This window comes from Bombina bombina, chromosome 5 (genome assembly GCF_027579735.1).
Source record: "Bombina bombina isolate aBomBom1 chromosome 5, aBomBom1.pri, whole genome shotgun sequence".
Lineage (NCBI taxonomy): Eukaryota > Metazoa > Chordata > Amphibia > Anura > Bombinatoridae > Bombina > Bombina bombina.
Genome location: NC_069503.1, coordinates 141958592 through 142102770, shown reverse-complemented (window position 1 = coordinate 142102770; position 144179 = coordinate 141958592).

Sequence of the window (144179 nt, the reverse complement as noted above, 5' to 3'; positions counted from 1 at the left end):
TGGGATGCCTGTTGCGGTTGGTTTTCTTCCTCCTCCTCAAAGCCACACTCCTCTTCCTCACAATCCTCTTCCAGCGTTGCCGCAGGTCCAGCAAGTGATGCTGATAAGGCTGTTTCTGGTGTTGATGGTGACCACAACTCTTCCTCTTCATGCTCATCTACGGCCTGATCCATCACTCTTCGCAGGGCACGCTCCAGGAAGAAAACAAATGGTATGATTTCACTGATAGTGCCTTCGGTGCGACTGACTAGGTTTGTCACCTCCTCAAAAGGATTCATGAGCCTACAGGCATTGCGCATGAGTGTCCAGTAACGTGGCAAAAAAATTCCCAGCTCCGCAGAGGCTGTCCTAGCACCCCGGTCATACAAATACTCGTTAACGGCTTTTTCTTGTTGGAGCAGGCGGTCGAACATTAGGAGTGTTTAATTCAAACGTGTCGGGCTGTCGCAAATCAAGCGCCTCACTGGCACTTTGTTTCGCCGCTGGATATCTGAAAAGTGTGCCATGGCCGTGTAGGAATGCCTGAAATGGCCACACACCTTCCTGGTCTGCTTCAGGACGTCCTGTAAGCCTGGCTACTTATGCACAAAGCATTTTACGATCAGATTACACACATGTGCAATGCACGGCACATGTGTCAACTTGCCCAAATTCAATGCCGCCACCAAATTTCTTCCGTTGTCACAAACTACTTTGCCAATCGCCAGTTGGTGCGGAGTCAACCACTGATCCACCTGTGCGTTCAGGGCGGACAGGAGTGCTGGTCCGGTATGACTCTCTGCTTTCAGGCAAGTCAACCCTAAGACGGCGTGACACTGCCGTATCCGGGATGTGGAATAGTACCTTGGGAGCTGGGGGGTGCCGTTGATGTGGAGCAAGATGCAGCAGCAGAAGAGGACTCAGCCGAGGAGGTTATGGAAGAGGATGGAGTAGGAGGAGTAGAGGAGGTGGCAGCAGGCCTGCCTGCAAATCATGGCGGTGTCACCAACTCCTCTGCAGAGCCACGCATTCCATGCTTGGCAGCCGTCAGCAGATTTACCCAATGCACAGTGTAGGTGATATACCTGCCCTGACCATGCTTTGCAGACCAGGTATCAGTGGTCAGATGGACCCTTGCCCCAACACTGTGTGCCAGACATGCCATTACTTCCTTTTGCACAATCGAGTACAGGTTGGGGATTGCCTTTTGTGCAAAGAAATTTCGGCCGGGTACCTTCCACTGCGGTGTCCCAATAGCTACAAATTTTTGGAACGCCTCAGACTCCACCAGCTTGTATGATAAAAGCTGGCGGGCTAAGAGTTCAGAAAAGCCAGCTGTCAGATGCCGGGCAAGGGGGTGACTTTGTGACATTGGCTTCTTACGCTCAAACATGTCCTTGACAGACACCTGACTGTGGGCAGATGAGCAGGAACTGCTCAAGGCGAGAGACGGAGTGGTGGATGATTGAGAGGGGGCAAGGAGGACATCAGTGGTTGACGTGGCTGAAGATGCTGGACCAGGAGGAGGATGGCGGCTTTGAGTTTGTGGGCTGCTTGTACTCATGTGTTGATCCCATAGGCGTTTGTGATGTGCGATCATGTGCCTTCGCAAAGCAGTTGTACCTAGGTGGGTGTTGGACTTCCCACGACTCAGTTTCTTTTGGCACAGGTTGCAAATGGCATCGCTGTTGTCAGAGGCAGACACACAAAAAAAATGCCACACTGCTGAGCTCTGCAATGAAGGCATTCTGGTGGTGGCAACAGCATGCGTTGATTGGCGTGCTGTCTGGCTGACCCCGGGTGCCGATGCATGCTGTCTGACTGTGCCACTAGTTCTTTGCGACGACCTCCCCCTGCTTCCAACTCGTCTCCTCCTCCTCTCTGTCTCCCCATCTAAACTTTCCCCATGTTCTTCTCTTCTAGCGGGCACCCACGTGACATCCACGGACGCATCATCATCATCAACCGCTTCAATTGTATCTGACAAATCAGCAAAGGAAGCAGCAGCTGTGTTAGCCAGTCAACTATGTCCTCAGAACTTTTCGAGTTCAGGGTACGTGGCCTCTGAACACTGGGCATTATTCTAGGGCCAAAGGGACACAGCACCATGACCACAATGACCCCTGCGGGGTGGCCTGTCTCTGCCTGTCATTTTTTTTCGATTAGTGGTACTATGCGTGCAAGCTACTGTGACAACAGATATGAGTGGCACTGTGCACTGGCAGAAGTTGGCAGAGTAGATGCTGTAGGCCTGACACACACGCTTGCAGACAACTAACTGCTATTCAATCTATTACAGTCAAAAAATTTTTTTTTTTTAATGTACACTTCTGTTACACCAAATATGAGTTGCACTGGTGTGACACTGTGCCCTGGCAGGCCCTGAAACGCACACGTGTGAAGGAAACTGACTGCTATTATTTCACAGTCAAATTTCTATTTTTTTTTTTTAATGTACACTACTGTTACACCAGATATGAGTTGCACTGGTGTGACACTGTGCCCTGGCAGGCCCTGAAATGCACACGCGTGAAGGAAACTGACTGCTATTATTTCACAGTCAAATTTCTATTTTTTTTTTTTAATGTACACTACTGTTACACCAGATATGAGTTGCACTGGTGTGACACTGTGCCCTGGCAGGCCCTGAAACGCACACGTGTGAAGGAAACTAACTGCTATTATTTCACAGTCAAAAAAGTGTTTTTTTTTTAACCCCTTAATGACCACAGCACTTTTCCATTTTCTGTCCGTTTGGGACCAAGGCTATTGTTACATTTCTGCGGTGTTTGTATTTAGCTGTAATTTTCGTCTTACTCATTTACTGTACCCACACATATTATATACCGTTTTTCTCGCCATTAAATAGACTTTCTAAAGATACCATTATTTTCATCATATCTTATAATTTACTATAAAAAAAATGATAAAATATGAGGAAAAAATGGAAAAAAACACACTTTTTTTTGTCCTGTGTTTAGAAATACCCAACGTTTACATCTTCTTTGCTTTTTTTTGCAAGTTATAGGGCCATAAATACAAATAGCACTTGCTATTTCCAAACCACTTTTTTTCAAAATTAGCGCTAGTTACATTGAAACACTGATATCTGTCAGGAATCCCTGAATATCCATGGACATGTATATATATTTTTTTAGAAGACATCCCAAAGTATTGATTTAGGCCCATTTTGGTATATTTCATGCCACCATTTCACCACCAAATGCGATCAAATAAAAAAAATTGTTCACTTTTTCACAAATTTTTTCACAAACTTTAGGTTTCTCACTGAAATTATTTACAAGCAGCTTGTGCAATTATGGCATAATTGGTTGTACATTTTTCTCTGGGATCCCCTTTGTTCAGAAATAGCAGACATATATGGCTTTGGCGTTGCTTTTTGGTAATTAGAAGGCCGCTAAATGCCACTGCGCACCACACGTGTATTATGCCCAGCAGTGAAGGGGTTAATTAGGGAGCATGTAGGGAGCTTTTTGGAGTAGTTTTAGCTTTAGTGTAGTGTAGTAGACAACTCAAAGTATTGATCTAGGCCCATTTTGGTATATTTCATGCCACCATTTCACCGCCAAATGCGATCAAATAAAAAAAAAACGTTACATTTTTCAAAATTTTAGGTTTCTCACTGAAATCATTTACAAACATTTTGTGCAATTATGGCACAAATGGTTGTAAATGTTTCTCTGGGATCCCCTTTGTTCAGAAATAGCAGACATATATGGCTTTGGCATTGCTTTTTGGTCATTAGAAGGCCGCTAAATGCCGCTGCGCTGCTGCGCTGCTGCGCTGCTGCGCACCACACGTGTATTATGCTCAGCAGTGCAGGGGTTAATTAGGGAGCTTGTAGGGAGCTTGTAGGGTTAATTTTAGCTTTAGTGTAGTGTAGTAGACAACCCCAAGTATTGATCTTGGCCCTTTTTGGTATATTTCATGCCACCATTTCACCGCCAAATGCGATGAAATAAAAAAAAAATTAGTCAACTTTTACACAAACTTTTGGTTTCTCACTGAAATTATTTACAAACAGCTTGTGCAATTATGGCACAAATGGTTGCAAATGCTTCTCTGATATCCCCTTTGTTCAGAAATAGCAGACATATATGGCTTTGGTGTTGCTTTTTGGTAATTAGAAGGCTGCTAAATGCCACTGCGCACAACACGAGAATTATGCCCAGCAGTGAAGGGGTTAATTAGGTTGCTTGTAGGGAGCTTTCAGGGTTAATTTTAGCTTTAGTGTAGAGATCAGCTTCCCACCTCACATATCAGACCCCCTGATCCCTCCCAAAGAGCTCTCTATTCCCTCCCCCACCCCACAATTGTCCCCGCCATCTTAAGTACTGGCAGAAAGTCTGACAGTACTAAAAAAAGGTATCTTTTTTTTTTTTTTTTTTTTAATCTTTTTTTAGCATATTTACATATGCTGTTGTTTTGGATCCACCTTTAGCCCCCAACCTCCCTGATCCCCCCAAAAACAGCTCTCTAACCCCCCCTCTGCCTTATTGGGGGCCATCTTGGGTACTGGCAGCTGTCTGCCAGTACCCAGTTTGCAAATAAAATGTTTATTTTTTTCCCTTTTTTCTGTAGTGTAGCTTCCCCCCCTCAAGACCAATCTCCCACCCGCTCCCAGATCCCTTAGATTTATTTTTTATATATATATTTACCCCCCCCCCCCTTTCTCCCACTTTCAAAAACAATTTTTCTGTAGTGTAGAGGTTCCCACCCACTCCCTCCCCGTGCACGCGCCTGCCCGCCTCCTCCCGTGCACGCGCGCGTGCCCCCGGCGATCCCGCCCCCGATGCCGCCCCTCTCTCTCACTTAGACTTAATCGATGGCCTCCCACCCGCCTCCCACTTCAGCTCCCACCCACCAACGAATGCTGCCATCGATGTCCAGTGCAGAGAGGGCCACAGATTGGCTCTCCCTGCACCGGAGGGGTAAAATTTGTTATTGCAGGATGCCTCGATATAGAGGCATCCTGCAATAACCGGAAAGCAGCTGGAAGTGATCAGGATCGCTTCCAGCAGCTTTCCAGACGTTAAGGGACTTTTTTTAGAGGACGTACCCTGCACGTCCTCGGTCGTTAAGGGGTTAAATGTACACTACTGTTACACCAGATATGAGTTGCACTGGTGTGACACTGTGCCCTGGCAGGCCCTGAAATGCACACGTGTGAAGGAAACTGACTGCTATTATTTCACAGTCAAATTTCTAGTTTTTTTTTTAATGTACACTACTGTTACACCAGATATGAGTTGCACTGGTGTGACACTGTGCCCTGGCAGGCCCTGAAACGCACACATGTGAAGGAAACTGACTGCTATTATTTCACAGTCAAAAAAGTGTTGTTTTTTTTAAATGTATACTACTGTTACACAAGATATGAGTTGCACTGGGGTGACACTGTGCCCTGGCAGGCCCTGAAACGCACACGTGTGAAGGAAACTGACTACTATTATTTCACAGTCAAGAAAGTGTTGTTTTTTTTAAATGTACACTACTGTTACACCAGATATGAGTTGCACTGGTGTGACACTGTGCCCTGGCAGGCCCTGAAACGCACATGTGTGAAGGAAACTTACTGCTATTATTTCACAGTCAAAAAAGTGTTTTTTTTTTTTAAATGTACACTACTGTTACACCAGATATGAGTGGTGGCACTGGGCAAGTGGGCACAGTATACGCTGTGAGCCTGACACACACGCTGGCAGGCAGGCAACTGCAATTAGATTACACAGGAAAAAAAAAAAAAAAAAAAGCAGACTAATGTTCTAGCCCTAAAAAGCAGAGATCAGATGAGTCCTTCAGGACTGTAGTGGACACTGAATACACTAGCCTAGCTATTGATTTCCCTATTAAATCAGCAGCAGCTACACTGTCCCTTCCGAATGAATCTAAAATGGATGCTGTCCAGGAGGTGGGAAGGTCTGGGAGGGAGGGTCTGCTGCTGATTGGCTGGAATGTGTCTGCTGACTGTGAGGTACAGGGTCAAAGTTTACTCAATGATGACGAATAGAGGTCAGACCGAACATCGCATATGTTCGCCCGCTGCGGCGAACGCGAACAAGCTATGTTCGCCGGGAACTATTCGCCGGCAAACTATTCGGGACATTACTATATATATATATATATATGACAGTCAATTAGAACAGGCACTCCATATAGTATAGCAGCCTCCAGGGTGCACTTAGTAAAGTATCCAAAAAATCATAAGCAAAAAAGGCACTCTCTGAAAAATAGTTAAAACTTGACCTTTAATAAATAATCTTAAAATGCATAACGTTTCAAAGGTATTTCACCCCCTTGTCAAATGCATGATACAAACAATAAGCTTTTTGTATTATTCAAAATGTTTGTATCATGCATTTGACAAAGGGGGTGAAATACCTCCGAAACGTTATGCATTTTAAGATTATTTATTAAAGCTTCATCAGAGGCTCTATATATATATATATTTATGTGTTAATAACTCTCATTGGAGCCTATGGAAGCGTGTTCTCGTGAGCGCAATGCTTCCATGCAATAGGAACACAAGGTCGCATTGCAGCTAACTTGAAGTACCAACTTACATTTGTGTGCACTGGTATTACTAAGTGGAGCGCAAATATCACTTTTGCAAAAGCAATATTTTGCGCTCCACTTGTAATCTATCCCTCTGACGGACAAGAAAGAAGGTACTATTGGCCATGAGATTAATATCAAACAAATAGCACGTTTATGCTGTTTATATGAGTTGTTGATGGGTATAGGAGTTTTATTGCTGGATAACTGAAAAGCTTATCCTTGAAAATACCTGTAAAAGATGAGTAACTATTCAGCAGTTAAAGAACCTGCCTTCTTTTATCATTTTCATTATTACTCTTGAAAAGTCAAGGCAGACTATTACACATACATTTTATTGCTGATATTAAACACAAGAGAATGTATTAATATTAAACAAAAATAAAACCACAATATTGTCATATAGATTGTAATTACTATAGAACAATTGATTTGTTAAATTCTAATGCAAGAGTTCTTTGATAAGATTGATGGAAAATTATATATTAAGATATATATGTATATCAATGTGTGTGTGATATATAAATAAATATGTTCAGCAGATCATTTAAAGGGACATTGCAGACAAAATTGGAATTCACATGGGTGCATTGGAATCCACGTGGATACATATCAGTTTTGAATAGAAGCATTTTTGTAATATACATTTATTGGCAAAAATGCTTTTAATAAAAGCTATAGCTGTTTAAAAAGTGTATCTAGGTATGCATCGTGCACCAGAATTTTGAACACAGCACTTTCTCAGAGGTGCTTGTACCATCTGGTAATGACTCAGTTTGTTAATTGCGGACGTGATACAAACCGCACTGGCGCTCTGAGCAGCTGCAGTATTTAAAATGCTGGTGCACTGAGAATACGTATCTAGCTGTGCTTCACATGCACATGCAGAAAAAATGTTAAAGTGATAACTTTTACTAGAAACATTTTTGCCTTAAAATATATTTTGCAAATATGTCTATTCAAAGATGCAATTAATCCATGTTTATTTACATTTTGACACGAATGTCCCTTTAATAAAGACTGTTTTTCAGAACTTGTAATTAGGTTTGTGCATTTGTTTCGTTATGAATTTGCATTAGTTTTGTTTTACTGATACGAATATCCGAATGAAAGCACCAATTGAATTAAAGACGTATACTTACCTATAGCGGGCTCGGGAGCCGCACTAATCCTCTTCTACTTTAGCGCAGACAGGGGGCGTGATAATTTGACCTTCTTCACAATGTCCAGAACCGCATGAATAGGAGAATTAGGCCCTGGATTTTGTGAAGAAGGGTTAGATTAGTTAGACCCCTGCCTGTAAAAATACTGTAAAATATATAGATATGTTCTATGGATTATTTAGCATATTTTACAGTATATTCAATAATTTTAAATAATTTGTATTCATTTTTAAAATATTTTATTTGTAATATTTCAATAACGCACCTTAAGAATACTAAGTTCTCAAGTGCTCTAAAATCTGACTACCTTAAGATCTAAACTGAGAAACGCGATGCACAAAATGCATATTTTTATATAATGTACTTTTTATTCTTAAATATATATTCATACATATATCTGATACTGTTTATGTAAAATACATATCTATCACTATATATCTATAGGACTAGATATTTACGTTTTTTGCATTTATTGCTATTTTGGCATTTTTGTATTTTTGGCATTCTTCATTTTTGTTTTTTTTGTATTTTTAAAGTTTGGATTCATTTTTTATTTTGTAGATTTCACCTTTAAAAGATTTCCCAACACAAAGAGCATCACTTTCATCTAGAGTATTCACTTGGACACATCAAAAATATTTTTGGACATATACACCTGATTTATAATTTTGATTACCCTATTATTGACATCTATTACTGGACAGTCCACTGTTTTCTACATCTAATACAGTTTCATTCAGAGACAGTACTCTTTCAATTTGTCGTGGTTTTACTACCTGTTAATAGCATTGTTATATACATTATTATCATCTATATTTTTTTATTTTTCACATTTTGTTGTTACATATTTGTCATGTATTCATGGATCCATGGTTTTTAAACTTGTTATGCATTTTATAATATAAATTAAATTGTTTCATGTACACACTCACCTCTGCCTTTTAGGCGCTCACTTTTTTATCTACTATACGAATAAAACGTATATTATCCTGTAAATGAAGAACATTGCAATGTGAAATATGTACAGTAAAGATTACGTTAAAACATATAAACACATAAATACTCATCTATACATATAAAGCCATATATAAATTACAAACATCCAAACACAAAGGAAAAATGATATAAAGAATACCAAGATTCCCAAAGTATGCACTTGCAGCACTCTGGGCCCTGAACTAAAGGACGGAATATCCCAACAGGATTTTAAAATATAACCTTTATTATAGAAATTTAAAAAACCAAGTTGTTGGTTTATAACACACACAATTAAAATACACTCCAGTACCGAGATCAGTGTAGTAGGTAATATGTAAGATCACTAAATATTACGATTAGGCCTGTATAATATCACAGTTATAAGTGATCTCAAATGTAACCCAAAATAATCGCTAGTTTAAATTCATTCAATGGCTTGCAGCAAACAAGCTAGAACAAAAATTATAATCAGGATAAATTATGATCTGAGAATCAGAAAGAGTGTTATAAGCTTATACAGTTAGATACAAAGCTCAAAGATTATAAATAATACGTATATGTCTATTGGAAGTGATACTAAATGATATTAGTGTATCCAGTGTAACTTTAGTTAATATGCATATTAATGGTGATCTGTGGATTATATCAAGTAGGCTTATATTTCTGCCTGTATCTAAGCATCTATTCATTCAAAAAGGTTTTCAGTTTGCCAGTCTTATAGCAGTGATCAAATGCTACAGAACAGTAGCAATCACTCAGTCACTTTTTGAGAAAACTTCTCTTTTATAAGTAAGAATACAAAATATGTGTAAACTTGTAGCAGTAGAGTCACTTTATTAAGTGGTAGAATATATTCTGTGTTAAAGCAAATAAATAGGAACCCCAATTTTCTGCTACAATAAAAATAGCTCAAAGATAAGCAGTTTTCAATGCAGTGTATGTGACAGTAATTATAAATATTGATAGAATCAAAATATTAATTCACCATCCATTCAAGGATTAAATCCACTTATAGAAAAAAGTTTAAATCAACCTTGACTATATACAAGGTAATTAGACTGGTTTATATATATGGTTGATGCCACGAATGTAACAGAGTTTACTATAACCAAACTTAAATCTATATTCAGTTCGTATGGCCTTTTGATTCAATCACAACCAGCGTTGTGGAATTACGCTGAGTTTGGCGCAACCCAGGCCATATTCGATAGGTATCTTATAGCTTTTTAGCACAGCTTCTATACATGTGATGTAAATGTTATAGAGGTAATGGATTTTTGAGACCTGTACTAGTTAGAAAATAAGAGTAACACTATAGACTAAGTCTGGCACAACCCAGGCTGGTAGTAGAATTATTAATGTATAGTGAAATGAAACTACTTATGTTACTATTCGTGAAAGGTTTAATGCTCATATGGTCGATACCTGATAGGTTCTATCACAGTTCATGTTTAGCAATTTGCTAAATCCAACACAACCCAGGTGGTGTGTAAAAATTAGAATCGCTCAATTAACAGCGCTATATGCAGTCAGAATTTAATATATATATTTTTTGATATTAATGTTGTATATTCCGGAAATAGTCCAGTCATTTAATAATTTGTACAAAAATATATAAAAAAATATATTTCTTATATTGTAATAGCACTCAGGGCCGGCGTTTGGTATTAGGCAGCTTACCTTACCTGTCTACTACTTGTTAGAGCACATAGATAGCCACCATATAGCTCAGATAGCAGGGCTATCATGATGTGTTTATGGAATGGATTGAGAACATATATGACTGTCTGACTCAGAGATGTTTTGGGGGAATCATATGGTTGTCTAGATATATATATATATATATATATATATATATATATATATATATATATACACACACACACACACACACACACACACACACACACATATATATATATATATATAGAGTGTGTGTGTATATATATATATATATGTATGTGTGTATATATGTATGTATATGTATGTGTGTGTATATATATTTATATATATATATATATATATATAGCGGATTAGAATTCCTGTATTTAATTTTCCATATCAAGCACTTATTGTGATTTAATTTAGACCAGGGTTGAAGAAGAGGTCAGTGTGCCACTGTTAATATAATTTCAGTGTTTATATTATAGATGTATACTTGCAACAATCAAAACACAGCTAGTCATATATTTGTATTTTTATATGTATAGATTTTGTTCACGTAAACAACTGATCATTGTGGTTAATAATAAAAACTTCTTAGTAACGATCTATACTGTAATAATCAATAAAGCTGTTTTTGACTTATATAAGAAATCCTGTTAGATGCGAATAACAAGAATGTCACACTAAGAATTTTTTAATCCTTTATTTAATAAGTACAAAGATATGAGTTTATTCAAGATGAATGCCGAAATTTCCAAGAATGTAATTATATTTGTGGGTGTCACAGGAATAACATTGGATTTTCAGGGCTAGTACCTAGTAAACACTCTAAGAACGATAATCTAACAAATTCATTGGTCAAGATAACTGTCTATCAATATGGATACACACAATCCTTATTCCAATGAAAATGGAGCGGGGGCGGGACTTCCGGCTCTTCAGGGTTTAAATCCCCACAAAATCGGCGGCTCGCTGCCTTTGATAAAGCCCTATCGGGCGAAACGCGTCAGGGGAGAGTGCTGAACGAGTTCACACTCTATCTTTTGTGTTAATTTTAAGTGCCCAGTACCTTGTATCTATGTGCCGCTAAGTTCACTTGCAATACTCAGCATGATCACAGACTATCAGGGTCTATCTAGATGAGTGAACACTGTTCACAACAAATAATGATCTGTACTGTTACACCGAGGTGCCATTCTAGCATCTAACTTTAATATCTACTAATAGCTTGTGCCTAATTAATTTAACGGTCAAAATAATCCATTCAATAGCAATGTTTGGTGAATGTTATGAGTCATGTATGAATGTTGAACAACCGGAGAAGCGCAGCACCGGCTATATTGATTCACTTAGAATCATTTACTGCAGCATTTAACTGGTAATACTATAAAATATACAGCCTGGGTTGTGCCAGACTTAGCCTATCAGTCAACATAGCCTCTATATACATAGACAAATGTATGTCAGATGAATGTAAGAAATACTGTATGACTGTTAAACTGCTTGATACTTACAGCATTTGCCATATTGATGCTGTGAGAACTATTTGTTACTAATTTAATCTGGGTTGTGCCAGAAATAGTTTAAACTGTATCAACAATATAAACAGTGCTAACCAATAGAGCAATACTAAATCAATCTTTAGTCTGGGTTGTGCCAGATCTAGTGCTATTACAATATAAGAAATATATTTTTTTATATATTTTTGTACAAATTATTAAATGACTGGACTATTTCCGGAATATACAACATTAATATAAAAAAATATATATATTAAAATCTGACTGCATATAGCGCTGTTAATTGAGCGATTCTTATTTTTACACACCACCTGGGTTGTGTTGGATTTAGCAAATTGCTAAACATGAACTGTGATAGAACCTATCAGGTATCGACCATATGAGCATTAAACCTTTCACGAATAGTAACATAAGTAGTTTCATTTCACTATACATTAATAATTCTACTACCAGCCTGGGTTGTGCCAGACTTAGTCTATAGTGTTACTCTTATTTTCTAACTAGTACAGGTCTCAAAAATCCATTACCTCTATAACATTTACATCACATGTATAGAAGCTGTGCTAAAAAGCTATAAGATACCTATCAAATATGTCCTGGGTTGCGCCAAACTCAGCGTAATTCCACAACGCTGGTTGTGATTGAATCAAAAGGCCATACGAACTGAATATAGATTTAAGTTTGGTTATAGTAAACTCTGTTACATTCGTGGCATCAACCATATAGATAAACCAGTCTAATTACCTTGTATATAGTCAAGGTTGATTTAAACTTTTTTCTATAAGTGGATTTAATCCTTGAATGGATGGTGAATTAATATTTTGATTCTATCAATATTTATAATTACTGTCACATACACTGCATTGAAAACTGCTTATCTTTGAGCTATTTTTATTGTAGCAGAAAATTAGGGTTCCTATTTATTTGCTTTAACACAGAATATATTCTACCACTTAATAAAGTGACTCTACTGCTACAAGTTTACACATATTTTGTATTCTTACTTATAAAAGAGAAGTTTTCTCAAAAAGTGACTGAGTGATTGCTACTGTTCTGTAGCATTTGATCACTGCTATAAGACTGGCAAACTGAAAACCTTTTTGAATTAATAGATGCTTAGATACAGGCAGAAATATAAGCCTACTTGATATAATCCACAGATCACCATTAATATGCATATTAACTAAAGTTACACTGGATACACTAATATCATTTAGTATCACTTCCAATAGACATATACGTATTATTTATAATCTTTGAGCTTTGTATCTAACTGTATAAGCTTATAACACTCTTTCTGATTCTCAGATCATAATTTATCCTGATTATAATTTTTGTTCTAGCTTGTTTGCTGCAAGCCATTGAGTGAATTTAAACTAGCGATTATTTTGGGTTACATTTGAGATCACTTATAACTGTGATATTATACAGGCCTAATCGTAATATTTAGTGATCTTACATATTACCTACTACACTGATCTCGGTACTGGAGTGTATTTTAATTGTGTGTGTTATAAACCAACAACTTGGTTTTTTAAATTTCTATAATAAAGGTTATATTTTAAAATCCTGTTGGGATATTCCGTCCTTTAGTTCAGGGCCCAGAGTGCTGCAAGTGCATACTTTGGGAATCTTGGTATTCTTTATATCATTTTTCCTTTGTGTTTGGATTTATATTTATGCACAAGCACCATTTCCTCTAGAGATTTATAGGAGATTAATATAGACCTTTTTAACGTATACACAACTATACTACCTGAGGAAAAGCCCGAGTAGTGCCACTGTTCATTTGGTGTGTTAGTATAAGTTGTATCTGGGTTTCCAGAATTCAGAACAGTAGAGCACACAAACTACTCCACGCATAAACATGGAATCTACATTTGACATAGATAGACAAGCCAGACATGTGAAAAGAAACGCAGACTTAAATGAGATCTTTGAGGGAGATAACACCACAGGCAATGCTACTATAGCTACCACTTTAGATGGAGCTCTAAAAGATGTTCATAGAACTATGTATCGCCAAGACAAAGTATGGTGGAATCGTCATTTTTTCGAGAAGTACATTGAAAGAAAACTGATACATAGAGGGCTTAGAATTCAGCTCTTTCCAGCTTTTGAGTTCAAAAACCCAGCATATACTACCGAATGGGAAGAGGCCCTATCTGAATGCTCTGCTAAATTAATGAGTATATTGGTAAAGCACGATAAGTCAGAGTATGATCTATTGGAAACAAAAATCAAAGAACAAAATGAGGTTCTCAAAAAATTTGAAAATCATAAAGATTTTAACCAACTATATAAGTCTTACCAACAAGAATTGGACAAATATGAACTCGAACTCAAAAATGTAAAACAAGGTAATCTTAATAGAGACATTGGAGACTTTAATAACAATAGAGTCTACAAATGGCGTAAAACTGGTTTCTATAGAAATAGTATCAGGAACCCCAAAGTAAATATAATTGAAAGCGACGTATCTGACACTGATGGGGAAGAAGAGAGTTCTACCAATTATCAATCAAGGAATGAAGACCCCCCAAATCCTACACCTACGATTGCACCTCGATCCTCCAGTAGGAATAAAAGGAAGGATTTTTTAGATGTAGGAGATCAGGGAGGAGGACACGCAGAGGTAGGGGGCGCACACAAAAAAACCAGCCAGAGGACGTACGAGATCACACAAAGACAATCAAGGGCCTTGGAGACCTCAGAGGAGGGAGCACAGTCCCTTCTCCCAGATTTGTCTGAATCATTGAGAGTGATAAATTTATCAAACATATCATTAAAACTTGAACATATGTCTATATTGTCAAAAGGCCTTTCATTCTGCCCCTCCACTAATATTGATAAGTTTGAAACCATAAAGGATATTCAACTGTTTATTAGGAAATTACTTTTAAATAAACATTTCTCCCAATGCTCTAACCCAGATGGCTGGTCGGAAGAAGAACTAAGTAGTCTTAGAGACTTGGAAAATTTATTGACAGAATCTGAACCAAAAACCCCTAAAAAATGGAGAGAAAAACTGAATAATAAATCGACTTTTGTACCCAAATTTGTGAATGCCCCCCAAATTGAAGTATTTAAAAACCTGGTCTGTCGTGATATCACCTCTTTAACAATCTTACCTTCACAACAGAATTTAACCTATAAAGAACATCTGGCTATTCAAGAGATGAAGGAATGGGACCAAGTTATAATAAGAGGATCAGACAAGGGAGGCAACATAGTAATATGGCCATTAGAAATGTACTTGAAAGAAGCCTCAAAACAATTAAAAGATAAATCTTGCTACACAAAACTTCTCTTCAACCCTATGGAAGGATACATGAAAATCTATACTAACCTAATAAACAGAGCTTACAATGAAGGAGTAATCACAATCAAGGAAAATAAATTTCTTACGGTTGTCAACCCCAAGATTGCCACTTTCTATATGTTACCCAAGATTCACAAAAATGCAGAAACACCACCAGGACGTCCGATAGTATCAGGAATTGGATGCCTAACAGAGAAAGCCAGTGAATATATTGATCACAGATTACGATCTTATGTAGAAGAATTACCGTCTTATGTTCAAGACACAATGCAAGTCTTACAAAAACTGGAACATCTAGCACTTAATGAAACAACATGGCTTGTAACTACGGATGTGGAATCCCTTTACACATCCATAAACCATAACAAGGTCTACAGGCGGTGAAATATTTCCTGGAGAAAAACTCAGAAGAAGGCGAAGAACATGACAACTTTGTTCTTAAATTACTGGAAATGGTTTTGAACTACAATTTCTTCACATTCGATGGCCAATTCTATCTGCAAACCCGAGGAACAGCTATGGGCACAACCTGTGCGCCCACATATGCCAACCTGTTCCTTGGGTGGTGGGAAACAGAATTTGTATTCACGGACGAAAATAAAAAATATATAGATCTAATACCATTATGGATTAGATTTATAGATGATATATTCTTCATCTGGGAGGGCACCCATTCGGAATTACTACAATTCCTTACACATCTGAATAATAATCAACTCAACATCAAACTAACACACGAAGAGAGTTTAGTTCAGATAAACTTTCTGGATATTACCATTTGCAAGAATACTGATGGAATCATAAGTACAGATCTATTTAGGAAACCTACTGCCACAAACAGCCTGTTACACAGTACTAGTGCACATGCACCAGGCACAATGAAAAGCCTACCCACAGGAGAATTCCTGAGGCTTCGCAGAAATTGCTCTGAAATACAAACTTTTGAGGCAAGAGCATCAGATTTGGAGGCAAGACTACTAAAAAGAGGATACAGCAAAAGATCCATCAAAAAGGCGAAACATAAAGCCCGATTAACACCAAGAAACAATTTACTGCATAAAAGACACAACAAGACTAGCTCCCAAACTCCAAGACTGATTCTAACTCATAATTCACAAACCACTCAAATCATAAGTATAATCAAAAAACATTGGAACATCCTAATGACTGACCCTTTACTTAAATCAACATTGGGAACAACTCCTTCATTTGGATTCAGAAGAACTAAAAATATTAAAGACATTGTGACTAACAGTCATTTCCAAAGGAAAAAGACTATTTCTTCCTTTAATCCAGGAGCCCACAAGTGTGGTAACTGTAGTACTTGTATATTCATGAAAAACACCACAGAGATAGAGGACAGATTTGGCAAGAAACATACAATTAAGAGATATATCAGATGTAACACAGAAAATGTAATATACGTGCTCCAATGCACTTGTAATCTGTATTACGTGGGTATGACCACTAGGAAATTGAGAATAAGGCTTCTTGAACATCTTAGAAATATCAAAAATGCAGCTAAAGATAAAGAAGAATTGAAGACCTTAACTAGTGTAGCTGCGCATTTCTTAAAATATCACAATTCTAACCAGAGAGACCTACTGTGTTGGGGCATTGAGAAAGTAAGCCTAGGGTTCAGGGGAGGAGATCTGGAGACGGCATTACTTAAATCTGAAAGCCGATGGACCTACTTACTAAATTCCGTCCAACCCTGGGGTCTCAATGAACAAAACAATCTTTATGTTTATTTGTAGAGAATAACACATTGCCATGAAACATCAAATACTAATGTATGTGAGAGTACAATAATATAAACATATAGAATATGGTACAATCATTCTTAGACTATGGTACATTCCCAATTCATATATTTCTTCCTTCTATAAAATGGTAATTTGCAAGTGGATATCACCATGTACTTACTAATAGTAACGAAATATGGTAAATACAACCAACTCAGAAGTCAGATATGAACATACTGACATTTCACATAAGGGTGAAAACATGTGAGAATCATCCATTAATATATTCTATTAAGATTCATCTTAGTTTGAAGTTAACCTTAGTTTGTGGAATACAATCTTAGTGTAGAACAGGAACCAATGGAGATACTGATGATTATAGAAAAATTCATATATAAAAAAAAGCATACGCAATTGATTATCAACAGTTCCATGAAAACTATGGTTATATACAATGATAACATTCATAACAGCAACAGTATATAAAATATAACAATATATGTACTCAAAGATAAAATCTCATAACAGAAACTGCATTAATGAAAGAAACTTGCAAGGAATGTTCAATGGAGTTTATTCTCCTTCCTGAGGAATGACCAGTAGATAACTGGGATTCATAATCAAGTTCACAGTACACCTGAATGGCCAAAATTTGTGTCTATTCAGATAGTTTGTCCTCACCTTAACATTTTTGCCCTTATTTTTGAGTCATAATCACTTCACAGCACATTAATAATAAAAAATATTTGTATTTATTTTATTTTTTACACTTACAGACATTTTAACAAAATGATTGTTTCACTGATCTGCTCCAGCAGAGTGATCTTATTTTCAGCACTAATCCATATATGTACACTCATGAGATAGCACACACATCTTCACCTGAGATGAGTAAAAAATTATCTATTCCTATACCCCTTTCCTGTTCTATCTTTCACAGAGCATGTAGATTAGTCATTCACACAATAAAACTGTGAGATTAAATAAGATTCCACACATTCCTTATTAATTGATTTGATGCATATTCACTAGGCACGTACTTTTCTTGATAACGTTAATAAATCTAACTTTATAATAGCACCATTCTATAACTTACATAATTACACACTTCAAAAAGAAAAAAGTATGCTCTATAATAAATTATAACCATAAATCAGATAAGATATGATTGTAATAAAATTAAATGTAAGGCATTTCATTCCCAAGGACACATATACTTGCAACAATCAAAACACAGCTAGTCATATATTTGTATTTTTATATGTATAGATTTTGTTCACGTAAACAACTGATCATTGTGGTTAATAATAAAAACTTCTTAGCAACGATCTATACTGTAATAATCAATAAAGCTGTTTTTGACTTATATAAGAAATTCTGTTAGATGCGAATAACAAGAATGTCACACTAAGATTTTTTTAATCCTTTATTTAATAAGTACAAAGATATGAGTTTATTCAAGATAAATGCCGAAATTTCCAAGAATGTAATTATATTTGTGGGTGTCACAGGAATAACATTGGATTTTCAGGGCTAGTACCTAGTAAACACTCTAAGAACGATAATCTAACGAATTCATTGGTCAAGATAACTGTCTATCAATATGGATACACACAATCCTTATTCCAATGAAAATGGAGCGGGGGCGGGACTTCCGGCTCTTCAGGGTTTAAATCCCCACAAAATCGGCGGCTCGCTGCCTTTGATAAAGCCCTATCGGGTGAAACGCATCAGGGGAGAGTGCTGAACGAGTTCACACTCTATCTTTTGTGTTAATTTTAAGTGCCCAGTACCTTGTATCTATGTGCCGCTAAGTTCACTTGCAATACTCAGCATGATCACAGACTATCAGGGTCTATCTAGATGAGTGAACACTGTTCACAACAAATAATGATCTGTACTGTTACACCGAGGTGCCATTCTAGCATCTAACTTTAATATCTACTAATAGCTTGTGCCTAATTAATTTAACGGTCAAAATAATCCATTCAATAGCAATGTTTGGTGAATGTTATGAGTCATGTATGAATGTTGAACAACCGGAGAAGCGCAGCACCGGCTATATTGATTCACTTAGAATCATTTACTGCAGCATTTAACTGGTAATACTATAAAATATACAGCCTGGGTTGTGCCAGACTTAGCCTATCAGTCAACATAGCCTCTATATACATAGATAAATGTATGTCAGATGAATGTAAGAAATACTGTATGACTGTTAAACTGCTTGATACTTACAGCATTTGCTATATTGATGCTGTGAGAACTATTTGTTACTAATTTAATCTGGGTTGTGCCAGAAATAGTTTAAACTGTATCAACAATATAAACAGTGCTAACCAATAGAGCAATACTAAATCAATCTTTAGTCTGGGTTGTGCCAGATCTAGTGCTATTACAATATAAGAAATATATTTTTATATATATTTTTGTACAAATTATTAAATGACTGGACTATTTCCGGAATATACAACATTAATATCAAAAAATATATATATTAAATTCTGACTGCATATAGCGCTGTTAATTGAGCGATTCTAATTTTTACACACCACCTGGGTTGTGTTGGATTTAGCAAATTGCTAAACATGAACTGTGATAGAACCTATCAGGTATCGACCATATGAGCATTAAACCTTTCACGAATAGTAACATAAGTAGTTTCATTTCACTATACATTAATAATTCTACTACCAGCCTGGGTTGTGCCAGACTTAGTCTATAGTGTTACTCTTATTTTCTAACTAGTACAGGTCTCAAAAATCCATTACCTCTATAACATTTACATCACATGTATAGAAGCTGTGCTAAAAAGCTATAAGATACCTATCGAATATGGCCTGGGTTGCGCCAAACTCAGCGTAATTCCACAACGCTGGTTGTGATTGAATCAAAAGGCCATACGAACTGAATATAGATTTAAGTTTGGTTATAGTAAACTCTGTTACATTCGTGGCATCAACCATACAGGGAGTGCAGAATTATTAGGCAAGTTGTATTTTTGAGGATTAATTTTATTATTGAACAACAACCATATTCTCAATGAACCCAAAAAACTCATTAATATCAAAGCTGAATATTTTTGGAAGTAGTTTTTAGTTTGTTTTTAGTTTTAGCTATTTTAGGGGGATATCTGTGTGTGCAGGTGACTATTACTGTGCATAATTATTAGGCAACTTAACAAAAAACAAATATATACCCATTTCAATTATTTATTTTTTACCAGTGAAACCAATATAACATCTCAACATTCACAAATATACATTTCTGACATTCAAAAACAAAACAAAAACAAATCAGTGACCAATATAGCCACCTTTCTTTGCAAGGACACTCAAAAGCCTGCCATCCATGGATTCTGTCAGTGTTTTGATCTGTTCACCATCAACATTGCGTGCAGCAGCAACCACAGCCTCCCAGACACTGTTCAGAGAGGTGTACTGTTTTCCCTCCTTGTAAATCTCACATTTGATGATGGACCACAGGTTCTCAATGGGGTTTAGATCAGGTGAACAAGGAGGCCATGTCATTAGATTTTCTTCTTTTATACCCTTTCTTGCCAGCCACGCTGTGGAGTACTTGGACGCGTGTGATGGAGCATTGTCCTGCATGAAAATCATGTTTTTCTTGAAGGATGCAGACTTCTTCCTGTACCACTGCTTGAAGAAGGTGTCTTCCAGAAACTGGCAGTAGGACTGGGAGTTGAGCTTGACTCATCCTCAACCCGAAAAGGCCCCACAAGCTCATCTTTGATGATACCAGCCCAAACCAGTACTCCACCTCCACCTTGCTGGCGTCTGAGTCGGACTGGAGCTCTCTGCCCTTTACCAATCCAGCCACGGGCCCATCCATCTGGCCCATCAAGACTCACTCTCATTTCATCAGTCCATAAAACCTTAGAAAAATCAGTCTTGAAATATTTCTTGGCCCAGTCTTGACGTTTCAGCTTGTGTGTCTTGTTCAGTGGCCTTTCTTACCTTGGCCATGTCTCTGAGTATTGCACACCTTGTGCTTTTGGGCACTCCAGTGATGTTGCAGCTCTGAAATATGGCCAAACTGGTGGCAAGTGGCATCTTGGCAGCTGCACGCTTGACTTTTCTCTGTTCATGGGCAGTTATTTTGCGCCTTGGTTTTTCCACACGCTTCTTGCGACCCTGTTGACTATTTTGAATGAAACGCTTGATTGTTCGATGATCACGCTTCAGAAGCTTTGCAATTTTAAGAGTGCTGCATCCCTCTGCAAGATATCTCACTATTTTTGACTTTTCTGAGCCTGTCAAGTCCTTCTTTTGACCCATTTTGTGAAAGGAAAGGAAGTTGCCTAATAATTATGCACACCTGATATAGGGTGTTGATGTCATTAGACCACACCCCTTCTCATTACAGAGATGCACATCACCTAATATGCTTAATTGGTAGTAGGCTTTTGAGCCTATACAGCTTGGAGTAAGACAACATGCATAAAGAGGATGATGTGGTCAAAATACTCATTTGCCTAATAATTCTGCACTCCCTGTATATATAAACCAGTCTAATTACCTTGTATATAGTCAAGGTTGATTTAAACTTTTTTCTATAAGTGGATTTAATCCTTGAATGGATGGTGAATTAATATTTTGATTCTATCAATATTTATAATTACAGTCACATACACTGCATTGAAAACTGCTTATCTTTGAGCTATTTTTATTGTAGCAGAAAATTGGGGTTCCTATTTATTTGCTTTAACACAGAATATATTCTACCACTTAATAAAGTGACTCTACTGCTACAAGTTTACACATATTTTGTATTCTTACTTATAAAAGAGCAGTTTTCTTAAAAAGTGACTGAGTGATTGCTACTGTTCTGTAGCATTTGATCACTGCTATAAGACTGGCAAACTGAAAACCTTTTTGAATGAATAGATGCTTAGATACAGGCAGAAATATAAGCCTACTTGATATAATCCACAGCTCACCATTAATATGCATATTAACTAAAGTTACACTGGATACACTAATATCATTTAGTATCACTTCCAATAGACATATACATATTATTCATAATCTTTGAGCTTTGTATCTAACTGTATAAGCTTATAACACTCTTTCTGATTCTCAGATCATAATTTATCCTGATTATAATTTTTGTTCTAGCTTGTTTGCTGCAAGCCATTGAGTGAATTTAAACTAGCGATTATTTTGGGTTACATTTGAGATAACTTATAACTGTGATATTATACAGGCCTAATCGTAATATTTAGTGATCTTACATATTACCTACTACACTGATCTCGGTACTGGAGTGTATTTTAATTGTGTGTGTTATAAACCAACCACTTGGTTTTTTAAATTTCTATAATAAAGGTTATATTTTAAAATCCTGTTGGGATATTCCGTCCTTTAGTTCAGGGCCCAGAGTGCTGCAAGTGCATACTTTGGGAATCTTGGTATTCTTTATATCATTTTTCCTTTGTGTTTGGATTTATATTTATGCACAAGCACCATTTCCTCTAGAGATTTATAGGAGATTAATATAGACCTTTTTAACGTATACACAACTATACTACCTGAGGAAAAGCCCGAGTAGTGCCACTGTTCATTTGGTGTGTTAGAATAAATTACAAACATGACTTATTTTCTTGTAATACAAAACACAACATGAATATTACTAATACCTTTAGTATATTATCAACAATGCAAATGACCTTTGTTTTTAATGACATGGAATGATACTGCTATTGATAAATATCAGCTCATTGATGGTTATGTATAGCCAGTTTAATAAATAACTACAGATAATACAGTGTGTACCTATCACCAGATTATTTCTAGTTAATGGAACTATTTGAAAGCTGTCAAGTAAACACATAAAATTACAACATCTCAAAAACTCATGCAAGTGCATTTCATGTAAGATCTATCATCTATCTATCTATCTATCTATCTATCTATCTATCTATCTATCTATCTGTCTGTCTGTCTCTATTCTTCTAACTGTCTGTCTCTCTATTTACCTGCCTGCCTGTCTGTCTATCTGTCTGTCTATCTATCTATCTATCTATCTATCTATCTATCTATCTATCTATCTATCTATCTATCTATCTATCTATCTATCTATCTATCTATCTATCATCTATCTATCTATCTATCTATCTATCTATCTATCTGTCTGTCTGTCTCTATTTATCTATCTGTCTGTCTCTCTATTTACCTGCCTGCCTGTCTATCTGTCTGTCTGTCTGTCTATCTATCTATCTATCTATCTATCTATCTATCTATCTATCTATCTATCTATCTATCCATCCATCATCTATCTATCTATCTATCTATCTATCTATCAATCATCTATCTATCTGTCCATCCACTAAATGTCTGACTGTCTCTATCTATTTATCTCTATCTATCTATCTATCTATCTATCTATCTATCTATCTATCTATCTATCTATCTATCTATCTATCTATCTATCTATCTCTATCTATCTATCTATCTATCTATCTATCTATCTATCTATATATATATATATATATATATATATCATCTATCTTTCTGTCGGTCTGTCTATTACCAGATCGAGTACAACATTGTATGTAGGAATAACACGGAAAGACATAAATACATGACAGCAAGTCATTCCCTGTATATACATATCATATATGTTGCTCTCTGAGTATACCCCTTCAATAAGAAACACAAGAATAAACATGAACAATACGTTCATTGGGAAGCTATATACTTGTCCCATAGAAATCTGATAGAATGATCATTTTCCATATGATTAGTTATCTAGTAGGGGTATTTTTCAAGATACCTGATTTTTCCAATCTGATACTGAGCTAGATTACAAGTGGTACACTATCTGTTATGCAAGCAATATAATCTTTTTGCACGCAAAGGAAAGAGCACTTGTATTACAAGTTGAACGTAAACGCGATTGTGAAAGCACACTTGCATTTTATGCTCATTGGCTTAGTGCGACTGAAAACCTTGCATAGTTGGTAGTGCGTTAAAAACGTTGCACTAAACACAACATAAATACATTTAAAATTACAGTTACACTCATATAAAGACTATCTGTTAAAATTATTCTTAGAAATATTTGAATAAAGTTATAAGGGTTAAAAGATATATGGTATATGCCTAGGTATTTGATTGGAATGAGCTATGTTGTATATATATATATATACAGGTAGCCCTCAGTTTACGCCGGGGTTAGGTTCCAAAAGGAATGGTTGTAAATCGAAACCGTTGTAAATTGAAACACAGTTTATAATGTAAGTCAATGGGAAGTGAGGGAGATAGGTTCCAGGCCCCTCTCAAAATTGTCATAAGTAACATCTAATAAATATTTTTAAAGCTTTGAAATGAAGACTTTAAATGCTAAACAGCATTATAAACATAATAAAATAATCACATAACACAGAATAAATAATTAAACTAAGTTAAATGAACAAAAACATTTGCTAAACAGCATTATAAACCTAATAAAATAATCACACAACACAGAATATATAATTAAACTAAGTTAAATGAACAAAAACATTTGCTAAACAGCATTATAAACCTAATAAAAAATTTCTGCAAACAGTTCTTTCTATGCATTCCAATCTGGACTGGAAGATCTTGTTCCTTTGAAATCTGCTCCATAGCTCAGGTCTGGTTAAACTGATTTATTTCAACTTACTTGGCTTTGCTGCAACACAAGCGGACAGCTCCACCTACTGGCTATTTTAATCAATGCACTGCTTCTCAATGCTCTTCAAAAGCAGTCACATGACTGGAAAAAAAGGTTGTTATTCTGAAATGGTGTAAATTGAACCGTTGTAAGACGAGGGTCACCTGTATATGTATATATATATATATACACATATATTCTGTATATATATTTATGTGTGTGTACATATGCATTTATGTGTTATACTGTATTTACTGTATACATATTTAACATTCCATTGTTCTTCACATACAGGAATCTGTTATTTTTAATATAAATATACAGTATCTCAGAAAAGTGAATACACCCTTCACATTTTTGTAAATATTTTATTATATCTTTTCATGTGACAACACTGAAGAAATTACACTTTGCTAAAATGTAAAGTAGTGAGTGTACAGCCTGTATAACAGTATAAATTTGCTGTACCCTCAAAATAACTCAACATACAGCCTAAGGGGAAATGTCCAAATTGGGCCCAAAGTGTCAATATTTTGTGTCGCCACCATAATTTTCCAGCACTGCCTTAACCCTCATGGGCATAGAGTTCACTAGAGCTTCACAGGTTGCCACTGGAGTCCTCTTCCACTCCTCCATGACGACATCACGTAGCTGGTGGATGTTAGAGACCTTGCACTCCGCCACTTTCTGTTTGAGGATGCCCCACAGATACTCAATAGGGTTTAGATCTGGAGACATGCTTGGCCAGTTCATCATCTTTACCCTCAACTTCTTTAGCAAGCCAGTGGTTGTCTTGGAGGTGTGTTTGGGGTCTTTATCATGTTGTAATACTGCCCTGTGGCCCAGTCTCTCAAGTGAGGGGATCATGCTCTGCTTCAGTATGTCACAGTACATGTTGGCATTCATGGTTCCCTCAATAAACTGTAGCTCCCCAGTGCCAGCAGCACTCATGCAGGCCCAGACCATGACACTCCCACCACCAAGCTTGACTGTAGGCAAGACAAACTTGTCTTTGTACTCCTCACCTGGTTGCTGCCACATACCCTTGACACCATCTGAAATAAATAAGTTTATCTTGGTCTCATCTGACCACAGGACATGGTTCCACTAATCCATGTCCTTAGTCTGCTTGTCTTCAGCAAACTGTATGTGGGCTTTCTTGAGTATAATCTTTAGAAGAGGCTTCCTTATGGGCTGAAAGCTATGCAGAACAATTTGATGCAGTGTGAAGAGTATGGTCTGAGCACTAACAAGCTGACCCCCCACCCCTTCAACCTCTGGAGCAATACTGGCAGCACTCATATGTCTATTTCCCAAAGACAACCTTTGGATATGACGCTGAGCACGTGCACTCAACTTCTTTGGTCAACCATGGCAAGGCCTGTTCTGAGTGGAACCTGTCCTGTGAAACCGCTGTATGGTCTTGCCCACCGTCCTGCAGCTCAGTTTCAGGGTCTTGACAATCTTCTTATAGCCTAGGCCATCTTTATTTAGAGCAACAGTTCTTTTTTTCAGATCCTCAGAGAGTTCTTTGCCATAAGGTGCCATGTTGAACTTCCAGTGACCAGTATGAGAGAGTGTGAAAGTGATAAGACCAAATTTAACACACCAGCTCCCCATTCACACCTGAGACCTTGTAACACTAACGAGTCACATGACACCAGGAAGGGAAAATGTCTAATGGGCCCAATTATGACATTTTCAATTAGAGGTGTACTCACTTTTGTTGCCAACAGACATTAATGGCTGTGTGTTGAGTTATTTTGAGGGGACATCAAATGTACACTGTCATACAGGCTGTACACTCACTACTTTACATTGTAGCAAAGTGTAATTTCTTCAGTGTTGTCACATGAAAAGATATAATAAAATATTTACAAAAATGTGAGGGGTGTACTCACTTTTGTGAGATACTGTATATATCCCTATATTCATTTGTATATAGCTAACCTACTCTCTCTTCTGCTTTCAGGTATGGGACTTGGGTCCCTGCATTCAAATCCTGCCATTTTCCCTGTTTTTGTGTCATCTGTATTGCAAGCCTCTCTTTTTGCATTTGTCTGTATAATTAAGTATGTATTTACCCTGCTGATATCTTGCCTTTATCTATGTGATGTTAAAACCTTGCAAATACTAAATTTATAATTTCACTAATGGTTTAACCACAGCCTCCCCCAAAGTCGATTGTCTGTTATTTTAAACTTATCTCACCCTGAATCAAATTTTCCCAATTGGTCTTTGACTGTCTTTGATCAGGTCATTACCTAATTTATTGCATTCAGCTGAATGTTCTGGCCTATAAATTTAACACTGCTATGGGAAAAGCAATGCAGGGGCTAGCAATGTAGGTTAGATAGCAATATTGTAACATCATCTGTTCACATCTCTTAAAGTGATGGTAAATTCACCCAAACTGCTCCACATATTTGCAACAAATATAGGGTCAAGCGCTTAACCTCTCCTACTAAGAGATGCTAAGTTGATGTAATATTCCCATTATTTTAATGATAACTAGTTCCTAGGTTGATGTAAAATTCCTGTGTCACATTAGATTTTATAAAATCTTATGAAATATTATTAATTTTAAAGATATATTCCCCTTATATATATGATTCTCTTATAAAACGTTTTAAAAAGATTTTTATTAATTTTAGATATAGTCTCATTATAATTATTATCTTAATAATTTTATTTATTTTTCATAATATTCCATAGGGTGATGTAAAATTTCTGTGTTCAATTTTGTTCTTATACTTCTTATAATTTTTATTTTTGGTATTTACACTTTTGTTAAATATTTTGTAAAATATATGTATGGATTTTTACAGTGATTTTACGAGTTTTATGAATGTACTTAAGGTTTTTATATGAGATATGACAGTAAAAAAAGGTTATGAATGTCCACACATTGCTGAAATAAAGGTTGTTCCATCAAAGCTTGATACATACTGCTGGATAATGGATATCATGTGCTTAAGATTTTCCCTCCATTAAGACACCTGTTGGGAGGAAGTAGGAGGCTCTCCAATCACCTGGAACGACAGGATATTTAAAGGCAAGAATTGGCAAGTAACAGCATCTTGATAAAGACCCACTGATTGGGTTGAAAAGCGTAGAAGGTCTGTCCTGCTATTTGTGATATTGTCTCTAAACAAAGATTCAGAAAAAGGAGGATTACCGGACTCTGCATACCTGATGTACTAAGAGCAGAGGACGTTCAGGAGAAACTCACCGAACTTGCGCAAGTAAAGTAGTCACGTGTGAAATCCGGATACACGGGTGACGTCACCAACGGAGCGTGAGAGCCGCAGACAGTGGAGACAGAGAAGAAGCCGGAGTGTCGGGTCAGGTAGCGATACTGACTAGGAGACACGGCCAAGAGGTAAGAAAAGCCTCACCACTTTACCCGTGGATTGGGAGTCTGCTGACAGCGCCTGTAGGATTACAATACAAGGTGAGAAAGCAGCCTTGCTATATTTGAACGGTTAACTAAACCAGGGGCCAATATCGAAAGCTGATTGAGACTATTTTGTTACGGAGCTCATGTTGAAGAGAGAGAGCCTTTCCTAAGTACTTTAAATATCTGTGAAGAGGTTAGGTGCAGACATTCACAGTGAGAAATTATCTATTTTTATAAGGAGCACCTTTTTACAGCCTAATTCAGCAGGCCATTATCGGGAATTCCCTAAATTATAAATTTATTAACAGAAGACAATTTTCACTGGAAAATCAAGCATGGGATATTTTTAATGTTGTAACATATGTGCCATTAATTGGGAGACTTTTATGAAATTCAGTGTGTATGCAAGTGTGAATGTGGTTGGAACGATTGAATTTTAAGTGAGTTATATTATTATTTTATAATCCAGAAATAAAATTTGTCAGCTTATGCTTAAATTGATTTTTGAATTTTACTTTTAAGTAGCAAATAGGTTTTTGTGTATAGGAGCAATACGTATATTAAATTTAAGAATTATCTATATATCCTACGGCTTTAAGCGCCAGACTTATACATTTCTTGTTTGCTCCACATATTTGGAAAGGCCTTCTCCTAACTAGCACATTGATATGCTTATTTACTACAAAAGCTGCATTCATTGAGGTAATGTAGCAGAAATAAAACCAACATTATTTAGTGTACTGATTACTTTTGTAATAAATAAGCATATCGATATGCTAGTTAGGAGAAGATCTTTCCAAATATGTGGAGCAGTTTGGGCGAATTTACCATCACTTTAAGTGAACATTTATAAGTGAGGCACAACGAATTATACAAGAATTCAACAAGGATTGGACAAGGGATAAGGCAAGTTCTGTTTTAATACTGAGTTTTATACACTGTCTGACTATTTTGTAAAAAATGCACAATATCTTAATATCCCTTTTTGCCACCTTTTGTCTGTTTAACAAACTACTTTACTCAATTACTCCTTACCCCTCACCACCTGCACTGCTCATTAGCCCATCTCTCTTAACCTTACCTTACTTTTGTATTCGTGAACTTCACACATTCCTAAAGACTCTCTCTCCCCCTTGCAACTCACTACTGCAAATCTGCTTCTCATCTCATGTCACTCTCCCTCTTGCTCATACTAGCTGCTGACATCTCCCCTAATCCTGGTCCCCCACAACTTCCTTGCCCCATGTGTGCCCTTCAATAGACTTCAAAAACAAACCTCTGGTAACCTTAATCTTATTCCTCTTGCATCTAAAGCAGCCACCCCTTCACTTGTGCACTCTGGAACTCTCGCTCTGTTTGCAACAAACTCACTTCTATCCATGACCTCTTTATCTCCCACTCTCTCAATCTTCTGGTTCTCACAGAAACCTGGCTCTCTTTTTCAGATACTGCTTCCTCTGCTGCACTGTTGCATGGGGGTCTCCACTTCAGCCACACTCCTAGGTCTGACAATAGACAAGGAGGTGGTGTTGGTATTTTACTTTCCTCTCATTGCACCTTTCAACAAATACAGCATTTCTCTTCCCTCACATTTTCTTCATTCGAAACACACATGATTCGCTTATTCTCTCCTCTCTCTATACGCGTTGCAGTCATATACCACCACCCTGGCTCTGCATCTCTATTTCTGGATCACTTTGCCACCTGGCTACCTTACTTTCTTTCCTCAGATACCCCTGCCTTCATTCTCGGTGACTTCAACCTCCCTGTTGATAATCCCACTGCCTCCTCTGCAAAACAACTTCTGCAACTTACTTCCCCTTTTGGCCTTTCACAATGGACTAACTCTCCCACTCACAAAGATGGTCACTCCTTTGATCTGATTTTCAGTTATCGATGCACTATCTCAAACTTCACAAACTCACCCTTTCCTCTTTCTGACCACCACCTCCCTCCCTACAACTCTCCCTCCTTCTACCCCTCACACTAAACTTCACAGAAGAATCAATTCATTAGATCAGCAACAGCTCGCTAGCTCTCTCGAACCTCTTCTCTCTTCTATCCCCTCCCTTTCCTTTCCTTATGAATCCATCTCCCACTATAACTCCACCCTTACATCGGTCCTTGATAACCTGGACTCACCTACCATAACTCAGAAAACATATACTCATCCTCAGCCCTGGCATACTTCTCTGACACTTTACCTACGTACAGGGAGTGCAGAATTATTAGGCAAGTTGTATTTTTGAAGATTAATTTTATTATTGAACAACAACCATGTTCTCAATGAACCCAAAAAACTCATTAATATCAAAGCTGAATAGTTTTGGAAGTAGTTTTTAGTTTGTTTTTAGTTATAGCTATTTTAGGGGGATATCTGTGTGTGCAAGTGACTATTACTGTGCATAATTATTAGGCAACTTAACAAAAAACAAATATATATCCATTTCAATTATTTATTTTTACCAGTGAAACCAATATAACATCTCAACATTCACAAATATACATTTCTGACATTCAAAAACAAAACAAAAACAAATCAGTGACCAATATAGCCACCTTTCTTTGCAAGGACACTCAAAAGCCTGCCATCCATGGATTCTGTCAGTGTTTTGATCTGTTCACCATCAACATTGCGTGCAGCAGCAACCACAGCCTTCCAGACACTGTTCAGAGAGGTGTACTGTTTTCCCTCCTTGTAAATCTCACATTTGATGATGGACCACAGGTTCTCAATGGGGTTCAGATCAGGTGAACAAGGAGGCCATGTCATTAGATTTTCTTCTTTTATACCCTTTCTTGCCAGCCACGCTGTGGAGTACTTGGACGCGTGTGATGGAGCATTGTCCTGCATGAAAATCATGTTTTTCTTGAAGGATGCAGACTTCTTCCTGTACCACTGCTTGAAGAAGGTGTCTTCCAGAAACTGGCAGTAGGACTGGGAGTTGAGCTTGACTCCATCCTCAACCCGAAAAGGCCCCACAAGCTCATCTTTGATGATACCAGCCCAAACCAGTACTCCACCTCCACCTTGCTGGCGTCTGAGTCGGACTGGAGCTCTCTGCCCTTTACCAATCCAGCCACGGGCCCATCCATCTGGCCCATCAAGACTCACTCTCATTTCATCAGTCCATAAAACCTTAGAAAAATCAGTCTTGAGATATTTCTTGGCCCAGTCTTGACGTTTCAGCTTGTGTGTCTTGTTCAGTGGTGGTCGTCTTTCAGCCTTTCTTACCTTGGCCATGTCTCTGAGTATTGCACACCTTGTGCTTTTGGGCACTCCAGTGATGTTGCAGCTCTGAAATATGGCCAACTGGTGGCAAGTTGCATCTTGGCAGCTGCACGCTTGACTTTTCTCAGTTCATGGGCAGTTATTTTGCGCCTTGGTTTTTCCACACTCTTCTTGCGACCCTGTTGACTATTTTGAATGAAGCGCTTGATTGTTCGATGATCACGCTTCAGAAGCTTTGCAATTTTAAGAGTGCTGCATCCCTCTGCAAGATATCTCACTATTTTTGACTTTTCTGAGCCTGTCAAGTCCTTCTTTTGACCCATTTTGCGAAAGGAAAGGAAGTTGCCTAATAATTATGCACACCTGATATAGGGTGTTGATGTCATTAGACCACACCCCTTCTCATTTCAGAGATGCACATCACCTAATATGCTTAATTGGTAGTAGGCTTTTGAGCCTATACAGCTTGGAGTAAGACAACATGCATAAAGAGGATGATGTGGTCAAAATACTCATTTGCCTAATAATTCTGCACTCCCTGTAGATGTTCCCGTACTGCTGAGCGACACTGGAGGAAATCTTGGAGTTCTGCTGACTTTCTCCACTATAAGTTCATCTTGAACTCTTACTATTCTGCCCTTAATCTATATAAGCAACATTACTTCTCTACTCTTATCTCTATTCTTTCTTTAAACCCAAAACGTCTGTTCTCCATATTCAATACTCTTCTTCGCCCACCCCACCTCCCACAACAACTGTTCTCTCAGCCCAAGATTTTGCCAGCTACTTCAACAACAAAATCAACTCCATCAGAAATGAAATCATCTCTCAACATACTACCGGTCTCCCACCCCCTCAAAAGCTCACAATCATCCAAAACCCACATAGCCATACATTTAGCTCTTTTGCCCCTGTTACAGAGGATGACATTTCTGCCCTTATCCTATCACCTCACTACCTGTCCCCTCGACCCCATCCCCTCACAACTACTCCCCTCCCTCTCTTCTACCCTTACCCTTATACTCACACACATCTTCAACCTCTCCCTCAGCACTGGTATAGTTCCCACATCTCTTAAACATGCATTAGTCACACCTATCCTCAAAAAACCTTCTCACGATCCAACCTCCCCATCCAACTACCGCCCTATTTCCCTACTACCTCTTGTCTCAGAGCTTCTTGAAAAGCTAGTAAATGCACGTCTATCCCATTTCCTTACATTAAACTCCCTCCTTGACTCACTGCAATCTGGATTTCACCCCCTTCACTCAACAGAGACAGCAATTGCTAAGGTTACCAATGACCTACTGTACTTACAGCAAAATCAAAAGGCCACTTCTCTCTACTTATCCTCCTTGATCTGTCTGCAGCCTTTGATACTGTCGACCACCCTCTTTTGCTCCATACCCACCAATCCTTCAGCATCTATGAAACAGCTCTTTCTTGGTTATCTTCCTATCTGTCTAACCATACCTTTAGTGTAGCCTTCTCTGGGGCATCCTCTGCCCCATTACCTCTTTCTGTTGGGGTACCGCAAGGCTCTGTCCTCAGTTCCCTTTGCTTCTCAATCTACATGTCCTCACTAGGTTCCTTAATAAAGTCCCACGGGTTTCATTATCATTTGTATGCCGACGATACCCAAATCTACCTCTCTGCACCAGAACTATCTCCTTCCTTGCTAACCCGCGTCACTAACTGTCTCTCATATCTCATCTTGGATGTCCTCTCACTACCTCAAGCCAAATCTCTCCAAAACTGACCTCCTTATTTTTCCCCTTCTTTCAAAATCTCCACCCCCATGTCTCTATAACTGTTGATAACTCCATCATTACCCCAACCTCACACTTGACTCAGATCTTTCTTTCACTCCTCACATTCAGTCCTTGGCTAAAGCTTGCCGCTTCCACCTTAAAAACATTGCTAAAATTAGACATTTCCTTACACAAGACACAACAAAGATTTTAATCCACTCTCTCATCCTTTCCCACCTTGACTACTACAACTCTATCGTCTCTGGTCTCCCTAGATGCCACCTAGCTCCTTTACAATCCATAATGAATGCCTCTGCCAGGCTCATCTTCCTTGCACGTTGCTCTTCGTCTGCCGCACCTCTCTACCAATCCCTTCACTGGCTTCCTCTTGCCTCCAGGATTCAACACAACATTCTCACTCTGACAGACAAAGCCCTCAATTGCATTGCTCCTCCCTGTGGAACCTGTTGGCGCTCTACAAATACCTGATAATAATAATAATAATAATAAAATATACACCTATATATCTGTTCACACACACACACACACACACATATATATATATATATATATATATATATATATATATATATATATATATATACACAGTTGTTTGCAAAAGTTTAGGCACCCATGACAATTTCCATAATTTTCATTTATAAATAATTGGGTGTTTGGATCAGCAATTTCATTTTAATCAAATAACTGAAAGACACAGTAATATTTCATTAGTAAAATGAGGTTTATTGGATTAACAGAAAATGTGCAATATCGAATTAGGTGCATAAATTTGGGCACCCTTGTCATTTTTCTGATTTGAATACTTGTAACTACCTAGCACTGATTAATTGGAACACACAAATGGTTTGGTGAGCCCATTAAGCCTTGAACTTCTGATGTTGCGTGACGGCCAAAAAGGTATTTAAATGAAAATCATGGAAATTGTCAAGGGTGCCTAAACTTTTGCATACAACTGTGTATATATATATATATATATATATATATATATATATATATATATATGTATGTATAGAAATCTAGCTTGCATAAACATTATCAGATATATATATATATATATATATATATATATATAAATATATATTTAATAATAAAAATGTAATTATTTTCTATTTAAAGAACAATAATCTTAAAGCATGTTCTTAAAATATGAAATTTAAATTAAAACAATATTAATAATCATTATAAATAATAATATATATATATATATATATATATATATATATATATATATATATATACTAGTACTAAAGCCCGTGTACACGGGCCATTTTTTTCAGAACAGCGGTCCCACCCCTTGCTCTCTCCCCCCTTTCTTTTGCTCTCTCTTCCCCCCTCTCTTTTGCTTTCTTTCCCCCCTCTCTTTTGCTTTCTCTCCCCCCTCTCCTTTGTTCTCTCTCTCCCCTCTTTTGCTCTCTCTCTCCCCTCTTTTGCTCTCTCTCTCCCCTCTTTGGCTCTCTCCATCCTTTCTTTTGCTCTCTCTCCCCCCTCTTTGGCTCTCCCCCCCCCTTTGGCTCTCCCCCCCCTCTTTGGCTCCCCCCCCTCTTTGGCTCCCCCCCCCCCCTCTTTGGCTCTCTCCCCTCTTTTGCTCTCTCTCCTCTTTGGCTCTCTCTCTCCCCTCTTTGGCTCCCCCCCCTTTGGCTCTCTCTCCCCCCTCTTTGGCTCTCTCTCCCCCCTCTTTGGCTCTCTCTCCCCCCCTCTTTGGCTCTCTCTCTCCCCCCTCTTTGGCTCTCCCCTCCCCTTAGGCTCCCCCCTCCCCTTTGGCTCCCCCCCTCTTTGGCTCTCCCCCCCCCTCTTTTGCTCTCCCCTCCCCTCTTTGGCTCTCTCCCCCCTCTTTTGTTCTCTCCCCCCTCTTTGGCGCTCTCCCACCATCTTTGGCTCTCTCCCCCCCTCTTTGGCTCTCCCCCCCCTCTTTGGCTCTGCCCCCCCCTCTTTGTCTCTCTCTCCCCCCTCCTTGTCTCTCTCTTTGGCTCTCTTTCCTCTTTGGCTCTCTCTCTCCCCCCTCTTTGGCTCTCCCCCCCTTTAGCTCCCCCCCCCCCCCCTCTTTGGCTCTCTCTCCCCCCTCTTTGGCTCTCTCTCCCCCCTCTTTGGCTCTCTCTCCTTTTTGGCTCTTTTTCCTCTTTGGCTCTCTCTCTCCCCCCTCTTTGGCTCTCCCCCCCTTCTCTTTGGCTCTCCCCCCCTTCTCTTTGGCTCTCTTCCCCCCCTTCTCTTTGGCTCTCTCTCCCCCCCCTTCTCTTTGGCTCTCTCTCCCCCCCTTCTCTTTGGCTCTCTGCCCCCCCCTTCTCTTTGGCTCTCTGCCCCCCCCTTCTCTTTGGCTCTCTGCCCCCCCCCCTTCTCTTTGGCTCTCTGCCCCCCCCTTCTCTTTGGCTCTCTGCCCCCCCTTCTCTTTGGCTCTCTGCCCCCCCCTTCTCTTTGGCTCTCTGCCCCCCCCCCTTCTCTTTGGCTCTCTGCCCCCCCCTTCTCTTTGGCTCTCTGCCCCCCCCTTCTCTTTGGCTCTCTGCCCCCCCTTCTCTTTGGCTCTCTGCGCCCCCCCCTTCTCTTTGGCTCTCTGCCCCCCCTTCTCTTTGGCTCTCTGCCCCCCCCTTCTCTTTGGCTCTCTGCCCCCCCCTTCTCTTTGGCTCTCTGCCCCCCCCTTCTCTTTGGCTCTCTGCCCCCCCCTTCTCTTTTGCTCTCTGCCCCCCCCCCTTCTCTTTGGCTCTCTGCCCCCCCCTTCTCTTTGGCTCTCTGCCCCCCCCCGCCTTCTCTTTGGCTCTCTGCCCCCCCCCGCCTTCTCTTTGGCTCTCTGCCCCCCCTTCTCTTTGGCTCTCTGCTCCCCCCCTTCTCTTTGGCTCTCTGCCCCCCCTTCTCTTTGGCTCTCTGCCCCCCCCCTTCTCTTTGGCTCTCTGCCCCCCCCTTCTCTTTGGCTCTCTGCCCCCCCCTTCTCTTTGGCTCTCTGCCCCCCCCCCCCCCTTCTCTTTGGCTCTCTGCCCCCCCTTCTCTTTGGCTCTCTGCCCCCCCTTCTCTTTGGCTCTCTGCCCCCCCCCTTCAAGTGGGCAAAAGTCCTCATTGAAGCCGGCAGAAGACTTCATCCAAACAGGCAGAAGTCTTCATCCAGACGGCATCTTCTATCTTCATCCATCCGGTGCGGAGCGGGTCCATCTTCAAGACATCCAGCGCGGAGCATCCTCTTCTTCCGATTGCTGCTGTAGAATTAAGTTTTCCTTTAAGTGACGTCATCCAAGATGGTGTATCTTACATTCCGATTTGCTGATAGAATTCTATCAGCCAATAGGAATTAAAGGTGAAAAAAACTATTGGCTGTTGCAGTCAGCCAATAGGATTGAGCTTTCATCCTATTGGCTGTTCCAATCAGCCAATAGGATTGAGCTCGCATTCTATTGGCTATTCCAAGTCATAGATAATATGCTTCAGGCTTGTAAACCAGTTACTCACAGAATTTAACATAGAGTATGGTGAAAATACCTTCATTGTGTGATTCAAAAGGTTTTTCTTGGAACAAAGTTCCTCGAATTTTGGCTTCTCTTTGGGAGGGCCTGGAGATGGGTTTGTCAGTATGTACTTTGAAAGGTCAGATTTCTGCTCCGTCTATTATTATGTATAAACGTCTGGCAGTTCAGCCAGATGTTCAGTTTTTTATTCAGGCCTTGGTCAGAATCAGGCCTGTGTTTAAATCTGTTGCTCCTCCTTGGAGTCTTAGCCTTTGCAGCAGGCTCTGTTTGAGCCAATGCATTCTGTTAGTATTAAATTTCTATCTTGAAAGATTTAGTTTCTTCTGCTCGCAGAGTTTACAATCTTTTGGCTTTGCAGTGTGATTCCCCTCACCTTATTTTTCATGCTGGTAAGGCGGTCCTTCGTACTAAGCTAGGGTTTCTCCCTAAGGTAGTGTCTGATCGCAATATTAATCAGGAAATTGTTGTTTCTTCTTCCAAAAATGATTTTCTCTGGTAAGCGTAGGAGTCAGAAGGCCACTTCTACCTCTCTTTCTTTCTGGTTGAGAAGTGTTATCCAGTTAGCTTATGAGACAGCTGGAAGCAGCCTCCTGAGAGAATTACGGCTCATTCCATTAGAGCTGTTTCATCTTCATGGGCTTTCAAATATAATGCTTCTGTGGAGCAAATCTGTAAGGCAGCCAATTGGTCCTCTTTACATACTTTTTCCAAATTTTACAAAATTTGATAATTTTGCCTCAGCTAAGGCTCTTCAGGGAGACAGGTTCTTCAAGCGGTGTTGCCTTTAGTTTAGGTCCGCCTGTTTTGTTTTCCCTCCCTATTCATTCTGTGTCCTCTAGCTTGGGTATTGGTTTCCACTAGTATTAGAATGTTTTGTGGACTCTCTATGCCATAGGAAAGAAAACAAAATGTATGCTTACCTGATAAATGTATTTATTTCCGGACATAGAGAGTCCATGACCCACCCTTGTTTAAATTGACACTTTTTTTGTACAAACTTCAGGCACCTCTATATCCTTGTGTTACTTATTTTTCCGTTCCTTTCGGCCAAATGACTAGGGGTTATGGGTAAGGGAAGTGATACTTAACAGCTTTGCTGGGGTGCTCTTTGCCACCTCTTGCTGGCTAGAAGTGAATATCCCACTAGTAATTAGAATGTTTCGTGGACTCTCTATGCTCAGAAAGAAATACATTTATCAGGTAAGCATACATTTTGTTTTCCCACTTTTTTTGCTCTATTGACTTCTATGGGAGAATACATGACCTCGCATACGATATTGTAAATTTGGCCTTTTGCGCTTGTCCGATTAGTGTGTAAACGAAAATACTTTATGTTTAACTCATAAGATGAGCGCAACCAAATGCGCATAAAAAAGGTTACTTCTAGAGAAATTAATACTCAAGCGGGAGTGTTAATTAGCGCTCCACTTGCAATCTGGCCCTTATTTTGTTTGCAGAGTACAGACCTTTTGATGTTTAATTGCATATAGATACTTTATTGAGCCCAGTTAGACCTTGCTAAACCAAAATTGCACTGGTTGAACACACTACAATGCTCTCATTTGCAGGCTGCTACCATCAGGGCCAGTGCTAGGATTTTTGTCTATGCAGGCAAAGACACATTTTGCCCCCCTGAAGAAATGATATACCCTCCCATTACTGCTTCTTAACAAAATGTTCTAGTGATGGGTTAAAGTGAAGCAAAGTTAACTCTAATTCTATCAAGCATCACATTTTTGAAGCAAAATCAATATAAGTTTAATTCAAGATTTTTTACAATTTATCGTACAAATCAAATTTTAACCTTTAGAATTTAACTTCCTCTAATTCAACACTTATATAAAAAAAAAATTAAGTTCTTGATCACGTTCTTTTAGGGACCAATTTGAAATTTCGTCTGTTAGGTGGCCGTCCCTCCGCGTCATCCGCCCCTTTACATCTGCGCATGCTCTTTTAAATTTATTTACAGACTGATTACAACGGCGTGCTCCCGTGCGCATTGGGAAATAATGTTAGCCAATTAGTGCATGCAGAGTGGTTCGCAAAATCGGCGATTGGTGCATGCACATTTATAGACTGCCGGGTGAACACGCATTTGAGACGAAGTGACGTCACAAGAAGATGGAAGTAGGACTTGGGAGGAGTTGTTAGCTAAGCGGTAGGGAGTTTTAAATATATTTTTTTTATTAAAAACCTAGAAGTAATAAAAAAAAAAAACTTAGCGACTAGATTAGGGTCATAAGGATAAATGATAGGTTGTCTTAAAGACTGTAAAACTTTACCTTCACTTTAAGCTAATGTTAATGTTAGTCATAGAGCCAATATACTTTCATATTGATTTCCATAGATTTCCATTTTCACATCAAAATCTTAATTTTTAATCTGATTTATTAAAACTATAATAGCAATAACTTGACATACCAAAGTGGAGGCTCTACATAACATAGCAAATCAATGGTGGCTCTGCATAATGAATCAAATAGTGGTGACAATATATAAACACACAAACCTGGAGGCAGGATAACTTATTTTCTTTTTCATCATTATTCGTAGCCTAATACTAGTAAGTCTAACAGGTGGACAGTTATCAAGCAGGGAGGGAACCTGTCAACCTGCAATCTCCACTTGGAAAAACTGCAGACGAGATTCTACCTTATTCTTTTGTGAAGCCAGTTGAGTGAGAGCAGGGCCTGTCAATGACAATGAAAAAGCGAGTTTGAGGTCATTTATCTCTGCCGCCTAGGTTAAAAATCAGAAGCTGCTTCTTTTTAGGTCTGGGAGACTCATTCTTGTAAACCTGAACTGAAAATTCTCAGTCCTAAAATAGATCACATTAACTTGCAGTTTGAGTACTGGCAAGTTTTGGCTAACTCAAACATTTTCTAGAGTGAAAACATTTATAAAGACAATACCCTTCACTATATGATAATCCAAGGCATCTATACACTAAAATACTTATTATGCAGAATGATTAATGCAGAGTACTTATACACTGATCACATATATGCTGCACTGTATAATGATGTCCAGGGTTCAGAAACTAAAATACAGAACAGGCTGTCCTGTATAATAACAATGGGTTCCAGGTGCCTATAGAATGATGGGGAGCACTCTGTGCTACATTATGATGCCGAAAATGTAAACACTAAAAATGAACACACTGCTCTGTATAATTATGCAAATTATCTATATACTGAAATAGGATATTGTCACCCAGGCCTGTCATGGGTTAAAGGGACAGTCAACACCAGAATTTTTGTTGTTTTAAAAGATAGATAATCCCTTAATTACCAATTTCCCAGTTTTGCATAACCAACACAGTTATAATAATACATGTTTTACCTCTGTGCTTACCTTCTATCTATACCTCGAGATGGTAGACTTGCCCCTAACCTCTCCTCCTTTAAACGTTCCCTAAAGACCTTTCTGTTCAGGGAAGCTAATCACCCAACCTATCAACAAACTAACTTCACTTAACTAACAGTTGCCCTCTATCTCCTCACTAATATAATTCTCACCTCTGCAGTCCCCACCTCCTGTTTCCCATCCTCCTACCCGTTTAGATTGTAAGTTCCCATGGGAATAGGGCCCTCAATTTCCCCTGTATTTGTCTGTAAAATTTTGTGTCTTATCGTATTGTTTCTCCACTGTACTGTTATCCTTGTACCCATGGGCAGTGCTGTGGAATCTGTCGGCGCTTTATAAATAAAGAATAATAATAATAATAATAAGTCTCTGCAAACTGCCCCCTTATTTCAGTTCTTTTGACAGACTTGCATTTTAGCCAATCAGTGCTCACTCCTCTTTAAATTCACGTGCATGAGATTAATGTTATCTATATGAAACACATGAACTAACACCCTCTAGTGGTGAAAAACTGTCAAAATGTATTTAGATGAGAGGTGGCCTTCAAGGTCTAAGAAATTAGCATATGAACCTCCTAGGTTTAGCTTTCAACTAAGAATACAAAGGGAACAAAACAAAATTGGTAATAAAAGTAAATTGGAAAGTTGTTTAAAATTACATAGCCTATTTGAATCAGTTTTCTTTGGACTTGATTGACCCTTTAACTGCCTGAGTTACTGAAAACTATACAGCTGCCTGTGTGTATTCAGGGCTGTAGGCTTAACAGTGACTTAGAATATATACCCAGTCTAGTCTGAGAATGAAGTTAATTTCTGTACCAAGTATTCTGGTGTTCTGTGTGTATATATATACCAGACATCATGCAAGAGAAGGTAGTGCACTGATATCTTGCAGTATATAAAAAATTGGAGGATTGTCAGTGTACCTACAAGTGTCCAGTGAAAAAAGAGGTTTGCCAACACTGTTGTAAAAGTTAATATATCACTAATCTCCCTCTTTGTGGCATATTTGTTTGTCTTCCCCTGCTATAATATCTGAAATAAACATGATTTATTTGCAGTTTATTCTGTTTACAAACTGCTGCCATAACAATACATGTTTACATTTAAAGGGACACTAAACCCAGATGTTTTCTTTCACAATTTACTCCTATTATCAAATTTTCTTCATTCTCTTGGTATCTTATTTGTAAAGCAGGAAAGAAAGCTTAGGAGCCGGGCCGATTTAGGTTCAGCTCCTGTGTAGTGCTAGCTGATTGGTGGCTACATTTAACTATATTTAGCCACCAATCAGCAAGCACTAACCAGGTGCTGAATTTAAAATGTGCCGGCTCCTAAGCGTTCATTCCTGATTTTTTAAATAAAGATACCAAGAGAATAAAGAAAAATTGATAATAGGAGTAAATTAGAAAGTTGTTTAAAATTACATGTTCTATCTGAATCATGAAAGAACACATCTGGGTTTAGTATCCCTTTAAAGTTTATTTTATTTATTGAATGTAACAATAATAATAATGTAATAATAATACTATGTAAAGCTTGCAATCTATGTTGGTTCTTGCTGTGAGACTAAACCGTTTTTTGTTTTGTTTTTTTTTGTTATTTTTTAAATTTAGAAAGACAGTAAGCGCCATGTGTTTATAGAATGTTTAGTTATGTATAATGAAACAACTTTGTTATATATTTGTATTCATTTTGCCCCATTTTCATGTAATTTTCATGAAATTGGGGCAATTTCTAATTCTCAGAATCTGAAATGCATGCTACTGACTGCACATGGCTAACTCTACTACATATCTGTCCCTTATTGGTTTTATTAGATAACAACTACAAAAAAAATCCTTTTATACTAACTTCATGACTATGGCCTCTATTTATCAAGCCGTCAACCGCAAATATGCTGGAATTCCGCAGCGTATTTGTGGCGAGCCTGATTCGCCTTAGTTATCAAACCCTACAGACCGTCAAAAGTAGAATTTAGTGACGTAACATACGATCCGCCGGACTCAGTCCGACACAGATCAATGCTTACGTCACTCCAGATGTTCCGAACGCAAATTCGGCACAATCTTACTACTTCTGCTAGTTATCAAATAACTAGCATGTACGCTCGGCACATTTCCGGCCCAGCGTACCTGGTTTTCAATCCGCCGCCCTGGACGCCGCAGATGCCAGAGGAATCAATGGGAGTCAGAAAGCAGCGAGAGCTCATGTTTGCTGTTGCCCGAAATCCCATTGATTCCTATGGTAATGTTTACACCTAACACCCTAACATGTACCCCGAGTCTAAACACCCCTAATCTGCCCCCCCCTACACCGCCGCCACCTACATTATACTTATTAATTCCTAAACCGGTGCTCCCAGACCCCGCCGCAACTCAATAAAGTGTTTAACCCCTAAACCGCTGCTCCTGGAGCCCACCGCCACCTACATTATATTGATTAACCCCTAATCTGCCCCCCCCCTACACCGCCGCAACTATATTAAATGTATTAACCTAAGTCTAACCCTAACACCCACTAACTTAAATATAATTTAACTAAATCGAAATAAATTATTCCTATTTAAAACAAAATACTTACCTATAAAATAAACCCTAAGATAGCTACAATATAACTAATAGTTACATTGTAGCTAGCTTAGGATTTATTTTTATTTTACAGGCAAATTTGTATTTATTTTAACTAGGTAGAATAGTTATTAAATAGTTATTAACTATTTAATAACTACCTAGCTAAAATAAATACAAAGTTACTTGTAAAATAAAACCTAACCTAAGTTACAATTACACCTAACACTACACTATAATTAAATTAATTACCTACATTAACTACAACTAACTAAAATTAAATAAAATTATCTAAAGTATAAAAAAACACTAAATTACAGAAAATAATAAAATAATTACAAGTTTTTTTAAACTAATTACACCTAATCTAATCCCCCTAATAAAATAAAAAAAGCCCCCCAAAATAATAAAAGCCCTACCCTATACTAAATTACGAATAGCCATTAAAAGGGCCTTTTGCTGGGCATTGCCCCAAAGTAATTAGCTCTTTTACCCGTAAAAAAAGTACAATACTCCCCCCACCAACATTAAAACCCACCACCCACACACCCAACCCTACTCTAAAACCCACCCAATCCCCCCTTTATAAAACCTAACACTAACCCCTTGAAGATCACCCTACCTTGAGAAGTCTTCACCCAACCGGGCCGAAGTCCTCCACGAAGCCGGGCGAAGTGGTCCTCCAGATGGGCAGAAGTCTTCATCCAGACGGCATCTTCTATCTTCATCCATCTGGCGCAGAGCGGGTCCATCTTCAAGACATCCGACGTGGAGCATCCTCTTCTAACGACATCCGATGAGTGAATGACGGTTCCTTTAAATGACGTCATCCAAGATGGCGTTCCTTGAATTACGATTGGCTGATAGAATTCTATCAGCCAATCGGAATTAAGGTAGGAAAAATCCTATTGGCTGATGCAATCAGCCAATAGGATTGAAGTTCAATCCTAATGGCTGATCCAATCAGCCAATAGGATTGAGTTTGCATTCTATTGGCTGATTGGAACAGCCAATAGAATGTGAGCTCAATCCTATTGGCTGATTGCATCAGCCAATAGGATTTTTCCTACCTTAATTCCGATTGGCTGAGAGAATTCTATCAGCCAATCGGAATTCAAGGGACGCCATCTTGGATGATGTCATTTAAAGGAACCATCATTCAGTCGTTGGATGTCGTTGGAAGAGGATGCTCCTCGTTGGATGTCTTGAAGATGGACCCGCTCCACGCCGGATGGATGAAGATAGAAGATGCCGCCTGGATGAAGACTTCTGCCCGTCTGGAGGACCTCTTCTGGCCGGCTTGGATGAAGACTTCTGCCCATCTGGAGGACCACTGCACCCGGCTTCATGGAGGACTTCAGCCCGGTTGGGTGAAGACTTCTCAAGGTAGGGTGATCTTCAAAGGGTTAGTGTTACGTTTTATTAAGGGGGATTGGGTGGGTATTAGAGTAGGGTTGGGTGTGTGGGTGGTGGGTTTTAATGTTGGTGGGGGGGTATCGTACTTTTTTTTGCAGGTAAAAGAGCTGATTTCTTTGGGGCAATGCCCCGCAAAAGGCCCTTTTAAGGGCTATTCATAATTTAGTATAGGGTAGGGCTTTTTATTATTTTGGGGGGCTTTTTATTTTATTAGGGGGATTAGATTAGGTGTAATTAATTTTAAAAAACTTGTAATTATTTTATTATTTTCTGTAATTTAGTGTTTTTTTGTACTTTAGATAATTTTATTTAATTTTAGTTAATTGTAGTTAATGTAGGTAATTAATTTAATTATAGTGTAGTGTTAGGTATAATTGTAACTTAGGTTAGGTTTTATTTTACAGGTACTTTTGTATTTATTTTAACTAGGAAGTTATTAAATAATTAATAACTATTTAATAACTATTCTACCTAGTTAAAATAAATACAAAGTTGACTGTAAAATAAAAATAAATCCTAAAATAGCTACAATGTAACTATTAGTTATATTGTAGCTATCTTAGGGTTTATTTTATCGGTAAGTATTTCGTTTTAAATAGGAATAATTTATTTAGATTTATTTAAATTATATTTAAGTTAGGGGGTGTTAGGGTTAGTGTTAGACTTAGGTTTAGGGGCTAATACATTTAATATAGTGGCGGCGGTGTAGGGGGGCAGATTAGGGGTTAATAAATATAATGTAGGTGGCGGCTGGGCCCGGGAGCGCCGGTTTAGGGGTTAAACAATTTATTTTGTTGCGTCGGGGTCCGGGAGCGGCAGTTTAGGGATTAAACATTTTAATTAGTTGCGGCTGGGTCCGGGAGCAGCAGGATAGGGGTTAATAACTTTATGTAGGTGGCGGCGGTATAGGGGACGGAAGATTAGGGGTTAATATGTATAATGTAGGTGGTGGTGGGCTCCATGAGCGGCGGATTAGGGGTTAAACAATTTATTTTGTTGCGGTGGGCTCCAGGAGCGGCGGTTTATGGGTTAAACAATTTATTTAGTTCGGCGGGGTCCGAGAGCGGTGGTTTAGGGGGTAAACAGTATAGTATAGTGTGGGTGCTTAGTGACAGGGTATCATTTATTTTTAAATGTGTTTACTGTATGAGTCTTAAGTGAGGTACATAGAATTCCTAGATATTAATGCAACTATAGGTATAGCCCAGAGCAATACAGTGATAGTTTTTGCAAAACTGGTAGTTAAATTTAACCAAATACAAATATATTCTGTACTTTTGCACAGCCCTGTTTACTTGTGTGTATTTCTGTACCTTTGTGGTTAAGGACAAAAACAATATTCCCTCTTATTTGCCACCCAACATGGGCAGCAAACACATCACAGAAGGTAGAGAATGTAAAGTGAAGCCTTTAGCAAAAGAATAGGGTTATTATAACTAATTTATTTATAGGGTGCCTCTCTACACTGCAGCTCTTTACTGGGTACATTAAAGGGCAGATAGAAAATGCAACAATGTGCTATAGCATGTTATTATTGCACTGTTGCATATAGCCTATTTGTTTAAGCCCGGTAAAGTTATTAAACACATAGTTAAAGTCCGCTCCAGAGTAGTAATGCACTACTGGCCAGTAATAATTTAATAAATCTAAAATGGTTTTAAAAACAGGGCTTTTATCAGTGACCCGAAAACGCAAATGCAGGAAATAGCCAAAAATGAGCTTTCTTGATTGCATCAAAAATAAAAGTGCCACTGTCATCATTTATATACAGTCTCTTGATCTATAAAGGGTCACTGCAAAACAACGTTAATCCCTAAGTTATAATTACTTTACATCATAAAAAATGTACTTTTTGTGAATTTAAAAATAGTGTCAAAATGTTTCTTGAATGTTAAAGGGACATTAAACACAAAATGTTTCTTTCATGATGATAAAACATACCATTTTAAACAACTTTCCATTTTTCTTGTATTATTTTTTCTTGGTTTTCTTGTTATCCTTTGTTGAAAAGCAGGAAGGTAAGATCAGTAGTGTGCACGTGTCTGTAGCCAAATGGTAGCAGTTTTCCTACAATGTTATACAGTAGCAAGAGCACTAGATGGCAGCACCATTTCCTGTCATGTAGTACTAATGTTATACAGTAGCAAGAGCACTAGATGGCAGCACTATTTCCTGTCATGCAGTACTAATGTTATACAGTAGTAAGAGCACTAGATGGCAGCACCATTTCCTGTCATGTAGAACTAATGTAATACAGTAGCAAGAGCACTAGATGGCAGCACCATTTCCTGTCATGTAGTACTAATGTTATAAAGTAGTTAGAGCACTAGATGGCAGCACCATTTCCTGTCAAGTAGTACTAATGCTATATAGTAGCAAGAGCACTAGATGGCAGCACTATTTCCTGTCATGTAGTATTAATGTTATACAGTAGCAAGAGCACTAGATGGCAGCACCATTTCCTGTCATGTAGTACTAATGCTATACAGTAGTAACAGCACTATATGGCAGCACCATTTCCTGTCATGTAGAACTAATGTAATACAGTAGCAAGAGCACTAGATGGCAGCACCATTTCCTGTCATGTAGTACTTATGTTATACAGTAGTTAGAGCACTAGATGGCAGCACCATTTCCTGTCATGTAGTACTAATGTTATACAGTAGTAAGAGCACTAGATGGCAGCACTATTTCCTGTCATGTAGTACTAATGTTATACAGTAGCAAGAGCACTAGATGGCAGCACCATTTCCTGTCATGTAGTACTAATGTTATACAGTAGTAACAGCACTAGATGGCAGCACCATTTCCTGTCAAGTAGTACTAATGTTATATAGTAGCAAGCGCACTAGATGGCGGCACCATTTCCTGTCAAGTAGTACTAATGTTATACAGTAGCAAGAGCACTAGATGGCAGCACCATTTCCTGTCATGTAGTACTAATGTTATACAGTAGTAACAGCACTAGATGGCAGCACCATTTCCTGTCATGTAGTACTAACGTTATACAGTAGCAAGAGCACTAGATGGCAGCACCATTTCCTGTCATGTAGTACTAATGTTATACAGTAATAAGAGCACTAGATGGCAGCACCATTTCCTGTCAAGTAGTACTAATGTTATACAGTAGCAAGAGCACTAGATGGCAGCACCATTTCCTGTCATGTAGTACTAATGTTATACAGTAGTAAGAGCACTAGATGGCAGCACCATTTCCTGTCATGTAGTACTAATGTTATACAGTAGTTAGAGCACTAGATGGCAGCACCATTTCCTGTCAAGTAGTACTAATGTTATATAGTAGCAAGAGCACTAGATGGCAGCACCATTTCCTGTCATGTAGTACTAATGTTATACAGTAGTAAGAGCACTAGATGGCAGCACTATTTCCTGTCATGTAGTACTAATGTTATACAGTAGCAAGAGCACTAGATGGCAGCACCATTTCCTGTCATGTAGTACTAATGTTATACAGTAGTAACAGCACTAGATGGCAGCACCATTTCCTGTCAAGTAGTACTAATGTTATATAGTAGCAAGAGCACTAGATGGCAGCACCATTTCCTGTCATGTAGTACTAATGTTATACAGTAGCAAGAGCACTAGATGGCAGCACCATTTCCTGTCATGTAGTACTAATGTTATACAGTAATAAGAGCACTAGATGGCAGCACCATTTCCTGTCAAGTAGTACTAATGTTATACAGTAGCAAGAGCACTAGATGGCAGCACCATTTCCTGTCATGTAGTACTAATGTTATACAGTAGTAAGAGCACTAGATGGCAGCACCATTTACTGTCATGTAGTACTAATGTTATACAGTAGCAAGAGCACTAGATGGCAGCACCATTTCCTGTCATGTAGTACTAATGTTATACAGTAGTAAGAGCACTAGATGGCAGCACCATTTCCTGTCATGTAGTACTAATCTTATACATCAGCAAGAGCACTAGATGGCAGCACCATCTCCTGTCATGTAGTACTAATGTTATACATTAGTAAGAGCACTAGATGGCAGCACCATTTCCTGTCAAGTAGTACTAATGTTATACAGTAGCAAGAGCACTAGATGGCAGCACCATTTCCTGTCATGTAGTACTAACGTTATACAGTAGCAAGAGCACTAGATGGCAGCACCATTTCCTGTCATGTAGTAGTAATGTTATACAGTAATAAGAGCACTAGATGGCAGCACCATTTCCTGTCAAGTAGTACTAATGTTATACAGTAGCAAGAGCACTAGATGGCAGCACCATTTCCTGTCATGTAGTATTAATATTATACAGTAGTAAGAGCACTAGATGGCAGCACCATTTCCTGTCATGTAGTACTAATGTTATACAGTAGTAAGAGCACTAGATAGCAACACCATTTCCCGTCATGTAGTACTAATGTTATACAGTAGCAAGAGCACTAGATGGCAGCACCATTTCCTGTCATGTAGTACTAATGTTATACAGTAGCAAGAGCACTAGATGGCAGCACCATTTCCTGTCATGTAGTGCTTTAGGCATGTGCATCCTACCTATCTAGATATTTCTTCAACAAAGAATAACAAGACAACAAAGTAAATGTAATAATATAAGTACATTTAAAATTCTATTCTCTATATGAATTATGAAAGAAAACGTTTGGGATTCATGTCCCTTTAACTAAATCCTATTTTCCGCTCTACATTTTTAATAAGGGATTATCTCCACCCACTAGCCTTTGTTACTGCACAAGTTCAAATAGTTCATTTGCTAACAATTGGTAAACCATTCATTGCTACATTTTATTTTAAAATAAACCTTTCATATGTTAAAGTCGTGTTACAAAACTTCTGCATGATCTTACAACTTTAGGTTTAACATGCACAGTAAGTCAGCCAATTCAATCTGTTCCAGAACACTGATTAATGCCACTAATGCGCTTACTTTACTGGGAAATAAAGGTTTTCCCCAGAAGTAAGAAGTCGCTAATTATATCATTTTCATTACTGAGCTGTAATAATGTAGATATGTCGCTGAAGGCATCAACAGCAAATCACAAGTAAAATAAGCTCTTCTAATTAGGTAAAACATTGTTGTTTTAGAACTTTATGAGATGATTATGTGATCCTCCCTTGAGTGTAGATGCTGTTTTATGAGACATACAGATTATAAAACTGATGAAATATCAGGCAAGCTAAAAAAAACTGCATGAAGTATATGCATGGCATGCTCTGATTTACTGCTGCAATATCTCACTGAGACCCTAGGGGGTGCTAAAGAGTATTTTTTCTGACATTCACTAGAACTTCAGTACATGGTTTGTACTTTTGCTTTTATTACTGGATGTCAAAGATTTTACATGAGAGCTTGATTTATCGGTGACTTGTTCCAGGATAGTTTATTTTTTATATTTTCTTTAATTAGATCATATTGTAAATTGTACTAAAGTAAGTATGGGGTTGTGTGTGAGTCAGTGGTTTAGATAAAGTATAAATTTCTTTAATAGTCAACAGAGAATAAAAGCATTGACAGCTGTCAGGACACTTTACAGAAGACAGAGTCATAGTTTCCTGAAAGGTTGTGCCTCTTTTTCCTCAGCATTAATAAATAAATGGATATTAGAATACAAAACTTGTAAGTTATAATTCATTACATCATGTTATTTTGTATTACTAATTACTGATCCTATCTACTGTATTTTTACCTCCTACACAAAGGGGTTAAACACATAAGCAAAGTCACAAAACTGCAAGCATTGAAGCTACCAAGCAGAAAATTGACAGAGACTGGTGGCTGGTTCCTACTGATTCAAGGGTTAGATGAGATAATTTAATTGCATGATAACACTGGGACACATTTTTTTTGCCATCACTGAAACCAATTTAAAGTGATGGTAAATCCTAGCCTTTGTGTAAAACTAGGATTTACCAGTGAAACAAATAAAGGGGACTTTCAGTCATAAAGTATAAAATAAGTTCCTTTATTTGTCTAAAGCGTTCACCGCGCTGAGCTCCTAAAAATGCTATTTTTCAGTGAGGTGACATTTCCACCTCTTAGCCAATAGCCGTGTGGGCCAGCTGGCATTATGCCGGATAGCTAACACGCTATTGGCTAAAATCACCTCAGTGATAAAATAGCGTTGTGCCATAGGCGGGCTGAGGTGCTCTGCGTGGCGAACACTGCAGAAAAATAAAGGAAATTTCAGCATAAAGTATTTTATATTTCATGACTGAAAGTCCCCTTTATTTGTTGCCCTGGTAAATCCTAGTATTTCACAAATGCTGAGATTTACCAACACTTTAAGCACTAGCCATAAATTATCTTACCATACCTCAAATGAGTGCAATATATCACTAATTAGTCACATCATGCAACAAATTAAGAGAAAAAGAAATCAATTTTAGTAACGACTTTTACCTGTTTTGAGTTATCAGGGTTTTGTTTTTTTTGGTTTTTAAATATTTGTGTCTCCCTTAACATTTCTCTCCAATTTACCTCATAAAATTTACTTGCAGAAGATATTGCCAAGAGACGGTGCGTAAAATATATAGACAGAGGCTATTTCTTTGTGGTTTGTTTGATGTGGAAGAATTACTGAGGTTTAAATTTCCTTCCCATGTCATCACAGAATGCTACCTTTTATTTTACCACATTTCCATGGCCAAATTCAATATTAGACCTGCTATTTGACCCATGACAAAATGACTTACTCAGTTTGTGCCTTCTCAGTGTTTCCAAAGCACAAACCTTAAAAAGGAATATTTTGCAATTATTTTTTTTTTTATTTTTTTACAAAGAAAAACAAAGCTTTCAATTATAAAATAAAATGTAATGGGTTTTTTTGTTTACTTTTCTGGTTATGTCCCAATAATTTACAGATAATTTGTTGGCTTGAATGAAATAAACAACAAAAATCCATGTCTGCTTCCTTAAAAAATATTGTTTCTCAATTGTATTGAAAAACCTACACTTTATGATTTAGACTATTACAGCAAGATTACAAGTTGCACAGCAAATCAGTTGCGAATACTCAGTGCACATTGTGGCTTTTTCACATTTTTGGTTGCGCAGGTATTACAAGTTGCAAAATAAGTTATTTTTCACGTGCGTTAAGCAGTGTAATGCAAACCGTGAAATCATGTGTGCATTCACGTATTTCCCATTTCTCCAAGTCAATGGAGAAGACAAATAAAAAAAAAAACTTTATCAGTTTTGCAAAGCCCATGACACGTATTCTCCTTGAAAAGTGTACATGAAAATGCGAATATTTAATATTGCGAAAATATTTTCACAGCAGATTATGTTATATTTATTTATAAATAATTATTTCACTATATATGTGATGATTTTTGGACTGATATATCTATTTATAGTGAGATATGTATATATATATTATGTGTATATATATATATATATATATATATATATATATATGTCTAGATATCTCAAGATCTATATGTGAATATCTCTTGAATATCCCTCTGAGATATTGTTTAATGTGCATAAGATTGTAATGTCAAATCTTTTCATTATCTCCATAGTTAAACATATCTCTATTCACAGGGGGTATTTTGGCCTAGGCAAACAAGGCACTTGCCTAGGGCAGCGGAGTTGGAGGGGACAACACTGTATTGTGGCTATATTTGTAATTATTGCCTTTAGTTCTGTTGGCTTTCAGCACTCAGTATTGTGTTTGGGGTAGTTTTATTTTGTTTATATATATATGCAGCAATATATTAATGTGTGTTTGTGTATGTGTAGTATATATATATATATATATATATATATATATATGTGTGTGTGTATGTGTATAACTTTGTGTGTGTATGTTTGGGGGGGGGGGCAGCAGCATTTTGAGTGCCTAGGGCAGCACAAAATCTAAATGCGCTACTGTCTATACATATAAATGCGTGTTTCTCTATGTATGTGTTTAAATGTCAATGTAAAATCCCTGCATCTTTTTTTTTTCTAACACCTGAGATCTCGTATCTTTGATCTCTTATAACTGTTGGTGCAATATTTATTTTAAATAGTTTTTATTAGACAGTGTTAATATGAGTGTAACTGTACCTTGTAATGTATTTTTGAAGTGTTTTGTGAAACTTTTTTGTTGCAGAAAACCGTTAACTACAGCTCTTCGAGCGCGGAAAGGATTGTTGTGTAAAAGGTGAATGCACATGCGCAATTGTGATTTTTCAAGACTTGTTATAACACATAATATAACATAAGCACATAGTTAAATGGATATGAAGACCAAAATTGAATCTTCGTGGTTCAGATAAAGCAAACATATAAAAGACTTTTCAAATTACTTTTATCACTTAGTGTGATATCCCTTTAAATCTGAACCTGCATAAGCACTTCCTTCCTATTTAAGGAAGTGCTTACCCCTCAATCAGGGCCTAGATAACTTTTGGTTATCACAGAATTTTCAGGCCTATAAGGTTATAACCTGCTGAATATAGGATGGATCCTAGTGAAATAAAAAATGAATTCACCAACATCCATCAAAAATTAGAATATCTAGCCAGGGCCTTAACTGAGGTACAATCAGCAAATAAAGCACTTAAAACTCTAGTAAAAGAATGTTTACCAGCCAAGAGCTCAGAAGTCCCTGAACCTCACATTAACTATCCTCAACCCTTTTCTGGTAAACGAAGTGAATATAGAGACTTTAAAAATGCTTGCAAATTACTTTTTTCATTAAGGCCTAAAACTTATCACTCTGAGAGAATCAAGGTTTGTACTACCATCTCCTTCCTCCAGGGGGAGCCTCGCTCATGGGCTAATAGATATTTTGAGAATAACCATCCAATCTTAGATTCCTTGGAAGAATTTTTTTTAGCCATGACATCCTTATATGAGGACTCTCATTCCCAGATGACGGCAGAAACAAAATTGAGATCCCTAAAACAGGGTAAGAGGAATATAGAAGACTATATTACCGAATTCCAAATGTGGATAGATGATTCCAAATGGAATGAAATTAGTTTGAAGAACCAGTTCAGACTGGGCCTTTCAGAATTGTTAAAAGATGAGTTGTCCCGTTTGGAGATGCCCGAAACCCTGAATGGACTGATGAAATTAAGTACTACCCTGGATCGGCGATTGCGTGAAAGGAAGGCTGAGAGAGCTACCTATGACGTACCACCTAGACGTCCTTATCTTTACACACCCAACCAGGAAAAGGGTACTTCAAATCAAACCCCAATGGAGATTGGTGCCATAAAAGGACCTTTAACACCTGAAGAAAAGGCCAGACGCAGATCTGAGAATCTTTGCTTATATTGTGGGCAAAAAGAACACTCAGTTAATAATTGCCCAATTCTTCAAAAGCAGAAGAAGGGTAAGATTCATTCAAAACATAATATTTTATACTTCACTCAAAACCCTCAACTGACTCTTAACCTTTCTTTACAGTGGGATCAGAAAAACGTGCAGTCTAATGCATTGATCGATTCTGGGGCAGCCGGAAATTATATTGATATTTCTTTTGTTGATTTAAATAAAATTCCTATTGTTTGTAAGGCACAACCAGTCTCTGTTAAACTCATTGATGGATCCCTCATACAACATGGTCCCATTACCCATCAAACAATACCTTTACTAGTGACAACTGACAATGGACATACTGAATATCTTACTTTTGACTTAATTTCCATCCACATGCATACACTTATTTTCGGCTTTACATGGTTAAAAAAACATAACCCCAGCATTGACTGGTCCACTCCACAGGTATCATTAGCATCACCATTCTGTTTAAAAACATGTTATCCATATCAGTTAATCTCTGCTATTGAACCCGAATTACCAGAAATTTATCAGGATCTGGCAGAGGTGTTTGATCTAAAAGAGGCAGAAAACCTCCCCCCTCATAGGGAGTTTGATTGTCCAATTGATCTGATACCGGGCTCTCAAATTCCTCACGGAAAAATATACCCACTTTCACAAGAGGAACTTACTTACTTACGTTCCTATTTAGACGACAATCTCCGAAAAGGTTTTATATCCCACTCAACATCTCCAGCTGCTGCTGGAATGTTCTTAGTACGTAATAAGGACGGTACAATAAGACCCATTATTGATTATAGAGCTTTAAATGAAATTACTGTTAAAAACAGGTATCCTCTACCCCTCATACCCGAATTATTGGAACGTTTAAACAAAGCTAAAATTTATTCAAAACTTGATCTTAAGGGGGCTTACAATCTTATCCGTATGAAAGAAGGTCATGAGTGGAAAACCGCCTTTAGAACCGGTTATGGGCTTTTTCAATATAATGTAATGCCCTTCGGCTTAAGAAATGCTCCTGCAACATTCCAGCATTTTATTAATGAAATATTCCACGACCTTATGGACATCTGTGTTATAATTTACTTAGATGATATTCTAATATACTCCAAAACACCCTCTGATCACGAAAAGCATGTAAGATGGGTACTCACCCGTCTCAAGGAGCACAAATTATATGCTAAATTAGAAAAATGTGTATTCCATGTCTCTAAGATAAAATTTTTAGGTTATATAATAACTCCTAACCATGTACAAATGGATCCTGACAAAGTGTCCGCCATTAAAGATTGGCCAGCTCCCACTACTGTAAAAGCGTTACAACGCTTTATCGGTTTCGCTAATTTTTATCGAAAGTTTATTAAAAACTTTTCTTCAATAGTAAGACCACTGACACAACTGACTAGTGTTAATCAAAAATTTAAATGGTCTCAAAAAGCTCAAGAAACCTTCGAAAAACTTAAAGAGTTATTTTCTACAGCCCCAATCTTATCACTACCCAACTTTGATCTCCAATTCCAACTTGAAGTAGATGCCTCTAATACTGGCATAGGAGCAGTACTCTCCCAACAACAAGTTGAGAATGGGGAAATTCACCCCATTGCGTTTTATTCAAGAACCTTAACTAGTGCAGAAAGTAATTATAGTGTGGGGGACAAAGAATTGTTAGCAATAAAGAGTGCCCTTGAACAATGGAGACACCTCCTAGAAGGTTCTAAACTTCCATTCATTATTTTTACTGACCATAAGAATCTTGAATATTTAAAAAAAAACAAGACTTTGACAGCCAGACAAGCGAGATGGTCTCTATTTTTAGACCGTTTTAACTTTCTAATTACCTACAAACCAGGCAGTCAAAATACTAAGGCTGATGCTTTATCACGTATAAACGAAAGCTTAACTCATGAACCACCTAATTTTACTATCCCTCCTGAAAAAATCATAGGCGTCCTGACACCTATAGAACAAGAGGTTCATAAGGCTTTAAAACAAGATTCAATACCCCACCAAACTTGTGTTAAAGACTCTCAATCTGGACTGTACTATCATAACAGTCAATTGTATATACCCAAGAGCATGAGATCTTCAATACTCACACACACCCATGATGATACAATGTCTGGTCATCCTGGAATTAAAAAGACCATTGAACTAACCCGACGTAATTTCTGGTGGCCTGGCATGAACAAATATATTTATGACTATGTATCAGGATGTGAAAATTGTGCCCGAAATAAATTAGTTCATAAGAGACCAATTGGTCTACTTACACCTCTGCCTATCCCAGATAAACCATGGAGTACCATAGCCATGGATTTTATTGTTGAACTCCCACTCACTCAACAATATAATACTATCATGGTTATAATTGACCATTTAACCAGACTAGCTCATTTTATCCCACTTAAGGGATTACCCTCAGCTATGACTACGGCTAAGGTATTTATCGACCACATAGTCAGATTACATGGTTTACCTACCAACATAATTACAGATAGGGGAACGCAATTTACCTCATCCTTCTGGAGATCTCTGTGTAAATTGCTAAAGATTGACCACCTTTATACCACTGCTTTCCATCCCCAGACTAATGGACTCACAGAGAGACTTAATCAGACCATAGAACAATTCTTACGATGTTACATATCACATCTCCAAGATGATTGGACAGTTTTTCTTCCCATGGCCGAATTCACATATAACAATTCCATAAATACTTCTATCAAAACTTCCCCCTTTTTTGCAACATATGGTTATCACCCAAACACTATATCTCTTTCTAACAAATCTGTAAACTCTCCCACAGCAACTGAATTTACATCTAACCTCCACGAAAGGTTAATTGTCCTGAAGAGACATCTACATGAAGCCAAACAATATCAAAAATCATATTATGACTTAAAACATCGTAAGGGTCCTGATTATAAGGTTGGGGACTTAGTACTTCTCTCAACAAAAAATCTTAAACTCAAAGTTCCTAGCAAGAAACTTGTGAATCAATTCTTGGGTCCATTTCCAATAGAACATGTGATAAATTCCAATGTGGTTAGACTTAAACTGCCAAAAGACTACAAAATACATCCTTCTTTCCATATCTCATTGTTGAAACCATTCCCAACCAAAAACCATCCTTCTTCTATTCCGCCACCACCTGTTATGGTTGATCATCAAGAAGAATTCGAGGTTGAATCCATACTGGATTCTAGGATACACAGAAATAAACTGGAATATCTCATTAAATGGAAGGGTTACGGCCCTGAAGAAAACTCCTGGCTCATTCATTCCGAAGTCCATTCGCCCCGATTGATCAGGTTCTTCCATAAGAAATATCCACTTAAACCTCACGCAGAATCCCCAGGGGTGATTCCCTGAGGAGGGGGGGCATGTGATATCCCTTTAAATCTGAACCTGCATAAGCACTTCCTTCCTATTTAAGGAAGTGCTTACCCCTCAATCAGGGCCTGAAAATTGAAGCTGTTTATCACTTCTCCTTGCTCCTCTGTGGAGCTACTACCACATTGTGCTTTTGTTACTTTAACCTTCAGGTCTTTTACTTCGCCATCGATACCCGCTGGGTATCTACAGTTACCTCTTTTCAGACCGGGATCATCTTCCGGATTCATCCGCCAATCGGAACTTCTTTCACCACGCCGAAGTCGCGCTCACACCAAACAGACGCTGAACCTAAGAGCTTCAACTTACCTCTCAGCCTTTATTTCTAAAAGGCATTACCGCTCTCCACGCTTCTTTCCACCGCTACTGTTAAGATAAGTACCGCTCTCCACGCTACAATTTATTCATTCATAAAGGTTAAACCTTAAACACCATTGTTTGCTATTGGAGTTATCTAAACCTTTATTGTGATTTTCATCTGACTCAGTATATTGCGGTTTGGGATTCAAGCTAGTATGTCTGGACTGTGTATATATTTTATTGCGTGAAAGTGTGAGTGCGTGAAGAAATTACCTTTACTTTATCAAGCAGTCTAAACCTTTGCTTTGCTTAATCAGCTTTAATCAGCATTAACTGTTGTATTATTTTGTAACTCATATGACTTACTCTGAACTAAATTCTCAGTTACTCAAAATCTTTCCTGAATATTTATATATTAATATCTTAGTGAAGTTCCATATTATTCTATCAATTACAAAATTAATGACTCACCTTAAATAAGTAAGTTTAATAAATCATTTTCTCTTGCTTATTTTAAGAATAGAGCAACAAAACCTTTATTTTTCATATTCTAATTATCACACTATTAGATAACTTTTGGTTATCACACTTAGTATCCTTTGCTGAAGAGCATACTTAGATAAGATTATCAGCAGCAATGCACTTGGGGGTACTTGATATTGATTGGTGGCTACACACATATTCCTCTAATAGATGTGTTCTGCGTGCTCCCAGTAGTGTATTGCTGCTCTGGAGAGTTGACTTGAGCTATTTGTTTGCAGAGGTTAAACACATCCAATTGATCTGATACCGGGCTCTCAAATTCCTCACGGAAAAATATACCCACTTTCACAAGAGGAACTTACTTACTTACGTTCCTATTTAGACGACAATCTCCGAAAAGGTTTTATATCCCACTCAACATCTCCAGCTGCTGCTGGAATGTTCTTAGTACGTAATAAGGACGGTACAATAAGACCCATTATTGATTATAGAGCTTTAAATGAAATTACTGTTAAAAACAGGTATCCTCTACCCCTCATACCCGAATTATTGGAACGTTTAAACAAAGCTAAAATTTATTCAAAACTTGATCTTAAGGGGGCTTACAATCTTATCCGTATGAAAGAAGGTCATGAGTGGAAAACCGCCTTTAGAACCGGTTATGGGCTTTTTCAATATAATGTAATGCCCTTCGGCTTAAGAAATGCTCCTGCAACATTCCAGCATTTTATTAATGAAATATTCCACGACCTTATGGACATCTGTGTTATAATTTACTTAGATGATATTCTAATATACTCCAAAACACCCTCTGATCACGAAAAGCATGTAAGATGGGTACTCACCCGTCTCAAGGAGCACAAATTATATGCTAAATTAGAAAAATGTGTATTCCATGTCTCTAAGATAAAATTTTTAGGTTATATAATAACTCCTAACCATGTACAAATGGATCCTGACAAAGTGTCCGCCATTAAAGATTGGCCAGCTCCCACTACTGTAAAAGCGTTACAACGCTTTATCGGTTTCGCTAATTTTTATCGAAAGTTTATTAAAAACTTTTCTTCAATAGTAAGACCACTGACACAACTGACTAGTGTTAATCAAAAATTTAAATGGTCTCAAAAAGCTCAAGAAACCTTCGAAAAACTTAAAGAGTTATTTTCTACAGCCCCAATCTTATCACTACCCAACTTTGATCTCCAATTCCAACTTGAAGTAGATGCCTCTAATACTGGCATAGGAGCAGTACTCTCCCAACAACAAGTTGAGAATGGGGAAATTCACCCCATTGCGTTTTATTCAAGAACCTTAACTAGTGCAGAAAGTAATTATAGTGTGGGGGACAAAGAATTGTTAGCAATAAAGAGTGCCCTTGAACAATGGAGACACCTCCTAGAAGGTTCTAAACTTCCATTCATTATTTTTACTGACCATAAGAATCTTGAATATTTAAAAAAAAACAAGACTTTGACAGCCAGACAAGCGAGATGGTCTCTATTTTTAGACCGTTTTAACTTTCTAATTACCTACAAACCAGGCAGTCAAAATACTAAGGCTGATGCTTTATCACGTATAAACGAAAGCTTAACTCATGAACCACCTAATTTTACTATCCCTCCTGAAAAAATCATAGGCGTCCTGACACCTATAGAACAAGAGGTTCATAAGGCTTTAAAACAAGATTCAATACCCCACCAAACTTGTGTTAAAGACTCTCAATCTGGACTGTACTATCATAACAGTCAATTGTATATACCCAAGAGCATGAGATCTTCAATACTCACACACACCCATGATGATACAATGTCTGGTCATCCTGGAATTAAAAAGACCATTGAACTAACCCGACGTAATTTCTGGTGGCCTGGCATGAACAAATATATTTATGACTATGTATCAGGATGTGAAAATTGTGCCCGAAATAAATTAGTTCATAAGAGACCAATTGGTCTACTTACACCTCTGCCTATCCCAGATAAACCATGGAGTACCATAGCCATGGATTTTATTGTTGAACTCCCACTCACTCAACAATATAATACTATCATGGTTATAATTGACCATTTAACCAGACTAGCTCATTTTATCCCACTTAAGGGATTACCCTCAGCTATGACTACGGCTAAGGTATTTATCGACCACATAGTCAGATTACATGGTTTACCTACCAACATGGTTTACCTACCAACAAGTATAAATAACCTACCTATTTATACTTAGCAGAGATTCCCTACCTATTCTACCTAGTAGAGAACACCTACCTATCATAACTAGGAGAGAGCACCTATCTATTATACCTAGGAGAGAACACCTACTGATAATACCTAGGAACGATCACCTACCTATCATACCTGAGAGAGAGCATCTACCTATCAAACCTATGAGAGAGCACCTACCTATCATACCTATGAGAGAGCACCTACCTATCATACCTATGAGAGAGCACCTACCTATCATACCTAGGAGAGAGCACATACCTATCATACCTAGGAGAGAGCACATACCTATCATGCCTATGAGAGCACCTACCTATCATACCTTTGAGAGAGCACCTACCTATCATACCTATAAGAAAGCACCTACCTATCATACCTAGAAGAGAGCACCTACCTATCACACCTAGAAGAGAGCAACTACCTATCATACCTATGAGAAACCACCTACCTATCATACTTAGGAGAGGACACCTACCTATCATACCTAGGAAGGATTACCTACCTATCATACCTGAGAGAGAGAACCTACCTATCATACCTAGCAGAGATTGCCTACCTATCATACCTATGAGAGAGCACCTATCTATCTTACCTAAGAGAGATCACCTACCTATCATATCTAGCAGAGATCACCTGCCATAGCTTTGAGAGAGCACCTACCTATCATACCTTGCAGATATCAACTACCTATCATACTTAGCAGAGATTCCCTACCTATCATACCTAGGAGAGAGCACCTACCTATTATACCTATGAGAGAGCACCTACCTATCATACCTGGGAGAGAGCATCTACCTATCATACCCAGGAGAAAGCACCTAATGATTATACCTATAAGAGAGCAACTACCTATTATATCTATGAGAGATCACCTTAGTATTATACCTAGGAGAGATCACCTACCTATCATACCTATATAAGAGCACCTACCTATCATACCTATGAGAGAGCACCTACCTATCATATATATGAGAGAGCACCTACCTATAATTTATATGAGAGAGCACCTACCTATCATACCTAGCAGAGATCACCTACCTATCATACCTTGGAGAGAGCACCTACCTATCATACCTAGAAGAAAGCATCTACCTATCAAAACTATGAGAGAGCACCTACCTATCATACCCAGGAGAAAGCACCTAATGATTATACCTATAAGAGAGCATCTACCTATCACACCTATGAGAGAGCACCTACCTATCATACCCAGGAGAAAGCACCTAATGATTATACCTATAAGAGAGCAACTACCTATTATATCTATGAGAGATCACCTTAGTATTATACCTAGGAGAGATCACCTACCTATCATACCTATATAAGAGCACCTACCTATCATACCTATGAGAGAGCACCTACCTATCATATATATGAGAGAGCACCTACCTATAATTTATATGAGAGAGCACCTACCTATCATACCTAGCATAGATCACCTACCTATCATACCTTGGAGAGAGCACCTACCTATCATACCTAGAAGAAAGCATCTACCTATCAAAACTATGAGAGAGCACCTACCTATCATACCCAGGAGAAAGCACCTTATGATTATACCTATAAGAGAGCACATACCTATTATATCTATGAGAGATCACATTAGTATTATACCTAGGAGAGAGCACCTACCTATCATACCTAGGAGAGAGCACCTACCTATCATACCTATTTTGAGAGCACCTACCTATCATACCTAATAGAGAGCACCTACCTATCATAACTATGAAAGAGTACCTACCTATAATACCTAAGAGAGAGCACCTACTGATAATACCTAGGAAGGATCACCTACCTTTGAACACCTGGGAGAGAGCACCTACCTATCATATCTAGGAGAGAGCAACTACCTATCATACCTATGAGAGGTCACCACCTATCATACCTATGGGAGAACACCTACCTATCATACCTATTTTGAGAGCACCTACCTATCATACCTAGGAGAGAACACCTACCTATTATAACTAGGACAGAGCACCTACCTATTATAACTAGGAGAGAGCACCTACCTATCATACTTATGAGAGAGCACCTACCTATCATACCTAGGAAAGGGAACCTACCTATCATACCTAGGAGAAAGCACCTACTTATCATACCTATGAGAGATACTCTACCTCTCATACCTATGACAGAGTCCCTACCTATTATAACTAGGACAGAGCACCTACCTATTATAACTAGGAAGGATTACCTACCTATCATACCTGAGAAAGAGAACCTACCTATCATGCCTAGCAGAGATTACCTACCTATCATACCTATGAGAGAGCACCTATCTATCTTACCTAAGAGAGATCACCTACCTATCATATCTAGCAGAGATCACCTACCATAGCTTTGAGAGAGCACCTACCGATCATACCTTGCAGATATCACCTACCTATCATACTTAGCAGAGATTCCCTACCTATCATACCTAGGAGAGAACACCTACCTATCATACCTAGGAGAGAGCACCTACCTATTATACCTATGAGAGAGCACCTACCTATTATACCTATGAGAGAGCACCTACCTATCATACCTGGGAGAGAGCATCTACCTATCATACCTATATAAGAACACCTACCTATCATACCTATGAGAGAGCACCTACCTATAATTTCTATGAGAGAGCACCTACCTATCATACCTAGAAGAAAGAATCTACCTATCATACCTATATAAGAACACCTACCTATCATACCTATGAGAGAGCACCTACCTATCATATATATGAGAGATCACCTACCTATCATACCTTGGAGAGAGCACCTACCTTTCATACCTAGAAGAAAGAATCTACCTATCACACCTATGAGAGAGCACCTACCTATCATACCCCGGAGAAAACACCTAATGATTATACCTATAAGAGAGCACCTACCTATTATATCTATGAGAGATCACTTTAGTATTATACCTAGGAGAGAGCACCTACCTATCATACCTAGGAGAGAGCACCTACCTATCATACCTAGGAGAGAGCACCTACCTATCATACCTAGGAGAGAGCACCTACCTATCATACCTATGAGAGAGTACCTAACTATAATACCTAAGAGAGAGCACCTACTGATAATACCTAGGAAGGATCACCTACCTTTGAACACCTGGGAGAGAGCACCTACCTTTCATATCTAGGAGAGAGCACCTACCTATCATACCTATGAGAGGTCACCACCTATCATACCTATGGGAGAGCACCTACCTATCATACCTATTTTGAGAGCACCTACCTATTATACCTAGGAGAGAACACCTACCTATTATAACTAGGGCAGAGCACCTACCTATTATAACTAGGAGAGAGCACCTACCTATCATACTTATGAGAGAGCACCTACCTATCGTACCTAGGAAAGGGAACCTACCTATCATACCTAGGAGAGAGCACCTATTTATCACACCTATGAGAGATACTCTACCTCTCATACCTTTGAGAGAGTCCCTACCTATTATAACTAGGACAGAGCACCTACCTATTATAACTAGGAGATAGCAACTACCTATCATACCTATGAAAGAGCACCTACCTATCATACCTAGGAAAGGGAACCTACTGATCATACCTATGAGAGAGCTCCTACATATCATACCTAGAAGAAAGCACCTATCTATCATACCCAGGAGAAAACACCTATATATCATACTTATGAGAGAGCACCTACCTATTATACCTAGGAGAGAGTACTTCCCTATCATACCTATGACAGAGTACCTACCTATTATAACTAGGAGAGAGAACCTACCTATTATAACTAGGAGAGAGCACCTACCTATCATACCTATGAAAGAGCACCTACCTATCATACATAGAAGAGAGCACATACCTATGATACCTATGACAGAGCACCTACCTATCATACCTATGAGAGAGCACCTACCTATCATACCTATAAGAGAGCACCTACCTATTATAACTAGGAGAGGTCACCTACCTATCATACCTAGAAGAGAGCACCTACCTATCACACCTAGGAGAGAGCACCTACTTATCATACCTATGAGAGATCATCTACCTCTCATACCTATGAGAGAGCCCCTACCTATTATAACTAGGACAGAGCACCTACCTATTATAACTAGGGCAGAGCACCTACCTATCATACCTAGGAAAGAGCACCTACCTATCATACCTAGGAAAGGGATCCTACTGATCATCTACCTCTCATACCTATGAGAGTGCCCCTACCAATTATAACTAGGACAGAGCACCTACCTATTATAACTAGGAGAGAGCACCTACTTATCATACCTATGAGAGATCACCTACCTATCATACCTAGAAAAGGGAACCTACCTATCATACCTATGTTATACCTAGAGCACCTACCTATCATACCTAGAAAAGAGCAACTAACTATAACACCTAGGAGAGAGCACCCACTTATCATATCTATGAGAGATCATCTACCTCTCATACCTATGAGAGAGTCCCTACCTATTATAACTAGGACAGAGCACCTACCTATTATAACTAGGAAAGAGCACCTACCTATCATACTTATGAAAGAGCACCTACCTATCATACCTAGGAAAGGGAACCTACTGATCATCTACCTCTCATACCTATGAGAGAGCCCCTACCTATTATAACTAGGACAGAGCACCTAGGAGAGAGCAACTACTTTTCATACCTATCAGAGAGCAACTACCTATCATACCTATGAGAGAGCACCTACCTATCATACCTACGAGATAGCACCTACCTATCAAACCTAGGAGAGAGCACCTACCTATCATACCTAGAAGAGAGCACCTACCTATCATATCTAGGAGAGAGCACCTACCCATCATACCTATGAGAGAGACCCTACTTATCATACCTATGAGAGAGCACCTACCTATCATACCTAGAAGAGAACATGAGAGAGCACCTACCTATCATACCTATGAGAGAGCACCTACCTATCATACCTATAAGAAAGCACCTACCTATCATACTTAGGATAGAGCACCTACCTATCATACCTAGAAGAGAGCACCTACCTATCACACCTAGGAGAGAGCAACTATTATCATATCTATGAGAAACCACATACCTCTCATACCTATGAGAGAGCCCCTACTTATTATAACTAGGACAGAGCACCTACCTATTATAACTAGGAGAGAGCACCTACCTATCATACCTATGAAAGAGCACCTACCTATCATACCTAGGAAAGGGAACCTACTGATTATCTACCTCTCATACCTATGAGAGAGCCCCTACCTATTATAACTAGGACAGAGCACCTAGGAGAGAGCAACTACTTTTCATACCTATCAGAGAGCAACTACCTATCATACCTATGAGAGAGCACCTACCTATCATACCTAGCAGAGATTGCCTACCTATCATACCTATGAGAGAGCACCTATCTATCTTACCTAAGAGAGATCACCTACCTATCATATCTAGCAGAGATCACCTGCCATAGCTTTGAGAGAGCACCTACCTATCATACCTTGCAGATATCACCTACCTATCATACTTAGCAGAGATTCCCTACCTATCATACCTAGGAGAGAGCACCTACCTATTATACCTATGAGAGAGCACCTACCTATCATACCTGGGAGAGAGCATCTACCTATCATACCTATGAGAGAGCACCTACCTATCATACCCAGGAGAAAGCACCTAATGATTATACCTATAAGAGAGCAACTACCTATTATATCTATGAGAGATCACCTTAGTATTATACCTAGGAGAGATCACCTACCTATCATACCTATATAAGAGCACCTACCTATCATACCTATGAGAGAGCACCTACCTATAATTTCTATGAGAGAGCACCTACCTATCATACCTAGCAGAGATCACCTACCTATCATACCTAGAATAGAGCACCTACCTATCATACCTATGAGAGCACCTACCTATCATACCTAGGAGAGAGCACATACCTATCATGCCTATGAAAGCACCTACCTATCATACCTATGAGAGAGCACCTACCTATCATACCTATAAGAATGCACCTACCTATCATACCTATGGAAGAGCACCTACCTATCATACCTATAAGAAAGCACCTACCTATCACACCTAGAAGAGAGCAACTACCTATCATACCTATGAGAAACCACCTACCTATCATACTTAGGAGAGGACACCTACCTATCATACCTAGGAAGGATTACCTACCTATCATACCTGAGAGAGAGAACCTACCTATTATACCTAGCAGAGATTACCTACCTATCATACCTAAGAGAGATCACCTACCTATCATATCTAGCAGAGATCACCTAACATAGCTTTGAGAGAGCACCTACCTATCATACCTTGCAGATATCACCTACCTATCATACTTAGCAGAGATTCCCTACCTATCATACCTAGGACAGAGCACCTACTTATTATACCTATGAGAGAGCACCTACCTATCATACCTGGGAGAGAGCATCTACCTATCATACCTATGAGAGAGCACCTACCTATCATACCCAGGAGAAAGCACCTAATGATTATACCTATAAGAGAGCACCTACATATTATATCTATGAGAGATCACCTTAGTATTATACCTAGGAGAGATCACCTACCTATAATACCTATATAAGAGCACCTACCTATCATACCTATGAGAGAGCACCTACCTATCATATATATGAGAGAGCACCTACCTATAATTTCTATGAGAGAGCACCTACCTATCATACCTAGCAGAGATCACCTACCTATCATACCTTGGAGAGAGCACCTACCTATCATACCTAGAAGAAAGCATCTACCTATCACACCTATGAGAGAGCACCTACCTATCATACCTAGGAGAAAGCACCTAATGATTATACCTATAAGAGAGCATCTACCTATCACACCTATGAGAGAGCACCTACCTATCATACCCAGGAGAAAGCACCTAATGATTATACCTATAAGAGAGCACCTACCTATTATATCTATGAGAGATCACATTAGTATTATTTCTAGGAGAGAGCACCTACCTATCATACCTAGGAGAGAGCACCTACCTATCATACCTATTTTGAGAGCACCTACCTATCATACCCAATAGAGAGCACCTACCTATCATACCTATGAAAGAGTACCTACCTATAATACCTAAGAGGGAGCACCTACTGATAATACCTAGGAAGGATCACCTACCTTTGAACACCTGGGAGAGAGCACCTACCTATCATATCTAGGAGAGAGCAACTACCTATCATACCTATGAGAGGTCACCACCTATCATACCTATGGGAGAACACCTACCTATCATACCTATTTGAGAGCACCTACCTATCATACCTAGGAGAGAACACCTACCTATTATAACTAGGACAGAGCACCTACCTATTATAACTAGGACAGAGCACCTACCTATTATAACTAGGAGATAGCACCTACCTATCATACCTAGGAAGGATTACCTACCTATCATACCTGAGAAAGAGAACCTACCTATCATACCTAGCAGAGATTACTTACCTATCATACCTATGAGAGAGCACCTATCTATCTTACCTAAGAGAGATCACCTACCTATCATATCTAACAGAGATCACCTACCATAGCTTTGAGAGAGCACCTACCGATCATACCTTGCAGATATCACCTACCTATCATACTTAGCAGAGATTCCCTACCTATCATACCTAGGAGAGAACACCTACCAATCATACCTAGGAGAGAGCACCTACCTATTATAACTATGAGAGAGCACCTACCTATTATACCTATGAGAGAGCACCTACCTATCATACCTGGGAGAGAGCATCTAATGATTATACCTATAAGAGAGCACCTACCTATTATATCTATGAGAGATCACATTAGTATTATACCTAGGAGAGAGCACCTACCTATCATACCTAGGAGAGAGCACCTACCTATCATACCTATTTTGAGAGCACCTACCTATCATACCCAATAGAGAGCACCTACCTATCATACCTATGAAAGAGTACCTACCTATAATACCTAAGAGAGAGCACCTACTGATAATACCTAGGAAGGATCACCTACCTTTGAACACCTGGGAGAGAGCACCTACCTATCATATCTAGGAGAGAGCAACTACCTATCATACCTATGAGAGGTCACCACCTATAATACCTATGGGAGAACACCTACCTATCATACCTATTTTGAGAACACCTACCTATCATACCTAGGAGAGAACACCTACCTATTATAACTAGGACAGAGCACCTACCTATTATAACTAGGAGAGAGCACCTACCTATCATACTTATGAGAGAGCACCTACCTATCATACCTAGGAAAGGGAACCTACCTATCATACCTAGGAGAGAGCACCTACTTATCTTACCTATGAGAGATACTCTACCTCTCATACCTATGACAGAGTCCCTACCTATTATAACTAGGACAGAGCACCTACCTATTATAACTAGGAGATAGCACCTACCTATCATACCTAGGAAGGATTACCTACCTATCATACCTGAGAAAGAGAACCTACCTATCATACCTAGCAGAGATTACCTACCTATCATACCTATGAGAGAGCACCTATCTATCTTACCTAAGAGAGATCACCTACCTATCATATCTAGCAGAGATCACCTACCATAGCTTTGAGAGAGCACCTACCGATCATACCTTGCAGATATCACCTACCTATCATACTTAGCAGAGATTCCCTACCTATCATACCTAGGAGAGAACACCTACCAATCATACCTAGGAGAGAGCACCTACCTATTATAACTATGAGAGAGCACCTACCTATTATACCTATGAGAGAGCACCTACCTATCATACCTGGGAGAGAGCATCTACCTATCATACCTATATAAGAACACCTACCTATCATACCTATGAGAGAGCACCTACCTATCATATATATGAGAGAGCACCTACCTATAATTTCTATGAGAGAGCACCTACCTATCATACCTAGCAGAGATCACCTACCTATCATACCTTGGAGAGAGCACCTACCTATCATACCTAGAAGAAAGAATCTACCTATCACACCTATGAGAGAGCACCTACCTATCATACCCAGGAGAAAACACCTAATGATTATACCTATAAGAGAGCACCTACCTATTATATCTATGAGAGATCACCTTATTATTATACCTAGGAGAGAGCACCTACCTATCATACCTAGGAGAGAGCACCTACCTATCATACCTAGGAGAGAGCACCTACCTATCATACCTATGAGAGAGTACCTACCTATAATACCTAATAGAGAGCACCTACTGATAATACCTAGGAAGGATCACCTACCTTTGAACACCTGGGAGAGAGCACCTACCTATCATATCTAGGAGAGAGCACCTACCTATCATACCTATAAGAGGTCACCACCTATCATACCTATGGGAGAGCACCTACCTATCATACCTATTTTGAGAGCACCTACCTATTATACCTAGGAGAGAGCACCTACCTATTATAACTAGGAGAGAGCACCTACCTATTATAACTAGGAGAGAGCATTTACCTATCATACTTATGAGAGAGCACCTACCTATTATACCTAGGAGAGAGTACTTCCCTATCATACCTATGACAGAGTACCTACCTATTATAACTAGGAGAGAGCACCTACCTATTATAACTAGGAGAGAGCACCTACCTATCATACCTATGAAAGAGCACCTACCTATCATACCTAGAAGAAAGCACATACCTATGATACCTATGACAGAGCACCTACCTATCATACCTATGAGAGAGCACCTACCTATCACACCTATAAGAGAGCACCTACCTATTATAACTAGGAGAGGTCACCTACCTATCATACCTATGAAAGAGCACCTACCTATCACACCTAGAAGAGAGCACATACCTATGATACCTATGACAGAGCACCTACCTATCATACCTATGAGAGAGCACCTACCTATCATACCTATAAGAAAGCACCTACCTATCATACTTAGGAGAGGACACCTACCTATCATACCTAGAAGAGAGCACCTACCTATCACACCTAGGAGAGAGCACCTACTTATCATACCTATGAGAGATCATCTACCTCTCATACCTATGAGAGAGCCCCTACCTATTATAACTAGGACAGAGCACCTACCTATTATAACTAGGGCAGAGCACCTACCTATCATACCTATGAAAGAGCACCTACCTATCATACCTAGGAAAGGGATCCTACTGATCATCTACCTCTCATACCTATGAGAGAGCCCCTACCAATTATAACTAGGACAGAGCACCTACCTATTATAACTAGGAGAGAGCACCTACATATCATACCTATGAGAGATCACCTACCTATCATACCTAGAAAAGGGAACCTACCTATCATACCTATGATATACCTAGAGCACCTACCTATCATACCTAGAAAAGAGCAACTAACTATAACACCTAGGAGAGAGCACCCACTTATCATATCTATGAGAGATCATCTACCTCTCATACCTATGATAGAGTCCCTACCTATTATAACTAGGACAGAGCACCTACCTATTAAAACTAGGAAAGAGCACCTACCTATCATACCTATGAAAGAGCACCTACCTATCATACTTAGGAAAGGGAACCTACTGATCATCTACCTCTCATACCTATGAGAGAGCCCCTACCTATTATAACTAGGACAGAGCACCTAGGAGAGAGCAACTACTTTTCATACCAATCAGAGAGCAACTACCTATCATACCTATGAGAGAGCACCTACCTATCATACCTACGAGATAGCACCTACCTATCAAACCTAGGAGAGAGCACCTACCTATCATACCTAGAAGAGAGCACCTACCTATCATATCTAGGAGAGAGCACCTACCCATCATACCTATGAGAGAGACCCTACTTATCATACCTATGAGAGAGCACCTACCTATCATACCTAGAAGAGAACATGAGAGAGCACCTACCTATCATACCTATGAGAGAGCACCTACCTATCATACTTATGAGAGAGCACCTACCTATCATACCTATAAGAAAGCACCTACCTATCATACTTAAGAGAGAGCACCTACCTATCATACCTAGAAGAGAGCACCTACCTATCACACCTAGGAGAGAGCAACTATTATCATATCTATGAGAAACCACCTGCCTCTCATACCTATGAGAGAGCCCCTACTTATTATAACTAGGACAGAGCACCTACCTATTATAACTAGGAGAGAGCACCTACCTATCATACCTATGAAAGAGCACCTACCTATCATACCTAGGAAAGGGAACCTACTGATTATCTACCTCTCATACCTATGAGAGAGCCCCTACCTATTATAACTAGGATAGAGCACCTAGGAGAGAGCAACTACTTTTCATACCTATCAGAGAGCAACTACCTATCATACCTATGAGAGAGCACCTACCTATCATACCTACGAGATAGCACCTACCTATCAAACCTAGGAGAGAGCACCTACCTATCATATCTAGAAGAGAGCACCTACCCATCATACCTATGAGAGAGACCCTACTTATCATACCTATGAGAGAGCACCTACCTATCATACCTAGAAGAGAACATGAGAGAGCACCTACCTATCATACCTATGAGAGAGCACCTACCTATCAAACTTATGAGAGAGCACCTACCTATCATACCTATAAGAAAGCACCTACCTATCATACTTAGGAGAAAGCACATACCTATCATACCTAGAAGAGAGCACCTACCTATCACATCTAGGAGAGAGCAACTATTATCATATCTATGAGAAACCACCTACCTCTCATACCTATGAGAGAGCCCCTACCTATTATAACTAGGACAGAGCACCTACCTATTATAACTAGGAGAGAGCACCTACCTATCATACCTATGAAAGAGCACCTACCTATCATACCTAGGAAAGGGATCCTACTGATCATCTACCTCTCATACCTATGAGAGAGCCCCTACCAATTATAACTAGGACAGAGCACCTACCTATTATAACTAGGAGAGAGCACCTACATATCATACCTATGAGAGATCACCTACCTATCATACCTAGAAAAGGGAACCTACCTATCATACCTATGATATACCTAGAGCACCTACCTATCATACCTAGAAAAGAGCAACTAACTATAACACCTAGGAGAGAGCACCCACTTATCATATCTATGAGAGATCATCTACCTCTCATACCTATGATAGAGTCCCTACCTATTATAACTAGGACAGAGCACCTACCTATTAAAACTAGGAAAGAGCACCTACCTATCATACCTATGAAAGAGCACCTACCTATCATACTTAGGAAAGGGAACCTACTGATCATCTACCTCTCATACCTATGAGAGAGCCCCTACCTATTATAACTAGGACAGAGCACCTAGGAGAGAGCAACTACTTTTCATACCTATCAGAGAGCAACTACCTATCATACCTATGAGAGAGCACCTACCTATCATACCTACGAGATAGCACCTACCTATCAAACCTAGGAGAGAGCACCTACCTATCATACCTAGAAGAGAGCACCTACCTATCATATCTAGGAGAGAGCACCTACCCATCATACCTATGAGAGAGACCCTACTTATCATACCTATGAGAGAGCACCTACCTATCATACCTAGAAGAGAACATGAGAGAGCACCTACCTATCATACCTATGAGAGAGCACCTACCTATCATACTTATGAGAGAGCACCTACCTATCATACCTATAAGAAAGCACCTACCTATCATACTTAAGAGAGAGCACCTACCTATCATACCTAGAAGAGAGCACCTACCTATCACATCTAGGAGAGAGCAACTATTATCATATCTATGAGAAACGACCTACCTCTCATACCTATGAGAGAGCCCCTACTTATTATAACTAGGACAGAGCACCTACCTATTATAACTAGGAGAGAGCACCTACCTATCATACCTATGAAAGAGCACCTACCTATCATACCTAGGAAAGGGAACCTACTGATTATCTACCTCTCATACCTATGAGAGAGTCCCTACCTATTATAACTAGGATAGAGCACCTAGGAGAGAGCAACTACTTTTCATACCTATCAGAGAGCAACTACCTATCATACCTATGAGAGAGCACCTACCTATCATACCTACGAGATAGCACCTACCTATCAAACCTAGGAGAGAGCACCTACCTATCATATCTAGAAGAGAGCACCAACCCATCATACCTATGAGAGAGACCCTACTTATCATACCTATGAGAGAGCACCTACCTATCATACCTAGAAGAGAACATGAGAGAGCACCTACCTATCATACCTATGAGAGAGCACCTACCTATCAAACTTATGAGAGAGCACCTACCTATCATACCTATAAGAAAGCACCTACCTATCATACTTAGGAGAAAGCACATACCTATCATACCTAGAAGAGAGCACCTACCTATCACATCTAGGAGAGAGCAACTATTATCATATCTATGAGAAACCACCTACCTCTCATACCTATGAGAGAGCCCCTACCTATTATAACTAGGACAGAGCACCTACCTATTATAACTAGGAGAGAGCACCTACCTATCATACCTATGAAAGAGCACCTACCTATCATACCTAGGAAAGGGAACCTACTGATCATACCTAGAAGAGATCACCTATCTATCATACCAAGGAGAGATCACCTACATATCATACCTATGAGAGAGCACATACCTATTATACCTAGGAGAGAGTACTTTCCTATCATACCTATGAGAGAGCACCTACCTATCATACCTATAAGAGAGCACATACCTATTATACCTATGAGAGAGCACCTACCTATTATACCTATGAGAGAGCATCTACCTATAATACCTAAGTGAGAGCACCTACCTATCATACCCACGAGAGAGCACCTACCTATCATACCTAGGAGATAGCACCTACCTATCATATCTAGGAGAGAGCACCTACCTATCATACCTATGAGAGAGCACCTACTTATCATACCTATGAGAGAGCACCTACCTATCATACCTAGAAGAGAGCACATACCTATCATACCTATGAGAGTGCACCTACCTATCAAACCTTTGAGAGAGCACCTACCTATCATACCTATCAGAGAGCACCTACCTATCATACCAATAAGAAAGCACCTACCTATCATACTTAGGAGAGAGCACCTACCTATCATACCTAGAAGAGAACACCTACCTATCACACCTAGGAGAGAGCAACTATTATCATATCTATGAGAAACCACCTACCTATCATACATATGAGAGAGCACCTACCTATCATTCCTAGGAGAGGGCGCCTACCTATCATACCTAGGAAGGATTACCTACCTATCATACCTGGGAGAGAGAATCTACCTATTATACCTAGCAGAGATCACCTACCTATCATACCTATGAGAGAGCACCTACCTATCGTACCTAGGAGAGATCACCTACCTATCTTACCTATGAGAGAGCACCTACCTATCATATCTAGCAGAGATCACCTACCATAGCTATGAGTGAGCACCTACCTATTATACCTAGCAGAGATCACCTACCTATCATGCCTAAAATTGATCACCTACCTATCATACTTAGCAGAGATTCCCTACCTATCATACCTATTAGAGAGCACCTACCAATCATACCTAGGAGAGAGCACCTACCTATCATACCTAGGAGAGAGCACCTACTGATAATACCTAGGAAGGATCACCTACCTATCATACCTGGGAGAGCCCCTACCTATCATACCTATGATAGAGCACCTACCTATAACACCTATGAGAGAGCACCTACCTATCATACCTAGGAGAGGGCACCTACCTATCATACCTAGGAAGGATTATCTACCTATCATACCTGGGAGAGAGAACCTACCTATCATACCTAGCAGAAATCACATATCTACCATACCTATGAGAGAGAACCTACCTATCATACCTAGGAGAGATCACCTACCATAGCTATGAGAGAGCACCTACCTATCATACCTAGCAGAGATCACCTATCTATCATACCTAAAAGAGATCACCTACCTATCATACCTAGGAGAGAGCACCTACCTATTATACCTATGAGGGAGCACCTACCTATCATACCTAGGAGAGAGCACCTACTGATCATACCTATGAGAGATCATCTACCTCTCATACCTATGAGAGAGCCCATACCTATTATAACTAGGACAGAGCACCTACCTATTATAACTAGGAGAAAGCACCTACCTACCATACCTATGAAAGAGCACCTACCTATCATACCTAGAAAAGGGAACCTACTGATCATACCTATGAGAGAGCACCTACCTATCACACCTAGAAGAGAGCACCTATCTATCATACCAAGGAGAGATCACTTACCTATCATACCTATGATAGAGCACCTACCTATTATACCTAGGAGAGAGTACCTACCTATCATAACTAGGAGAGAGCACCTATCTATCATACTTTTGAGAGAGTACCTACCTATCATACTTATGAGAGAGCACCTATCTATCATACCTAGGAGAAAGCACCTAGTTATCATACCTATGAGAGATCACCTATCTATCATACCTATGAGAGGGCACCTACCTATCATACCTAAAAGAGAGCACCTACCTATCATACCTAAAAGAGAGCACCTACCTATCATACCTATGAGAGAGCACCTACCTTTCATACCTAGGAAAGATAACCTACTGATCATACCTATGAGAGAGCACCTACCTATCATACCTATGAGAGAGCACCTACCTTTCATACCTAGGAAAGATAACCTACTGATCATACCTATGAGAGAGCACCTACCTATCTTACCTATGAGAGAGTACCTACCTATCAGATCTAGAAGAGAGCACTTACCTATCATACCTAAGAGAGAGCACCTACCTATCATACCTATGAGAAAGCACCCACCTATTATACCTAGGAGAGAGTACCTCTCTATCATACCTATGAGAGAGCACCTACCTATCATACCTTTAAGAGAGCACCTACCTATCATACCTATCAGACAGCATCTACCTATCACACCTAGAAGAGAACATCTACCTATCATACCTAGAAGAGAGTACCTCCCAATCATACCTATGAGCGAACACCTACCTATCATACATATGAGAGAGCACCTACCTCATACCTATAAGAGAGCATCTACCTATCATACATATGAGAGAGCACCTACCTATGATAAGGAGAGATACAACTGTACCTTAGAGAGATACAACTGCACCTCACTGACGAGGCCCATAGGAGGCCGAAACGATCGTCTGGGGTTGTTGCTTCCCTTGTTCAAAGAAGAATTGCCTGGTATTTCGGCGCTGGACAGTCATTGGGCAGTGTCAGACTGATATGCTTCAGGATATTTTTTCTCTGTGAAGGGGCATAGTGTGCAAAAAGAACGTGCACCCTGAGGAGTTACAATAAAAATGACCATGCATGGAAGTTATTCCAGCTTCTGTTCTATCTCATGGAGTGCTGTTCTCTCTCTTTCAAATTTTATACATATAGGGGGTACCTTGCTTTCAAAACTCTATGTGCGGCAGGTGACAAGATGAAGAGGACATAGGCAATCAAAGATTAGATGGATGAAGATAGAAGACCGTTGCCGTTTTGAAGATGGACCATCGCCGGGATGAAGAACGACTATCGCCAGGCTGACAATGGAGCGCCGCTGCATGGATTTAACTTTGGTGAATAGGATCTTTGGTCTTTAGTGTTAGGATATATTTTTTTAGATTAGGGGATTTTTGTGCAGTGAAAGAACTAAAGGCCATTTTTAAGGGCGATGCCCAGCCAAATGCAGTTTTCTGCACAATTTATATGATTCTTTTCAGAAACACTTGGGGGGGTTCTTGTATAACAGTGTTTGTTCTTTGGAAAAGCTAAGTAACTTTAGGGCATTGTCCTGGAAATATATATATATATATATATATATATATTGTACATGTGTATGTATGCATATACATACATATATACACATGTAAACACATATATACAAATGCATGCACACACAGATATATATATATATATATATATATATATATATATATATATATATATATATATATATATATATATATATGCTAATAAGTGTATTTGTATGTTCTAGAGGTGACAGTATTTGCACTGCCATTATGTTAACAAAATCTCTATTGATTTGCTTCTGCAGAAAAGACGAGATCATAAAATAGGGCAGATATGTGTTAGGGTTAGGCTTGTGAAACTGGCCATGTGCTTTTTCAGTTTTCAGGACTGGAAAATCCACAAATTATGGCCTTAAATTTCAGGAATATGAGGCAAAATATATTATAAACTATACTATATAACAGTTTTACTATGGATATTTAAGCAATAAGCATTTTAAATTACAATAAGTGGTTTATTTCCCTTTAACTAAATCTCACAATGTGCAACTCTGTGCAACATCTTGCAAAAATGAATTTCATTTTTGCTGAATACTTAATAATCTTATGCTGAATATAAATGAAAACTTTCTACAGATTTTGATTTATTTATTTTTGGCATTTGTCTCAGTTTATAATATTTCACACAAATACTGAAACATATTATGCTTCACTTGTATTTCTCAGCAATTTATTAAACATTGAAGGATAAAAATGGTTTGGATTAATGTGACTGACATTCTGAATAGCGCATTACTATGAAGGCTTTTACTGATCATTATATTGTGGAATAATATCTTTTTGCACTTACTATATATCATACATGAAAAGTCATTGCAAAAGTTGATACTTTTATGTTTTTAAAGTGAGTTACTTCTTTGTAATTGTCAAAGAAAGTTGATGTCCTGAGACCAGTTTACTTTCTTAAATAGTTATATTATTTTAAATTTAAAGGGACAGTAAACACCAAAAATGTTATTGTTTAAAAAGATAGATAATCCCATTATTTACCATTCTCCATTTTTGCATAACCAACACTGTTATAGAAATATACTTTTTACCTCTGTAATTACCTTTATCTAAGCTTCTGCAGACTGCCTCGTTATCTCAGATCTTTTGACAGACTTGCATTTCAGGCAATTAGTGCTGACTCTTAAATAATTCCACGTGCGTGAGCACAATGTTATTTATATGAAACACATGAACTCCCTCTAACTGTGAAAAATTGTTAGATGCAATTAGATAAGAGGCGGTGTTCAAGGGCTTAGAAATTAGCATCTGAGCAACCTAGGTTTAGCTTTCAACTAAGAATACCAAAAGAACAAAATAAATTTGATAATACAGTGAGGCCTCGGTTTACAAATTTAATTCGTTCTCCAGGTCGTTTCGTATTGCGAAAAATTCGTAAACCGAAACATGGCTTCCCATAGGAATGCATTGAAAATCAATTAATGCGTTCTGGAGGTCCGAAAAAATTCAAATAAAGTGTCCAAAAAATGCTCCAAAAGGCTCCAAAAGGCTTAACAACTTGCTGCAAATGGCTCCAATGTCTCCAAAAGGCTCCACAACTTGCTGCAAATGGCTCCAATGTCTCCAAAAGGCTCCACAACTTGCTGCAAATGGCTCCAAAAGGCTCAATAACTTGCTGCAAAATGGCTCCAAAACCTCTCCAACACCTCCACACTGGTACCCAAACTTCATTAATTCAATCATACTTGAGTATGCAGGGGGCACAGGGGCCACTGGTTTCGTATTGCGAAAAATATTCGTAAACCGAGGGGGGCAAACCGGCATTTTGTTTCGTATTGCGAAAAAAATTCGTAAACCGAGTCAAATTTTCTTCAAATTTCGATTTTGTAAACCGAAATTTCGTATACCGAGTCGTGCGTAAACCGGGGCCTCACTGTAAAAGTAAATTAGAAAGTTGTTTAAAATGACATACCCTATCTGCATTATGAAAGTTTAATTTGGAGTTTACTATCCCTTTAAAGGAACATACTAGTAGTATAATTAATTGCTCAAATCTGTTAGAATATTTTGTTGTTAAAAAATGCTTTTTTCTCATAGTGGGCCAATGATCTAAAGGTCACTTACCTGGTGAAATTATTTTTGAATGCTCGCCAGTACTTCTATTTCCCTGTTGAGATGTATTCATAAAAAATGTACAATGAAAATTGTAATTTTAAAAATCATAGAAAAGGAATAATTAAACAATTCACACAAAACTACACAGGAAGAAAATTATATTGTTAAAGGGACAGTCTACACCAAAATTTTTATTGCTTTAAAAGATAGATAATCCCTTTATTACCCATTTCCCAGTTTTGCATAACAACACAGTTATAATAATATACTTTTAACCTCTGTGATTATCTTGTATCTAAGCCTCTGCAAACTGCCCCTTTTTTCAGTTCTTTTGACAGACTTGCAGTCTAGCCAATCAGTGCCTGCTCCCAGATAACTTCTCGTGCACAAGCACAGTGTTATCTATATGAAATACGTGAACTAACACCCTCTAGCAGTGAAAAACTGTTAAAATGCAATCTGAAAGAGGTGGGTTTCAAGGTCTAAGAAATTAGCATATGAACCTCCTAGGTTAAGCTTTCAACTAAGAATACCAAGAGAACAAAGCAAAATTGGTGATAAAAGTAAATTGGAAAATTGTTTAAAATTACATGCTCTATCTGAATCATGAAAGTTTATTTTGGCCTAGACTGTCCCTTTAAGGTGCATCAAAATCATAACAAAATTGTTCACCAAACATCATATTTGATCAAAAACTTAAATGTCATTTAAATTACACAGGAATAAATCGCATTACAGATGCACAGCGAGCATTTGAAGTACACTGGGTGTGCAAAAAACACTATTGCCTAGATTACGAGTTTTGTCGGTAAATACCTGCAGGGCTAACGAGCCTTTTTTTCCAGCGCTCCCTTAAGCCAACGCTGGTATTACGAGTTTTCTGAATGGCTGCGTTAGCCTCAGAAAAGTGATCTTTGAGCAAATTTAGCTCCACTTCAACCCTCAATACCAGCGTTGCTTACGGTAGCGGTAAGCTGGAAAAACGCGCTTGTGCACGATTTCCCCATAGTATACAATGGGGCTGAGCTGGCTGGAAAAAAAAACCTAACACCTGCAAAAAAGCACCGTCCAGCTTCTAACACAGCCCCATTGTTTCCTATGGGGAAACACTTTCTAAGTCTATACCTAACACCCTAACATGAACCCCGAATCTAAACACCCCTAACCTTACACTTATTAACCTCTAATCTGCCGCCCCCAACATTGTCGCCACCTGCATTAACGACGAATGAAGGTTCCTTTAAATGACGTCATCCAAGATGGCGTCATCCAAGATGGCGTCCCTCGAATTCCGATTGGCTGATAGGATTCTATAGAATCTTATCAGCCAATCGGAATTCGAGGGACACCATCTTGGATGACGTCATTTAAAGGAACCTTCATTCGTCGTTAGTCGTCGGGAAGAAGAGGATGCTCCGCGTCGGATGTCTTGAAGATGGACCCGCTCCGCGCCGGATGGATGAAGATAGAAGATGCCGTTTGGATGAAGACTTCTGCTGGATGGAGGACCTCTTCTGCCCCGATCGGATGAAGACTTCTGCCACTCCGGATGTCCTCTTCTGGCCCATCGGTGCCTGGCTGGGTGAACACGTCTCAAGGTAGGGTGATCTTCAATGGGGTAGTGTTAGGTTTTTTTAAGTGGGGATCGGGTGAGTTTTAGAGTAGGGGTGTGTGGGTGGTGGGTTGTAATGTTGGGGGGGTCTTGTATTTTATTTTACAGGTAAAAGAGCTGATTACTTTGGGGCAATGCCCCGCAAAAAGCCCTTTTAAGGGCTGGTAAAAGAGCTGATTACTTTTGTAATTTAGTATAGGGTAGGGAATTTTATTATTTTGGGGGGCTTTTTTATTTTATTAGGGGGCTTAGATTAGGTGTAATTATATTAAAATTCTTGTATTTTTTTATTTTTTGTAATTTAGTGTTTGTTTGTTTTTGTAATATAGTTTAGTTTATTTAATTGTATTTTGTTTTAGAAAATTGTATTTAATTTATTTAATTAATTTATTGATAGTGTAGTGTTAGGTGTATTTGTAACTTAGGTTAGGATTTATTTTACTGGTAATTTTGTAATTATTTTAACTAGGTAGCTATTAAATAGTTAATAACTATTGTACCTAGTTAAAAATAAATACAAAGTTGCCTGTAAAATAAATATAAATCCTAAAATAGCTACAATGTAACTATTAGTTATATTGTATCTATCTTATGGTTTATTTTATAGGTAAGTATTTAGTTTTAAATAGGAATAATTTATTTTATTATAGTAAATTTATTTCATTTTATTTAAAATTTATTTAACTTAGGGGGGTGTTAGGGTTAGGGTTAGACTTAGGTTTAGCAGTTAATAACTTTATTATAGTAGCGGCGACATTGGGGGCAGGAGATTAAGGGTTAATAATTGTAGGTAGGTTGCAGTGATGTTAGGGAGGGCAGATTAGGGGTTAATAAAATTTATTATAGTGTTTGCGAGGCGGGAGTGCGGCGGTTTAGGGGTTAATACATTTATTATAGTGGCGGCGATGTCCGGTCGGCAGATTAGGGGTTAATAAGTGTAGGTAGGTGGCGGCGACTTTGGGGGGGCAGATTAGGGGTTAATAAATATAATATAGGTGTCGGCGATGTTAGGGACAGCAGATTAGGGGTTCATAGCTATAATGTAGATGGCGGCGGTGTCCGGTCGGCAGATTAGGGGTTAAATCATTTTATCATAGTGTTTGCGATGTGGTGGGGGCTCGGTTTAGGGGTTCATAGGTAGTGTACTTTTTAGCACTTTAGTTAAGAGCTTTATGTTCGGGCGTTAGCCCATAAAACTCTTAACTACTGACTTTTATATGCGGTTGGAGTCTTGGAGGTAGAGGCTGTACCGCTCACTTCTTCCAAGACTTGTAATACCAGCGTTAGGCAAATCCCATTAAAAAGATAGGATACGCAATTGACGTAAGGGGATTTGCGGTAGCCTCGAGTCGCGGAAGAAAAGTGAGCGGTAGACCTGTACCTGCAAAACTTGTAATACCAGCGTTAGATAAAAAGCAGCGTTGGGATCTCTCAACGCTGCTTTTTAAGGCTAATGCAAAACTCGTAATCTAGGCGAAAGAAATTTGTACAGTAGTTATAAGTACAACATACAAAGCGTAATTTTTTTTTCTTCCTACAATGGGCTGAGCAATGGTGTTTCAAGGGGGTTATGAAATGGTTTCTCAAATTCATACATAATTATCTAAACAACTGTGCCCTACGAATCTCACTGTTTTTTCTCACTTAAAAAGTAGCAAGCTTTTATCAAAATACTCAAAATGCTAATTACTCCGAAAGGAAAACCAATGCATGCGAAAACTGAAAACAACGTATCTTGATTTGTATTAAGAGTAATATTAAAGTTTATATATACACTGGGTTCTCAATGTGTACATTACATATCAGAGAATTTTTTCTATGGGGGACAGCTCACCACTCGCAGGGACAGCCTATTTTCTGTGATAATTGCACCAAGACCGTCTCTGCAAGGCTAAACACGTTTTTTTCATATTTTTGCTTGCAAATCTTTGATCATCGGCCCCTGTGGGATCATTCTCTGCAGCTCTCAGCTCAGACAAGAGTCTCTCAATTGGTAATGTCCGCTCTAATAAAAAGAAAACAAAAAGACATGAATGTGCTTGCATAAAGCAACTCATATTATGAATTGAAAGTAAACTGTTTTCGCTCTCGCGGTAAGTAACTCAACAAGTGCAAAAATCTGAAGTTAGAATATTGCATGCATTCACGTATTCCCTCATAGAAGTCAATAGAGAAAAAAAGTGGAAAAAACACCCCACTCTTAGGCAAACACGATCACATATTCTCATTTGCGCTACCCCAACATGAAAATATTCATCAGTAGATATTTTTACGTATATCTGATGTTTTTTGGTGCAATATATATCTATACCTATATATATATATAGATGATTACATATATATATATATATATATATATATATATATATATATATATATGAATATCCATTTATAAATACAGAGAACATATTCTGCTATGTGCAGGAAATTGGAATGTGAAATATTTACAGTAAGTACATAGTTAAAACCTTTAATAAATATGAATATTGCATAAATAAGCTTCAACAGGTTTTTTTTACTGAACGACAAAGGGCTCCAATTCACTCCTATATGTCTATATATGTATAGATATGTAGTTATGTGTTTATTTGTGTATATATGTCTGTGTATATATATATATATATATATATACACATAGATAAATTTAGACATGTTTTGTGTACAATATTATTATTGAATCATTTTTATTAAATTATGTTATTATGAGTGTAAGTGTTTTTGTAATGTATTTTTGATGTGTTTTGAGCAAATTTTATGTTTTGCGAAACAGTTAACCAGAGTTCTGAAGTCGCGTTATTCATTCTAGTGTAAATTGTGTTTACTTTTAACTTGTAATAAGAATCCGGAACCTTTCTGCTTGACTACTCAGTCCACCCCTGTTTAGGGTGCACTAACATCTGAAAGTCAAATAGTGCAATTGCACTAAATACCTTTCTCTCTCTCTCTCTCTCTCTCTCTCTCTCTCTCTCTCTCTCTCTCTCTCTCTCTCTCTCTCTCGCTCTGTGTCTTTCTCTCTCTCTCTGTGTCTCTCTCTCTCTGGTACTCTCCGTCTATCTTTCTCTGGTCTACATGATTGAAAGTGCTATGAGGTGGCAAAATATTCCAAGGGATCCGCAGCTATGTTGAGCGGGCCTGTTGAAAAATTAGCCGAGAAACGTTTACTATTGTCAGGGTATCTGTGAGAGTTATTAAATAATATATATATATATATATATATATATATATATATATATATATATATATAATTTATACATGATAAGACCAAAGAGTTCATTATATATGAAACTGCTTGCATCAGTTGTATTACTATAAATTGCAGTTCTCTCTGTAAGGTGGCCTGGGCTGGGTAACACAACCCCCCCTGGTGTGACTAGAAACACATTACAAGCCAGGATGTCCCAATTATTTTAATTCAAAGGAGGCCTGTATAAAGAGTTTCCTATCTGAAGCAACAGTCGCTCAGTTTGAACTGATAATGGAATATACAAACATACTCAAAGGAGATAGCCCTTATCATCTAAGTGTTAAGTACCCCATACTGAGTTCAAACCCATGGATTTCAGATGTGCGTCACCGTGAAATAATGAAGAAAGTCTTTTAAAACATTTTTAACCCTGTGGGTGCAGAAAGCATATAAGAATGCAAATCTTGATTTTGAAAGGGGGAAAATAGGACTTCATATAAAATGATTTGTGTAATTTTCAAATATCTCTTTGTTACCCAGACTGTATAAATGATATATATGTATGTGTATTGATCTGAAGACTGTCCTGTATTGGATAGATGTCTGCTGTATTGAATGGCTGCATTGGTGAATTTGAAATGTTCTAGAGTCTCAGAGTGTTCTTTGTTACTTTACAACATGTTTCATTATATTTTTCAGACACATAATAACCCAACAAGATGGTGACTAGGAAATGAAATATTTATGTAGCAGTATATCAAATGAACTGATATGCAAAATAAGTCAGATAAACACACACATATATATATATATATATATATATATATATATATATATATATATATATATATATATAAAATTGATTTATACTACTAGTCCCTCATAAAAATGCAACTTTAAAGGCATCTAATAAGTGCATATGTAATTGTTGCTGTAAATTATATCATATATTTTTATACACTCAGCAAGAGATATACAGATATGCAATATTTATATTGATATGGGAAAATAATCCAATATAAATATAGATATGAAATTACAAATGATTGCTAATCTCAAGGTATGTATGTGATATTAAGATTATAACTGAGATATTAGTTAGATCCATGCTGAATGTATTGTGATCCTTTTTAATCCTTTCATGGAAAATTTGATTTTTAAATGCATTTTAAAATATTACTAGAGATATGCTCATGTTTAGTATCTATAGATACATACTAAATTATATCAGATGGGACATGTATGTTAACCTGATAAGTTTATTAATATCAGGAAATAGTGAGCACATTAAATATAGAATTAAAATATATAGTAAGCTGTTAGCAGTGTTAATAATGAAAGTGCATTTCTGGTTGTCTGCTGCCCCCTAGTGGACCAAAATTGGTATGATCCCAGTAAACCAAGAGATGTTCAGATCCAAGGGCCTAGCACAGAGACAAGCTTCTGTGGAGTGTATCCAAACATTCACCAATGATTACAAAATAGAAGTGGGGCCTAACCTGAAAATCTCATGCATAGGAGAAAAAAGGGTATTTTGCTTGCTAAAATTTTGACTGATAACCTTGCTACCATTTTGGGACACAGTCAGTATAATCAAAATTGGTCTACCTTTTCTTATCCATATTGCAAAATACCTTTCTTATTTTATGAGGTGAATTGGACTTATCTGAGAAAGCTGAAACACCCAATTGGTTTATGTGTAACGTATGGCTGTTCTATATTTTTAATATTTTAAACATAGGTATTCTAAGGCTATAGTTAAAATGGAGCTGGTAATTTGAAGAGCATATTTGTTATTTTAAGTTATATCCATAGCCCTGTGTAAATTAGAACCAATCATATTCAGTGCTAAGTAATTTATTTACTAGACAGGGTTTTGCACTCCATATTTATAAATCAGTCATTATAATGAACTATTTCAGAACTGTACATAAATTGGTTATTGTGATTAAATCCCTGGTAATTATTAATTAAGCATTTTTAAGCTAATAGTCAACATTCTGATATTTGGAGTGAACTAAGTTGGATAATTATAGACTGTGCTGGGATTCTCATGCATGTTGTTTATTGTAAGTAAGGTTAATTTTAGATATATATTTTTGGTTTACATTGAAAAGAATATTATAACAGCATAAGCATGTATAGTTGATTCATAATCTAGTTTATACATAAATATATTTCAAGGTGTTTATGAATTTAACTAAACTAAGAATTTAGGAATAAATATTAATTTCAATTGTTTCGTATATACATTTTAATTGAGGGTTATTTTAAAGAGTAATAATAAATAAATTATATTTATAACCTGGTATATACTGACATTATCTGGAGGCACTGCATGAAGATTATTATTTTTATCACTTTTATATAATATATTTGTAGTAAATATAAATTATTATCTAACTTTTTTTTTTTGAAAAATTAATGGAAAAAAAAATATTTTTTTTATTGATTTTTCAAGATAGAATTTTTTTGTTAGTCAAAATTGTATTAGCGTTTTAATTTAACCAATTACTTAGCCAAACTAATAATGTCTATTACTAGAAGTGAATCAATTGAATCTATACATAGTATTGAAATATGTTCCCCAAAATCGCCTGTTAGTCAGAAAGAAACGCTTAAAACAGAAGCCATTATTCCCCTTAAAAATAAATTAAGTATTAAGGGAGAATTAGATGCTTACATTAGGATGCTCAAGGCTAAGACCAAAAATATTGCAAATAATATATGGTGTGGCTGAAGCAAAATATTCCAAGGACTGTTAAAATTTGGCCAACCTCAGAAACCGAGAAAGCAAAATGAAATAATTTTCAAAACTTGGGGTCTGCTCCTCTATTTGGACGATGAAATGTACAATAAGATTGAAGTACAGAACTCACAACTGGAGCAACTGAGGGTTGAAAATTATTCCTTAAGGCTAGGTGCAGAGGAGGTGGAGCAAGTCCAGGATAAAATTGATGAGTTTGCCCAAAACGTCGCCACCTTACAAAAATATAACCAAAGTTTAGTAGCTCAAATAGAAGATTTGCATAAACAGCTTGCACAGAGCCAGGAAGAGTTTGGTAAACTAAAAAGGCATAATTAAACCCCTTCTATTAATAATGAAAATAATGAGGATAATGCAGGTATTTTAAAAACCCTTAAAGAATTCATGAGATATAAACTGCAGAACATTAGGGAAGAATTTATACAAAGGACCCCAATTGGATCAGAGGTAAACTTCCCACATAGACAGTCACCTCACATTTTAAATTCATGGAACTGCTATACTTCAGATGAGGGGGGCATCTCTAATAGTGTGTAAGAGGGCAGAGCCAGCTACCCAGATAACCCATATGATACTAATGCACATAAGGGGTCTCCCCATAGTAAAAGCAGGACATATAGGGGGCGCTCCAGTGCCAAAAACAAGGTCCCTAGGAAAGCCCAAGATACATCTAATAAGGTATATGACACCGCTAAAATAATTACTTTCTTAAGGGATGCAGTACCTAAATTTTCCAAAAACGGAACCACTTCTATAATTGACCAATTAGAAAACTATGAAAATGCTTTATCCATAATGAATGTTACTAGTGAGCAGTAAAAAATTGAATTTCTGCCCTGGGTATTTAAGGTTAAACATCACAAATTATTTGCTTCACTAAAGGATATGGATATTCATTCCTGGAGTGAAAAAAAAAATCAGTGCAAAAACCAAAACCGCGGCAAGAATAGCTGTATACGGTTTAAAATGTGGCGCGAATCAAAGCCCTATAGAATTCCTTTCTGTACTAAAAAGTGCATACAGTATGGCCGAAGACTACCCCATATTTGAAAGCTCAGAATTTGTGTTGTGAATTTATTTTACGAAGCATTGCCTGCACACATCAAGCTTAATTTGGCTAGAGATTTTGATGAGCACTGCTCATTGAACTGGCTGATCAAAGAGAGTACAAAGTTATACTCTATTCAGCAAGGGGTTAAAAGCGAACCAAGGCCCAGCCCTAAAATTGTGGAAGAAACTAGGGTGTCACCTAACCCCCTCAATTTGGAGTCTAAAAAGAAAACCTATGCAGAGGTGGCCAGGGAAAACAGGCCTTCCCCACAAAGTTTTAACTCTGCCCCTTCCCCATCATGGGCCGAGGTGCAGAGAGAATATACTCAAAATGGGGGGCATACCCAGACAAATAGTTATCCTCAAAGAGATGAACACCCACAAGGTTATCGGTATCCCCGTAAAAATAAATACCAAAAGTGGCAAAAATACTCTTAGGATAACCAGTGCTTCCCAAGATATTAACGCTGAACAAGTTGAACCCCAAAGACAACCATGTCAAAATAGGAACAATAGCTATGATTCTGAGGGATCCCAAGGATCCAGGACTCAATGCCCTGAGATATCAAAAAATCGGTCCATGTGTAAAAATAGCTTGTCCATTCAAGTGGGCCAACTCAGTACGCCAATAAGTCAATTATGTACGCTATTTACTAATACGAGTCAAGCTCTGATGGCTCAGAAACCTAATAATTCTTTTTTAGGGGTGCAACCAGTAGCCAGCAGTGGGCCACAGACACAGTCATAAATACTGCAGTATTACCTGAGAGAGAGGGGAGAGAGATATACCAAATAAAATGATAAATGTCAATAATGGTATTAATTATTATTATTTTATTATTATAATTTATTTATAAAGCGCCAACAGATTACGCAGCGCTATACGAAGAATAAAAACATTACAGGGATACAGTAATACACAAACAAGTACAGTAGGGGAAAATAACAGTTGTAGGTGTGATAATTCAGTTATACAAAAGGAGAGAAATGCCCTACCCTTGAGCACAATCAGTAGTAGTTCACTTTAAATACAAAGTGGCCTGCCGGTAGAAAGGCTCTCAAGCTTACAATCTAAAGGAGATAGAATGGACACAGAAGGTAAGGGAGAAAAAAATGTCTGCTATAAGGCGGAGTGAACTGAGAGTGAGTGATGACATGGGGGGGGAGTGTGTGGTGACTGAGCAAGTGAGATTTGGAAAAGTGTAATAGAATGTGGTAAATGTCAGTACAAAGGCTGTGAGTCTGAAGTGGTTTCTCTATCCTGGATTATTAGTGACAGCTGCACATAATTACTGTTAGGTGTGTGTATATATTAAGGTAAACAATAGGGTGTGTGGTGGTTGGGAAGGATTGGTGGCTTTGTGCTTGCAAATTATTATTTATTATCGGTTATTTGTAGAGCGCCAACAGATTCCGCAGCACTATAAACGCTATAAATGAATACTAATCATGTTCTCTCCCTACAGACCAGGAATGGACGATGTTTTAGCTGTGATGACGAGCAACCTCAGCCGGGAAGCTCTAACAAAACTCTTCCTTTGCCGTTTTCTCCTAACCTTATTCCCACAGATGCAGTACACAGGAACCCTGTCAGCCCTATTATATAGGAAAGTAAAAAGATGTATTAATTATAAACTGTCCGGCATATCACGCACCAGACATAACTGTCACGTGGTGGAAGAGAAGCCAGATGCTGTGGAGATTCATTTCAGGAATAACACTGTACCTGAAATCACTATCCTAGAAACGGATAATCAGATCTCCCTAAGTGACTCTGATGGTAATACTTTAAAATTTCGCCTGAAAAGATAGCCAATATTTCCTTAGACGGTGATGTATTAACCATATCTCTCCACAAGGGGGACCCTAAGTCCCCTAAATGGGGAGATCACTCTCAATTCATTGCAGAAAATGAGAAAGTTAAAGAAGATCTATTTATCCCCATGCAAGTGCATGACCTTGGAAAAAACAAGTATGCCAAATTGAGCTTAAAACAGGAAGCTAGCTATATAAGAGAAGGCTTATTAGTGCAGATAGCTGAACCTAAGGTGATTAAATATCTTTCTCCACAAGACCACTGTGTCCATGACCTGGATGACAGGTCTGAAAGCTATAATGTCACAGCTAAATGTTTATTATCTATCTCTATAGGTAATAAATCAGCGAAGCACCTGTTTTCAGTTTTAAATACTCCCCATAATCAAATATACATTGGCAATGATCTCTTACATAGATATGCTATACAAACAGTTTTGATAACCTTTGCCTCTGGAGCAGGTTAAAGGGGGACCCTGAAGTATTTCAGGATGAACATGCCGCCCTGAAATCAAACCAGCAATTGCCATATGCTGTGAATATGCAGGTGTCTAACAATGATGTAATCCCTGCTGGGGCTGATAAATTCCTCTTATCCCTACAGGTAAAAAGAGGTCAGAAATTAAAAACTTCTTAAACACTAATTTGCATCTCCCATAGAATGCAAAATTTGGGTATAACAATGACCTATACTCCTATGGTAAATATTGGAACTCTTCCAATACATGTTAGTGTACATAACATGACCCCACAGGATATCACCTTGTCCAAGGGAACTACCATAGGATATGCTCTAGAATCCAGTTATTACACTTTTTGGATTCCAGAATAATGTGATTGGGCTAATACCTGAAGAATACTTAACTGAAGAACAGTTAATAGAACAATCATTTGCATCTATGCCAGAGGGATTATTTACAATTCAGTCTATTTATCCCTTCAGCTCAGAAGAAGGCATCTGTAAAATTGAAGAAGCCTCCCTAGTATTTAATCAGCCAATCAAACAGCAAGAATACCCCAATACCCAGAATCATGGGGGCAATGTAAATTATAATCAAGGGGATCTCACCTCTAGGTTGGAAGAAGCCTATGAGATAGGACAGCCTGAAATCTTTCCAGGATTTCAGCAAATAGTCGAAGAGCAAATCTCCTTAGATAATGTCTGTTCCAGTGATGATAAACGCCAACAGCTACGAGAACTCCTGATGGAGTACAAAGATATTTTTGCTAGGGATTCTTATGACTGTGGGACTACAGACTTGCACATCACAAGAATCCAAACAGATCCCAATGCACCACCTGTCTTTGTTAAACAATACAGACTTCCTTTAGCCTCATATGATTCTCTTGCAGAAATCATAAGGAACTTGGAAGAAAGAGGTATTATCAGACAGGTGCAAAGCTCTTATAACAATCCTATCAATCCTATTCTAGGTGTCCTTAAGCCCAATGGACGATGGCATTTGTGTGCTGACTTAAGACAGCTAAACAAACGAGTGTACATGTCTGGCTGGCCTGTGCCATATATTGACCAGTGCCTAGCACAGATGCAGGGATCCAAAATATTCACTGCCATTGTGCGCAGGGATATTGGACCATAAAGGTACATAAGGAGGACCAATATAAGCTTGCATTCTCATTCCAAAAGGTCCAGTATGCATTCCAAAGGCTCTCATTTGGATACATAAATTCAGGACATGCTTTTGCTTTATTCATTCATAAGGCTATGCCTGATACACTGGAAAGGGGGACCTTATCTTATGTTGATGATATTTTGGTCAAAAGCACAGACTTTAAGAAACACATCACAGAACTTAAACATGTCCTCAGTCAACTTAGAAGGGCATGTGTCAAATTATCCCTACAAAAAGCTTAATGGTGCCGCACTCATGTAAACTTCTTGGGACATGAAGTTACTTCTGAAGGGTTAAATCCTCAGAAGAAAATAAATTCTAAGAACCCAACTAGCTTAAAGGAATTGAGATCATTCCTGGGTATGACGAATTATTCTCGCAAATTTATTGATAATTATGCAGAATTAGCTAAACCACTGCTACTTCTTCTAAAGAAGGATGTGAAATGGCATTGGAGTGAGAGTCAAGAGACAGCCATCAGAGAGCTGAAGAGAAAACTCACTCAAGCACCTTGCTTAGCATACCCTGAAGGGGGTAAACCTTTCTACTTAGGAAACAGGTTACTCAGATATAAGCATGAGTGCTGTTTTATACCAAAAGCATGATAAGTTAAGCAAAGTCATTGCTTATGCGAGCAAAACTTTATCCCCAGTAGAAATAAAATTTTGTGATTGCAAAAAAGCCCTCTTATCTACTGTATGGGCTCTACAAAATTTATGCAGCTATATACAGGGTGAGAAAATTATTGTAGAAACGGGCCACCATCCTTTGCTATATCTGCAAAGTGAGAGAATAAGAGATGGGAACTTGTCTAATAGCCGCATAACAGCTTGGACTCTTTCCTTACAAGACTGGACTTTAGAAAATCCCTACAAGCAAAAAAAAAAGAATCCAGTCGCACAGGGGCTTGCTGAGCTCCATGACTGTACTGCTAAGGATCATGGGGAAGAGTTATTAGAAGATGATTTCCTGGAGGAACAATTGCTTTCCCGTATAAAATATACAATGAGGACCATTGTCAAGCCTTACCTTGGGTAAATGTTGATGGTTGTTCTTACCATGCCACTATTTAAAATGAGCACCTAATAGTTGCTGGCATTGGTATAACTTGGGCAAATGGATTCCTAAATATTTCTGTAGGTTTCAACATTGGACCAAGATCCAGTCAAGTTGCAGAACTCACTGCTGTTCTAAAAACTATTGAAATGGCTATTGAACAAGGTATTCATGAATTTGTTATCATTACTGACTCAAATTATGTGTGTGACAGTTTTGTTGAATACCTGCCAACTTGGAAAAGAAATGGCATACAGAAAACTAACAACAAACCAGTCAAACATGGCAAGTTGGTCTGCAAGATTGATAATCTGGTGGTATCCAATGGGTTAACCATACACTGGAAGAAGACCAAGGGTCATTCCAGAATTCAAGGTCCTGATAAGGAAGGAAATGATCTTGTGGATTCATTAGCCTAACAAGGAGCCCTAAATTGAGAACTCCTTAATATTAACCACATAATGGGTGCAATTCAGGTAGAAGCCCTTACCAGAAACCAAGCTAAACAACAAGGTGAGCCTAACCTGGTACAATGGAGTCAGGATTCTCCTAGTGAGGACTTGATCACTAGTCAAAAAGAAGACCCGATTATAGGTATCTTCTATAAACACATAGAAGATCCTGAATGCAACCCCATCTCAAAAGAGTACGGTATTGGCAAGGAAGATCTTAGAATCTTAGTGAAATCCAGATCACAAAAGTTACAGGATGGCTTTTTAATTAGAACCTCCAAAACTGGCATCCAGCAATGGGTGGTACCTATCCATTTTATCTCTGCTTCAACATGCCCATGATACTCCCACATCTGGCCATTGTGGTGCCAAATTAATGTATGAAATATTGCGTGATTATGCCTTTTGGCCGCATATGTTGAAGGATGTTCAAACCTACTGTCAATGTTGTTTAATCTGTCCACAGTTCCAACCCACTGCGCCAACGCATAGAGCGCCATTGCAGAAAAAGGGGATGGTAATGCCATGGTCAGATATACAAATTGATTTTATTGGTCCAGTAACTAGGTCATCAAGAGGTAACAAATACATGTTGATAGTAACATGCCTGTTCACTAAATGGGTAGAGTACATCAGTGAACCTAACAATAGTGCTGAAACATGCGCAGCATTGCTCATCAACCACGTGTTTTCCAGATTCAGCTTACCCCAGCGAATTGAATCCGATTGGGGGAAACACTTCTCTAGTGAAGTGATGACCAAAATGTGGAAAATACTAAGGGTTAAAAGAACGCTCCATATTACATATAGAGCTGCTTCAAGTGTTGGTGTAGAGCATTACAACCAGTCCATTGTGAAAATCTTCAAAAAGTGAAACATGTAAAGACTGGGATGTAAAATTACCTCTAGTCCTAATGGCATTAAGAGCAACTCCAAGTAGTGCTACTAAGATGTCACCTTTTGAATTGATGACTAGTAGAAGAATGGTTCTACCTCAACATCTACTGTACCGTACATCAGACCAGAACTTGATAAATGTTGCCAATACACATCAATATGTGGAGAACTTAAGGAAGCACCTGCAATATGCCTTTGCATTTGCTCAAAGGAACATAGAAAAGGCAGCAACTGCCGCTAAAACCTATTATGATCTCAAAACATCCAAAAAGGAATATGAAATAAATGATAACGTTTATCTTTATAACTTTGAAAGAGATCAGGTTAAGGAGAAGAAATTACTAACAAAATATCTCCAGTTGCCTATAAAATTAGGATACCTAAACAGTAAAATATTATGGACAAATGGGTCCATATTAATCAGTTGCGAGCATGCCATCCTAGATCCCAACTACAAAGCATAGAGGGAAAATGAAGTATCATATCCCCAAATGCACTCATGAAATATTGTAGTTTAAAGATGCTTAAATTACGAGCATGAGGGCTAAAAAATAACAGACTCTCTTAATAGAAGAATGTCTATGAGGCATAATGTCAATACACTCACCAAGTACAACTTACTTAAAGCCAATTCAAATACATATGTCCTACATATATTTAAAATTGGAAGGGGGATTTATGTAAGGGTATCTGTGAGTGTTATTAAATAATATATATATATATATATATATATATATATATATATATATATATATTAACTTCAAAGAAAGAAGAGGCACTCACAGGACCTTTGTCAAGACTTTTTCTTAATCCATATGTGTAATATGGATATATATGGATATATTATTTATACATGATAAGACAAAAGAGTGCATTATATATGAAACTGCTTGCATCAGTTTTATTACTATAAATTGCAGTTCTCTCTGTCAGATGGTTTGGGCTGGGTAACAAAACCCCCCTGCTGTGACTAGATACACATTACAAGCCAGGATGTCCCAAAGGAGGCCTGTATAAAGAGTTTCCTATCTGAAGGAACAGTCGCTCAGTATCAACTGATAATGGTATATACATACTCAGAGGAGATAGCCCGTATCATATAAATGTTAAGTACCCAATACTGAGTTCAAATCCATGGATTTCAGACGTTACATCAACGTGAAATAATGAAGAAAGGTTTTTAAAACATTTTTAACCCTGTGAGTGCAGAAAGCATATAAGAATGCCTATCTTGATTTTGGAAGGGGGAAAATAGGACTTCATATAAAATGAATTGTGCAATTTTCAAATATCTCCTTGATACCCCGACTGTATAAAAGATATATATGTATATGTATTGATCTGAAGATTGTCTTGTATTGGATAGATGTCTGCTGTATTGAATGGCTGCATTGGTGAATTTGAAATGTTTTCTAGAGTCAGAGTAATAACATCTGTTTCTTTATATTTTTCAGACACATAATAACCCAACAAGATGGTGACTAGGAAATGCAATATATATGTACCAGTATATCAAATGAACTGATATACAAAATAAGTCAGATAAACATATATATATATATATATATATATATATATATATATATATATATATATATATATTATTGATTTATACTACTAGTTCCTCATAAAAATGCAACTTTAAAGGCATCTAATAAGTGCATATGTAATTGGTGCTGTAAAGTATATCATATGTTTTTATACACTCAGCAAGAGATATACAGATATGCAATATTTATATTGATATGGAAAAATAATCCAATCTAAATATAGATATGAAATTACAACTGATTGCTAATCTCAAGGTATGCATGTGATATTAAGATGATAACTGAGATATTAGTTAGATCCATGCTGAAGGTATTGTGATCCTTTTAAATCATTTCATGGAAAATGTGATTTTTAAATGCATTTTAAAATATTACTAGAGATATGCTCATGTTTAGTCTCTATATATACATACTAAATTATATCAGATGGGACATGTATGTTAACCAGATAAGTTTATTAATATCAGGAAATAGTGAGTACATTAAATATAGAATTAAAAGATATAGCAAGCTGTTAGCAGTGTTAATAATGAAAGTGCATTTCTGGTTGTCTGCTGACCCCTAGTGGACTAAAACTGGTATGATCCCAGTAAACCAAAAGATGTTCAGATCCGAGGGCCTATCACAGAGACAAGCTTCTGTGGGGCGTATCCAAACATTCACCAATAATTACAAAACAGATGCAGAGGTCTATCACTTCAAAAGCTCATGCATAGGAGAAAAATGGTCTTTTGCTTGCTAAAATTTTGACTGATAACCTTGCTGCCATTTTGGGACACAGTCACTATAAGCGAAATTGGGCTACCTTTTCTTATCCATATTGCAAAATACCTCTCTTGTTTTATGAGGTGAATTGGACTTATCTGAGAAAGCTGAAACACTCAATTGGTTTAAGTAGTAACGTATGGCTGGTCTATATTTTTAATATTTTAAACAAAGGTATTCTAAGGCTATAGTTACATTGCAGCTAGTAATTTAATGGACATATTTGCTGTTTTAAGTTATATCCATAGCCCTGTGTAAATTAGAACCAGTCATATTCAGTGCTAAGTAGTTTATTTGCTAGACAGGGTTTTGCACTCCAGATTTATAAGTCAGTCATTATAGTGAACCCTTTCAAAACTGTACATAAATTGGTTACTGTGATTAAATCCCTGGTAGTTATTAATTAAGCATTGTTAAGCTAATAGTCCATATTCTGATATTTGGGGTGAACTAAGCTGGATATTTATAGACTGTGCTTGGATTCTCATATATTGTGTTTATTGTACAGGGAGTGCAGAATTATTAGGCAAATTAGTATTTTGACCACATCATCCTCTTTATGCATGTTGTCTTACTCCAAGCTGTATAGGCTCGAAAGCCTACTACCAATTAAGCATATTAGGTGATGTGCATCTCTGTAATGAGAAGGGGTGTAGTCTAATGACATCAACACCCTATATCAGGTGTGCATAATTATTAGGCAACTTCCTTTCCTTTGGCAAAATGGGTCAAAAGAAGGACTTGACAGGCTCTGAAAAGTAAAAAATAGTGAGATATCTTGCAGAGGGATGCAGCACTCTTAAAATTGCAAAGCTTCTGAAGCGTGATCATCGAACAATCAAGCGTTTCATTCAAAATAGTCAACAGGGTCGCAAGAAGCGTGTGGAAAAACCAAGGCGCAAAATAACTGCCCATGAACTGAGAAAAGTCAAGCGTGCAGCTGCCAAGATGCCACTTGCCACCAGTTTGGCCATATTTCAGAGCTGCAACATCACTGGAGTGCCCAAAAGCACAAGGTGTGCAATACTCAGAGACATGGCCAAGGTAAGAAAGGCTGAAAGACGACCACCACTGAACAAGACACACAAGCTGAAACGTCAAGACTGGGCCAAGAAATATCTCAAGACTGATTTTTCTAAGGTTTTATGGACTGATGAAATGAGAGTGAGTCATTATGGGCCAGATGGATGGGCCCGTGGCTGGATTGGTAAAGGGCCGTGAGCTCCAGTCTGACTCAGACGCCAGCAAGGTAGAGGTGGAGTACTGGTTTGGGCTGGTATCATCAAAGATGAGCTTGTGGGGCCTTTTCGGGTTGAGGATGGAGTCAAGCTCAACTCCCATTCCTACTGCCAGTTTCTGGAAGACACCTTCTTCAAGCAGTGGTACAGGAAGAAGTCTGCATCCTTCAAGAAAAACATGATTTTCATGCAGGACAATGCTCCATCACACGCGTCCAAGTACTCCACAGCGTGGCTGGCAAGAAAGGTGTATAAAAGAAGAAAATCTAATGACATGGCCTCCTTGTTCACCTGATCTGAACCCCATTGAGAACCTGTGGTCCATCATCAAATGTGACATTTACAAGGAGGGAAAACAGTACACCTCTCTGAACAGTGTCTGGGAGGCTGTGGTTGCTGCTGCACGCAATGTTGATGGTGAACAGATCAAAAACACTGACAGAATCCATGGATGGCAGGCTTTTGAGTGTCCTTGCAAAGAAAGGTGGCTATATTGGTCACTGATTTGTTTTTGTTTTGTTTTTGAATGTCAGAAATTTATATTTGTGAATGTTGAGATGTTATATTGGTTTTACTGGTAAAAATAAATAATTGAAATGGGTATATATTTGTTTTTTGTTAAGTTGCCTAATAATTATGCACAGGCCCAGATGGAATACACCCAAGGGTGTTAAGTGAACTTAGCACTGTTATAGACAAACCTTTACTCTTAATTTTTCAAGACTCATTATCCTCAGGCATGGTACCCCAGGATTGGCGTAAAGCTGATGTGGTGCCACTCTTCAAAAAGGGAAGCAGGGATGATCCAGGAAGCTATAGACCAGTTAGTCTGACATCAATAGTGGGGAAGATATTTGAAGGGATTATAAGGGATTATATTGATGAGCATATTCGTGTAAACAAGATTATGAGTTCTAATCAGCATGGCTTTAGGATAAATAGATCATGTCAAACTAATCTAATTAGATTCAACGAGGAAGTAAGTAAAAATATAGATAAAGGGGAATCAGTTGATGTGATATACTTAGATTTTGCAAAGGCATTTGATACAGTGCCACATGAGAGATTAATGCACAAAATTAAGGGACTGGGAATAGCTGAAAATGTTAGCTCATGGATAAATAACTGGATAAAAGATAGGGAGCAACGAGTAGCAGTAAATGGATCATACTCAGATTGGACAAAGGTAATCAGTGGCGTCCCCCAGGGATCAGTACTGGGCCCTGTTCTTTTTAATATTTTTATAAATGACTTGGAGCAAGGATTTAAATAGCGACATCTCTATTTTTGCAGATGATACTAAGTTAAGTAAGGTCATTAGGTCAGGCAGGATGAACTCTCTTTGCAAAGGGATTTGCTAAAATTAGAACTATGGGCAAGTGAATGGAAAATGAGATTTAATACGGAAAAATGTAAGGTTCTACATTTTGGAAGTAAAAATAAGCAGGCTATGTATTTTTTAAATGGGACAAGACTTAGCCAAACACAGGAGGAAAGGGATTTGGGAGTAGTAATAGATAACAAGCTAAAGATGAGTGCACAATGCAGGGCAGCGGCTTCAAAGGCTAATAAGATACTAGCATGTATTAAAAGAGGCATTGATTCAAGGGAGGAAAGCATAATTCTGTCATTATATAAAGCCCTGGTAAGACCTCACCTTGAGTTTGGAGTGAAGTTCTGGGGACCGATTGCTAAAAAAGATATTGCAGAACTAGAAAAAGTTCAGAGAAGGGCCACAAAGCTAATAAGGGGATTGGAGAAATTAACCTATGAGGAGAGGCTAGCCAAACTGGGTCTGTTCTCTTTAGAAAAAAGGCGCTTGAGAGGTGACATGATTACTTTATATAAATATATTCAAGGCCCATATACAGAGATGGCAGAAGCTCTTTTTATTCCAAGAAAATTGGTTCTGACAAGAGGTCATAATTTAAGGTTGGAGGAAAAGGAGATTTAATCTCCTGCAACGGAAACGTTTTTTCACTGTAAGAGCAATAAAATTGTGGAACTCATTACCAAAGGAGGTAGTGAATGCCAATACCATAGATACATTTAAAAATAGTCTGGATAAATTTCTGTATATAAACAAAATTCATGGATATGATTGCTAGTATTAAATGGGTCACATTTTAATGGGGTTATTTAAGCTTAACTGGAGCTTTTTGTAAGTATTTTAGATTTGTATAGGTTGAACTCGATGGACTTCAGTCTTTTTTCAACCTTATCTACTATGTTACTATGTTACTATGTTACCTGCACACACAGATATCCCCCCTAAAATAGCTATAACTAAAAACAAACTAAAAACTACTTCCAAAACTATTCAGCTTTGATATTAATGAGTTTTTTGGGTTCATTGAGAACATGGTTGTTGTTCAATAATAAAATTAATCCTCAAAAATACAACTTGCCTAATAATCCTGCACTCCCTGTAAGTACGCTTCATTTTAGATATATATTTTTGGTTTACTTTGTAAAGAATGTTCTAACAGTATAAGTGTGTAAAGTTGATTCATAATCTAGTCTCTACATAAATATATTTCAAGGTGTTTATACATTTAACTAATCTAAGAATTTATGAATAAATATTAATTTCAATTGTTTCGTATATACATTTTAATTTGAGGTTATTTTAAAGAGTAATAATAAATAAATTATATTTATAACCTGGTATATACCGACACTATATATGACAATGGCTGGCAATGCTGACTATAGATAACACCCAGAATTTGTCACGCCGCACTGCTCTAGCCATTGCTAGGGGCACAGTGTCTCCTTCCCTGCTCGTTGTTAGGGGCAGTGTCGGTTTTGGATGCGTGCGGCACTGATGTCAAAGCCACACGCTTTGGATGCCGGTCAGGCCTCAGTGTCGCAAATCTTCACCTATTTAAATCTTTGTAGAATGATCTGTCACTGCCCAAGTATAGGTGTTACTTTGTGTGCTCCTGGGTGTGACAGATTGTTCTTTCTTGTGCCTAATATCATTACTAAATCTGCCTGTCTGATTACTCTACCTGCCCTAACCCTTACACTGCTGAATTGATCACTGTTGCTGAACCTGCCTGTCTGACTACTCTACCTGCCTTAACCCTTAAACTGCTGGACTGCTTTACTCTTGCCAAACCTTGCCTGTCTGACTATTATAGTGGTTTATCCTTGGACTGCTCTGTTGTTGCCGCTGGGGACTGTCCTGCCTGTGGTGAGTGCCGCCTTCCTCATCTCACTGACTTTCTCTGCTCTGGGGTATTCCCTATCATTCTGGCTCAACGCCGGGATAACAAGACTACTGACCGAGTTTGGTCTGATAGAGGAGTATCCCATGAGCGTTACAGCATCACTGCACATATTGGCGATGTATAATAAGGGCTCCCTGGAAATATAACTGCTGTGTCTCTAACTAAAATATATATTCTTTTTTTTTATATATATATATTTTTAATTTAATGTAGCATTTTTTTTTTTAAATCATTTTTTATTGAGGTAAATTGTATAAGTAGACATATAACTGACAGTATAGAGTTAATATGAGTCAAGCTGTTGAGTAGAAATTTGGAAACCTCTCTTTAAGTATATATCCTGGAAAGTGAGGGTAGCTATTATAATGGCCACTTCTGGGCAGAGTGATGCAGGGATAGTACACAGCTTAGTAGCTACAAGCATGACCCTTACAAATCTATTATCTTGATCAAGACATGTCTAAAAAACGAATGGGATATCAAGATTTACTGCTAGCTAATTGAAAACTTGAGTCAATATGCTGACAAACAATGAGGGGGGTGATTAAGCGGATATACACAGCTACAAAAAATGTGGGGGCAGACTTTTTTCTCATGAATTTTGTGGTTTCAAGATCAATATCAAGGGTGATCTTATACATTATTCTATATTATACATGGCCAGATAGGTCACAATAATCAGACCACAGGGTTAGTAGAGAGTCATTCAGTTGAGAGATAGGCTGTGTGTGATATGGGGTTGTGGAAGTGCAACTCCTCACATACTATAATACTGGACTATGTGAAGTATAGGGAATTTCAGGTAGTTAACCGGTTAGCAGAATAACACATATGCTTAAATTCTAAAGAGCAGAATAAACCAATTATTACAAGCATAACAGGTATCTGTGACTAACAGTATAAGATAGTCATTACAATATATAGATTATGAGAGCATGTTAACATATTTAGATGTAGAGAGGGTGGTTTATAGCCTCTTTTAGTGTATGTACCTGTGATTTGTGTCTCTTACTGTTGCTAGGCCTACTATATACTCCTAATCACTAATAAAATTATTCATAATGATATTCCTGTTCCTAGAGAACCCAAGTATAAATATGGTAAATTCTATAAGGCATTGTGAGCACAACAATTAGGGGGATGTATGTCTACTTTGATATGTTTATCGGGGTTATCATGCTGTGGATCTAACTAGACCCTGCAGATATAGTAAGTAATATCTCAGTGTTAGTCATTATAAAATGTCAGATGAATGGGCTAGTTAATGTTGCTGAGAGGCACTACTGAAGATCCTCACCCTCCCTCACTGGCTGAGGGAGAACGAGAAAATACTTCTGCAAGATATAAGAGTGGCCGTTAGAGCATCTTAGATCAATATAATACTCCATATTACAATGAACTAGTAGTAATAGCTGCTTAGAAAAAACATATACCTTGAGTATATAATGTAGCTTTGATGAAGATAACCTGTAGTAAGCGGAGGAGAGCTAGGGTAAAATAAAAATAAGAACTGAGAAGATTAACGTTCAACAGATAGTGTAGTCAATTCAAAATACAACCAATATAACGGTAAACTTGTGGGGCTCAACTCGAGTTCCCACAATTATTTCGGCACTCAGATAAGGGGTTTTATGAATTAGGATAATGTTAGTTAAGTAGGGATCTTGAACAGATGAGTGTGTTTCGTAGGAAAACACTAATATATATATATATATATATATATAGTATATACAATATATATATATGGTTTAATAAATCTCTCATTCTGAAGTTTTCAGAAGTAAGTGAGGTATCTTAGTTATAGTAAATCTAGGGGATATAAATCTGCTAAGGAATAAGTGTGGGGGGTGAGGATAGTTATATGTATGTATATCGCAGAACAAGCAACCTGCAAAATATATAATATAATACTTCTAAATGAGCATACTACAAAGGATAATACATCAGCCTAGTACCCTAAATCACCATGCTATTGAGTTAGCGTTGTCATAATGAAAATATAAAGTGGTTCACAATACAATGAGGGAGCATATTGTCAGTGGAGATCTGTGAGCTAAAGTCCTTTCTAGCAGCTTGTGAGAAGTGTGATCCATTAATCTAATAGGTTAAACAGTTAACTTGCTAATAACATCATATGTTTAAATAGCAGTCATCAAACATTCATCCTATGCCCCTCTTGGCTCGACAGACTCTTGAACCTATCAGGAGTACCTCCAAGGAGAGTCGGAACAATGAAACTGGGGTGTAAATTGTATTCATGGTTTCAGCGTTTTGAATGCTGTGAGTGAGAGTCCAGAATTGTGTCACCTGCGTGTCCTGGTCCTCTGCATACTTCAAAGAGGTCAGGAACTCTAACCCTCATGGCAGGAAGTCAGCAGCACATCCCCCGTGATGGTCTAGGGGTGAGAAATAAGACCCTTCAGAAAAACCAGGACCGGATACTGTGAGTCTCATGACCATCCCTTCTTCCTCTATGCAATCTGCTGTCTGAATTAAGATCAGAGCAGCTAGTAGGGATCTCTTGTCGTTTGGCACTGAAGCAATTACAGTGGGGGACATAGATCACATTGACTGTGGCCGGTCTTGCTCAGGGGCCACACCTCTAGTAGTGGTTATTAGGTCCATAAAACTCTCATTGAGCTTGTGTTCAAGATCTTTGAGTAGGGCATGTATAATTGAAGGTAGTTTCTCCATGTTTAGGTTTACCAAGTACAGCTGTTAGTGTGAACCTGCTAAATCCGGATTACTGGAGAAGCACTAAGATCCACAAGACTAGCTGCCAGCTGAGATCTCGTTGGTCTGGAACAGAGCCCATAGGTCATTAATGCAACTAACATGGAAATGTCTGGTACTCTAACATTCAGGGCACCTTTAGCGATGGTAGTTGAGTATGGATGCTGCTAGAATCTCGAGATAAGCGATGGATATCTTAGGCATCTGCAAGTCTCTATTTTTGCCACCATTTCTGTTGCTGCTTGGCCACGCCCCCAGAATATACTTTATTTTGGGGGCAATTGGGAGTTATTTGGAATATTAACCAGAGGGGTCGCTACCTTCTGGGAGTAATGGGGGACTCTTCAAATCAGGTCCCAATTCCTCCCAGAAGGTAACACCCCCAAACAAGTGGTATCCCTAGGTGCCTCATCTAATTGCCGACAACATCATAAAAGGACAACTTGATCCCCTGCACCCTGCTCGATCGGCATCCTTTTTAAGAAGCAGCAGGATAGGCTGCCAGGAGCCCTGATAGGCCAGAGAGGCTTTGCCGGCCCTCCAGAAGTCCACCAATGGTGTTTAAGCGCATCTCTGTGACACTATTTAAACATTTATGATAACTTTAGCGACATAGCTTCATAGTTATTATAAGGAGATTTATTACTGTGATATAGGTGTAGGCGGTCGGTGGGAGGTAGCGAGGCAGTGCAGGGTATAGACTAGGTGTGATGTAGTTAAAGGCGTTCAGGAGGAGTTAGAGGGGCGTACTAGTGGGAGTAGCCTGCACTTTTACTCTGAAAAATCGACACATGATCAATATGTTCAAATCAGCAAAGTGAAGGTTGCGAGGATGGTAATGGCCATGTTTGTCTCGCCCGCTATCAGCTGTCGAGACTAAATCGCCTGAGCTAGTTAGTGTAGGTGTATTTAAACTTAGGTCTCCAAGGCAATATTTGAAATGGGCCTACACAGAAACTATTTTTAGTTTCATTGAGGGCACTATCTGCGCTGCGTAGGCACACTTTAATAGGCCCCCATGCCACAGCAAAATTCAGACAAGCAAAAAAATGATGGTGATATTGGAGATGTTGGTGTGACGTCATGCTCCCATCGACTTCTATGTGAGAGACATTGCCGCTTTCTTACAATATCTCGAGAGACCATCAGACTGTGATGCAACAAGGACAGCTAAGCAGTTTCCCGATGGTCTGTCAATACTTTAAATATCAGGGCCTCTCTCTCTCTCTGGCTCTATCTCTTTCTCTGGCTTTCTCCATCTCGCTTTCCTATTCGTATGTATCAGGCCTTTTTTTCTGTAGGTACCAGCACCTCTGCCATCAGCTAGAGCACAAAAGTCTTTATTCAGCACACACCTTCCTTGAGGATGATTAGATTTTCCCAGATCAGCAGGAAAATGGTTAACATAAGGCAGTTTTCAATTTGCCAAACAAAATTTGATAGGAGGCAGAGTAGCACACATTTTGTGTATATTGTGAGAAATAGCACTTCACACTGCCCAGGGAAAAAAAACCAGACAATCACATTGTCTGATTTGGAAAGAATTTATTTGCAAATTATGGTGGAAAATAAGTATTTGGTCAATATCAAAAGTTCATTTCAATACTTTGTTATATATCCTTTGTTGGCATGACAGAGGTCAAACGTTTTCTGTGAGTCTTCACAAGGTTGTCACACACTGTTGCTGGTATGTTGGCCCATTCCTGCATGTAGATCTCCTCTAGAACAGTGATGTTTTGGGGCTGTCGCTGGGCAACACGGACTTTCAACTCCCTTCAAAGGTTTTCTATGGTGTTGAGATCTGGAGACTGGCTAGGCCACTCCAGGACCTTGAAATGCTTCTTGCGAAGCCACTCCTTTGTTGCCCAGGCGGTGTGTTTGGGATCATTGTCATGCTGAAAGACCCAGCCACATTTTATCTTCAATGCCCTTGCTGATGGAAGGAGGTTTGCACTCAAAATCTCACGATACGGGGGTGGAGCCAGCTATCATGCAGAGAGGACTCGTTTGAACATGGCTCCTGCAATAAACGATAAAAAATTGTCAAAATCTAGCCAATTCGCACAACAAAGGAGATGTACCCACTCTAAATGAGCCCTGCAATAGCTGAGGATCTAACTGGCAACCTATAAGAGGGTTTTAAGCACTGGAGAGGAGCGATAGATTGGGGCCTAGCCGAGCTCGGGGCCTCCCTGAGAGAAACGTATGCCACGTCTTTCGCAACAAGACGATAGTAAGAGGGCCTGAACTGGCTTTGCAGAGTGGTGCCTGATGGAGTGTGGGACCCCCGGGACCATGGAGGGGCTGTTTGCGACACTGCAAAATTGGCTTGAGAACTTTGATGACAAGATGTGCCGAAGATTTGACCACCTCTTATCCATCATGGCGGATACCCACGCAGAAGTTGCTACTGAAGTCTCGGAGCGGGAACCCCATGCAGCTTTGAGTGCACAGCGCAGTGACTCTCAGGAGGAAAACAATCAACCCCCGGCTAACCTACCGCACACAGCAGAATTGAAGGCCTGTGGATTACCGGCGACCCGGTGCAGGTCAGATCTCTTGGTCCAGATACCCTGGGGGGACTGTGGGAGCTCCAGCTGCTGTGCTGCTACACTTCAGGTGGGCGCACATGGAAGACAACTTGACTTTGGCATGACTATCGGTCTGGGGCTACATCTGATGGACATGTCATGCTGGAAAACTCTGGATCTACCTGGCGTCTCGGTGAGACAACTTTGTGTAAAGACCGGTGTGGGCTGAGCGTTCCCACTGTGGCTGTCATTTGTGCAGCTACCGCCATGTTCAGCAGGGTGCCTTTGCTCTATACTTGTACTCCTACATGACGACCGTTAGGTCTGAACTTATAGACTCAACCTTGTGAACGTTCTGTCTTGTGGCCCCAGCAATATTCATATTTGTCAGTTAGATGGAGATGTGAGACCCTCTATCCTCTCTGATTATTTGGCTAACTTTGGATCTAAATATGCAACTGTTATGTCTCTTGTACTTGTAAAATTACCATTGTCTGCCCCTTGCTCTTCTCTAATCTATCTATATATCGTGAACAGTTTATCCCTTGCATATCATTGCAGCCCCCTCCTGATAATATGTGTTGTTGGGGAAAAGAGTGCTTGTTTTCAGATATCACTTGGGTAACATGTTTTTTTTCCCAAGAATGGGACCTAAATACATGTCTTGGATCCGCCCCCCCTCCCTCCCCCCCTCTCCCCCTTCCCCCCCTCCTTCCCCCCCCTCCCTTTTCCCTTCCCCCCCTCCTCCCCTCACCCCCTCCTCCCCTTCCCCCCCATTCCTCCCTCCCCCCTTTTCCCCCCACTTCCCCCCCTCACCATCCCTTCCCTCTTCCATTTCCCCCCTTCCTCCTCCTCTCCCTCCCTCCCCTCCCTTTCTCTCCTCCCCCTCCCTCCCTTTCCACCCCCTCCTCTTCCCTTTCCCCTCTTTCCTTCCCCCCCCTGCTTCCCCCCCCCCCTCTCCCATTTGTGTAGTAAAGGGATACATAATTTATCCTCTATGCTCTTATCTGGCAGAGTTATGCAGTCTCTGCCCTGTTCGTAGAGCCCAGGTTAGAGAATGTACCCATATAAGTGTAAAAATGGCTCTTCAAATGTCATTAATGTAACAATTTATTATGAATGTCATTCATTGTTTAATATCTACAGACTGTATATCATTATTAGTTTACTGTATCTGCAACCTCACTCATCTTTCTAATCAATGTTTCTCCTAGAATCACTACTATGTTGTCTAAGGCTCAGAGATTCTTGGACGTCCAGTTCACGGGTTTTCCACTCATACGCTGCCCACCATGGTGGTATAAGCACTTAATCACCTCCAGGTGATTGCATAAGTTTGTAGCCCAGTCAGCAGCCTATTTTTTTTTTTGCAAAGTTATAACCCCTTTTGAGCCTGCAACTCCTAGTTTCTCTGTTTTTTAGCCTCAATGCTCTTCCTATATTTGTATTCTTGTGAGCAACTACACTCCTTTATATATTAGTATGTGAGCTTATATGAGAGGCAGTTCCTGCAGATCGTTTTTCTGATACAATGTGAGATATTGGAATATTTAATGTTGTTATACTAGATTATATCATCTCCTTCAATATTACTCTCAGTCTCTCGGACCTTTCTAGGGTCCTAGTTGTCATTGGAAGGAGCCTATCAGCGTAGGCCTTGATTGGGTCTGTGCTTTCTAAAAGCCCTCTGAATAGTACCTTTAATTCATAGAGGTCCAAAAGTGGCCTCAGCTATCTTTGAGGGAAAAGGGGGCGATTTTGAGTTTGTTCTCCAACTTTTATCCATTTGATGTATTCTTCAACTTAGGAACACTTTTTGAATTTTGATAGGAGTTTTATCTCTATAATTGCTCTTCTACATTTATAATTGTCCACAATACTTGTTTTATTATATGCTATATACCATGTCCTTGTTGGGGCAAACTGTTTTTGTGTATTTGTATGTGCAATTCCCTCAATAAAAAAAAAATAAAAAAAAATAAAAAAAAAAAAAAATCTCACGATACATGGCCCCATTCATTCTTTCATGTACACGTCAGTTGTCCTGTTCCCTTTGTAGAGAAACAGCCTCAAAGCATGATGTTGCCACCCCAATGCTTCACAGTAGGTATGGTGTTCTTTGGTTGCAACTCAGCATTCTCTCTCCTCCAAACACGACGAGTTGTGTTTCTACCAAACAGTTCTACTTTGGTTTCATCTGACCATATGATATTCTCCCAATCCGCTTCTGGATCATCCAAATGCTCTCTAGCATACTTCAGATGGGCCCGGACATGTACTGGCTTAAGCAGGGGAACACGTCTGGCACTGCAGCATCTGAGTCCCTGGCAGCGTAGTGTGTTACTGATGGTAGCCTTTGTTACGCTGGTCCCAGCTCTCTGCAGGTCATTCACTAGGTCCCCCCATGTGGTTCTGGGATGTTTGCTCACCGTTCTTGTGATCATTTTGACCCCACGGGGTGAGATCTTGCGTGGAGCCCCAGATCGAGGGAGATTATCAGTGGTCTTGTATGTCTTCTATTTTCTAATTATTGCTCCCACAGTTGATTTCTTCACACCAAGCTGCTTGCCTATTGCAGATTCAGTCTTCCCAGCCTGGTGCAGGTCTACAATTTTGTTTCTGGTGTCCTTCGACAGCTCTTTAGTCTTCACCATAGTGGAGTTTGGAGTGTGACTGTTTGAGGTTGTGGACAGGTGTCTTTTATACTGATAACAAGTTCAAACAGTTGCTATTAATACAGGTAATGAGTGGAGGACAGAGGAGCCTCTTAAAGAAGAAGATACAGGTCTTGAGAGCCAGAAATCTTGCTTGTTTGTAGGTGACCAAATACTTATTTTCCATCATAATTTGCAAATAAATTCTTTCCAAATCAGACAATGTGATTGTCTGGATTTGTTTCCACATTTTGTCTCTCATAGTTGAGGTATACCTATGATGAAAATTACAGGCCTCTCTCATCTTCTTAAGTGGGAGAACTTGCACAATTTGTTGCTGACTAAATACTTTTTTGCCCCACTGTAATGCTTGTTTCCATTGGGCCGTATTAAGGGTTATGCAAGGAAGCAAACCGTTAAATATGCTGTCGGAAGCAATTTTCGTTTATCCACTGCTTCTGGTGGCGTGTTATACCTCAATATCGTCAGGGGGGTTTTAGCTGCTGAAAATATTTTTGTGTCCCATAGAAAGTACTAGAAGCCGTTAATACGCATTTAGAGGCTGTCGATACATTGAAAAAAATTGCACCCAGCTCAACTATGTGTAAAAGAGGAAAAATTAGCTTTTGAGACCTTTTTCCCATTGAAATTTTAAAACTAGCAAATAATGCAAGTGTTTCAATGTAGAAATAAATTGTAATATGTAATATTTATTGTTGTCCCATTTATAGGAATAGTTCTTATGGAAATATCAGTATGAATTTACTTATAAAAATATATGCAAGCACATATCTTCAGAATTCAAACTAGACCTAAGCCTAGGGCAGCAATACACAATACATATATTAATAAAGTGGAAAATATAATTATAATAACAAATAGTATTTGCTTATAGTTAAAAAAAGATGTATTATAAATAAGTATATATTTGTTTTTGTTTCTCTTTAGAGGTGATCACAGGTAAGGAGCACAGACGTTAAACTTACATTTTATAGTGTAAGGTTGGTTTATTATAGCAACTAACTGATTTTCAAGAAATCAGACGTTGGATGGATGCATTAACACAACGTTAACTTACACAATGGAAACCTGATACTAAAATGGAGCCGTAAATTACTTTTAGCTGTCGGCTACTTCAGTAGCTTGCGGCTCCATTTTTAACGACTCAATGGAAGCGAGCCTATATTCTTTAGATCTGGTTTTCTGTGGATGCTGAAATAAAGAACACTGATGTAAAACATATTTCATAAGTTACGTAAAGCTCTACAGATTCACTAAGAGCTAAAAGAGATATGACAAATAGACAGAGATCACACACAAAAAGCAGGGTGTGTTAAGACACAGAGGGAGCGAGTCACATAATCTCAGAGGGCACTGATGGGAAAAATGTTGCTTTTGTCAAGTATATGAAAGCAGCTGGCAAGTAAACACAAACAACTTTATGTGATAGGGACAAAAGAATCAGTAATCAGTGACTTTTAAAAAAAATAAAATATCATATATATATTTTAATGGCACTTGAAGACTGAAATAGCTCATCTGGAAAAAGGAAGACAAGTGAATGGTGGTTATTTCAGTTAAATGAGCTGCTGTCACCAAAACGTCTGTAAAAATCCATTAGTGTCTCTAGGAAAGGTCAGTGAATGCAGAGCAGAAGTGACTCTTATCACTTGTGTATTGGAGTATTGCAGATGAGGGAAATTGTATTTATATTTTTAGATATATTTTACTGTACACCAGATTTCTTATGCTTGGGAAGCACCATGAGGGTCACCTAGTCGGCACAGTAAAATGTTTACCTAAAAGTTTTAGTTATTCTATGTGTTCCTAGAATATCTGCACAGATTGGATGTTTACACTTTTTAATTCACTTGGCAATTCCAATTAACTACGCCTACTGTCCTTTATTTATTTATAATCATCTATTTTATATCTTACAATCTGTACTCTTTTCTAGTACATTTTAGTATTTAAGTAGACAGTTACATGATTGAATATAGAACCCATTCAAATAGGATGAGCAGGGATAGTAAATCTAGCCCTAAGTGACCATTGACTGGTCACATTACTAGAATTCCCTTCTTGCAGAAGTATCAACCATGTGTACTGAGGTCTGGTTGGCTGCAATCTGCGCTCTGTGAACAGGGTGTTTGCTGAGGAGAATAGTGAAAATGGGGGTGGGGGAGTGTACTTAGAAGATAAAAAAAACTGTGTTATATTTGTGTAGATTGAGTACTGTTAGCAGGGCCACCACTACAAATTTTGGGGCCTCTTACTTAACCATTGATCAGAGCCACATTTTGACATGTGCAATGTTTGACCAAGTGACTAAAATGTATATGTACTTTATTCTTAAGTGTAGTCAAACTTGGAAATGTTGTAAAGGTAGCAACTCAGAAACACACAGACACACTCATACACTGGAGCACACACTCACACATAAGGATTCACATATAGACACTCTAGCAGACAGCAAAGAAACACACTCAGACACAGACACTCACACAGACACTGGGCACTTGTTTACATTGACCTCACAAGTAATGAGGTAGACTACAGTTTTTTATAAAAAGGGAATATGGAGTTCTGATTATCTTTTTGTCAAGGAAGATGCCAACTAAATGATGACAACAGCATGCAGTGGCTGAAAGGAAGGTCCCTGAACTGCCTAAACAATAATTTAAAGGTTAAGTGGTGGATTGGTGACTTCCGGAAAGTTTGATTAGTCTCAAAGTCTGTAGAAAGATGTGAATAATCAGTAGTAAGGTCAAAATGTCCTAAAAAGGAACAGACAATGGACACACACACAAACTCAAACACAAACTTGCACATAAACCAAAAGAAACACCCACAGACACAGTCTCAGAAAGCACACAAAGACATACATACACACAGAGAGACACCCACATAAAAACATAAAACACACAACACATACATACACACCCTCACTGAGACATCCACAAAAACACACTAAGACATACACACACACACCCTCATACAGACACCCACAGAAAATGCACAAAGACATACATACACACACACTCTCACAGAGACACCCACAGAAAACACACATACATATGCACATACCCTCATAGATATACTTACAGAAAATGCACAGACATATGCAAACACCCTCATTGAGACATCCACAGAAAACACACAGACATATGCACACAACCTCACAGAGACACCCACAGAAAACATACAGACATATGCACACACCCTCACAGAAACATCCACAGAAAGCACACAGACATACATACACACACCCTCACAGAGACACCCAAAGAAAATGCTCAATGACATATGCACATACCCTCACAGAGACAGAAAACACAGCCATACATACGCACACCCTCACAGAGACATCCACAGAAAATACACAGACATACACACCCACCCTCACAGAGGCATCCAGAGAAAATACACAGACATACACACCCTCACAGAGACACCCACAGAAAATGCTCAAAGACATACGCACACATCCTTACAGAGACATCCACAGAAAACACACAAAGACATGCACACCCACCCTCACAGAGGCATCTAAAGAAAATACACAGACATACACACCCTCACAGAGACAACCACAGAAAATGCACAAAGACATACGCAACCACCCTCACAGAGACAACCCCAGAAAATGCACAAAGACATACACACACACACACACAGAAAATAAATGCATACACACTCATAGACACCAACAAAAGCACAAAGAAATAAACACAAACACCCACAGAAACACTCACAGGAGGTAACATTTCTGCACATTTACATCCCCTAAATCAACAGTGTGTGACATGCATGATAAAAATAATAGCAGAAATGAAGATATCACTTTTTAAAGAGTCTTAATTTTAAATGGGTGTTTTTTGTAATAAAAGTTGTGCTTGCCTCATGGGGCCCCCTGGCCAAATGGGCCCCTGACAGGAGTCACTCCCTTCACCCCCTGCTCGCGGCTCTGACTGTTAGAAAGCAACATATGCAGATATCCTGTCTGGAGTTTAAAGGGACAGTCTACACCAGAATCTTTATGGTTTTAAAAGATAGATAATCCCTTTATTACCCATTCCCCAGTTTTGTACAACCAACACAGTTATATTAATATACTTTTTATCTCTGTGATTACCTTGAATCTATGCCTTTGCAAACTGCCCCATATTTCAGTTCTTTTGATAAACTTGCATTTTAGCCAATCAGTGTTGGCTCCTAGGTAACTCCACATGCATGAGCACAATGTTATCTATATGATACACATGAACTAATGCCCTCTAGAGGTGAACAACTGTCCAAATGCATTCAGATAAGAGATGGCCTTCAAAGTCTAAGAAATTAGAATATGAGCCTACTTTGGTTTAGCTTTCAACTAAGAATACCAAAAGAACAAAGCAAAATTGTTGATAAAAGTAAACTGGAAAGTTTAAAATTACATGTCCTATCTGAATCATAAAACTTTATTTTGGACTAGACTGCCCCTTCAAACTCTTGGTGTTCTATGTAGGTCTGATGCTTTAAAATGTTTTCCTGCTTTTTTGATTATCGGACCCTTAGAGAAAACAGTTGAAAATTAAAATTGTATTGCTTATCTCTTCTACCTCCTTCTGGGAGTGTAATTTCTTCTACTGGCTACGTTTACACAGCTTTTCTATAGCCAATAATTAAGTATTGAAACTTTTAGTAAAGGTGGAGATAACACAGGCAAAATCAGCAATTTGAAATGTCAAAATAAAGCAAAAATTAGATATTTCTAAACAATTAAATACACTCCAGCAGGTAAAAGATAATTGTAAATCAATTAAAGGGTATGCTGTCCCTTATAGGATATCACAGTGCTAGTTATAAAAAACAAAACAAAAATAATAATTGGTACAGGTGCTTAATGGCAGAACAGTTTCAGATCCTGAAATGATTGTGAATGCTGTAGATAATTCATTTACAAATCATTAATGGTGCATAGTCATACTTGTAAATTGCTGCTTAATTTATATTTTATAATAAGGGATCAGTTTTTATGTGAACATACTTGATGTGTGGAAGAACTGTGCATACTTTTAACATAAAATGATCAGTTTAAACTGAAATCAAGCAGCTTAAAGAAAATGCTCAGATTAAAATAAATAAAAAATGATTTTATTTAAACCATACAAGATTAATTGATAGGAATACGTTGTGTCTAGATATGCTAAATGAATTAACAAAAGATTTGAGGCAGAATACAGCATTAATGAAACCGGATATTGCTTACCTGATGTTATCAATATCAAAAAGATACAGTATTGTCACTTCACTGAGTATATTTAAAACAGACAATCAGTGAAATCTGGAAGGAATGTAAGTCCAATAATTAGTTAGCAACAAATATACATTATATTTAAGAAGGCTATTTAAAGGAAATGAATCAATTGTCTATTGGGAATCAAATAATGTGTAGCACAATCAATATGTACATAAATAACATCCAAACAAATCTTATAACATTCCCTTGGGTTTCAAAGAAAATATCATAAATAGTAAGTATCTTGGAATGACTGAGGTTTTGCAAATATTTTTAAACCTATATAGTTTCAGATGTATAAAGATATGAGTACCTCTGTCTTTAGTGTACATTTTATTCCAGATTAAACATTTATAAAATAATTAATTTTTCCAAAAAGACTTAAGCACATAATTTCGAGAAACAAGTTGATAATATTTCTACTGGAATATATTCTGCCTCTCAATCTAAAATAAAAAATTATATCTAGGTGCCATTTAGCGATTTTTATTTAAAATGTGTACTTTTCTGAGAATTAAAACAGGTATGATTTATAGCAAGCTGTGCTGGCAGAATGGTGCCACTATCTTGGAAGTTCAAAAAGGGTAAATGGAATTGTATCTTCTGACAAAACATGTCCATATAGGTCTAGCCATATGTGAGGTTTACTGACCGAAAATGAAATGCAACCACAAAATCCTACTTATGTAGCCTATGTGTCCATAATAGTTCCCATTTAAATAAAAAATGTGTGATTGTGTCACTAGTCCACTCTATGTTAAGCCTAATTTCTTCTTCATCCAGCCTAGATAGATAGACAAATAGAGAGACAGATATAAATATATATAGATGATAGTTAGATAGACAGACAGAGAGACAGATATAAATATATAGATATAAAGATATATAGATGATAGATAGATAGATAGATAGATAGATAGATATAGATTGATAGACAGAGAGACAGATATAAATATATAAAAATATATAGATTACAGATTGATAGATAGACAAACCGAGAGACAAATATAAAGATATAAAGATATACAGATGATAGATACATAGATATTGATAGATAGAGAGATAGAAAGATAGATCGACAAACAGAGAGACAGATATAAAAATATATAGATGATAGATATAGATAGATAGATATAAATAGATAAATAGACCATTTTTTTTTTTTTTTGGTTACATGGCCCCTTATTCCCATACAACAACCATGCAAAATTGATCCTCTGAGGATTCATGGGGATCCCGTAACACAAGGGTTCCACACCAAAATTTTAATTATTGTTTTTAACTGAATTAAAGCAGAATGTTGATTCTATGTGCTCTCAATAAGTATTTTCTGGCTATGCTGAAGTATTTTTTTGTGTGTGCAGGTTAACAGCAGGGGTGAAATTCCTTTGACTTTATATATTTTAGTCAGAATCTCCGATCCTCTTCTGATTGGTTCATTGTAATAATCTATCAGGAGAGTGGGTTGAAATCTGACTGTAAGCTTGAATCTTCCTCTTGTTTTTTATTTTTGCATTATGAGCTTTATTTAAAAAGAATAAAAGGAACATAGAACATGGTAAACATGCAATGCTAAAGTAGGTGGCTACACATAGAGTAGTGATGTTGGTGTCCATTGCTGACAACATTTCAGAATGATCTGAAATCCACAAGAAACAGGGGCACCACATGTCCAAGTAGAGTCTTTACTGATTCAATAATAAGTATATACAATCAATGTACTTACAAGTGTGATGCACCACAATAAGGTGCTCAAAAAGCAGGCTGGATCCTTTATAGTCATCCAGCAGACGTGACCTCCCGCAAAATACTCATAGATGGGGACCACAAATGGTAAGGATAAAGTAGCAAGTCGATGTGAAAGTTAAAAAGTATTTCATTTAAACATATATAAAAATACATCTGTTGCAATAGGACTGGTTTCTCAGTCAATTAAAAGCTGTTTCTTTAGGCATATGTAGAGAAAATAACTCTTGTAAACTATTTACAAATCTAGATAAGTCAGGAGACTTTCTTTTCACACAGAAACTCTCTGATTACATTGTTTCCAATGCAGCAAAGGACTCTGGGTGAGATATGCAAATGAGGTATACAATGACTCACTTTTCTTTTACTTTTAGCCTGCTTTTTAAGGCAGACTTCCCTTTACGCCATAGCATCGCCACATTACACAGCTTTTAAGCTTAGCTAGGGTTAGTACAGTGATTCAGACCAATCACAGGACAGCTGTTTCGTGGTTATTGCCACTCATCAGCTGGGGAGTAGGTTGAATCACTTGTTGTATTTCCCACAGAAATCAACTTAACCAAGCAGTGATTCAACCTACTCCCAGCTGATGAGTGGCAATAACCATGAAACAGCTGTCCTGGGATTGGTCTGAATCACTGCACTAACCCTAGCTAAGCTTAAAAGCGGTGATATGTGGAGATGCTATGGCGTAAAAGGAAGTCTGCCTTAAAAAACAGACTTAAAATAAAAAAGTGAGTTATTGTGAACCTCATTTGCATATCTCACCCAGAATCCTTTGCTGTTTTGGAAACAATGTAATCAGAGGGTTTCTGTGGGAAAAGCAAGTCTTCTGACTTGTCTTGATTTGTAAATAGTTTACACAATGAGTTATTTTCTCTACATTTTGTATTTAGTGGAGGATTTTAAACTCACTTTTCACCTCCCCATAATTTTAATTGCTGTTTTAGGCATATGCAAATACATATTAGCATCTTCAGGACTGCCAGTCAATAGTGGATACTGTTTTAGCTCACCAGGTCATTTAATCTGAGCTTTCCAGGCCAGAAAACCAATGTTACATACAGAAAGAATATCTCCATCTAGTTGCATTAAGGCTTTTGTTTAGAATTGTGGCTCCATTTAATCATGCACTGCAAAATGATGGCTAGTCTATAGCCAGATTTACCGCACGGCTATTGGCTAAGAGGGGAAAACGCCACCTCTTAGCAAAATAATTTTTTAGCCGTGGGCTGCTGTAGCAGCTAAAAACGACGATCAATTGAAACAAATAAAGGAGCTTTCTACATGAAGTATCTTATGCTTCATGAATGAAAGTCCCCATTATTTGTTTCAATAGTCAATCCTAGCTGTAACATATGCCTGCCTGATATCACTGTCCCTTTAAGACTGCCTTCCCTGCTACTGACGATCATACTGTTCGGGCAGTATCTGCATTCAACTTGCCTGCCTTATTAATCATTCATGCACCTGATCCCCTCAGCCTCTTTTTAATCCATCTCAGGCCTAATGTGCATTGCATTAGCTTTAAAGTCTTGTTCCAGAACAACAGAGGTCTGTGACAGCATGGATTTAACCAGCATATTCAAACTACAGCCTTTCCTTTTTGCTATGCTTAAAATCATCTAATTGCAAGTATTCTTTTAAATCCATTTTGTTTCCTGGACACTGCAACTTAACAAACTCTGAACTTATTCTAAATTACAAATATGCACTTGGTTATAATCACTCTCTAATCACTACAACAGCATCTTACTCAGAACTTTATAACTATTCTCTGCTACAAGTTGTCATAGCTGAAATATCCTCCTCCAAATATGTTAATATATTCAGAACTCTGCATCTATGTGTTCAGTTAAACAGCTTTCCTGTGATTATCCAATATATGAACAAACAGTATTTAATGCCTTAAACTTGCAACTTGTCTATCACCTGTGCTGCTCTGCTTATTACTGACATACAGCTCTATATAATATTATGTACTGTGAACCTGCAACAAACCTTTGCATCTATAAGTTAATCTTCTACCAGTTTACTCTGAAGCCTGAACATCTTACATTGCTATATTTTTCCACTCATCAATCCTGCAGCTACTCCTATTAACTATGTCACAGTATCAAGTTAAGTTTTCATTGAAGCCAGAATATATTGTATACATATGTTTCACTCTCCATGAATTCTACAATAACTTTGTGCAACTATGAATCACAGAATATCATTTATCCACGTCCAGGATACTCTTCCCCGAGTCAGGGGTCGGTGTCTCCAATTCCCTACCACTGCCCCGAGGGTCTGTGTCCTGAGCGCATATACACCGGAAAATGACAGAAAGCTAATGTCTAAAATAGGGTTCAGCAGTGGTAATGGATGCACCGACCCACAAAGAAAAATAAAAAATTACAACCTATCTCAGACCCAAGCTATCCCTAAAGGAAAAACAGAAGATTTTCATACTTTTAAAAATTTAAAGACACAGTACTCCCGTTCTAGAGTATCCTCTACTCCTCATGTTCGTGATTTCCATTTTGATGAAACTGATTCTGAATCTGGCTATGAAAATGAAGAGAATGTATGCATAGATTCAGCAGAATAAAATTCAGATCTTTAATTATTTAAAGAGAAAGAACCACTTTTCTAGAATTTTATTTACTTCTCATGTTTGTGATTTCCATTTTGGTGAAACTGATTCTGAATCTGACTATGAAAATGAAAAGAATGTATCCAAAGATTCAGCAGAAAAATTTCAGATCTTTAAAGATTTAAAGAGACAGGACTGCTGTTCTAGAATACCATCTACTCCTCCTGTCGGCAATTCCCATCCTGGTGATAATGACTCTGAGTCTGAATATGTCAATGAGTAGGATGACTTCACAGATCCCGCTGAACTGGCATTAGACTGGTATGAGTGCAACTTTAATTTGTCGCAAAATCAGGCAAAACCTTAACCTAATGGCTATAATGACATCCTGGGATGCTATATTTACAATATAGATGCTACAGCTCCCATCATGAAACCTCTCATGAAAAACTGATCTTCCTATGTATTATATTCCCATGGATTCTGTAGATTGGACAGATTCAGAGCTGGAAGAAGAGGCATCTGGTTTACAGACTGCTGTTTGGAGAAATGGTCCCCTCAAGAACTATGCTGATTTATTACTTCAGAATTATGCATCCAGTGATGAAGAGGATTTCTGTTCTCAAACTGATATAAGATACTCCAGGCCACAGTGGCACCACCCTAAGAAGCCTCGTATTGGGAAGAAATATCAGTTATCTAAGCTCTATAAAAAAAGGAGAATTTTTTTTTTCTGCCTACAGATAATCAGAAGTGTAAAGAGGAAACTCAACCTGAATCTCCTGATTTAGTTTCTGTTGTGCCAGATCCTCTCTTGCCTCATGGTACTCTCCACACCAAGCTGGATGTTGTCTCTAGCTGCCATAAGTCTGTTTTTGAAGCATTTAATGGTTTATCTTCTCAAACTCTACAATTACAAACACTGATTTCAACTGCTGAATCCTTACATCCCTCTCATGCTGCCTCAATGTTTGTAAACCCTGTGCTAGAAGCAAAGATAATTTTGTTCCAGATATACAACCTTTCAGTTTTCCAGAGGTAGTCCTTGGAGAATTTAGCTCTCTAAAAAAAGGAGAATTTTTTTTTTATGCCTACAGAAAATCAGAAGTGTAAAGAGGAAACTCAACCTGAATCTCCTGATTTTGTTTCTGTTGTGCCAGATCCTCTCTTGCCTCATGGTACTCTCCACACCAAGCTAGATGTTGTTTCTAGCTGCCATCAGTCTGTTTTTGAAGCATTTAATGGTTTATCTTCTCAAACTCTACAATTACAAACACTGATTTCAACTGCTGAATCCTTACATCCCTCTCATGCTGCCTCAATGTTTGTAAACCCTGTGCTAGAAGCAAAAGATAATTTTGTTCCAGATATACAACCTTTCAGTTTTCCAGAGGTTGTCCTTGGAGAATTAAGCTCTGAAATTAAAACTCAAATAAGTATGCCTGCTGAACCCCAGAAAACTTCTCAGTTAGAATCTTGTATCACAGTTCCTCCACATCTACCTGAGAGTGGCATATTTCAGTACACTCCACCTTCTCAAAATTCTTCTGTTACTGCATCTAAGAAAATGTTTTCCTTGGGAGATACTTTGCATCAACCTACATTTTCTACTACATCTGTTTCCTGTACAGGAATTCCTGATACTGAACCCTGTGAGGATATCATTAAATCTAGTTCCCAAGTGGACGTTCTTGAACCTAAAACTTGTACTAAAGTTTTTCAACAAGATTCCCCAGTGGCTATTCCTGTCCCTGTTTCCCATGATGATACTACTAAACCTGGCATCAAGGTGGACTCTCCTGTTTTTGACCCTGTTATGGGTATTCCTTTGCTTAACCCAGAAATGGGTGTAATAATACTTGATCCTGAAGATAGCCATGCCCTCTGTTCAGAAGCGATTATGGTTCTTGGCTCTAAAGTGGGTCTTGTAAATTATTCATTTGTGAACCATGAAGAAAGCCTTGCCCTCTGATCAGAAGAGAGTATGGTTCCTAGCTCTAAAGTGGGTTCTTTTTCTATAGTTGAACCTGATCCCAGTACAAGTATCTCAGCAACTGTCCCAAATTTGGACAGTCATGTTTCTAACCCTAATGAGGGCATACCAGTCTTCAAGCCTCTTGTACATGTACAAAGCCTTGACGTTGGCACACCTATCCTCAGTTCTTCTGTCCTTGAACCTTGCCCTGGTATGGACATTCCTGAACTATGCCCTGGAGTGGGCATTCTTGTACCTGATCCTATTGAGGTTATTCCTGAACCTTGCCCTGGAGTGGGTATTCCTGTACCTGATCCTACTGAGGATATTCCTGAACCTTGTCCTGGAGTGGGCATTCCTGTACCTGATCCTACTGATGATATTCCTGAACCTTGCTCTGATGTGGGTATTCCTGAACCTTGCCCTGGTGTGGGCATTCCTTCACCTGATCCTACTGAGGATATTCCTGAACCTTGCCCTGATGTGGGTATTCCTGAACCTTTCCCTGGTGTGGGAATTCATATACCTGATCCTAATTAGGACACTCTTGATTCTGAATCCAGTAAGGATACATTTGATATTGAACCAGAAGATGGCAAGAACTGGTCAAATCTTGGACTCTACACTCCTATCTCTTACTTTGAAGAAAGCCCTGCTATTGGGTTAGAAGAGGCTATAGCTTTTTTTTTTTTTTTTTTTTTTTTTTTTTTGGAGTATATCTAATCCTTAGCCATGAGGTTAATTCTGAGGGAACTCAAATCTCTGATCCAAAGGTGGATAATCTGGTTTACAATCCAGAATGCTGCATCTCTATTTCTGAAGTTGAGGAAAGCCTATTCATATGTCTAGGACTGGGTGCTTTTTATTGGCTGTGTACATGGTCATCTGTCATGAAGTACATTTGCCTATCAACTCTCAGGATGATTACGTGGTTGGAAGCTCCTTGTATGTTATGTTCAAGCATTCTCATGATGACTACAAGAAAGATGACTTCAAGTTTTGCTCTCATCATTTTCAAGATCTTTTGATACCTGAAATCCATGGCCTTCACATTGTCATTTTGCTTTTTCAAGAGATCTCCAACCCTCCTTTCTTGATTTCAGATTGGACTCACTACCTCCATGCAGCTACTACCAGCTCTCTATATCATTGTTGTTCTCTCTCCATTTGGATTGCATTGGGCGCCCGAAAGGTCGCCTTTAAGGAGGGGGTGCTGTAACATATGCCTGCCTGATATCACTGTCCCTATAAGACTGCTTTTCCTGCTACTGACAATCATACTGTTTTAGCAGTATCTGCATTCAACTTACCTGCCTAATTAATCATTCATGCACCTGATCCCCTCAGCCTCTTTTTAAACCATCTCAGGCCTAATGTGCATTGCATTAGCTTTAAAATCTTGTTCCAGAACAACAGAGGTCTGTAGCTGTTCCAGCATGGATTTAACCAGCATATTCAAACTACAGCCTTTCCTTTTAGCTATGCTTAAAATCATCTAATTGCAAGTATCCATATAAATCCATTTTGTTTCCTGGACACTGCTACTTAACAAACTCTGAACTTATTCTAAATCACAAGTATGCATTTGGTTATAATCACTCTCTAATTACTACAACACATCTTACTCAGAACTTTATAACTATTCTCTGCTACAAGTTGTCATAGCTGAAATATCCTCCTCCAAATATGTTAATATATTCATAACTCTGCATCTATGTGGTCAGTTAAACAGCTTTCATGTGATTCTCCAATATATACACAAACAGAAGTATTTAATGCCTTAAACTTGCAACTTGTCTATCACCTGTGCTGCTCTGCTTATTACTGAGATACAGCTCTATATAATATTATGAACTGTGAACCTGCAACAAAGCTTAGTTTGCATCTATGAGTCAATCTTCTACAAGTTTACTCTGAAGCCTGAACATCTTACATTGCTATATTTTTCCACTCATCAATCCTGCAGCTACTCCTATTAACTATGTCACAGTATCAATTTATGTTTTCATTGAAGCCAGAATATATTGTATACATATGTTTCACTCTGCATGAATTCTACAATAACTTCTTGCAACTATGAATCACAGAATATCATCTATCCACATCCAGGATACTCTTCCCTGGGTCAGGGGTCAGTGTCTCCAATTCCCTACCACTGCCCAGAGGGTCTATGTCCTGAGCGCATATACACTGGAACATGACACTAGCGTTTGTAAAATGCTAGGATTAACTTTCACTTTAATGAGTTAGAACGGTATCAGCATTCTAAAACAAAGATTGGTCCATATGCATATGTATTGTATGAAATATATATACTACTCTCAAAGACACCATTAGATGGTATATTTTAATGTTATGTATTTAACTATATGAAAAGGACACACATATTGTGATCCCTAGGGACCGATAAAATGTAACTTAAGTTCTAACACATTTTTCAACATCTAATGAAAAATTTATCAACAATCAAATTAGTAAAATAAAGACAAATCAAAATGGATATTTTATCCCCTCAGTTGCACTGTGCCTTATCTGTGTATCCACCATGCTTCTCTTTTTAAGAGCTACTCATCTCTGTTTTTTTTAAAGGGGAAATCCTGTCTATAACCATTGTTCTAAGCATAGCTATGGTGTGTTTATTCTCTAAAAAGGGATGGGCCACAGGTTGGTCACTTGTGCCATCTTTGTAAGCAGCCCTGATGGCACTCTTTTAATTGGCAAGGTGGTCCCTGAAAGATGTACAGGTCTTGCCCACATAATATTTCTTACATGGGCAAATGATAATATACTCCACATAGTCTGAGGTACAGGTTAGTCTATACCTGATATTACATTTCTTAGATCTATGAGGATGGGTAAATGTCCCCCCCCCCCTGATACCATGATGTTACAGGTGACACAACTGCCACATTTAAAGCAGCCCACACAACTTTTTGGTAACCATATGTGAGACTGACAAGGGATGTCATGTTTAATCAACATAGTTTTAAGGCTATTGCCTTTCTTATATACCATACTGGGAGGTTTTACCCCAGAAAAGGGTAAGGTGGGGTCCTCAGACAATATCAACCAATTCCTTGCTAAAGTTTTCTTGACTATTAAACTAGCAGGTGTATATGTGGAAATAAAATTGATAACCTGTGCTTCGGATTTTTTTCTGTCTACTATTGGAAATAAGCATTCCCTGATCTAAATGATCAATTTCATTCAACACTCTGGTAATGTCTGTCAATTTGTATCCTTTTTCAATTAACCTTTTTCTCATGAGATCATATTGCAACAGTTTATCTTTTTATATCTTATAACTCTTAATAGCTGTGATTTCAGAATGACAAATTTCAATTGTGGGGGACGAAAACTTTGAAACTTAAGGAGCGTGTTTCTATCAGTGGGCTTGGAGTATAACTTCGAGTGTAACTTACATTGATTGTCTCCCTGCATTTTATAGATACAAAGGTCAAAATATTTTATCTCTTCATAATCAAACTCCATTTTGAATTGGACATTGGATAAATTCCCATTCAACTTTTTTTTTCATGCCATTTCACAAGCTCAGAATCACTGCCACCCTATACAATTAGCAAACCATTAATGTATGGGGGTACAATAAAATGTTTGGATTATTATCAAAGAAAACAAATTTGTCTTCATACCATGACATGAACAAATTTGTAAATGAAGGGGCCATTGTAGACCCAATGGCCATAACTATAAGTTGCAAATAGTAATTTTCTCAAACCTGAAATAGTTATGAGTTAAACAAATATTCAACAATTCTATAATTAATTCAATAGGTGGACCAATGTATTCCTGATCAGGTAACATTTTTTAGTCTCACAGTCTCAGGGATAATGTTTAAAGGCTGGCCACGTCTAAAGTGACAAATAATACATCCTTTGTAAATGTTTTCTCTGTAAGAATTTTGTTCCATAGAATCTAAAAGGAACGCCTTGGTTTTCTTTACAGTATCCTGAAGGTGATAGTCCACAAATTGGGCAACACTCTGATATAATGACCTGATAGCCGACACTATCGGGCACCCAGGGGGTTTTAATGGGTCCTTATGAACCTTATGGATACTGTAAATGAAAGGGTATTTGGGGTGATCAGTGACCATAAACTTGTGAATAGCTTCATCTATACAGTATCTCACAAAAGTGAGTACACCCCTCACATTTTTGTAAATATTTTATTATATCTTTTCATGTTACAACACTAAAGAAATTACACTTTGCTACAATGTAAAGTAGTGAGTGAACAGCCTGTATAACAGTGTACATTTGCTGTCCCCTCAAAATAACTCAACACACAGCCATTAATGTCTAAACAGTTGGCAACAAAAGTGAGTACACCCATAAGTGGAAATGTCCAAATTGGGCCCAATTAGCCATTTTCCCTCCCCAGTGTCATGTGACTCGTTAGTGTTACAAGGTCTCAGTGTGAATAATAGGGAGCAGGTGTGTTAAATGTGGTGTTATCGCTCTCACACTCTCTCATATTGGTCACTGGAAGTTAAACATGGCACCTCATGGCAAAGAAGAACTCTCTGAGGATCTGAAAAAAAATTGTTGCTCTACATAAAGATGACCTAGGCTATAAGAAGATTGCCAGAACCCTGAAACTGAGCTGCAGCACAGTGGGCAAGACCATACAGTGGTTTCACAGGACAGGTTCCACTCAGAACAGACCTCGCCATGTTCGACCAAAGAAGTTAAGTGCACGTGTTCAGCATCATATCCAGAGGTTGTCTTTGGGAAATTGATGTATGAGTTCTGCCAGCAATGCTGCAGAGGTTGAAGGGGTGGGGAGTCAGCATGTCAGTGCTCTGACCATACGCCGCACACTGCATCAAATTGGTCTGCATGGCTTTCATCCCAGAAGGAAGCCTCTTCTAAAGATGATGCACAAGAAAGCCTGCAAACAGTTTGCTGAAGACAAGCAGACTAAGGACATAGACTACTGGAACCATGTCCTGTGGTCCGATGAGACCATGATAAACTTAATTGGTTTAGATGGTGTCAAGCATGTGTGGCAGCAACCAGGTGAGGAGTAAAAAGACAAGTGTGTCTTGCCTACAGTCAAGCATGGTGGTGGGAGTGTCATGGTCTGGGCCTGCATGAGTGCTGCCAGCTGGGCCGCAGGGCAGTATTCCAACATGATAATGAACCCAAATACACCTCCAAGTCGACCACTGCCTTACTAAATAATCTGAGGGTAAAGGTGATGGACTGGCCAAGCATGTCTCCAGACCTAAACCCTATTGAGCATCGGTGGGACATCCTCAAACGGAAGGTGGGGGAGCACAAGGTCTCTAACATCCAACAGCTCTGTGATGTCGTCATGGAGGAGTTTAAGAGGACTCCAGTGGCAGTGCTGGGAAATAATGGTGGCCACACAAAATATTGACACTTTGGGCCCAATTTCGATATTTCCACTTAGGGTTGCACTCACTTTTGTTGCCAACGGTTTAGACATTAATGGCTGTGTGTTGAGTTATTTTTGAGGGGACAGCAAATTTACACTGTTATACAGGCTGTACACTCACTACTTTACATTGTAGCAAAGTGTCATTTCTTCAGTGTTGTCACATGAAAAGATATAATAAAATATTTACACAAATGTGAGGGGTGTACTCACTTTTGTGAGATACTGTATATCCACTTTGAAGGGCCATAAGTAATACTTTATCCAACGCAATCTTATACTCCTTACTAGGATTTCTAGGTAAAATCAAATAGGTTTTAGCGTCCTTCAACTGTTGCAACAACTCATTTCTGTAATAGAAGTGGTCAAGGATGACTATTGCACCGCACTTATCGTCAGAATGGATGACGATAGATTATACCATCTAATGGTGTATTTGAGGGTAGTATACATATTTCATACAATGCATATTATGCTTATGGACCAATCTTTGTTTTAGAATGATGATACCATTCTAACTCATTAACCTGAGTGATGGTTGACCCATATTATTTAACACAGTGTGGGGATATCTAATCTAACAAGCTAGCAGAGGTATTAAAGATTATTCCTCATAAATAATCTAATACATCTTTATCCCTATTTCCAGTCCGGTTGGTAATTGTATCTCCGGTATCGTAAATGGTGAGATTATATCTGACTTACACTATACACTCAACATTTGTACCCGCCCCTAGTCAATGACGTAATTTTTGTCATTAGGTGTCTCAAACCACGAGTATTTCAAAAGTGCTGAAAGCACTGTAGGTCATACACTTTTTGGGAATGGCGGCTTGAAACGCTGTGTCAGTAAGGTATGCAATCTCATGCGGCTATGTACTATAATTTTAATATGGTCTAAGCGATTCATCTACTGTATATTTATGTGTATGCTATTAGGCTTGAACATAGAAATGTGCAGTATGTTTATTCAAAACAATGGGAGTCAGAATTGCTACAAATGTTTGGTAAAAGGTTTACAAACATGGTGTTACCTAGTGCAGTAAATTACAATGAACTAGCGTTATCAGATTACATGTAAAACTCATTAGACACAATTGTTATTACATAGTGTCTGCTATTGGGTCACTATATCAGAGTGTTGCCCAATTTGTGGAATATCACCTTCAGGATACTGTAAAGAAAACCAAGGTGTTCCTTTTAGATTCTATGCAACTTATCAAGAACCTTAGAGAGAAACATTTACAAAGGATGTGATATTGGTCACTTTAGACATGGCCAGCCTTTACACCATTATCCCTCATTCTTTAGGGTTAGAGGCCGTGAGACAAAAAATGTTATCTGATCAGGAATACATTGGTCCACCTATTGAATTCATTATTGAATTGTTCAATATTTGCTTAACTCATAACTATTTCAGGTTTGAGAACACATACTATTTGCAACTAATAGGTACGGCCATGTGCTCTCCAATGGCCCCTTCATTTGCAAATCTTTTCATGTCATGGTACGAAGACAAATTTGTTTTCTTTGCTAATAATCCAAACATTTTATTGTACTGTCGATACATTGATAATTTGCTAATTGTATGGGGTGGCAGTGAGTCTGTGCTTGTGAAATGGCATGAAAAGTTGAATGGGAATTTATCTAATGTCCAATTTAAAATGGAGTTTGATTATGAAGAGATAAAATATCTTGATCTTTGTATCTATAAAATGCAAGGAGATAATCAATGTACGTTACACACAAAGTTATACTCCAAGCCCACTGAAAACACGAAACACGCTCCTTAAAGGGACAGTCAACACTTGAGATAACATTATCCGATATTTAAAAACAAAAAATGAAGATCCGCCTGCACCATACCCCTTTTGTCTTACCTACTTGCTTCTCCTAGTAATCATCACCGATAACTTCTATAATATGATGTAGATATGGCAGCCTAACTCCCCCCACCGTTACGTAGCTACCTTCTTCTTCAAATGATCAGCCAATCAGAATCAAATCCTCGGTCAGAAATTGCAAGCAAAGATGAAGACAAGGGAGGAGGGATTGTGGTTCTTGATTATGACAAATATAGGAATGAGGTGTTATCACAATTATACGGCTAGATTTAGAGTTTTGTCGGTAACGACCCACGTAGCTAACGCTGGATTTTTTCTGGCCGCACCTTTAAAATAACTCTGGTATTGAGAGTCCACAGAATGGCTGCGTTAGGCTCCAAAAAGGGAGCGTACAGGCATATTTAACGCTACTGCAACTCTCGATACCAGAGTTGCTTACGGACGCGGCCAGCCTCAAAAACGTGCTTGTGCACGATTCCCCCATAGGAAACAATGGGGCTGTTTGAGCTGAAAAAAAAACCTAACACCTGCAAAAAAGCCGCGTTCAGCTCCTAACGCAGCCCCATTGTTTGCTATGGGGAAACACTTCCTACGTCTGCACCTAACACCCTAACATGTACCCCGAGTCTAAACGCCCCTAACCTTACACTTATTAACCCCTAATCTGCCGCCCCCGCTATCGCTGACCCCTGCATATTATTATTAACCCCTAATCTGCCGCTCCGTAAACCGCCGCTACTTACATTATCCCTATGTACCCCTAATCTGCTGCCCTAACATCGCCAACCCCTATATTATATTTATTAACCCCTAATCTGCCGCCCCCAACGTCGCCTCCACCTGCCTACACTTATTAACCCCTAATCTGCCGAGCGGAGCTCACCACTATTCTAATAAATGTATTAACCCCTAAAGCTAATTCTAACCCTAACCCTAACACCCCCCTAAGTTAAATATAATTTTATTCTAACAAAATAAATTAACTCTTATTAAATAACTTATCAATCAGATGGAAGACCTCTTCTGCCCCGCTTGGATGAAGACTTCTACCGGATGGAGGACCTCTTCTTGCTCCGCTTGGATGAAGAATTTGGCTCGGCTGGGTGAAGACGACTCAAGGTAGGGAGATCTTCAGGGGCTTAGTGTTAGGTTTATTTAAGGGGGGTTTGGGTTAGATTAGGGGTATGTGGGTGGTGGGTTGTAATGTTGGGTGGGGGTATTGTATGTTTTTTTTTACAGGCAAAAGAGCTGAACTTCTTGGGGCATGCCCCGCAAAGGGCCCTGTTCAGGGCTGGTAAGGTAAAAGAGCTTTGAACTTTAGTAATTTAGAATAGGGTAGGGCATTTTTTTATTTTGGGGGGCTTTGTTATTTTATTAGGGGGCTTAGAGTAGGTGTAATTAGTTTAAAATTGTTGTAAGATTTTTCTTATGTTTGTAAATATTTTTTTATTTTTTGTAACTTAGTTCTTTTTTATTTTTTGTACTTTAGTTAGTTTATTTCATTGTAGTTATTTGTAGATATTGTATTTAATTAATGTATTGATAGTGTAGTGTTAGGTTTAATTGTAACTTAGGTTAGGATTTATTTTACAGGTAATTTTGTAATTATTTTAACTATTTTAGCTATTAAATAGTTCTTAACTATTTAATAGCTATTGTACCTGGTTAAAATAATTACAAAGTTGCCTGTAAAATAAATATTAATCCTAAAATAGCTACAATGTAATTATAATTTATATTGTAGCTATATTAGGGTTTATTTTACAGGTAAGTATTTAGCTTTAAATAGGAATAATTTATTTAATAAGAGTTAATTAATTTCGTTAGATTAAAATTATATTTAAGTTAGGGGGGTGTTAGTGTTAGGGTTAGATTTAGCTTTAGGGGTTAATACATTTATTAGAATAGCGGTGAGCTCCAGTCGGCAGATTAGGGGTTAATAATTGAAGATAGGTGTCGGCGATGTTAGGGAGGGCAGATTAGGGGTTAATACTATTTATTATAGGGTTAGTGAGGCGGATTAGGGGTTAATAACTTTATTATAGTAGCGGTGCGGTCCGCTCGGCAGATTAGGAGTTAATAAGTGTAGGCAGGTGGAGGCGACGTTGAGGGGGGCAGATTAGGGGTTAATAAATATAATATAGGGGTCGGCGGTGTTAGGGGCAGCAGATTAGGGGTACATAAGGATAATTTAAGTAGCGGCGCTTTGCGGTCGGCAGATTAGGGGTTAATTATTGTAGGTAGTTGGCTGCGACGTTGTGGGGGGCAGGTTAGGGGTTAATAAATATAATACAGGGGTCGGCGGTGTTAGGGGCAGCAGATTAGGGGTACATAAGTATAACGTAGGTGGCGGTCGGCAGATTAGGGGTTAAAAAAAATTAATCGAGTGGCGGCGATGTGGGGGGGCCCTCGGTTTAGGGGTACATAGGTAGTTTTTGGGTGTTAGTGTACTTTAGAGCACAGTAGTTAAGAGCTTTATGAACCGGCGTTAGCCCAAAAAGCTCTTAACTCCTGGTTTTTTTCTGCGGCTGGAGTTTTGTCGTTAGATTTCTAACGCTCACTTCAGCCACGACTCTAAATACCGGAGTTAGAAAGATCCCATTGAAAAGATAGGATACGCAATTTACGTAAGGGGATCTGCGGTATGGAAAAGTCGCGGCTGAAAAGTGAGCGTTAGACCCTTTTTTGACAGACTCCAAATACCGGCGGTAGCCTAAAACCAGCGTTAGGAGCCTCTAACGCTGGTTTTCACGGCTACTGCCAAACTCCAAATCTAGGCCATAGGATGTAAATGTTTATGAGAAATTGTTGGTTGACCCCACATTAACTATTCAGAAAGAGGCGTGCAAACTCATTGGTGAGGGTTTAAATGCAGGATACTTTGATGAAGACACAGCATAATTTCTTAAACAAAAACATCCTATTTGACCCATCCTTTACTGTATTCCGAAAGTACATAAGGATCCTGTTAATCCCCCAGGTCGGCCCATCATCTTGGCTAGGGGTTCAATAATGCAGCCTCTAGCTCAATATATAGACCATTATATTCAGCCCCTTGTATGGGAATTGAATACTGTTGTAAAGGATACTGTAATTTTTTGAGACTGTTAAATGAGGTATCTTTAGACACTTTTCAGGATATTTTATTAGTTACGCTAGATGTGACTAGCTTATATACCAATATCCCTATTGAAGAGGGAATTAAGATAGTGGGTGATTTGGTTACCTTAAGTGAGAAATATGAGGGACCTGATGTTATCTATATGCAGAAACTACTAAGATTTATCCTTAACAACAATTATTTTAAATTTGAGAAAGATTATGATATGCAACTAATGGGAACTGCAATGGGTTCAAATGTAGCACCTCTAAGGAGACAGATAGAAACACTCTGTTACTGGCATCCAGTTTCCATCCCAGGGGACTGGTTAACAGTTTGCCTATTAGCCAACTACATAGGGTTAAAAGAATTGTTTCAGACCCTGTCATAAGAGAATTAAGAGAAAGAGAAATGATGGATACATTTTTGGCTAAAGGGTACCAGCAGGCGTGTCTCAATAGGGCTAAGGTGATTATTACACAAGAACCCTGTGGCACTAATCCCAATGATGGACCTCCCTCATGTGTTTTCTCACCTAGATACAATCTACAGTCTTTAAATATGAAAAAGGCAATACACAAGAATTGGCGCCTACTACAAAGTGACCCATTACTCAACAAAAAGTTAGGTCAACGCCCACTTGTGGGTTTCAAAAGGGGCAGAAACCTTAAGGACCTGTTGGTCAAGAGTGGCAGTTATATACATAAGTCCTGGAATACTAAAGTTGGTTGTTATAGATCTGACGGATGTGTCACTTGCAATAGTTTGATTTGGACACCCACGTACTGGGAAGATGATGCACTTAAAGCACAGGTTAACTTGTTCATCTGAAATGGTTGTATATATAATTAAGTGCCCATGTGGGTTAATGTATGTAGTAAAACAGAGCGCCCCTAAAGGACAGAATTGCAAATCATAAATCTACAATTAGACAGGCCTTAAAAAATAAAAAAGTGACCACCCGGTTGCCTTACATTTTTTGGAAGCTAACCATGGTGTTGCTGACCTGAGGTGTATGCCCATAGATCAGATTAAGCGTCATCCAAGAGAGGGCGACACTAAAAAACAGTTACTCTGTAGGGAGATGGAGTGGATATATTGCCTACAAACAATGGCCCCGTGGGGGTTAAATAAACAAGTAAAGTTATCATGTTTTCTCTCTGAGAGATAGCGATCCACTGTTACACTATATTTTTGCTGTATTTGAACTGACATTAAATATGTATGCTTAAGAGCATAGTACTGAGTAAAAAATGTTTTTAATGCTTGTGCCACTTCCATCTATATTATGTTTAGGTTTAGACTTTTGTAATAGATTTGTATTCCGTAAGTGTCTGTCACTCTCTGATCCAGCTCTAGATACATCTTTTGGTAAAAATAATAATGTTTTAGTTGCAAGTATATTTTTATTTTGCAGCAGGTAGTGTTCCCTTTTTTTCTGCTTGCTGGTTGTCAGGGCGATAGTTACGCCTTGATGCTCTGATTGGCTTGTTGTTTGGCCTGGGGGACTTAAAGTCTTTGGTTAATGAAGGGGAAGTATGTGATAGCCGGACCCAGATCAGGTATGACATCACTTCCGGTTTGATGATTTGTTCTGTGTTTCCATGTGTGACATTGTAAAAATGTAAGTAGAACTTTTTGTGTTTACCTGTGTACTGTTTTGACAGATTTGTACCCTTGACAAAGGTACAATGTGAGGACCGAAACATTGGGAATACCGGATTGTACCAGATAATAAAGAATTTATTCAAATTAAGCAAGAGTGCCTTGTTTACTATACAGTGTGTGTATGTGTATGTATGTGTGTGTATATATATATATATATATATATATATATATATATATATATATATATATATATAAAGAACAATGTAGAAGAAGGGCACTCTCAGGGTTTGTATAGAGACAAATATTTTCTTTATTCCTAGAACATTAATACATGGTCGACGTTTCGGCCCTCAGTTGGGCCTTCATCAGGACAGGTATTATCTTTAAACTGCCGAGTGGCAGTAATCATAGATCCAAACAAGCAAAAAAAAAAAAAAAAAAAAAAAAAAAAAAATATATATATATATATATATATATATATATATATATATATATATGTATAGATATTTATTGTACCAAAATACCATCATAAATATGTAGAAATGTTTATTTATGAATAAAAAGAACATATTCTGCTATGTGAAGAACATTGGAATATATATATATATACAAATACAAAATTTGGTTTTTTAGCACACCTTACAAAAAGTTTAAATCAACATCTGGGAGTGCTGCCAATATGACCCAGTAATTACACAAACAAAGAGGTATCAGCGCACATCCATTTTCAAAAGCACAACATATTTTTTACTGCTGCAAAAAATTGCCTGCATATACATCAAGAGACAACTATCTTTTTTTAAATAATATTGGGAACTTAGTCACACAATATGGCCATATTTTGCTTAGCCAGTCACCGCTTACAAGGTGCCCCAATTCGACTGGTCCTACTCTAAATCCTTTTGCCACAGAGGGCTGAAACATTCCTGCTTTTACTCTTCATAATAGAATGAGACTCCCTGGCTTTTTATTCACAACTCTTTAACACTGTAATGAGCACACCTGAACTTGGGTGGGGTGCTTAAACCAATGGGAGATGGTCAGTCTCCCTGGTAATTTTAAATACAAATACAAAATTTGGTTTTTTAGCACACCTTACAAAAAGTTTAAATCAACATCTGGGAGTGCTGCCAATATGACCCAGTAATTACACAAACAAAGAGGTATCAGCGCACATCCATTTTCAAAAGCACAACATATTTTTTACTGCTGCAAAAAATTGCCTGCATATACATCAAGAGACAACTATCTTTTTTTAAATAATATTGGGAACTTAGTCACACAATATGGCCATATTTTGCTTAGCCAGTCACCGCTTACAAGGTGCCCCAATTCGACTGGTCCTACTCTAAATCCTTTTGCCACAGAGGGCTGAAACATTCCTGCTTTTACTCTTCATAATAGAATGAGACTCCCTGGCTTTTTATTCACAACTCTTTAACACTGTAATGAGCACACCTGAACTAGGGTGGGGTGCTTAAACCAATGGGAGATGGTCAGTCTCCCTGGTAATTTTAAATACAAATACAAAATTTGGTTTTTTAGCACACCTTACAAAAAGTTTAAATCAACATCTGGGAGTGCTGCCAATATGACCCAGTAATTACACAAACAAAGAGGTATCAGCGCACATCCATTTTCAAAAGCACAACATATTTTTTACTGCTGCAAAAAATTGCCTGCATATACATCAAGAGACAACTATCTTTTTTTAAATAATATTGGGAACTTAGTCACACAATATGGCCATATTTTGCTTAGCCAGTCACCGCTTACAAGGTGCCCCAATTCGACTGGTCCTACTCTAAATCCTTTTGCCACAGAGGGCTGAAACATTCCTGCTTTTACTCTTCATAATAGAATGAGACTCCCTGGCTTTTTATTCACAACTCTTTAACACTGTAATGAGCACACCTGAACTAGGGTGGGGTGCTTAAACCAATGGGAGATGGTCAGTCTCCCTGGTAATTTTAAATACAAATACAAAATTTGGTTTTTTAGCACACCTTACAAAAAGTTTAAATCAACATCTGGGAGTGCTGCCAATATGACCCAGTAATTACACAAACAAAGAGGTATCAGCGCACATCCATTTTCAAAAGCACAACATATTTTTTACTGCTGCAAAAAATTGCCTGCATATACATCAAGAGACAACTATCTTTTTTTAAATAATATTGGGAACTTAGTCACACAATATGGCCATATTTTGCTTAGCCAGTCACCGCTTACAAGGTGCCCCAATTCGACTGGTCCTACTCTAAATCCTTTTGCCACAGAGGGCTGAAACATTCCTGCTTTTACTCTTCATAATAGAATGAGACTCCCTGGCTTTTTATTCACAACTCTTTAACACTGTAATGAGCACACCTGAACTTGGGTGGGGTGCTTAAACCAATGGGAGATGGTCAGTCTCCCTGGTAATTTTAAATACAAATACAAAATTTGGTTTTTTAGCACACCTTACAAAAAGTTTAAATCAACATCTGGGAGTGCTGCCAATATGACCCAGTAATTACACAAACAAAGAGGTATCAGCGCACATCCATTTTCAAAAGCACAACATATTTTTTACTGCTGCAAAAAATTGCCTGCATATACATCAAGAGACAACTATCTTTTTTTAAATAATATTGGGAACTTAGTCACACAATATGGCCATATTTTGCTTAGCCAGTCACCGCTTACAAGGTGCCCCAATTCGACTGGTCCTACTCTAAATCCTTTTGCCACAGAGGGCTGAAACATTCCTGCTTTTACTCTTCATAATAGAATGAGACTCCCTGGCTTTTTATTCACAACTCTTTAACACTGTAATGAGCACACCTGAACTATATATATATATATATACACCCTCAGATACCCTCTGACGAAGTGAATGTAGGTTCATGAAATGCGTAAGGGCACGCCCACTTTGACGTCACTTCCGATCCGGTGAGACCTCAACTTTTCTGAGCGCTATTCTGCAAGCCTGTTAAACACAGGACTTGAGTCCAGCGCCATCCACTACAGAGGATTATTGGAAGTAAATCAAAACAACCTATTTGTTTACCGGACACTGAAAGGTAACTTCTTTTATCAGCATTTCCTCATTATCATTATTTGCTGCAAACAGAACTCCCCCTGTTTTGGCAAAAAGGAGAAACTTTTGAAAAAAATCTGATATTTTACCCTTATAACATACACCACCAGTGTTAAATAAGGACAGCAACAGTCACTTTTCAAAGACGCCTTTCCTTTTGTTTATTTTTATTTTTATCATCATTTGAATCTTTTTAATCCATTAAACACAGACATTGGTTTGTGTTATTTCTACTCAAAATAAAGTGATTTTTTATATGCTCATATCTTAGTCATTTTTGAGTTAATCTATAAAGATCAACTCATTTCACTGCATTATTTTTTCAAATAAAATAGTGAGCAGTATCCTTCACTTCTATCACTAAGAAGTTTTTACTTAGGTGCTCCCCCTCCCCATTTTCCAAATAAGTGTAGGGGTAAGAATTAATTATACTCCACAAAGGAGAAGTATATCTATGCTTGTCCAAGAGAATTGAACCAGATTCTACCAGATTCTACCCGACTCCATAGAGAACGAAATCAGCAGTGTACAGACAAAGTTCATTACAGAAAGAAGGAGCTACCTTACTCCAAAGAGGAGAAGAACATTACATCCCAAAGACACCTAAAGAAAGAAGTTCCATACTCCAACAGGTCACCAAGGGATTATCATCTTTAACACATATAGGGATTAATTCCCCTCAACGCTTTCAATGTACCTCATATGTTTGAGGACCAAAAAAGGTGAGCACCATTCTTACTTTTTGTGCTTCATTGTACACTAGTATATTCATACTGCACCATAATTAGTTTTTTGTTTATGTTTCCTCCCTTCTATGAGCGCTGCACTCTGGGACCCTAACTTCTCACATATATATATATATATATATATATATATATATATATATATATATATATATATATATATATCTGTATATATCTATACCTATATATAATTTTATTTATATATATTATTATTATATAGAATCAGAGGGAGGAGTTAATACTACTATGTTTAACAAAACCTGGTGCAACCCTTTAAAGAAAAGTTTCTTAGAAAGATATAGAAAGAATGAAGTGGCATACATTACTGTCACTTTAAAGAAAGGGATTAGTGCACACAGAATCCTTAATCAAATTGTAATTTATGAAGTTGCGATTATAAAAACATATCATTGACCGGGTAGTATCCAGTAGTGTCCTGAACAAACCAACAAAAAACATACAACATCTAACAAAAAAGCCTAAAACCTAAATAAAGCAAGACAAAGCTTTAGGCATATAAACATATACAAAGTACACATAGAGTCCTTAAAGCGAGGATCAAAAGCATCTGGCTATATATCACTAGTCAGAGTTACTCACACAGTCCACAAATGATATTGAAGGCTTGCAAGCTTTGGATCCGGAGGTATACCTCTGTTTGCGGCAGCGTTTTAACAAACCGCCATTCAGCTTCAGCTCTCAGGCATGCCGATACCTTAGATGATGTCATGAGGGGGCAGGTTAGTGATCTTACACACCTCTCCTCTGGTTGGTTCGATTCCAGAAAATCTTCATCTCATAGGCTGTCATGCCTGTCAAGTGTAAGGCTTGTATAGCAGCTTCTATGTGGTTAACTTCCAGTGGGAAAATACCAATACAACAAAGTCCCATAAACACAGTTCTGTGCACACACACCAGCTAGGGTACATCCGATCCAAACCCCTCATTCAGGGTGTACCACGGATGTCCGGAAACTCCTCCTACTGGTTGTTTGTTTGCTGAAAGATCCACATAGCAGATAATGGGTTTATCTTGAAAAAAGGATAGCTTCATAGCAAAATATCCAAAGCCACATTGTTGCAAATGGTATAACACACTGAGGGCCAACGTGTCAGGGGCTTCATCAGGGCATAATTAATCTCCCAGAACCACCTCTTTTTATAGCACCTGTATGTGCTCAGGTTATCCACACAGGAAGTCTCCTTAAGGTGAACTATACCATCTTAAAGATTTTAAACATGTAAACAGACTGCCCATCTTCCTATGCAGTTAGTAACAATGTTATAACATAATTCCTAGTCATTAACATACATTTATATACGTCACTACTGCTACAGTGTTGCATATTCTGTGCTGGTCTGTCAATATGGCGCTCAATCTCACATATATTTTATATAATTGAGAAAACAGAGAAACTCATGGCTAGATTACAAGTTTTGTGTTAGAGGCTATGCGGTGCTAATGAGCAGTTTTCTCTCACCGCTCACTTACCTACAGCGCTGGTATTACGGGTTTTTACAAAACCAGCGTTAAAAGACGAGAAGTGTGCCTTGAGCAAAATTTTGCTCCTTACCGCACTCCAATACCAGCGCTGCTTAAGTCAGCGGTGAGCTGGTCGTACGTGCTCGTGCACGATTTCCCCATAGGAATCAACAGGGAGAGCCAGGTGAAAAAAAGTCTAACACCTGCAAAAAAGCAGTGTAAAACTCACTAACGCAGCCCCATTGATTCCTATGGGGAAATAAAAGTTATGTTTACACCTAACACCCTAACATGAACCCGAGTCTAAACTCCCCTAATCTTACACTTATTAACCCCTAATCTGCCGCCCCCGATATTGTCGACACCTGCATTATATTTATTAACCCCTAATCTGCTGCTCCGGACACCGCCGCCACCTACATTATATTTATGAACCCCTAATCTGCTGCCCCCAACATCGCTAACACCTACATTATATTTATTAACCCCTAATCTTATGCCCCCAATGTTGCCGCAACCTACCTACATTTATTAACCCCTAATCTGCCGCCCAACGTAGCAGCCACTATACTAAATGTATTAACCCCTAAACCTAAGTCTAACCCTAACGCCCACTAACTTAAATATAATTTAAATAAATCTAACTAAAAATTCCTATCATTAACTAAATTATTACTATTTAAAACTAAATACTTACCTATAAAATAAACCCTAAGCTAGCTACAATATAACTAATAGTTACATTGTATCTAGCTTAGGTTTTATTTTTATTTTACAGGCAAGTTTGTATCTATTTTAACTTGGTAGAATAGTTATTAAATAGTTATTAACTATTTACTAACTACTTAGCTAAAATAAATACAAATTTACCTGTAAAATAAAACCTAAAATAAGTTACAATAACACCTAACACTACACTATAATTAAATAAATTAACTAAATTAACAACAATTAAATAATTTAAATGAAATTAGCTAAAGTACAAAACAAACACTAAATTACAGAAAATAATAAACAAATTACTAGATATTTAAACTAATTACACCTAATCTAATAGCCCTATCAAAATAAAAAAAGTGCCCCCAAAATAAAAAAAACCCTAGCCTAAACTAAACTTCCAATAGCCCTTAAAGGGAAATTTTGCGGGGCATTGTCCCAAAGTAATCAGCTCTTTTACCTGTAAAAAAAAGTACAAACAACCCCCCAACAGTAAAACCCACCACCCACACAACCAACCCCCCAAATAAAATATTATCTAAAAAAACCTAAGCTCCCCATTGCCCTGAAAAGGGCATTTGGATGGGCATTGCCCTTAAAAGGGCAGTAAGTTCTTTTGCGGCCCAAAGTCCCTAACCTAAAAATAAAACCCACCCAAAGAAGCGGTAGAAGTCTTCATCCAACTGGGCCAAAGTCCTCAACGAAGCCGGGAGAAGTCTTCATCCAAGCCGGGCAAAGTGGTCCTCCAGATGGGCAGAAGTCTTCATCCAGATGGCATCTTCTATCTTCATCCATCCGACGTGGAGAAGTTCCATCTTCAAGACATCAGACGCGGAGCATCCTCTTCATCTGACGAATACCCGATGAATAAAGGTTCCTTTAAGTGACGTCATCCAAGATAGAGTCCCTTAGATTCCGATTGGCTGATAGAATTCTATCAGCCAATCGGAATTAAGGTAGAAAAAATCCTATTGGCTGATGCAATCAACCAATAGGATTGAAGTTCAATCCTGTTGGCTGATCCAATCAGCCAAAAGGATTGAGTTTGCATTCTATTGGCTGATTGGAACAGGCAATAGAATGCAAGCTCAATCCTATTGGCTGATTGCATCAGCCAATAGGATTTTTTCTACCTTAATTTCGATTGGCTGATAGAATTCTATCAGCCTATTGGAATCTAAGGGACACCATCTTGGATGACGTCACTTAAAGGAACCTTTATTCATCTTTAGTTGTCGGAAGAAGAGGATGCTCCGCGTCGGATGTCTTGAAGGTAGAGCCGCTCCGCGTCGGATGGATGAAGATAGATGATGCCGTCTGGATGAAGACTTCTGTCTGTCTGGAGGACCACTTTGCCCAGCTTGGATGAAGACTTCTCCCGGCTTCGTTGAGGATTTGGCCCGATTGGATGAAGACTTCTGCCGCTTCCTTGAGGATGGATGTCCGGTCTTCAGAACTGTAAGTCGATCTTCAGGGGGTTAGTGTTAGTTTTTTTTAAGGGTGTATTGGGTGGGTTTTATTTTTAGGTTAGCTACTTTGGGCCGCAAAAGAGCTAACTGCCCTTTTAAGGGCAATGCCCATCCAAATGCCCTTTCAGGGCAATGGGGAGCTTAGGTTTTTTTAGATAGTATTTTATTTGGGGGTTGGTTGTGTGGGTGGTGGGTTTTACTGTTGGGGGGGTTGTTTGTATTTTTTTTTACAGGTAAAAGAGCTAATTACTTTGGGGCAATGTCCCACAAAGGGCCCTTTTAAGGGCTATTGGTAGTTTAGTTTAGGCTAGGGTTTTTTTATTTTGGGGGGGGGGGGCTTTTTTATTTTGATAGGGCTATTAGATTAGGTGTAATTAGTTTAAATATCTTGTAATTTGTTTATTATTTTCTGTAATTTAGTGGGGGGGTTTTGTACTTTAGTTAATTTAATTTAATTTATTTAATTGTTGTTAATTTAGTTAATTTATTTAAGTCTAGTGTAGTGTTAGGTGTTATTGTAACTTAGGTTAGGTTTTATTTTACAGGTACTTTTGTATTTATTTTAGCTAGGTAGTTATTAAATAGTTAATAACTATGTAATAACTATTCTATCTAGTTAAAATAAATATAAACTTGCCTGTAAAATAAAAATAAACCCTAAGCTAGATACAATGTAACTATTAGTTATATTGTAGCTAGCTTAGGGTTTATTTTACAGGTATTTGGTTTTAAATAGGAATTATTTAGTTAATGATAGAATTTTTATTTAGATTTATTTAAATTATATTTAAGTTAGGGGGTGTTAGGGTTAGAGTAAGACTTAGGTTTAGGGGTTAATATATTTAGTATAGTGGCGGTGATGTTTGGGGAGGCAGTTTAGGGGTTAAAAAATGTAGGTAGGTGGTGGCGATGTTAGGCAGCAGATTAGGGGTTAATAATATTTAACTAATGTTTGCGAGGCGGGAGTGCGGCGGATTAGAGGTTAATATGTTTATTATAGTGGCGGCGATGTTGAGGGTGGCAGATTAGGGGTTAATAAGTGTAAGTAGGTTGTGGCGACATTGGGGGCGGAAGATTAGGGGTTAATAAATATAATGTAGGTGTTGGCAATGTTGGGGGCAGCAGATTAGAGGTTCATAAATATAATGTAGGTGGCGGCGGTGTCCGGAGCGGCAGATTAGGGGGTTAAAATATTTATTTTACTGTTTGCGATGCGGGAGGGCCTCGGTTTAGGGGTTAATAGGTAGTTTATAGGTGTTAGTGTACTTTTTAGCACTTTAGTTATGAGTTTTATGCTACAGTGTTGTACCATAAAACTCTTAACTACTAACTTTTAAATGCACTAGGACTCTTGACTGGGTAAGGTGTACCGCTCACTTTTTGGTCTCCCAGGACAGACTCGTAATACCGGTGCTATGGAAGTCACATAAAAAAAAGACTTTACGAAGTTTACGTAAGTCGTTTTGTGGTAAGGCCAAAGAAGTGTGCACTGACCCTAAACCTTCAAGACTCGTAATACCAGCGGGCGTAAAAAAGCAGTGTTTTAACAATGCTTTTTTACCCTAACGCAAAACTCGTAATCTAGTTGTCAGATAGAAAGGGAATTTTTTTACAAAATTTACAAAAAACAGGTATATTCCAATTTATCATTTAAGCCAAGTGGAAATCTAGTCTTCAGTCTAAAAATCAACTTGGCTTCCTTTTGAAGTAAAACTTTATTATTGTCACCTCCTCTCCCGGACGTACCCTAGCTGGTGTGTGTGCACAGAACTATGTTTATGGGACTTTGCTGTATTGGTATTTTCCCACTGGAAGTTAACCACATAGAAGCTGCTATACAAGCCTTACACTTGACAGGCACGACAGCCTATGAGACGAAGATTTTCTGGAATCTAACCAACCAGAGGAGAGGTGTGTAAGATCACTAACCTGCCCCCTCATGACGTCATCTAAGGTATCGGCATGCCTGAAAGCTGAAGCTGAATGGTGGTTAGTTTAAACGCTGACGCAAACAGAGGTATACCTCCGGATCCCAAGCTTGCAAGCCTTCAATATCATTTGTGGACTGTGTGAGTAACTCTGACTAGTGATATATAGACAGATGCTTTTGATCCTCGCTTTAAGGACTCTATGTGTACTTTGTATATGTTTATATGCCTAAAGCTTTGTCTTGCTTTATTTAGGTTTTAGGTTTTTTTGTTAGATGTTGTATGTTTTTTGTTGGTTTGTTCAGGACACTGGACACTACCCGGTCAATGATATGTTTTTATAATCGCAACTTAATAAATTACAATTTGATTAAGGATTCTGTGTGCACTAATCCCTTTCTTTAAAGTGACAGTAATGTATGCCACTTGATTCTTTCTATATCTTTCTATAATAAAAATATATATATTTATATATATATATATATATATATAATTATTGTACCAAAATATACTATATATGTACAAATAGGTATATATGAATAAATAGAGCATAATCTGCTATGTGAAGAACATTGGAATGTGAAATATTCATATTTTCATGTCGGGTTAGCGTACATGACAATATGTGATCAGGTTTGCCCGTGAGTAGGGTGGTTTTTATGCACTTTTTTGGCTCCATTTACTTTTCTGAGGGAATACGTGAATGCACACGCGATATTCTAAGTTCGTCTTTTTGCGCTCGTCAGGTTAGCGTGCAAGCGACAGCAGTTTACTTTCAACTCATAATACGAGCGCAACCCGACAAGTGCAAAAAGCTTACTTCTAGCGCAGTTAACACTTGATTTGTAATCTGTCCCTATGTGTATTGTAATTGTTATATCAGCAAGTTATCATATATTTTGGTTAGGGATTTCTCATGTCCAAAAAACAAATGAATACATTTTTTTCAACCCTAATTTTTTTTTAACCTGATTTCAAAAGAAATTAGAACATTTTGATGGGCACCTAATATATAGTCTAGGCACTATTCCTACTGTATCAAATGGATAAGTGAGAATTGGCAGCTGGAATTCTGCATGATCCAAACTTCTTACCCTTCAACATGCTACACAGTGGTTGTTTAAGTAGTTTAGGAGCTTATTTTTATATTTCTAACTAGCAAATGAGACATACTAAAGATGATTTTCAAGTGGTAATCCCTGGACCATAAAAAATGAAAATTTTGCTAACAAATTACAGTGTAAAGGGCCGATTTATCATATGTCTGGCATTTATCATTGCACAAGCATTTCTGGTGAACTGCTTGTGCAATGCCGCCCCCTGCAGATTTGTGCTAGCAGGGGGTATCAATCAACCTGATCGTATACGATCGGGCAGGTTGCTTTCTGCCACCTCAGAGGTGGTGGACGAGTTAAGGAGTAGTGGTCTTAAGACTGCTGCTTCTTAACTAATGTTTCTGGCGAGCCTGAAGGCTCACACGGAAACAAATGCATTCGGCAATTTATAAATCGGCCCCTAAATGTTTTTAAAACATATAAGCCTAGAATACAAGTCGAGCGCAAAAATATTAGTGCTGTTGTGTGATAACGTTGCTCTAGTATAATCAATAGTGCTTATATTTTTATAGACGCATAAAGTTATATTTTTTATTACTTGAGTGATAGTCTACAGAGAACTAACAACTGCATGATGAATAGCGCGGGTGCACTAAATCCCTCACATAATAGTGTGCAGTAAAGCTAATGATGAATATCACTCAAGAGATAAGTTAATGGTGCGTTAAGCCGAGGGTGCGTTAAGCTAATGGTATGCTAAGATGATGGTGTGTTAAATCGAGGGTGTGCTAAGCTGAGGGTGCGCTAAACTGATGGTATGCTAAGATGATGGTGTGTTAAGTCAAGGGTGCGCTAAGCCAAGGGTGCGCTAAACTGATGGTGCGCTAAGCTGATGGTGTGCTAAGCTGATGGTGCACTAAGCCGAGGGTGCGCTAAACTGATGGTGCACTAAGCTGATGGTGCATTAAGCCGAGGGTGCACTAAGGTAGAGGTATTTGGAATTGTGTATGCGAGCAACACGACACCCTTCTCTATAAATTGTTCTTTCCTTATAATCTAGCCCTTATTTTGAATGCAGTTTTTTTTGCAGATCTTAATTGTTCATATAAATATACTGTATATATAATGTATCAGTAAAAATGGTTTGAGTGTTCCTTTAATGGGATAGTGCCGACTCACCAAGGGTGCGCTAAGCTGATGGTGCGCTAAGCCTAGGGCGCGCTAAGCCGAGGGTGCACTAAACCGAGGGTGCGCTAAGCCGAAATTACACTAAGCTGATGGTGCACTAAGCTGATGGTGCATTAAGTCGAGGGTGCGCTAAGCCAAGGGTACGCTAAAATGATGGTGCATTAAGCTGATGGTGCGCTAAACTTATGTAGTTCTGTGTTATACTTTTAATAATAATAATGGTTTACTTCAGGTCTTTAAAAGCCCTAAATTTGAAAGAGGTATTTGGAATTGTGCTTGAGAGGAACACAACATCCTGCTCTATAAATTGTTCTTCCCTTATAATCTAGCCCTTATTTTGTATTCAGATTTTTTTTTTTTTTTTGCAAAGCAGTGCTTAATTGCTCATATATATGATTGATATATATATATATATATATATATATATATATATATATATATATATATATAATGTGTCAGAAAAAAAATGGCTTGAGTGTTCCTTTAAAGGGATAGAAAGGTCAAAACTGAAATGTTGCTTGGGTTCACTTATATTTAAAATGTAAGAATTTTTGCAATATACTTCTATTTGCAAAAATACTTCTAGTAAAATTTATTTCTGTTTTTCCAGAGGCATACGCATATATCCTGTAAAGGTCCGTGCACCAGCATTTAAACACAATACCTGCTCAGAGAGTCATCAGTGTTGTGTATTTCTTCTGAAGACTTAATTTGTGTCAAACAAGCCACTGTTAACATTCGGGGAAAATGCTGTGTTTACTGGCGCACAGGCACTCACAGGATATGTGTGTATGCTTCTGAAAAACAGTAATAACTTTTACTAGAAGAATTTTTGGCTAATGGAAGTATATTGCAAAAATGCTTACATTTCAAATTTAAAGGGACAGTCTACACCAGAATTTTTATTGTTTTAAAAGATAGATAATCCCTTTATTACCCATTCCCCAGTTTTGCACAACCAACACAGTTATAATAATACACTTTTTACGTCTGTGATTATCTTCTATCTAAGCCTCTGCAAACTGCCTCCTTATTTCAGTTCTTTTGACTGACTTGCAGTCTAGCCAATCAGTGCTGGCTCCCAGATAACTTCACGTGCAAGAGCACAGTGTTATCTATATGAAATACGTGAACTAACACCCTCTAGTGGTGAAAAACTGTTAAAATGCATTCTGAAAAGAGGTGGCCTTCAAGGTCTAAGAAATTAGCATATGAACCTCCTAGGTTAAGCTTTCAACTAAGAATACCAAGAGAACAAAGCAAAATTAGTGATAAAAGTAAATTGGAAATTTGTTTAAAATTACATATCTGAATCATGAAAGTTTATTTTGGCCTAGACTGTCCCTTTAAGTGCACCCATGTGCATTTCATTTTTGACAGTTCTATCCCTTTAAATCCGAAAAAAATCTTAGCATTTAATTTTTGTACGTTGCATCCCTTTAAATCTTAAAAAAGAAATCTTAGCATTGTCAACATAAGAAATTGTTTCTTCTAGGAAACATATTATTGTTGCTAAATCTTTTTTCCAAGACAGTTCAAA